The following is a 144,179-nucleotide window of genomic DNA, read 5'->3' as shown; positions in this document are numbered from 1 at the left end:
TTGAGCTTTTCCTGGGGGCCAAATAAAACTTTCAGATATCTTTGTCTACGTGTTAAAACAGAGCTTCGCTCTCCTCTCCCCGTTGGCAGCACCCACAATACTCTCCCCCTTGCTCCCATGCCACACAGCAGCCCCCAATGCTCTCCCCTACATTGCGTACCCAACCTTCATGGCCAGGGTTGCTCGGTGTTACTACACCCACTGCTGCACACACAGCACTGTGTAGTATTTGCCCCTACGCATTGTATTTCTCCATGTGGACACTACTTTTGTTCTTCATTTTCGCAACCCCTGCACCATGAACTGCAGCACCCAGGTAGCAGCATCTCATGGTACTTTCCTTAATCCCACCTGTCCAATTCTTCACCCTATGGAGAAAACCCATCCTAGCTGCCTTGTGACAAGCCCCCACCTGCTGCCCTGGTCTTTGCCTTGTGTGGCACAGCCACCTAGTACAGGGCAGCCCTCATCACCAAGCCATTGCCACCACCATAGAGGAGGAGGAGAGCAATCAGAGGTTAGTAAGGGAAGTCTGGAGATGCAAGGATTCATTTTATCCAAAATAAAGCTAAAAACACTGCATGGACTGTAATTTTGTTTCCATTTTTTAATCACTGCCATATCCAAATTCCGGCACAGGTAGTCTAACGCTTAAAGAAAAGGTATCATTATCAGTATGTGTTGGGGAAAAAAGTAAAACTAACAACAACAACAACAAAATCAGTATTTTGTACAAGTTCTTCAATTTAATATGTTGGAAAGAAGTACACTAATAGAATATGATGAAATACTAGCAAATGGTCCACTGTCTTTGAAATAAAACTCATTTTTAAGCCCCAGTAGCCTTCCTCTTAGCTGGTCCCTAGCTTGCTATAGATTCAAAATATTACTGCGTACAATTTTGAAAGAAGTGGGATCTAAACTATCCCAAACGTATTTCCAGTTTTATTGCATAGTAACAACAGAAATCAGGTTTGATTAGCAAGATGCATTTTCAGAATCTGTAAGTTCTCAGTGACTTGCTAAGCTGGTAAACAAATAAATAATGCAGTGTGAATTGAAACACATCTCTACTTCGAGCTATATAAAGTAATTGTTGCAATTTAATTCAGCTCTGATGGGATTAGAGTTCGCAAATGTGTAGTCCAGTACCTTTGTAAAGGTACATTAGCATACATATGAACTACAAAAGCAAATCTCCATTTTATGGTATTTGCTGACTCAGACTAGAATGTCAGCTCCTTTACTTGACTCTGCAGAAGTATAGTGAAGACTTTTTTCTTTCTTTTTTTTTTTTTTTTTTTTTTTTCCTTTTTCTTTTTTCCCCCCCCCTTATTCACTCAGTTTGGTCTTCATGACCTCGAAAAGCAAGAGATCAGGAGCCACTTGCATCATACTTTTTCTGGCAGAAACAGAAAAAGAACCTGAGGAAGGAAAGTGGCAGCTGGGCATCTAGATGAGTTTAAAGTTTCCGGTAGGTGCAGCTGTATCTTTTGGAACTTAAATTCTTCTAAAAGTCTACATCTTTCCCCAAGTGAACGGTGACTCAGATTCCCTGTTTCTCCCTCAGACAAGTACGAAGTGCCACACAGTTACTTCAGGCAGATGGTAAAACTGTTACACATCTGTCAGTACTCAGAGCAAAATGCGAGGGCACATCACCCCTAGGGCTAAGATGTACACAGCAAAAACCAACATAAAGTGGCACCTTGACACTAAAGTTATATTAACAACAACAACCACAATCATCAAACATGGACATTTCAACTGAAAAACAGCAAACTCTTATGAAAACTGGAAAAATGTATCCCCTTGAGTTTTATAATTTTTATAGAAAATTTAACACTTATTTACAGAATTGGAAGATTTTGAAGGAAAAACAAGACCTAAACACCATCTTTGACAATGACCTCTTCTGACAGAAACCAGTTTGGAACCAGAAGTACTACCTTTAGACTTCAATGAATACTGTCAAATTTCTCCTTTCAGCCTTTTTTGCGTGAGCTATACCACAGGCTTTATGGTGTACCCATACAGCTGCCTAATTAGAGTAGCTGAAAGATCAGACCTACACCTTTTTGATTAAGTCTAGGAGGCATTTCATTTGAACCTCAGCTTGCTAATTTTGTTGCGGTGATTTTGTCCCCATATACTGAAGAACAAAAAGAGAATTCACTGCTGTAGGAGGCCCAGAGGGCCGGTGAAATTTCCATCCATTCCCATCAGCTGGACTCAGCCCTGAGCAACCCGATGTCCTTCATTCTGTTCTGCACTGGAGGTTGGTCCAGACAACTGCCAATGTCCCTTTTGGCTGAAGTTACGCTATAACCGTAGGTCCATAGAGTACATCACCCCCACAGCCCCCTGTTGGTCAGTCACCCCGAGGGAATACATTAGCTGCACCCATCGTATATCGCAGCCGTTGAAATTGTGTGACCGCCATCCTCGACATAGCTGCTGGTTTCTAAGGAGCTTCCAGGTGAGAGGGGCAGAGGGAACTTGCCAACCTGTCTGGCAACTGACAGGACAGAAGGGGTGGTGAGGGTTAAGAGAAGAAAACCCATCTGGCTGTTGTTCACGGTGAAGTTATAATATTTGTTTTGAACGTGTTTCAGGAAAATGATTTATTATCAACAGAGGAACAATGGAAGTAAGTTAATTTACATGCTGCTTGCAAATGTTTTGTTAAATGATTGTTCTGTTAAACGTACATTTACAGCGATACCAGAAACCTTTAACATTTTGTTCACAGAAGTGTAGTTAGTAAAGAATTTTCTTTTCTTGAAAAGCTTTACTGGAACTTTTTATTCTGTCAGTTTAATCAGTTCCTCAGAAAAACAAAATAGGGAACAGCTTTATAGCAATCATTACGGACATTGCGGTAGTAGTACAATGTTTTTGTCTAGGTACAACAAATATAATGCTTCCTGTCCTTGCAAGTCTCATATAAAGAAACTGTCCTTTAGCCATCATTTTAATGCCTGCTTGAGGGGGGTGGGGGTGGTCTGAAGAGGAAAAGCTTGTTATCTCCCTGTTGCTGCCTTCCCTGTTCTTAGGATGCACGTTAATTATGCTATCTACAGCTACAGCCTTGGCCTGCCCACGTGCCTGGCGAGGGTGCGCTGCCTGTAAGGGGGCACCCGTGATTGCGGCCTGAGGGACACCGAGTGCCATGAGCTGCTTCGAGATACTTAATGCAAGCACGCTGTTGGCAAAGGTGTCGTGCTCCGTGGTACTCACATAAAGCTGGGAAGAAAGAAAGACGTGTTTGACATTGGTATCGGTACCTGCTTCAGTGCTGTGGCATCTGAGCACAGCATCCACCGTGTAGCCATTTCTTTTTAAACGGAAAAAAGCATGGCTACTGTGGCACTTTAGCTTCTGAAGAAGGGGTGGGAAGGAACCACAGGTTTTAAACCTATATCCAGATTTCTGCAAAGTCAAAAGTTTTACTTGGATTCAAAGTTTGGCTGACATGGGATAGCAAGTAATAGTAGCAAAGAATGGCTTCGGGCTTTTGCGTGGTTCCTTGCTCAAATCTGGATCCCAACTGGTTTAACACTGGCTGTGTCTGAACAGAGTAGCTACTGCCCACCAGCCACTATCACACAAGGTCTTGATCTGCAAATCACCCAGGGCAGGCATCAACCAGAACATGCTGCAGCTCCCTTCCAGCCCATATGCAGGGGGTTTCTCCCCAAAGGGACCAGAGCATGGAAGGGGAAGGGAGACAGTGTGTGTTTGCCGCTTTAGCTATGTTTCAGGGTGCAGCTGGGGTGCACCCCGTGCACACACAGATCTAGAAGCCAGGAGGTGCTGTTGAGTCCCGAAATGTAGGCCCAGCAAGCTCCACATCAGAGGAAAACTAACATCCGGGTTAATTTGTGTCAAGCTCAGGTGGAGATCAAGATTCTTGCTACAGGGGCATGAGGCTCCAATCTAACACAGAAGCTCAGTCAGCTTTTTTTATGAAGGAGGATGATTTATAGCTCCAAGGCAATCCCCTTCTTTCTTAGGCGCTCGAGGAAACTCTCATTAACTCTAGAAGGAAGATAAATACCACCTACAATTCTCACTTTATAGGGAAGAAAGGTGAAACAGAGGTTTAAACCCTCTTCAGAGTTTGCATTTACCTTGGGCTAAAAGATTATGTGGGACTCAGATCTGCGATTATGAAATGTCTGCTTAAAATTCATAGGCACTATGTATTTGTGGCTGTATTTATGTTCAGGACTGAGTTACTAGAAAAAGAAAAGGAAAAAAAAGATTACTTTAAATTTCCTTTTTCAGGATAATAGTTCCAACGGTAGTGGTTAAGACATCACCTTTCTCAGGTAACAATTGAGAGTCATGACATACTCTTGAGAGGTTATGCCTAGCAAGACAACGCAGTCTCTGTGGAACGCAGCAAGCCATAGCTTTTGGTCTGGTGGACAATAGCTTTTATGTAGGAAGTAAAAACAAGTTGTGTTTTATTTTCTGTGTATGCATACTGATGCTGTGGTTAGTCTTTAGTAGGTTAAGCCTTTTCACAGAATCACAGAATCATTTTAAGGAAGAGGCTTTGAATTTTCAAACAACTGTCTAATAACAGACTAGGTAGGAGAACAAAGTCGCTACCCTCATCTAGCTGAAGTTTACTAAGAGAATCCAAGACCCTATTCATCAAGTTACTCACGTACACGCCTAATTAGAGAGAAAGCTTGTCTTGTGGTTAAGGTGCTAAAGCTGGGGCTTATGGTGCTTCAGCTCACTTCCTTTCCCCTGCCACAGACTTCTCTGCAAACGTGAGAAAACTAGAGTGATACGATTTCCACCCCTGACCTCCCTATTCAATAGCTGAAAAAAAGCTAGGCATCTTAGAAAGGGCCAGTCCTTAAAAAGCAGTGTGAGTTTTAAGTAAACGTTAAACAAATAATGATGATTACACAGATATCTCAGGCAGAGTTTTAAGCACACAAGCAGTTTCTTAGCTTTTCCCTCTTCATCAGCTGATGAGCACCCTAAGGCATCTGTAGATTGAAATCCAGGTTTTTGTAACTGAACTTCTTAAGACCAGTGACATCAATAACTGTCATGATCAATACTTTATCACTTGACAACCGTTTCCGAGACTCCCTGATTTGACAGGTCTGTTAAACACTAAAGAATGAAACCTTGATACTATTCACAAAAACTGGTTTAGGATATAAAAACAGCCTGATCTGTGACAGCTTTACTGTTAGTGGATTTTCACAGTGACATAAAATGGCAATACAGAGGTTATGAAACAGGCTCATCGGCTATACTTTACACAGTTAGGAACAGTGATGAAATATTTGTCGTGGGAACATATATGTAGGTGAAGTGTCTAATGAAGTCACAGGTAGCACAGCTCAATGAGGATTTTAGCCTCATGTCACTAACTCTCTGCCTTTACAAACACACACCCCTTACCCTGAGCATGTATAGTACAATCATATATGATTTACTTTACCATTATGTTCTCTTTAACTTCTCTTCTAGACCAGTTCTGCTGTATCATTCAATCATTTTATATTCACATTAGCATCTCAGTTCAGAGCTTTTCAAGTATTTCTTTCCTATCAATTTTTGCCTTACTGATATAAATGTCCCATACCCTGGAGGCAAGGGGGAAGGTCTGGAGAGAGGAAGATTTTCCCTCAGTTGAGGAGGACCGGGTCAGAGACCACTTGGCCAAGCTGGACATTCATAAGTCCATGGGCCCTGACGGGATGCACCCGCGAGTGCTGAGAGCGCTGGCGGATGTTATTGCTAGACCACTCTCCACCGTCTTTGAAAGGTCATGGGGAACAGGAAGGTGCCTGAGGACTGGAGGAAGGCTGACATCACTCCAATCTTCAAAAAAGGCAAGAAGGAGGACCCAGGGAACTACAGACCAGTTAGTCTCACCTCTCTCCCTGGGAAGGTAATGGAGCGACTCATTCTGGATGTCATCTCCAAACACGTTGAGGAACAGGAAGTTATTGGAAGTGGTCAACGTGGATTTACCAAGGGTAAATCATGCTTGACCAATCTGATAGCTTTCTATGATGTTATAACTGGTTGGCTGGATGAGGGGAGAGTCGTGGATGTCATCTACCTTGACTTTAGCAAGGCTTTTGATACTGTCTCCCATGACATCCTCATTAGGAAGCTGAGGAAGCATGGGCTAGATGAGGCAACAGCAAGGTGGATTGAGAGTTGGCTGCGGGACAGAACTCAGAGGGTTGTGATCAGCGGCACAGAATCTAGTTGGAGGCCTGTAACCAGTGGTGTCCCCCAGGGGTCAATACTCAGTCCAATTTTGTTCAATATATTCATTAATGACCTGGATGAGGGGACAGAGTGTATCCTCAGCAAGTTCGCTGGTGATACCAAACTGGGTGGGGTGGCTGACACCCCAGAGGGACATGCTGCCATCCAGTGTGACCTGGACAGGCTGGAGAGCTGGGCAGAGAAGAACCTAATGAGGTTCAACAAAAGCAAGTGCAAGGTTCTGCACCTGAGGAGGAAGAATGCTAGGCACCAGTATAGGTTAGGGGCAGACCTCCTGGGAAGTAGCTCGGAGGAGAAGGATCTGGGGGTCGTGGTAGACAGTAAATTATCCATGGCCCAGCAATGTGCCCTTGTTGCCAAAAAAGCCAATGGAATCCTGGGCTGCATAGGGAAGAGTGTGGCCGGTAGGTCGAAGGAGGTCATTCTCCCCCTCTACTCTGCACTGGTGAGGCCGCAACTGGAATACTGTGTCCGGTTTTGGGCTCCCCAGTTCAAGAGGGACAGGGAACTGCTGGAGCGAGTCCAGCGAAGGGCAACTAAGATGATTAAGGGCTTGGAGCATCTCCCTTATGAGGAAAGGCTGAGAGAGCTGGGACTCTTTAGCCTGGAGAAGAGAAGGCTGAGGGGAGACCTTATTATGGCGTACAAGTATCTAAAGGGTGGGTTGAAGGAGGATGAAGCCAGGCTCTTTTCAATGGTTCCAAGTGACAGGACGAGGGGCAACGGGCACAAGTTAGAACACAGGAAGTTCCATTCAAATACACGGAAAAAATTCTTTACGGTGAGGGTGACAGAGCACTGGGACAGGCTGCCCAGGGAGGTTGTGGAGTCCCCTTCTCTGGAGATTTTCAAGACCCGCCTGGATGCAGTCCTGAGTAATGTGCTCTGGGCAATCCTGCTTTAGCAGGGGAGTTGGACTAGATGATCTCTAGAGGTCCCTTCCAACTCTGAAACTCTGTGATTCCGTGAAATGTCAACAGACATTTATAATAAAGAACAGAAGACTGAAGTGACTGAAGTCACTCAGACTGTCTATGTCTTTGTTTTCCATTGAAAATAATTTGCATGAGACTGGTAATGAATCAGTGGTGAAAGACTCTTGAGCTCTGAGTATGCATACAATGATGACCAGCTGGGAAGGTCCCTGTCTGCCCGGGAAAGCCAGTGGGAGTCTAAGCAGCATGCACTTAGTGTTGCTTTAGCATTATCCTGCTTAGCAGTACTTGAAGTTAGTTAATGCGTACTACATTGACTTAACCTCTGTCAAAATGCCAACAGCCTACACTTGTTACAGTCTGATTACTTGTGTAACTCAGTCTTCAGCCACTGAAGCTTCATTCCCTACTATTAGTTTCCAGGAGCCAGTCACACCTACAAAGTGACATAGCCAATACGGAAAAAATACAATTTTAAATGCATTTAGCCTGATTTAAGGAGGCAGCAGTACAACCACAACCATCGTTAATAAAGACTCTGCGATGGTTTTTGTGTTTTTGCAGTGCATTTTAAAATAAGCAAAATATCTGTGCCAGAAACATGCTGGGGCCTCAATTTTTAGTGCACAGCTGTGTGGCCGCAGTGCGACCACCTTCTCCAGTAAAAAAGGAACTGAAGCAGAGCTTCTTTCAGTAAAAATAGCAGCACCAGAAGCTAAAGTTCACTTTGCACTGAGGTTCTGCTTCATGCTCTGTTTAGTTGGGAGAGTAATACATTCTCACACCTACCATCTATGTATGAAGTTACTTCATAATAGTGAACACTACTCACAGTGGGTCTCTGCCAGTAGATGGTTTATTGCACTTATTCCATGTTAGGTAACTTAAGAGCGTTTGTCACCAAAACAACTGCTAAGTTTGTGTATTAAGTTATAACTGCCCTCATGTTTCATATCCAGATACTTTTGTATAGTTTTTGAACACACTGTTGATCCCGTCACATTAGCTTGCTTTCTTTAAAAGCATGTCATGCAGCAATGTTAAAGTTACAAACTTCTACCAGTACTGTAACTGCCAAAATCCAATCTACCGTACTTCGAAGACTAACAAACAGGACAAACATTAAGATGCAAAGTTGGACGGTTGATGAGATCCTTACACAAGACAGCTGAAAAATAACTAGTATACATTGTTGCATCAGATAAAGAAACTTTCTGATTTGGGAGTAGGAACTGTAAAGATGGTCACATTTAGGAATTGAACAACTTAGTTAATGCATACAGGAAACTGCCTATTTGACATAAAAATAAACAAACAAAACCCAATAAATTCTACTGCTCCCCTAAGTACAGGCAGGTCTAGACTTCTGCATTACAGTTCTTCCAGGTGGCAGTTATTATGCTTGCGTTCATGTGCATATCATTTTTGTTTGATCTGGTAGGAAACACTTAAATAAGTCAAAATTTGAAAAACAAAAACATGGTCCCTAAAGAGAAAACAGCCTTCCACTTTTGCTTGCTTACACATTTCTCTTACTTGCCATCCAGCTTTTGAGCACTCCGTTTATGCCTGTACAGTTCACATTCAGGTTATGCACAGCAGTGTCTAACACTTAAAAAAACCAACACTTTCTCCTGTTCATAACAACGTGATTGCACCTTTAGGAGCAAAACAGAAAGGAAATCAGACGAAGAGGTAGAACACATTCTTTTCGATGGGAGGGGTAAACCCAAGGCTCCTTTTCTCTGAGAAAAAAAACTGCTTTCTTTTCTATTTTCTGTCCCAGGAGATGAACAAAACAAGCAGCCAGCCTTCCATTGCGTATTCAAAGGCACCATCAGCTAACCTTTCCGTCTGATTCTGAGGTCAGGGTGGACGTTTGCATGTATACATCCCTGCTCTGCATACTCACGCTATTCTCAGGCATGGTAAGAGCTCAGAGAAAATTGCACAGTCCTGTTAGTAGAAATAAAGCAAAGGGCTGCAGTGATTGACTCCCTCCTTCCCCTTCAAAGTGCTTTGCAAACACATAAAAAAGAAAAGTTTGGTTTCTTTTTGAAAGAAAAAAGGAAATGAAGGTCAAAAGGAGCATAAAATCAGCCCTGCATGGAAAGGGCATTCATTAGCTTGCTCAAAAAGAACAAAAAATAAAAAGCAGCAACTACTTACTAGATACAAGAGAAACAGCACCAGCCTGTAGCTTCCAAAAGGGCCTTATCCAGGCTTATCGAGAATGTAAAATGTCTCCTGAAAAAAAAAAGAAAAAAAAAAAAAGGCATGCTGGGGAAGGCTCCTATTTCAAAGAGGCAAGAGCAAAAAAGTTGCAGCAAAGCAACCAAGACTCAGCTGTGGATAATTTTGGCAAGATGGAAGAGTTTGTCCTTCACCAGATGGCTACATATAAAGTAACATGGGTGTGACCCTAGCACGGAGGGGAGGGGAAAAAAAATAAGAAGTTTTTCTTGTAAGTTCTTGGCCTGAAATAAAATGTAGGCCTCTCTGACAATTGTTTTTTTTCCTTCTAGGTGGTAGTTGATGGTTTGCGGTTAATTTCCACATGATGGGGAAGCAGATTAGAGAAAATGATCCTTTCTCAGTTACTTTTGAGAATTTTGTTATTGTTATTTGAGATTTTCAAAAATAAATGTGGAGCCTGTGTTATGCTAATTCACATTGTAAAAAACCTGATTTTCAATAGGTTTGCATCTGTGTCCAGGTAACGCTCTCATTTCTCCTCCACTTCACTCACAAATTTTACACTCCTCTAATTCAGTGAGGTGGAGGCAATTATGTGCTTGCAACTGTGTTACGGGCTCTGGGACATGGGGTAGCAATGAAGAATCCCAGTCAGAGAGTTACCATCCTTGAAAAACCATTCCTAGCCTGTCGTAGCCTGTCCTATCCATTTTTCTCAACACAAAGGCTGGAGTCTAGCGTATCAAATGGGGAAGGAAGGAAAAAGCTTATTAGTGTTCTGACTCTGTATTTTCCCAAAAGAAATTCTGGCTATCAGGTACTCAGCTGATTCTTATAATGGAATTTGCTTGCCCTTGGAAGTTGTCCATTGATGAAAATTAAATAAATATGACATATGTGGACAAAACTGTTCTCCCCTGGCATAATAGAAATCTTAAAATATCTGAGATAGAAAGGCAGATTTGTCACGGTCTCAGAACAGTGTCAAACACAAAAGCCTTACTTCTGGTCCCGTAAGGGGTTGCCCATTTTATTGATTGTATACCTTGTATCATGTGGCAGTCATGTAATGAGAACTTACTTTGGAATATAGTTGGAAAATGAAGCAGCGTAGTTATGACAGCCTTGATTTCTATACCTAAGTAATGAGGCAAATCATGAAAATAAGGTTGGTTGATTTACTTAATACAGAAATCCCTGCCAATTTCCAATGTACTATCCAAGTATAAGCATATTAATTTAAACCTTAAAAAAACCCAAACAGCTGATTTATTCTTTCTTTCATGCATATGTTTTTGAGTATTTGAATATGTCTACATCAAAAGAAACTAGATTTTTAGAGAGCCAGTTAGCTTGCGTTGCCAAGTTAACGAGTTCTGGTAAGGTCAGTCTGTCACAATAAATCTAATTATTACACTGTTATTTTCTTTATGTATGCAGTTTTCACCATATGCTTTCAGATGGAAAGGGTAGTGGAATAATGCTGTTCTCTTGTGTTTGTGGCGACAGGCGTTCTTACTTGCTCAAAGTGGGGGGAGCATTGTGAGGGAAGCAGGGGACAGATGGATGCTTTTCAGTTGGTGCTTGTATGACCTATTTAATCTGCACAATTAGAAAATAAGTTAGTTGTCTGTGACGCTGATGCTGACTTCATTTCTAGGTCTTTTTGAGCTCATTTAAAGTATGGTAATGAGAAAAACATTTTACCTTTGGGCAGCAATCTGATTTGTCAGGAAATTCCTCTTGCTATGATGGGTGGATGAGGAAAATTTGGAATAATATGATCCAGATGTTAAAGTTCCCATTTAGCAGCGATGCAGATGTATTATTTTATGGAATTGTCCAGATGGTGACCTTCCAGTATTAATAATAAATCGATACCGGGGTTTTCATCTGTGTGACTCGATTCCTATCTTTGTCCTCTTTTACATGACAAAATACTCATGCATTTCATGTAGAGGCTAATAGTATTAAAATTAACAACCTGGAAGACATAAAAATCAATAAGGAAATCTGAAACAATTACTGCAAACAATATATACCAATTGACCTGATAACACCATCACCCAAGAGAAGGTTGTGATACCTTTTTTTTTCATTTTGCGGCTAACGCGATAACAAAGAGCTCTTACAGATTTGTATTAGAACGTAGGTACTTTACTGAAGACGTGTGCCCATTCAGTTTTGCCTTTGCCACTCAAATTCAGACTGCACTTTCAGTCGACTGAAAAAAAAAGCAACCCGCAGTATGTAAGCGTATTGGGCAGGGATCACAGTGGACAGTAGCAACGCAGGCAGGTGACAGGGAACCTCCTTTGGTGGCCTCTGATGAAGACCAGGAGACCTCAGCCTGTGCATCCAGGGATGTGTAGGAACCACTGACTTGCGGCATACCAGAAGGGCTGCGTGGCACGGAAGAAGCTCTGTCACTTCTACGGTCACAAGCAGCAGATTGTGGTCCCGTAAAGCCAGGACTGCGGGGTGGAGGAATGCGTAACGGTGATGTGATCTAATGATGCTGTGTGGTTATCTTTCTGTTAATTTATTTTAACTTACGTTGTGAAATACCAGTTTGCTCAATGGTTGCATGCTTTCTGGGGTTTGGGGGGATTTTTTTTTTTTACCTAGTCCTGCTTCAAGTGAAATCTGTCAAAACTATGTAAGGTTTCATAAGGAGTAACGCACATTCCTTCAGAATTCTACTTTTTGAGTTACAGAAAGAGATTCATCTTCTGTAGAAATAGCTTTTTACTCTAGATGGATTGTGCTTTTTGTTTGCTTTTAAAAATTCCCTCGCCTCAAATTTGAAAACTGTCTCCCCTCAGATTTATTTATTTTTTCAGTAACATTTCTGTAAAGGTGCAGGAGATAACTCTACAAACTCATATTAAAGTCAGTCTTGCTTTATCTTTGCTATCATCAGGCTTCCATGATCCCAAATCCATGGCTTATTAATGTGATCATGGAGAGAACCGGTATTAGAGGGCTTTTGACTGTTCAGTGGGTTTCAAACATTTGCTTATTGGAAAAGAAGTAGAATATTTCATCACTGCAGGCAATTTGAATAAATATACATCATTAAATTTGATATCATTCAATTTACAAAAAAGGTTTAAAAGTTTAAGCCACAGCATTTTATTGTGCCGTAGAAAGAGTTCTTAAGAAAAACCTTTAGTAGTGTGCTCATGTGACTGAGCAGCACCTCAAATCAATGCAGCCGAATGTGCCTTTGAAAGTTCATAAGAGCGGCTGTAAGGCTTAAAGGCCAAACTGCCTCCATCGATTTCAGAAAACTTGCTCCCGAAGCTTTAGCCCTGCGCTCACCATATATAATATGAGCTAGAAAATAAACTTCAGTGTCTTTCCCAGTAGGATTAATTCTGTCAATAGACTGTTTCTGTTTTTGAGAATAGGATGTGGGCGTCTGATGAGTTGTCCCTCAGTGTTATAACCATTTACCACACTGGGTTTACGAATTATTTACAGGGTGCAAGGCAGACTAACGCTGTTATTCTAGGGCCAAAGGGCCTCCTCTGTGTCAGATGCTGTACAAGTCACATTTTTTTGTATGAGTTTTAAAGTTTGGCAATCTGTTAATCAAACCTAACTGTGTGAAATGAAACCATAGGATGTCATTACTTTGAAACAACTGTCTCAATTTTGCAAACAGTTTGTCACGCTACTGGAGATGTGTGTTGTTCCTCTTTGTCTCACCATCAGACTTTACTGGTGGAGATCACTGTCCATGTAAGGAATTCTCTTAGTTATTTTGAGTTACACCGCTTTCAGAGCAACCCGCAAGCTTCTCTCGGGAAGAACACCACAGTATGTCCTTTTTTGTTGGTTTTGCCTTGGCTATGGGATTGTTTTGGTATTGTTTCTTAAAGGAAACCTGTAGAAGTAGAAGAGCAAATAAGAATTCCCCTGGAACAAATCTTCACAGATTACATAAAGGGTCCAAGCAGTTGAATTTGAAGGAATCTTCCAACTGCAGTATAAATAAGTTCCTCTAAACCAGTGTTTATCAAACACGACATGCAAATGAAAAAGTATTAAAAAAGAGTTAAAATTAAATTCATTCCATCAGTTCCATCTTGGTTTTTCATTCTTCAGACTCTTACCACCAGCAGTCATCCCAGCTGTTACTGAGCCTGAAGAGCTCAATTTAGTATATATAACAAATAGTCTGAATTTATCTCTCAGAGACTCCTCCGTCTCCCTAAAGAGAGGTCTGTAGTCTTCCTTCTCCAGTCTTCTGATACCCTGGACTTGCAAAGACAATTACTGTAATGGTTCAGAGATTGCTTCTGCTAACTTAAGTATTTTAGACAATTTTAATTGGTGGTATACTAACTTGACTATATCTAACTTACCTCAGTTGTTTTTACCTGTTCTTGTCCTTTTCTGGCCTATGTCTCCCTCCTTCACAATTCCCAACTGTTAGTTTAATTATGTTAGCAATCTGTTCACAATTACCATTTCTTGTAAAGACTGAAGCAAAACAAAAAGGGTTTGGGTTTTTTTTCCCCTGTATTTTTTCCTGTATTATATGTTTTTATTCACCTCTAAGTAAGGGAGAAATACGGAAGTGTAAAACTTCTATTGAATTTATATGAATACTTCGGTAGAAGGTCCGTATGTGGCATTTTGTGCCACTCTGCAAAATATACAAGATCTTGAGCAGTCTTTTTTTTCTCTTATCCATAGGCTGGTCTACAAATGGTTCCTCCTGATCTATAAACTGAGTTGTGCAATTGGAATTGTGGGTGATGTGGCCATAACATTCACCATGTTTGGATTTAATTTATTCTTTAGGTAGGTATCTTCAGGTAAAATGGGGATTGGCAACTGATTTCCTATTTGATAGATTTTACTTTGCAGTGAAATTGCTCCAGGTTGGTCTCTTCACTACCCACATCAACATATGAAACCCATTTTACGTTGTGTAGCTGTAGGCTCTCTTACTTCTTGATTTTTATTATTGCATAGTTGGCCTTAAGTTTGATGTTTAGTCATATTACAACTTGTGTTTGTGGTGAGAAGACAGGAGGGGAAAACCCTTAAACTTCATACAGCCACTGTGTTCACTCGTTTAATCCCCTAATTTAACTGCTGAGTTAATCCTCAGTCTTTCATCACCTGAAGGAGATGAGACATAAAATGTCTTGACGTGAAGTATAAAAATAAATAAGCACATTCGTATCAAACCCACAGTATAATTCTAATAGTTATGATTTCCCACTCTACAAGTCTGTAACGTTGCTAGAGGGTTCTCCTCTTTATTTGGACTATCGCCAATGACAATACTGTATGTCCAGATGATTCTTGACCTAACCTCTTAATCCAGCTAGAATTTTTGCCTGGGTAGGATTTGAATTTTCTTTACGTTTGTCCAGGATTGCTGTCTGACTAGCAGCCCACCCAGAGCTACTGTGCTGGACTCTGTTTGAGGCGCCATCTGATCAGAAATTCCAGGGGTTCCTCAAGAGCATGTAGATCGACTACATAATGCATCTGCTGTAATTCCAACACTTCTTGGAGGTATTTGAGATACTGCATATATGTAAATCAGCTGTTCCTTTAAGTGTCAGATTTATTGCCCGTACGTTGTATGGCTGATTAACCCAAAAGTACATAGCTCTGGTGGCAAATTCTTGGCAGAAACTTGACACTTTTGTGTTACCAATACTATTAAGCTTTATTCTGTTCAGGTATTTTGTTTAACCAGATAAATTCCCCCGCCGGTGTATTTTAAAGATATAACTACAAAATTTGTTAGCTCTGCTTTAAAGGTTGTTACTTTGTGCCCTGTTGCAGCAGAAATGATGAGTTCTTTTTAATGTCGAGAAACTCCAGTTTTACGAGCCTTTGGTAGCCAGGTTTCAGTCTCCCAAGACCTGTAGCACATACAATCTCAGAGAGATGACAAGAGATGTTAACATTTTTGCAGGCTCTATTGGGTTGGGTTTTTTTGGGGTAGTGGGTTAAACACCGCTTGCTGCAATTTAGCAAAGATTTTATTATGAGGAATTTGTACTCAGGAACACAGTGGCCTTTTTCAGCTACATAAACTTGACATTTCTTTGACTGACATCTTACACCTTACTGATATTTGGTTGATCTTGTTGCTTCTGCGAAACCATTAAATATACGTAATAGTTCTGCAGAATAAGACCCTAAGCAAAGTCCCTTTCCATAAGAAAATATGTCAGCTTGACCTTCCAATAACAGAGCTGAGTAGCTGTGGCTCCAAAAGCAGTTCATAGCCTACTTTCAACATTGCTTGCCATCAAGCATATTGATACTTCAAGTATGAGGTTTTCTGCTGCTACAAAAGAAAATGAAACTAAACTTGCAGTTTGAAGGAAGCAGGAGCTAACTGGAGTAAAAATCTTCTTGATGTTTTATTCTGGCGTTTTGGTCAAGAACAGACTCTCCCGAGCACTCTTTTGTGGTTTTATGACAGAATCAAGCCTGATGACTCCACGGATTTTGGTGTGATGCTGCTTTTTTACAGACCGTACTATGGAGTGACGGGAAGAGAATCTGCAGATATTTGTTCTGACCACATAGCTTCCACCGTTGGTGTAAGCGCTGGGGATCATCACCCCGAATACCACTTGCAAGGACTGGGAGTGAGGTCTTGAATCTCTTGTGCCCCTGGGTTCATGAGAATAAGGTCTACTGGATACTCTTGCAGTAAACTAAAGAGACTACAACATTGTCCTCATTGCCATAGGAAGACAAGCTTCTTACTTCCCCAAAGTCCATGAAAGGCTCTTTCTGCCCTTTCCTTTTTATAGCTCTTATCTTTCCAAATAAGGTGATTACCTCAGCACAATTCTATTCTGTCCGTTACTTAAAATCAAGCAGACAGTTGTCTAGGTTCTTGCGTCAGCAATAAGATTTTAATTGTTTTGTGGTAACTCTGTGCATCCTGGCACTAGTACACTAAGACAGCTGTGACCATTTTCATGCTGTCCTTATCTTTGATGGCACTTAAAATGTGTTTATTCATCCTTGACTCTAAGCAAATATTTTGTTGTTTTGTTTCTTCCTGCAAGCTCAGTCTTGATAGTTTTACAACATCGGTGGCATACCAACAAGAAATTTTTCCAATGACATCTGCGCAGTCTGTGGGCAGAAATTTTTTGTGGATATAAATGAAGAAGGGATCATTGAAAATACCTACCAGCTGTCCTGTAATCATGTCTATCTTTTCCATGTAATTATGGAACTGTTGTTTTCTCCTCTTTTATGCTGCATTAAAAAATAATAACACCAGCAATAAATACCAAGCAAAAAAGGAACCAAAACCACATTCAGAAACAACATAGCACAAAAGCAAAAATAGGAGCATGAAATATATTTCAGTTCTCTGACACAAATTGAGGCCACGCGGCTTTTTGACAGACAAACTGATGCAAGATTGGCCGTAACCCTACAGTTTCAGGCCTAAACCCACCTTCCAGGTGTTTTTGTGCCCAGCCTGTGAGGGTGTGCCCGGCCGTATATTAGACCAGGCACGCTGACCCATTGGTCAGGTCTGCTAGTTCAGGCTCCTGTGTTCTGCAGAGGATTTCCTCCAGCTGTGCCTGGGGCTGTGTTTTCTGGGTAGTTTTAAGGCAGATGTGGAACGCTTATCAAAACATGGCGTATACATACCCTACCACCTGGCAGAAGACCCACTGTCGCCCACTCGGGGTACCAAACAACTCCACATTTTGCATTCCAGAAACCAAAAAGAAAGGTATCACATACGTGCTGGAACATTGTTACTAATCACACTCTTCTGCAGTTCATCAAAGTCTCCGGGCTTCTTGTGAGCTGGAAGATATGATTACCAATCTGGATGTTCAGGACATTGGATTCAACTTTAAAATAATTCTAAATATTCTAAATATTTTAAGTAATTTGAAACTGCTTGTTTATAAAATAAGGCAATGTCATAATCAGTCATTAAAATTATCTGTTGATGGTTTCACTAGATTCACAGATGTATGCACTGGGCTTTATTTATATTTGAAAGATTGCTTAACAATACACCTGATACCAGGTATCATGAATCCGGCATCCATGGTTGGTGCATCGCTGGAAGAACCAGACTTGCCCATACTGTGCTGAAACGGTTGATTTGAAGAGTAACCCATATAACCTCTCCTTAACAAGTGTGCTTTTGATTTGGATTTTCTAAACCGTAGCTTGATTACTTACTAATACTTTGTTTTGATCTGCAGTGGAGTGATAAGATGGCCACATTAAATAAATGGAAAACCAATTATTATTAAGGAACAATTATATTTAGGGAAGATGATAGCTCTGTTTGGCTTTATCTTATCTAAGACCCCAAGCAAGCTAGAAAATAAAAGTTCATATATATTTTCCTCCTTGATTTTAAGATATCCAGAAATCATTTTTATAACAAGAGGAACATTTTAAAGAATGTAAATCACAGTTTTAGAAATACCATGCAGTGGATTTTGATCTTAACGAAATAACAAAATTCATATAATGCACTTCCAGAACAAGTGCTGGTTTTTAAACCTTCTCTTAGTAGTTAATAAAAAACATTCTTCCTTTAGCAAATAAAATAATAGTTGAAGAATCTGCTGCTGCATCTCTAGAAACCTGCTTGAGTGGAAGCAAAGTTTGACATACTTTTTTTAAGCCTATTTTAATTGTATGTAAGGAAGATATTTAAATTTAAACTTACCCCTACAAAAAAGGAAGTAAATTAGAAGAGTTGAAAAGAAGGCATTTCAAAATTTTAAGCCAAGACTTTTTCTTTGATTCTGGCTAAGGAAAACACCAAGATTTACCTATTGTTGCATTTTCTCTCCAGTTTCCTTAATAACAGATTAGGTGGGAATGCACATGTATTGTACGGACAACTTTTAGACTGGATCTGCTGTCTGATGGTTTAGCAACTGGCTGCTATAAGCATTGTCCAAGGCATTAATTACTCGCTGGATCTAGAACAGGACTCGGATTATTAGTGAGAAAGAAAAGTGTTGGATACTTACCTGTCTACAATAATGTGCATGTTCTGTACTTAATTTTAAAAGACAAGAGAAAATAGCAGTTGGTTGACTTCTGGTGTGCTATATACCCTTTTGCAGGATAGTGCTTCTTTTTGCATTACAGCAAGACTGTACAGCAGGCTGTTAGAGCATTTTTTTTTTATTTTCTCAAAGTAAGTATTAAAAGAAGTTGCTGCCTTTAATAGGAAGATTGTGCTAGAAAAAAATAGGACTTATTTTCTGATTATTAATATACCTTAAAAAAGAAGGAAAAGCAAGTGCCAATATTCTAAGTTTGTTTCATTATTAAATATATTGGTAGTGGCTTCCAGTTGAAATTCTGACTAAAGTTGTGCAGCGTATAAAGAGATTTTTAAGTCAGATAATGGCTTTGTATACAGCAAATTATCAAAAATGTCACCCAAATAGTTTGTTCATTTTGTTAATGTAAGGCAATACAAGATTACCATTAGCTTTTTTCCCCTCACCTCTTTCAAGAGCTTTTGTATTGTTACTCATATACCTTCCAATGGCCATTTACAAAAAGCTCTAACCACGGCAATGTTGATGGTGTGATGGTAGTCAGATAGGACTATATGTGGAGGTCCTATATTAAGCCCTCTTTGACTTACTGTCAGCATGCTCAAGAGGCCCAACCTCCAATAACCACCTTCTCAAACACAGGAAGATGAATTTATGATCCCTAGCCACCAATTCCTTATGTTGCTATTGCTTTAAAAAAAAAACCAAACGCAACAAAAAAAAGATCAAAATGGATGCATAAGTCTTGCTGCTTAGCAGCCAAATGTCTGACATCTGTACTACCCTGGCCACACTGGGAGGAACTGAAACGCAGCGTGTTTTTGCAAGAACAGGCAGGTCTGCTTAGGAGTCAGAGAAGCTGATTACCTTAAAAGGTAATAAGCGTAGGTGAAGTAGCTTTTGAATGCAGATGAAATATGGTCAGTATTTTAAGAATCTTTACATTGTTATTAGAAATCAGAGGTACAGATTAGCTTAATTTACACTTTAATATATATAGGAGAATAAAGCAGAGATTGCATGAAGCCATCTACAGATGAAGGTAAGTTTTAGATGCTAAAAATAGGAAAAGATGCAATTAAAAAAACCTTAAGTAAAGGAAAGAAAAAGCAAATCTTAAGTACATAGAAAGAAGGTGTCTTTGCTTAGGTGAAGTAGCAAATGTAATGATTCTTATAATGCATTATGCCTGTATTCATATATGCAAAAATGCATGTAAATAAATCTTTCCTTTCTGTTAAGCTGTCAGAATTGCCTAATTGTGGGTGTAACGGAAGAATGTTTGTCCTCAGCCTTCATAATGGCTAGCAAAGGACAGGGGGACTTCTGCTCCCACTGACACGTTGGCTCTGTGGAGAAGAACCTCCTAAAAGCAGTGAAATGACAGGTAACTAGCTGTGAGATGCGACTTCCAATGTACAAACTCAATTACAAATATTGAGGTGTCTGAACAAAGATTTTGTACGCAGTAGATACCCAAGACCAAAACACAATAAAACCACTAACTTGGAAGTGATCTCATCACAGATACAGCAAAATGCTGTAGGCATTTCCATGCGAAGGCTTTTAGGGTCTGCTTCTGTACATGCCTGGAAATGTCTTACGCTGTGCCTAGGTCCTGAACTGATCCAGTAATTAGTTGTCCCTCTGGCCTACCAGATTCAAGCTGCTCAGGTTCATCTGAAATTTCTTGTGGCTGCAAAGCAGGTATCACCCGAGATACCCCTTTCTTTTTAAATCATCTCTAAAAGAAGATCCTGGTGCCAGTGTCCCCCATTTATTCCACTTTTTCAGAAGTTAGAGGCCTTGTTCCAGCAATCTTCTTGAGAAAACATGGCTCCAGCTGACAGCAAACACAATGGCTGAGGTGGAATGCTCTCCACCCCCTCTGGTTTTGTGGATCGTGTTTACAGAGAGAGCAAAAAGGTAGGAAACACCCCTTTCGTGTCTGTGCTAAGGCTGCTGATCAGAGAGAAAAGTACAGTGTTGGATTCAAAGACTATATATATATATTAGGGTTTCCCACATTCTAGCTGAGAATAGCTTAAACTCAATTTAAGCAAGTCAGAACAGTGTTTGGACCCTACTCCGAAGCATCTATTCCCATATATGGCACAATTAAACTAGACAGAAATCATCCATAGCTGTCTTTCACCAAGAGAGTCGTCTGCCGTAGAACATACGTGCTACAACATCCAGCACTGCAATGTGAAAGTGCATTTTTACATTAAGCCTTGCCGCCACGATCCTCAGGAGACCTAGACACTTAACTAACAGTGGTTATGAAGTACTGCTGAGAATCAGTCCTTAGATCGACTAACTAGGAGAGCTAGGTCAAAAACCCTTGCTGCATAAACTGAGTTTTATTGCATTTGATTAGAAATGGTTTATACAAAGAATGCAGCAAAACCCTTGGCTGGGCAGGCTCTCTCCTAAAGCTTTTGCAAAGATAAAGATATATAAACTACATAGTTGTATATCTAAACAACTTTTCATCATTAACTATTTAAATGAAACAGCTTTTGCTAACACTGCTGATTAATGTATGTAGATGTTGTGGTTTAACAACACAAGTGATAGAGGAGCCCATGAGAAGAGGTGCCATGCTGGACCTTATGGTCACAGACAAGGAGGGATGGTGGAGTTCAAGATCCTTAGGGTGGCAAGGAGAGTGCACAGTAAGTTCACTACCCTGGAATTCAGGAGAGCAGACTTTGGCCCTCAGGGATCTGCTTGGTAGACTACCATGGGATAAAGTCCTGGAGAGAGAGGGACCCAAGAAAGTTGGTTAATATTCAAGGATCACCTCCTCCAGTCTCAGGAGTGATGCATCCCAGCAAATGTCAGGAGGCCTGCATGGATGAACAAGGAGCTCCTGAACAAACTCAGACTCAAAAAGGAAGCCTACAAGAGGGTGGAAGCAAGGACTGATAGCCTGGGAGGAATACTGAAAAATTGTCCAAGCAGCCAGGGATCACATTAGGAAAACTAAAGCCCTGGTAGAATTAAATCTGACATCAATGGCAACAAGAAAAGCTTCTATAGATATGTCAGTGATAAAAGGAAGACTAGGGAAAATGTGGGCCCTCTCTGGAAGGAAACAAGAGACCTACTTACCTGGGATATGGAGAAGGCTGAGGTACTCAATGACCTTTTTGCTTCAGTCTTCACTGGCAAGGGCTCTAGCCACACTGCCGAAGTCACAGAAGGCAAAGGCAGGTACTGGGAGAATGGGGAACCACCTACTGTGGGAGAAGACCAGGTTTGAGACCATCTAAGGGACCTGAAGATGTACAAGTCCATGGGACCTGATGAGATTCATCAGCGGGTCCTGAGGAAACTGGCAGATGAAGTTGCTAAGCCACCATCTATCATATTTGAGAAGGCATGGCTGTCCAGTGAAACTCCAGCTGACTGGAAAAGGAGAAACATAACTCCCATTATTAAAAAGAGAAAAAAGGAAAACCCAGGGAATTACAGGCCAGTCAGTCTCACCTCTGTGCCTGGCAAGGTCATGGAGCAGATCCTCCTGGAAACTATGCTAAGGCACATGGAAAATAAAGATGTGATTGGTGACATCCAACATGGCTTCACTAAAGGCAAATCATGTCTGACAAATTTGGTGGCCTTCTGTGGTGGTGTTACAGTGTTGGTGGACAAGGGAAGAGCAACTGACATCATCTACTTGGACTTGTGCAAAGCATTTGACACTGCCCTGCATGACATCCTTGTCTCTGAATAGGGGAGACATGGATTTGACAGATGGACACTCAGTGGATAAGGAATTGGCTGGATGGCCACACTCAAAGAGTTGTGGTCAACGGCTGCCCAGGTTGCCCAGAGAAGTTGTGGATGCCCCATCCCTGGAAATGTTTAAGGCACGGCTGGTTTGGGCTTTGAGCAACCTGGTTTAGTGAAGGTGTCCCTGCCCATGGCAGGGGGGTTTGGAACTAGATGATCTACAGGGTCCCTTCCAGGTGCTCGCTCACTCCCCCTGCAGTGGGACAAGGGAAATAATTGGAAGGGTAAAAATAAGACAACTTGTGGGCTGAGATAAAGACAGTTCAAAAGATAAAGCAAAAGCTGCACACAAGCAAAGCAAAAATGAGGAATTCATTCACTACTTCCTGTCAGCAGGTGGATGTTTAGCCATTTCCATGAAAGCAGGGCTCTGTCATGCATAACAGTTACTTAGGAAGACAAACACTGTAACTCCAGACATCCTCCCTTCCTCTTTCTTTCCCACAATTTTTATTGCTGAGCATGATATTATATGGTATCGGACATCCCTTTGGTCAGCTGGAATCAGCTGTCCCAGCTGTGTTCCATCCCAAATTAACATGCACCACGGTATCTCTCAGGACAGCAAGAGAAACAGAAAAGGCCTGTTTCAGCAATAACTGAAACATCTCTGCGTTATCAACACTGTTTTGGTCGCAAATCCAAACCACAGTACCATAGGAACAACTATTAAGAAAATTAACACTATTCCAGCCCAAACTGGTACAACAATTCACGACCACAGCTACCAAAAAAACCAAAAAATCTCACAGGAAGTAATTGAATTTATAGTGATAAATAGCTCTTTGTTCTTGAGATACAGACAGGTGATGGGACAAACATGCAATGGAAACAAATCCAGAGTACATTTGCTACATATTCAGTCTTTAATGTCGCTGTCTAGGATTTTAGAGCTATTTTCAAATTAAACCAAAACCTCTCTTGCAGTTCTTCTTCAAGAGGCCACTCCAGGTAGGTCTTTGTGTTCATGATCTTCCGCAACTTGCAGAACCTCTTGGGAATCGCTTTGCTCTGGATGGGCTCCAGGAGGACGAGAATCGCTGCATCGTTGTTCTCGTCAAAGAGGCGGAAGTGAGAGAAGTCCAGCTCGTATTTGCACCACTCGCTCTGCACAAAGTGCTCGGACAGCACAAAGAGCGTTTTGTGGCTCTTCTCTATGGAGTCAATGATATTGTCCACGATCCACTTCCCCGGCACAAAGTCCCGCTTGTGCAGGCAGAGTCGAAAGGGGGGGCAGGCCTGCTCCAGCTCCCGCACCATGATGTTTTCCACCCAGTCAGAGTCATTCTCGCTGTAGGACACAAAAGCATCGTAGCAGATGTCCTTTGCGGGGGCGCGCTTGGGCTTCCGCTTGGCTTGGAGCCATGCCCAGGTCATTCGCAGGTACCAGACCGCGTGGTACTTGTAGCCAACGGCCACGAGGACAAGGATGACCAGGAACACCAGGACACAGATCAATGACACCACAAGGGACCTGTGGCACTCCATCAGGGAGAGGTGCACGGCTCCAACCTGCGCCCCTCTCACTGCCAGGGGAGAGTCACAGATGTACTTGTCTGGCCACCCCACCAGCACCTGGACCAACCCGGCCTGGTGCTGGATGAAGGACAGGAATTCACAGGAGCAGATGAAGTTGTTGTCGCTGGCATCCAGCAGCGCCATTTTCTTGAAGGCCTCAAACTCTTCCCTGGAGAAGCTGTTGAGCTTGTTTCTTCTGATTGACATGGCCACTAAGTTAGGAATGGGTGCAGCACCGGGCAAGGTCTTCAGCTGGTTTTTTGCGAGGTACAGCTCTTTGAGAAATGGGAGCTGCAGTTCAAACTCCTTCAGGTTATTAGCACTAACGTCCAAAACTTCCAGCGTCGGGGGAATGCAAGTTGTTAGTTTAGGGATTTGAGTGCTGGAGAGGTTTAAGTATTTCAGGTGTTTTGGCCATTCACACACATCTGGAATCTCACCAAAATTGTTTTGGCTAATGTCTAACATAATTAATTTTCTTAGATGAGACAAACTTTTACCTGTCATTTCCAAGTCGCTCAGTGAATTCTGACTTAAATTTAGAGTTTGTAGTGAGGGCCAAGCACGCTGGCAGGCCGAATGCTGCAAACTCTGGTCCCCAAGCAAATTTGCACTGAGGTCAAGGTACTCTAATGACAGGAGACGCCTCGAAAGACTGCAGGGTACCAAAAAGACCTTGGTGTTTTTAACTGTGACTTTGGTAAGAAGAGATAGTAGTCCTTCCACAGCCTGAAGATCTGTAAACAAATAAAATTCTTCTATAGATAGTTTCTCTATTGTCAGAACTCTAAGAGTCTGTGATTGGTTTGCTTGAATTTGTATTTTCCATTGTCCGGTTCCCAAGAGTCTACAGTCTATCAACTCCACCTCCACTAGCTTTGGCATGTCTTCTAAAACACTGACAATCTCAGGCACAGTAGCATCTGTTAATAAGGCCTGTTTGAAAGAAATTTTCTTTGCAAAAGAAGAAGCCATGACTCTCAATAGTTGCATTTCAGCAGGTATACTGAATGGTATTTTTCTCACTTCCAACCAAGTGACAGAGTGTAGAAGGTCCCTGACAATTGCTGAGAATACATTAATACTTCTTATGTCTATGATCGTGTGATTTATCTTCTTAATCGACTTCAGACTTCCCGGCTCATACTGACTGAGATTGCCACCGTCAATCCACAACTTGTCGAGAAGCTCAATGCCATCAAAGTTCCCTTGCCTTATCGTGGAGAACCACTGGTTGCCCAGGTGGAGGGAGCTCAGGTTCCTCAAGCTAGAAAAGGGGGAGCTTTCCCCCAGGTCTCGGTAGGAGTTCCCTTGAAGGTGGAGGTGCTGGAGTGAAAAAAGGTGCCCAAACCACGCAGGGGACAAGTGAGCCAAGGTGTTATTTGATAAGTCCAAGAGCTCCAGCTTCCCAAGGGAACGAAACGAGTCCTCGTCTATTGAGCTGATGATGTTGGACTGCAGCAGCAGGACTCTCAGGTTCACAGTCTGCTGTAGATCCTGAGATCGGATGTGCTTTATCCTGTTGTGGGCCAGGTTTAGTGTTGTGATTTTGTCCGTGAGCCCTGGAGGAATGAAGTCCAAGCCCATGGAAGAGCAGTTGCAAAGCTGAGTGGCATCGCATGAAGGACAAGCCTGCTTCAGCACTTGCTCTTCGGAGAGGTTTGCAGCTAAGACCATGTAGATGGCCCACACTTGCCAGGTGTGTGTAGTCATTATTTTGCCTAAAATACAAAACACAGTCAGAGCAAATATAAGATGAATAGCTAGCTTTGAAGAAGCTACATTTTGGATATAGCTAAAACAACCTTTACTGTTCTGTCCTGTTGAAGGCACTCCAAATATATTTGCTTTTAATGCTGTTCAGAGATGAAACAATTAGTCAAAACAAGGTGCATTGTACATAAATATTCCAGAATCATTTGCTAAATGCTGCGTACACTGAATTTACTCTTCTTTTCATCATGGTTTCTATTTGGAGGTCAGTAACGTGTGGTGTTCCTCAGGGGTCAGTACTGAGTCCAGTCCTGTTCAATATATTCATCAATGACCTGGATGACGGGATAGAGTGTAACATCAGTTGCTGATGACACAAAACTGCGAGGGGAAGGCTGTGCCACCATGCAGCATGACCTGGACAGGCTGGAGAGTTGGGTGAAGAGGAACCCAATGAAATTCAACAAAGGCAAGTGTAGGGTACTGCATCTGTGGAGGAATAACTGCTTGCATCAATGCAGGTTAGGGTCTGACCTCTTGGAGGTCAGCTTTGTAGAAATAGACCTGGGAGTCCTGGTGGACAACAGGATGACCATGAGCCAGCAATGTGCCCTGGTGGCCAAGAAAGCAAATGGCATCCTGGGGTGCATCAAGAAGAGTGTGGCCAGCAGGCCAAGGGAGGTCATCCTCCCCTCTACTCTGCCCTGGTGAGGCCGCATCTGGAGTACTGTGTCCAGTTCTGGGCTCCCCAGCTCAAGAAGGACAGGGAACTGCTGGAGAGGGTGCAGCAAAGGGCTACTAAGATGCTTAGGGGATTAGAACATCTCTCTTATGAGGAAAGGCTGAGGGACTTGGGTCTTTTTAGTCTATTATTATTATTAGGGATATTATTAGTACTTATAAATACTTAAAGAGCGAGTGCCAGGTGGATGGGAACAGTCTTTTTTCAGTGGTGCCCAGTGATAGAACAAGAGGTAACAGGCACAAACTTGAACATAGGAAGTTCCATCTTAACATGAGGAGGAACAACTTTACTTTGAGGGTGGCAGAGCACTGGCACAGGCTGCCCAGAGAGGTTGTGGAGTCTCCTTCTCTGGAGATACTCAAAACCCACCTGGACGCCATCCTGTGCAACCTGCTGTAGGTGACCCTGTTCTGGTGGGGGGTGTGGACTAGATGATCTCCAAAGGTCCCTTCCAACCCTGACCATTCTGTGATTCTGTGATTCTATTTTTGGAATGAGAACTCTTAAATTAATTAACAGTTGCACAAATCTTTTGCAGATTCAGCTAAATATCAGCATAATCACAACATTATAACTAATCTGATCCTTTGCCTGTTTAGAAAATAGTTCCCATACATCCCCCTTAGCCTCTCCTTAGGTCTTTTTCTTCTGCCTGTGTGACTATTATTTTGTATATTCATATTTTACTATAAGGAGTCTCCTGTATGTGTTTCAAATCCTGGTTACATCAAGAAGAGTCAGTGTCTTGTGGGAGATAGTGATGTTCACATTTAATACTCATTGAAGCATATGTCTAATCTCAGTTCTGACAATAGGGAGAAGAGGGTTGCATATGTTTCAGTCTCTTTCCTCATTTTACCTGCCTTTGGCTATTCTGATTGTTAATGTTCTAGTAGCAGGGAAATAAATGTTTGCCTGGATGTCTGTGCAGGTCATCATTACCATCTTGCGATCAGTCTGATACTTGCTAATGAAACTTTATCTGGGAAAACTGACCATCGTAACCTACTCACTCTTACCTCTTCCTTTTTACTGCCATATTCTTCTCTGCCAGTGGCTTTTTCTGCTTTGGGTCTCTGCGGCAGAGAGGAGGTCAGGCCCAGCCACGAGGAAGAGCTTTTTGAGCCTCCTGCAGATCAGCTGGCTGGACTAGATCAGCTTTTTCCAGCCCTGCAGCCTGTTCCTCATCTTCTGGTCTGAAATGATTTGAGAGAAGCCACACAGCTGTGGACCCTGTGTCACTTCTCTTTCCTCTCACAGTCGTGCCTTTCATAGTACTGATTTGATGTGGCTTTTCATGTTACAGAGCTTGCTGCAATACCCAGCCTATCTTTCCTCCCAACATGGTGACTTTCATTCTTCTGTTCCTCTGAGGAGCTGGAGAAACAATTCTTGAAGCCTGAGAGGGCTGTTTTCCCTTCAAAACCCTTAATACATATTGAATTATAGCCCTTTTTTGTTTATGCTTCCTTCACAAGACCAAAGAGTACTTTTAAAGTATAACTTTTGCCAGAGCATCACAACCCCCCCACCTCAGTAGGTATCTTACAGATGGTGAAAAGAGTGAACCAACTCCAAAGAGGTCAATAAACAGGTTCCCAAAGATAATCGTGTGCTCTGTATCAGGTTAATCAGGTTAGATTTGTTCACTGAGGAGTATTTTCTCTTTCACTCATCCTACTGAGACTCTGTGCAGAAGATCTACTGTACTTTGAATTCATACTCTAATTTGTTTTACAATAGCTGATTCACACAGACAAGTTCTACCCTTCTAGTTGCATTATTTTTAGCCAGAGTTGCTTAATGTTATTCAAAAGCGGCAGAATTACCTGCCATTTTTTGATATGGGGAGAGAAGGAAAAGTTGTGGATAATTTTTTCAATCATCCCATCTCTTCCCACCTGAAGGACTATAAACATTTTGACCTCTTGTGTTATTCCACTCTCGTGAGATCCCATCTGGAGTACTGCATCCAGATCTGGGTCCCCCAACACAAGAAGGACATGGACCTGTTGGAGCGAGTCCAGAGGAAGGCCATGAAGATAATCAGAGGGCTGGAACACCTCTCCTATGAAGACAGGCTGAGAGAGTTGGGGTTGTCCAGCCTGGAGAAGAGAAGGCTCTGGAGAGACCTTACAGCAACCTTCCAGTACTTAAAGGGGGCCTACAGGAAAGATGGGGATGGACTCTTTGTCAGGGAGTGTAGTGATAGGACGAGGGGTAATGGCTTCAAACTGGAAGAGGGTAGATTTAGAATAGATATTAGGAAAACATTTTTCACTCTGAGGGTGGTGAGGCACTGGAACAGGTTGCCCAGGGAAGTTGTGGAGGCCCCATTCCTGGAGGTGTTCAAAGCCGAGCTGGATGGGGCTTTGAGCAACCTGGTCTAGTGGGAGGTGTCCCTGTCCATGGCAGGGGGTTTGGAACTAGATGATCTTTAAGGTCCCTTCCAACTCCAACCATTCTCCCCTGTCTTTACATGCCCACAGGTGAGCCGGTCACCCACCATGTCCTCCAACGTCAATGGAGCAAAATAACAACTTTTAGGGGCAATTCACATCACGTCTCTTAGACATTCACATTAAGATGGCATGACTTGAAGAGAAATGACCCCATCAACTTAAAATGGAGCACCATAGTTCAGATATCTAGAGGTTTATGCATGTGAATCCCACCCAAAGAATTGAGATCTCTAGTCACACTCACCTGCTGTCCAGCTGAGGCTCTTTTAAGGCTCTTTTTTGGTCTTGAAAGTCTGGCTGGATAACACAGTGCTGTAAGCCGTAAGAGCAAAGCTAGGAGTAAGATGAGTTTCACAAGCAACAAATTTATGTGGGATTTTAAAAGCTGCCATCAAAATGCTTACTGTTAGAAAAAGAAACAACCAGGCAACTTGGCAGATCAAAATTTGTCTATAGGTAGGTTATTTACAGATGGAAAATTGGCAACTTAGAAAGGAACTGGGCAGGTACTGATATTTATGCTGGAAATATCAGCTGAGCCTAATGGCGCCCCACCTTACCAGCCTGAAACCAATCAGGGACTGCAGGAGTGAACCCCACTTGGTGGTACAGGACGCTTTTCTTTATTGTAACTTCCCTGAGCATCTTTTCCAGGTTTTTGTTGCTCATCTGTAATGTGAGCAGACGCTCAGGGAAATCCCATTCCCATCCTCATTCATTTTCAACCATTCTCTTCCCCTTCCTACTCCTGTCTAATAATTCAGCTGAAGACCTTGACTTACAGTGTCGTTTCAGGCCTCTCTGCACCCACTCAGAAATATAGCCCCACTCCACGATATCATTGCCCTACCAAGGAATCACTTTTCCCTGTTGTGCTGGGAAGAAAAAAAGCCACACAGAAACTGAAACACAGCTAATAATACGGAAACTTGCACAGATGCCCTTATACCATAAGGCGCTATGACAAACTGGACTTTCAAAGTGTTTCTGGGATACGGACGAAGGGTCCAAGCCACCAGACATGCTCATATCTGCCCTGGTCCAGACCAGTAGAAGTATTTGAGGAAATACACACGTATTCTCCAACAAAACCGTGAGTGCCAAAAGAATGCAGTTCTATAAATACTAACAAATGCCAAAGGCTAACATAACTGCTAAAATAAAGTATGCCAATAGCGTGCAAATTGGTTCTAGCTCGGGGAATGCTATCAAACTAAATGAGGGCTGGTAAGTTTGAGCAGCGCGACAGTCTGCAGCAGGAGGGCCACTGGTTGGTGAAGGGATAGATCCACAAGCAGACTTGGCAAAGCTGCTACTTTCCATTTGGTTGTGTGTGGGTTACATACCTCCTGGCTACCACCCACCAGCTTTGCCTTAATAGTATGTGTGGCGTATACACACACAAATACACACACAGATGTAGGCATGCTCTTTCCGACACAGAAGATGTGCAACAAGGTAGAGTTAGGCGAGGAGACAGCTAATCCCACTACCCCGAGACCATTGCTGAATGAGCTCTTTTCTGGTTGAATTCCTAAAACAAACGCAGCCCACCTTCACACCCAGCCTTTCCTGGGCAGCCGGTATCGACACACAGGTGGGACAACATACAAACAGGACAAAGCACGAGCAAGGCACCCTCCAACGAGGAAACTGAGCAGAAATCGCAGAGTCTGGACCAATCCGTCCCTTTTTCCTTTGCTGCTTTCCTCTCTCCCCTTTCCTGAAGGACTTTGCTCCCATCAGCGTGTCCCGGCTCTCACAGGGAGCCTTCCTTTTGCTGCCTGCCTGCCGTCCAGCCCTGCCAGCTGCCTGCGATTGCACCTGCCTGCTCCACTTCTGCAGGCAGCCAGAAATCCCTCCCTGCCCTGCACTCCTGCAGGGGATGGCCCCTGCCCAGCAGCCCCGAGCACCCTGAATCCCCCACGCAGAGGAGGAGGACTCGGTGGCAGAGATGAGACAGCCTCTTCCCAGTGCTCCCTCCTTGCTTCTTGCTCTGGCGCCGCAGCTCCGCTCTCTTTCCCTGCATCTCCAGCCGCCTGCAAACTCACCGCCGTGCAGGAAAGATTCCCGAGGCCTCCAGCTCCGGTGCCTGTATGCCGGTTAACCTACATCGTGTTTCATCTCTCTCTTGCCGATCGCTCTTTACCCAGCTTCCTCTCACGGTGCTGTTTCCTTCCCACTTCACCTCCCCACCTTGGCTACGTAAGCAGGGGAATTCCCACCTAGGGGATCTGATTGGCACAAGAGCAATACCACTGTCAGTCCTTTTAAATGTGCCAACCCACAGAAGTCTGGGTCGATGGTCAGAGCGTACTGTGTAGGCTTCTCCTACCTCTCTCTGACCTTCTCTTTGAAATGACCAGCAAGGCAGATTTTCCTCCTTACCTCTAGGCACGCAGTCTCCTAATCTGCCTTATCAGTGCTCAGTGTTTGCTGTCGGATGATTCACTCATCACTTCCCTGGAGTTCAGGCATGATTAGCCCATGAGTTCTACTTCTCCAGGAGAGTGAACAGAAAAATCCTTTTGTTGTAGACTTCGGACTAACCCTAGAGATACCATTATGACAGGAAAGTAGAACTGAAAGCCATGTTTGCAGGCTACACCCATGGGTACTATCATCTCATGTGTGTATATATGCATACCCATACACAAAGGAGTGTGAATACATACATATGCATAAGCACGTACAGATATACATAGTTATAACTATGTACATATAGACTAACAGACGTGTGTATAAGCAAATTTCCCCATTTTTCAAACACTCAGTCCATATGCCAATGCTTTGCTATTTCATCATGAAACAACTGCACATATAAAATCTAACCAAGATTCATTTAGACTCTCCTGCACTTAAACTGCATCAACACAAGCAAAGGGCAGCACGGAAGCACCGACTTAGAGAAACCCACACCTCACTGTATCCCCTCAGAGACAATTTCAGGTTTCCACAAGAATACCCAAAGCATGAGAAACCCACAGCAACCGTGACTCCAGGCAGTTAGGGTGGGACGAACTGTCTTAATATGAACATCTGTATCTGCTTGCTTGTCTAGATTGCCTTTATAACTGGTGAAGTGCAATACAGTAGTTCTAGGAAGTACCTCATACTGAGGTAGAAAGATGAATTACCTCTTATCTGTGTGATTTGCTACACTGGTTATAACAGAGCTATATATATAAAACATAAAAGTAGAGCTGTAAGGGAGGCATGGCTCAAGGATTACTTAAATGTGTTGTGCAAAGTAGAAGAGCAGAAACAAGAAGTGAGCCAGTCTACAACACCATCTAGCCCGCTCATTAGAAATGCATCCTCGCACCCCACAAATAGAAGGCTGCACCTGTGCGTAGGTAGAAGGGAATGCGGTTTTGACAGCAGAGGGAAAACCGACCATTCACAGGGAGAAAGAAGCCTAAGGAAAAAAAATGACAGTGATTTAATGCCTCTGGATTTCAGCACAGTCATTGTACAAGGTGCTGGGATGCTTCCTCTACTGGCATTGAGTAAGGTCCAACCTGTGCATGGGGGTATGGACTCCGGTGTAACTAGCCAGAATAACAGACTTGTGAATGCAGGTATGTATTCAATACAGTCTGGGTTTTGTGTTGCTCAGTGATGGTAGGGTTTCGGAGGGCTTATTTTAATATAAGTCCTCATTTTTTTTACAGAATTTAATTTTAATTACCCTGCTATGCATGATGGCACTGAAAATAAACTAAAGGAGAACAACAGCCATAGGGGAGTACTGAACCACTTGGCTTTATTTTCATTTCTAAATTACAATGGCATTGTTTGGAACTAGACAGGGATGTGGTAAGAGGAGGAAAAAGTACAGAAATAACCTACATTCAGCTAAATGTATGTAGAAAAGTGTATGAATTCCAACATGTCTTCCAAATATCAAAGTTACTGGGAGGGATTTTGAAAGATGAGCGCATCAAGTCACTGGAAAGCCGAAAGTGGGTCTTTCTCATCTAGTAAGATGGTAATAAGTTCTATACATAGCAAAGCAGGTTCTCCTGAGGCAGAAAAATAAGACAGAAAAATTTCTTAGCAGGAAGAAACACTGATATATGTCCAAAGTGGAAATATACTGAAACAGGGGCTGACAACTTCTCTTATGACTTCAAAGCTCCTTTCAGGTTTTCCCAAAACCTCTTCTGCTGCTCTTCACCAGGAGGCCACTCCAGGTAGGTCTTTGTGTTCATGATCTTCCGCAACTTGCAGAACCTCTTGGGAATCGCTTTGCTCTGGATGGGCTCCAGGAGGACGAGAATCGCTGCATCGTTGTTCTCATCAAAGAGGCGGAAGTGGGAGAAGTCCAGCTCGTATTTGCACCACTCGCTCTGCACAAAGTGCTCGGACAGCACAAAGAGCGTTTTGTGGCTCTTCTCTATGGAGTCAATGATATTGTCCACGATCCACTTCCCCGGCACAAAGTCCCGCTTGTGCAGGCAGAGTCGAAAGGGGGGGCAGGCCTGCTCCAGCTCCCGCACCATGATGTTTTCCACCCAGTCAGAGTCATTCTCGCTGTAGGACACAAAAGCATCGTAGCAGATGTCCTTTGCGGGGGCGCGCTTGGGCTTCCGCTTGGCTTGGAGCCATGCCCAGGTCATTCGCAGGTACCAGACCGCGTGGTACTTGTAGCCAACGGCCACGAGGACAAGGATGACCAGGAACACCAGGACGCAGATCAATGACACCACAAGGGACCTGTGGCACTCCATCAGGGAGAGGTGCACGGCTCCAACCTGCGCCCCTCTCACTGCCAGGGGAGAGTCACAGATGTACTTGTCTGGCCACCCCACCAGCACCTGGACCAACCCGGCCTGGTGCTGGATGAAGGACAGGAATTCACAGGAGCAGATGAAGTTGTTGTCGCTGGCATCCAGCAGCGCCATTTTCTTGAAGGCCTCAAACTCTTCCCTGGAGAAGCTGTTGAGCTTGTTTCTTCTGATTGACATGGCCACTAAGTTAGGAATGGGTGCAGCACCGGGCAAGGTCTTCAGCTGGTTTTTTGCAAGGTACAGCTCTTTGAGAAATGGGAGCTGCAGTTCAAACTCCTTCAGGTTATTAGCACTAACGTCCAAAACTTCCAGCGTCGGGGGAATGCAAGTTGTTAGTTTAGGGATTTGAGTGCTGGAGAGGTTTAAGTATTTCAGGTGTTTTGGCCATTCACACACATCTGGAATCTCACCAAAATTGTTTTGGCTAATGTCTAAAATAATTAATTTTCGTAGATGAGACAAACTTTTACCTGTCATTTCCAAGTCACTCAGTGAATTCTGACTTAAATTTAGAGTTTGTAGTGAGGGCCAAGCACGCTGGCAGGCCGAATGCTGCAAACTCTGGTCCCCAAGCAAATTTGCACTGAGGTCAAGGTACTCTAATGACAGGAGACGTCTCGAAAGACTGCAGGGTACCAAAAAGACCTTGGTGTTTTTAACTGTGACTTTGGTAAGAAGAGATAGTAGTCCTTCCACAGCCTGAAGATCTGTAAACAAATAAAATTCTTCTATAGATAGTTTCTCTATTGTCAGAACTCTAAGAGTCTGTGATTGGTTTGCTTGAATTTGTATTTTCCATTGTCCGGTTCCCAAGAGTCTACAGTCTATCAACTCCACCTCCACTAGCTTTGGCATGTCTTCTAAAACACTGACAATCTCAGGCACAGTAGCATCTGTTAATAAGGCCTGTTTGAAAGAAATTTTCTTTGCAAAAGAAGAAGCCATGACTCTCAATAGTTGCATTTCAGCAGGTATACTGAATGGTATTTTTCTCACTTCCAACCAAGTGACAGAGTGTAGAAGGTCCCTGACAATTGCTGAGAATACATTAATACTTCTTATGTCTATGATCGTGTGATTTATCTTCTTAATCGACTTCAGACTTCCCGGCTCATACTGACTGAGATTGCCACCGTCAATCCACAACTTGTCGAGAAGCTCAATGCCATCAAAGTTCCCTTGCCTTATCGTGGAGAACCACTGGTTGCCCAGGTGGAGGGAGCTCAGGTTCCTCAAGCTAGAAAAGGGGGAGCTTTCCCCCAGGTCTCGGTAGGAGTTCCCTTGAAGGTGGAGGTGCTGGAGTGAAAAAAGGTGCCCAAACCACGCAGGGGACAAGTGAGCCAAGGTGTTATTTGATAAGTCCAAGAGCTCCAGCTTCCCAAGGGAACGAAACGAGTCCTCGTCTATTGAGCTGATGATGTTGGACTGCAGCAGCAGGACTCTCAGGTTCACAGTCTGCTGTAGATCCTGAGATCGGATGTGCTTTATCCTGTTGTGGGCCAGGTTTAGTGTTGTGATTTTGTCCGTGAGCCCTGGAGGAATGAAGTCCAAGCCCATTGAAGAGCAGTTGCAAAGCTGAGTGGCATCGCATGAAGGACAAGCCTGCTTCAGCACTTGCTCTTCGGAGAGGTTTGCAGCTAAGACCATGTAGATGGCCCACACTTGCCAGGTGTGTGTAGTTCTTGGTTTATGTTTTGTTTGGTTGAACATTTTCCTGTAGGAAACAGAAAGGATAGAAAGTAGTGTCTATTTTCAGTTTTGAACAGCAACTGAAAACAATTGAAAACCTATGCACTTTTATTAGGAGATTCAGATTCAAATTTTTTCTTCTAAGAGTTTTCCTGTGACGTCAGTCTTCTGCTCTTACTTCAGCTACTCAGTCCTGCAAACATGGTGCGCTACTCATCTCTGAAGTACAGCCATATCATGTCTCAACAGTCATAAAAGACCATTTTTAAGGTCCTGCCTTTTCCTACGTACATTGGCTCTTGCCTCTTACATCTCTCACTTTATGCCTCCTCATAGCAACAAAGCTATGGCTGGATGTTTCAACCCTACACAGGGGAAGACGGTTAGATCAAGCGCAGCCTCAGTTAAGTTTGCAGCTCACACTGAGTTGGGCAGGAGTGTTGCTCTGCTTGAAGGTAAGAACACTCTACAGCGGGATCTGGACAGACTGGATCGATAGGCCAAGGCCAACTGTATAACGTTCAACAAGACCAAGTGCCAGGTCCTGCCCTTGAGTCACAACAACCCCATGCAGCGCTACAGCTTTGGGGAAGAGTGGCTGGAAAGCTGCCTGAGGGAAAAGGACCTGAGGGTGTTGGTTGACAGCTGGCTGAATAAGAGCCAGCAGTGTGCCCAGGTGGCCAAGAAGGCCAATAGCATCCTGGCTTGTATCAGAAACAGTGTGGCCAGCAGCACTACGGAAGTGGTCCTTCCCCTGTACTCGGCACTGGTGAGGTTGCACCTCAAATACTGTGTTCAGTTTTGGGCCCCTCACTACAGGAGGGACATTGAGGTGCTGGAGTGTTTCCAAAGAAGACAACAAAGCTGGTGAAGGGTCTGGAGCACAAGTCTGATGAGGGGTGGCTGAAGAAACTGGGGTTGTTTAGTTTGGAGAAAAGGAGGCTGAGGGGAGACCTTATAGCTCTCTACAACTACCTGAAAGGAGGTTGTAGCAAGGTGGGTGTCAGCCTCTTTTCCCAATAACAAGTGATAGGATGAGAGTAAACAGCCTCAAGTTGCACCAGGGGAGGTTTAGATTGGATATTAGGAAAAATTTCTTCACTGAAAGGGTTGTCAAGCACTGGAACAGGCTGCCCAGGGAAGCAGTTGAGTTACCATCCCTGAGGGTATTTAAAAGACAGGTAGACGTGGCACTTAGGGATAAGGTTTAGTGGTAGACTTGGCAGTGCTAGGTTAATGGTTGGACTTGATGATCTTAAAGGTCTTTTCCAACCTAAATGATTCTATGGTTCTAAATGCTCACAGCCTTCGTAGCGTTAGCGGGTCCATCTCGTATGGCTACCCATGAGGCAGAAGCTCAAACAGAGCGTGCCCGCCCCCTCGGCCCTTTGAGTGGGCTGTGGCTTCTGACACCCCAAAATTTCCCTGAAGAGATTTTGGCGTCCCCTGCTTGAAGTCTCACCAGCCTCAGGGCTTCTAAAAAGCAGACCTGCACAGGCTCCCGGCACACCCTTTTTTACACTGTGTAAGCAATTTACATTCTTTACTGGAAAGGCAGAACAAGCTGATATGCAACCAAACAAGTCTATCGCCCTTTTCTGTAAATCAACACTGGTAATAGATGGGAATTGGATGTTACCGTCACCCTATAAACAGTGGATGTAATTAGAACAATACTGATTTTAATTTACAGAAGGGCTGTGTTTCCTGCCACGGGTGCCAAAGAACATTTCACCGTTGGCTACACCAGAAAATAAGTCACTCATTAAAGCTCACAAGCTGCTGCAAACAGCTCCAGTACCGCAGACAAACAGTACCCCTAAATCCTGAATAAGCAGAAAGTAAATACTTACCTCGTGTACTGCATGCTGCCTTTCAGTCTCCCCGTCTGCTGACCGTGTACTCTGGGATCCAAATGGTCACCTCATACCTGCGAGTACAACAAAAAGCCGGGAACCCTCTGGCAGGCCTGATGCGACGACAGTCCCGGAGTGAGAAAATATTTCAGCCAGCAGTCCTCAAACAAAGATTTACGCTGACAGTTTCCCAACGTCCTCTAACTGCTCAGCCAGTGAAGCATACCGGTTTGCACAGCTTTCCTTTAGTAAGAACTAAGGATACCACGGCTTCTGAAGGGTTCGGCATTGTCCGACACGCACGGCACTGCCCTTCAAACTCACATTTCAACCGTTTCTATTGCTGCCGCTGAGAGGGGACACAAATACGAGCGTAGATAGTGTTTGGACTCTCTTCCTCGTGAGCTGAAATTCAGTGGCAAATCTCTCTCCTTTTGTCGGTCATCGCCCATGGCTGGAAAGGCTGATGCAACGATTTTACACAAGTCATTCTTTCACAACCACTTCCTCTAGCATTAAGTGCAGAAATAGTTCCTAGGCAGAACTGCATTGACCTCCTTGTATCTCTACTTTCGATACTTACTATTATTTGGTACATGTTGGGGTAGGTGTCAACTGTACTGAGCAGCACAACATCTCAGCACAGCCAAGTTATTTTGTTGTGTAGCTTCTGTAAAATGTTATTATCACTATATAGATTGATATATATATTATATTGATATACTTGTTGGAGTCAAATTGTTTAGTCAAAGAGGGTACTAGAGAAACACTCAGTATCTTTTTGTTTCCCAGGACACCACAGTCATATGTTATCAACAAATAGAAAATGCATAAGAATGGGAATGATATTCTGTCTGAGAAAGAAGACACAGTTTGAAAGAAAGTATCCCTCTGTAAATATCCAAGGCAATTTTGAGAGGGGAGGTTTGGTGATATTTATTTTAGCCTGACTGAATGGAAACATACAGCTGGTCAAATGGCCGAGCACGCTGCACGCAGGAAGGGGTAGGGAGTCTTCCTACCAGCTCTGAAAGGGAAACCCATTGAATTCGAACACCAAACCTTCCTACTGCCATTTCCATTTTTTTTTTGTTTCCCCGTGCACAGAAATTGTCGCGGTCTGCTGCCTGCTTGTACCGGGGGGGTACCTGCCTGGGAGCAGACAGACCGACCCATTCCTGCCACCTGCCTGGCCATGTGTCAGAGGGCCCATGGTGGCATCTGTGTGCTCAAGGGTGGCAAAGCCCGGGCAGAAACCTGAGGGCATCTCATAACAACCCTCAGTCCCGCTACGTTAAAGTTAGCGTTGCACATTAGGTTAAGAACTTGACACTTCCCAAAAAAGGGAATTGAAAGACTGAGATACCCTTGTATTTTTTGTCTGTTACAGAAGACAGATGACAAGCATAATGACCTTTTTAAAGCAGTTTTACTGGGGGGTGGTGTGGGGAATAGAGACAGAGCGGGCTGTGGGACACAGCAGAGAAGGAAAATGGCGTTTTAGTGAAGGGATGTCACCAACTTCCCAAAAGCTGCCTGTTCCTTCTGGCACCTCTCAGCTGAAACAGTTCTAATTCTTAAAAAGAGAAGACTTTCAGTTTTCAAAATGTTTTAAAATGTTATTCTAAGTTTGTCATGACTCATTCCTATATGTTTTTATCATCAAAATTGTAACTCCTTGGTAAAGTTAAATTTAGTTAAACGTGTGAAGAGCTTTGAAGACGATGACCACATACGAGGCCACATACTTCGCAGGCACACTTTTTTGTGTGTTACAGCTTCACCACCACACAATTATGGAGGCTTGAGGTAAGCACTAGCAATTTTTTCAGAAGGACTGACTTTCTCCTAACGTCCAGGCTCAGCCCACTGTCATCACACTTCTAAACTGGGCCAGGTTTCTGGTTTCTCTCAGAAAAAGACCAGAGCATCCCTGCCTACCTTCTAATGCTGCAGTTCACAAACCGAGCAGCTCATTTAGCAAGCTGCTTAAAAAGCCAAGAAATTGGGGTGGGCCTTCTACTTGTTTCCATCAGTAGGGAAAACAAGTCTACAGGCAGCACAACATTTTTCTCTCTCTTTCCAGGTCAATTTGTCAGGATTTATCATGTTATACAGAGTCAGAAAGGTCCAAGGATGCTCAAGGTGGCCAGAAATGCCTTGCACAAGCTGCCCCCCACACAGAGGGGAGGTACCAGCCAGCTGCCTCCCAGAGCATCAGCTTACAAAATAAGCAGCAGCCTGGACTCAGAACAACTTCTTTTGAAATCTTTTTGAAAGAGTCTAAAGTAGGAGAAAACTGCTGTCTTTTAAGGTGAGAATACAGTTCATCTGTCTGTTCTCTAGAGTAACTGCATGTTTAGCGTTGAACAGAGTTGCACCTTGTGGGTGCTTTCCCTCCTCCTCCAAGTTTAAGCTATGATTATCCTTCCTCTAAAAAAGGCACATACCTCCACCTGTGCCAGAACATTACTTTTTTTTCCCAGCAGAAGGGCACAGATCTGCAACAAGATAGCGCTTTTTTAACTGCAGGTGTTCCCAGCAGAGGCATCACACAAGCCTTTGCCAGCCGATAGATAGGGCTGAGACAGAGCTGCGGTCATCATTTTTGAAGTCTCTTTCTTTAAATCATAGAATCATAAAATAGTTATAGTTGGAAGGGATCTTAAAGATCATCTAGTTCCAAACCCCCTGCCATGGGCAGGGACACCTCCCACTAGACCAGGTTGCTCAAAGCCTTGTCCAACTTGGCCTTCAGCACTTCCAGGGATGGGACACCCACAACTTCCCTGGGCAACCTGTTCCAGTGCCTCACCACCCTCAGAGTGAAAAATGTTTTCCTAGTATCTATTCTAAATCTACCCTCTTCCAGTTTGAAGCCATTACCCCTCGTCCTATCACTACACTCCCTGATAAAGAGTCCATCCCCAGCTCTCCTGTAGGCCCCCTTTAAGTACTGGAAGGCTGCTATAAGGTCTCCCCAGAGCCTTCTCTTCTCCAGGCTGGACAACCCCAACTCTCAGCCTGTCCTCATAGGAGAGGTGCTCCAGCCCCCTGATCATCTTTGTAGCCCTCCTCTGGACCCAAGTTCCTGTTTATCTGACAGCAGCACAAGAAGCACACGTTTCGCTCAGCTGGATCTCCCCTGACCCCCAGCTACAGTCGGCTCAGCATCCCTGCCTCCCGCTGCTCAGTGCTGCATCCCTGCATTGCTTCTGCTGGCGGAAGGGCCAGGCTCCTGCCACAACCCTCCTCCGCTTGTAAACCGCTGCTGCTATACAGGGCAGCGACCAGCAATGGGGACATTGTATTAGACAGGTGTTGACCAAAATAGTTGTTGAGATAGAGATCTATTTATGTGGGACAGGACCCCACTGTTTTTTTGTTATCAAAACCCATGAATCAAGCAGCAACACTAGTCCTCAGCTTGCCATCAGAGTTAGAAGGGTTATTTCACTGTTATAACCCCACTGCCCCCTTTTTCTGTGTCTGTGTTGTGTTACTGAGGGGAACGCGGCTTTAGGATCAGACTGCAGTTGCCAGAGCCCTGAAGCCCCCTCCCCTCTGCCAGCCAGAGGTGCCAACTTCTCCATCTCCTGCCGCGTCTGGGCGTGTTGCACCCTTTAAAGCACTTCCCCTTCCCAGTCCCACACGAGAGGATCCTGCAGCCCTCCCCTCCCTTCCTCTCTTTCCTCCTGCATGTCAGCATCCACACCCAGAGCTGCTTTTCGCGTTTCCGCTGAGGATGAGTGAGCAGCGCAGAAGGGGCCCAACCCAGGCAGCACCCTGCCCCAGACCTCTTCCTCGAAGAAAAGCCAGAAGCAGAAGAAGAGGGAGGAAGGTCGTGAATCTGGTGGCCAGCCTGCGGTATGAGCAGAAACGCTTCCCAAATATTTGCAAGCAGCGCAAAACTGCTTCCCGATACTTACCCCTGGTAAGCAGGATCTGTCAGCGCGTCAGCTCGGCCGCAGCGGTGCCAGCCGGGCTGAGCCCCGGGCGCTCTCCTCCTAACCCCCCTGGAAACGGCTGGCGAGGCAAAGCGGTCAAATCTGTGCTCGCAGTCTTTGGAGCAGGAGGTATAATACCCGTATAATTGAAAGCAGAACAGCCTGGCATCCTTTCAGGGTCCTGGAAGCAGAGCCTTGGCATGCACTGCCGGTGCCTATGCTTTAATCTGACTTGCAGGGCTTCGGGTATTCATCTTCAAACTACAACAAAAAGGAACGTTATAATGAAAAATAAACAGTTTTAACTTTGTCATGTTCCGGACCAGGCCTAGCCTGCCAGCAGCTCAATCCCCTGTTTAGGTCTTCAGACTGAAAGTTTAAATGCAGAGGAGCAGATTCCCCTTATTTTTCTTCGGGGCTATCCTCGCCCTGCCGTTGTGGCAGAGCGTGATAATGCTGTGTAAATGGTTACTCATTCAAAAGACAGCCTTCAGGACTGCTCCTGCCAAGGAAGCAGGGCTGTGGGCATTTTTTTATCATATCCTTTCTGAAAGCATTCCATCAGAATAACATGACGCTGATTCGCTGCCTTAACAGAGGAGCAGCTAGCAGGGAAGTTCGCATGCTACGACACCAAAGCTTATTCTAAGAATATGGAAAGTTTTGCTTTTCTAGAGCAGTTGTGTCATAATCACTCAACAGGAAAAAAGCCCTAATTTCTCCCAAAATAGTCCTGATGACTTTTTGACTCTCAAGGAAATTGCATCAACAGAAAGCAGCCTGTATGCAAGGCGAAGCTGGACAACACAGTTCCATTCTTACTTTGCACTTTTTTAGGTGGGGTAAAAACAATTTGTTTCTGACAGTAACATTAGGATTTTCCATTAATACGCAGTAATAAAACAGTAAATACTGTAGCAAGTTTGGGCACCCTTTTCCAAAGACCACTATGACAAACACACAAACCCCCGTTATCAGCATCACAAAAATTCGTTACTCCAAAATGAGAACTCGGAGACAACTCATGCAGCACAGGTCCCCCCCAACCATCGCTGCCTGCTCCCCAGACCTGCGTGGGGCTGGGAACCAGTCCAGCACGCTGGTGGGTAGCTCAGCCGCACACAAACGCTGGACACGTGGTAGGATCAAAGGCGTACGAGCGTGCCTACCACGGGACTGCCTGGCACGCTGCAGGGAGGAAGGCAAAACATAAACTGATACCGACAACTAATGAAATTCCCTCGGCGCACATCGGGGAGAGGTCTGTCGGGAAATACATCTGGTTGAGCATAACCTCCTCCTAGCACCACCACCTGCGGAAGGGGTGCAGCTCCCAGAGAAGACGCAGGGATGGGAACCACAAGTGCCCAAGGCCCATAAAGAGGCTGTTCAGAGGAGCCTTGACCTCAGTTACAGGCTAGCTTGACTGTGTCAGCCATTATCTTTCCCATTTTCATAACCCTGCATCTCCACAGGCACTCCACAGGGTGCGTAATCAGGCTATAGGACTCAGGAACTTGAAGCACAAACATCACGGTACTAGGACCTCGGAGCTCAGCCCAAATGTACTTCTCATCACCTGGGCAAACGGGCTCCCAGATTGCTGCTGCTCCACCCCCTAAAACAGACATAATCTGGAAATCATGTTTTCTTTTAATATATTTTCTGCAATTTTCATACTGCTAATTGGTTTGACATTATCAACGTACAAAGCTACTTCAGTTTTTTAGGCATCTGCAGGAAATACCTCTGTGTAGCTTTCCAAAGTACGGCTCAGTATTTTGAAGGTCTTTTTTTATGTTGCTCTACGTATATCACACTCTTGCTGTGTTGATCAGCTTGCGTTGCTGTATCCCAAACTATATGACACAAGTCCTCTGTTATGGGCTGCCCAGAGAGGTATTTGGAGACATAAAACGTATTTCCAGTTTTTAAAAAAAAACGAGGTGCCAAGCCTATTTCAAAACAAGGATTTTGCAGGTTTCCAGACAGAGCTGCAACCACCCTCAGCTCTGGCCTCCCAGGAGGCACCAAACCTCCCCGTGCTGAGACAGTGCCATCCCCACAGCACGCCCCTGGCCATCGGGGCTGCTGGAGGTACCCGAGGGTTGGGGCCCTCATATATCCTACAAGGGACAAGCTGCATTTGGGGGGGGTCAGGGAGAGAGAGAGAGGAATGAGATCTCTTACAGTCACTGTTGGATGGCTTCTGCTTCATTTCAGCTCTCCAGGAGAGAAAATACCCTGTCACTGCCCACCGGGTGCAAGCCGTCACCAGCAGGCTGTTGTGAGGAAGTTAGAGTTTAACATCCCAGCAGTGGAATTTCCCCGTAAGGAGGAAAAACAGTTTCGCTCAGCTCTGAGGAAAAGTTCCTTGAAAAGAAGCTGCGCAAAGGGACACGCGCGTCAGTGTGCTTCAGTTCGGGAAAGATCCAACAAACCTTGTCTTTCCTCATTGAGAGGAGTGTGTGGACGCATCTCATGCCTACATCTATCTAGTGCTAATACACTGAAAAAGTGCTTTCTTTTTTTTTTTTTTCCTCTTTTTTTTTTTTTTCTTTTTTTAACAGAAGGGAAACATTCCTGGGAATGGGACCAAGTCCTTGCAGAACCAGCTAGAGTTTGTTTCCTGTACGGAGATGGAAAACACTGTGCTGGGATGCAGAGATACATATTTAACTGCTTGTTATACAAAAAAAATTAATATTTGTGTTTAACAGTTGGGCAAGAATCGGAGCAGGAAATGAATCAGATCATTCTCATATGCCATAACAATATCAAGATTTTTGTACTCGTTCCAAAAAAAGACAATGCCAAGATCTATTTTGCACAGGTAGTCCAGGTTTTGCATTCACTCCCTCTGTACCTGATGCCATGAAATATTTCCGACATGACAGTGCATTTCAGAAAGAGAAAACCAGTCCATTCCAAATCTTCATTTTCAGTTATTCAAGACCTAGAGAAGCTCTTTATTCAGTGCAGGTACTTTTCTTGATTTATCTCCTATCAAACTTCTGTATCTTAAAAAAAATAGGAAAAACCTAACGAGCTATTTCCAAGCTTTTCTGCACTGGAAAAATGACATGCTTTGTGAGTTTCTTGAAGGGATTATTTCTATTGTGTTCTTTTGCATGTGTATAATTTTTTAAACCAACTTTTTAGAAGCTTGAATACAGCAGAGTTGTAAACACCCATGAAAAAATCATTTTTACTAAAAATGAAAATCCTGATCATAAAATGTTGTCAATAAGTATTTGAAAAGCGTGTGTTGAATCTGACAGAGCCACCAAAACATCTTCAAATAATTAGATATTTCCAATATCTGACCATTCTCTGACTTTCCAGACTTGGACACGATTGAAAACAGACATCCCAAGCTGATTTTTGAGTACACACTCAGCTATTTTAATCATTCCTCCTAAATTATCCTCAGATTGCATTTCTTGCTCTTCTGCAAGTTTTCTTGAGTGTAGCAGTACCAGCTTAGTAATGATAGATTCAGAACGGACCACGTAACTCTTGCGCCTGTGCTGCAATATGACTTTTTGTGTTTATCAATCACAGTATCTACAGAGAGAAACAGCCCATACTAGGGCATCAATCCCCTAAACCAAGGTGCTTTCTACTACTGTGAAATACCCACATTTACAAAGTTTGAGTTAAATTTGACTCATGGTATGCATGGTACGTAGAGCACAGTTGTGCCTTGACAATGCAGATATGTCCAGGAAAGTCTGGAGAAGGCTGCAGCAAGTCCTGACACAACTGACCACGCTCTCCCAGAGGGATGTGTTTAGTCAAGAGCTGTGATGGGAAACAGTTTTCTTTTCTTTCTTCAGGTTTTGTTTCAACCCAGCAGTTTCTGCCAGGTCACGGTGCCCGTTTGAAGAAATGAAGCACAGGCTGGGCAGCAGTGGCATAGACTTGAGAAGGAATAGTCCTTTCTCAGCAATGTCCCACTACTCCAATAGTGATGGTCCAGAAACATTGCCGACCTTTTAAGCAGGACTTAGGAACTCCAGCAGAGATCAAAACCCTGGTGCAATAGGTGATTGCAAGCACAGAGTAACAGAAAACAAACAAACAAAAAAACCAACAAACCCACTCTTCACCTGAAAGCAAGTAGGGAACTTATACAAGTGCAACAGGGGGTTGTAGTAATGCTAAAAAACCTTTTAGATCTCTCATAAGTGTCGTATGCACGGTAACTCATGCTTTCAAATAATTTGCTCTGTAATTTGCAGCTTTTGGACAGAACAGATATCAAAGGAAGAGGAACGAAAGGAAATATCACAGGCAAAAAAGAGCTGAAAACAGCCAACTTTCATCTCAACAGCTGGAACAACAGAACGAGTACAAGTTGGTTCAGAGGTAACCATAGAGTAATAAAATTTGTCCACCTTACATCTGCTCTACTGTGGGAAGGAGCATCAAATTGGGTGCACTCTCTTAGTTTGTATCATTTCAGGTGATCTTCCTCCAACACTGAACTTATCATGAGGTTTGCACCTGCAAGCACAAGAAGATCTTTGTTTCTTTGGGTCTTAGCATCCAACATTTAACAACTCTTACCCGAGAGACTGGCCACCTGGTTTGTTTTCAGCTTATAACTTACACGAGTGTTGCTATAAAGATTCTTTTCTATTTATAGAAATTATGTTACATTTGCACTTCTTTCATGAGATATTTTTATGACGTCATTTCAGATTAATTTCCTGTATGTTCCATGATTAATAGGTTCAACACATTTCCTTAAAATCAGTCCTTTGGAGTACTTTATTTCTCTGGGGTTTGTTCCTTGTACTCTTCCCGGCTCACATCTGGGAACAAAAGGCCAAGCAAAGCATACTGAGATGCACGACCCTCTGTTGAGAGGAATCCCTCTTGGTCATCTCTCCAGTCTCCATGTTTCTGTCTGATATTTGCAACTCCAGTTGAATAGTATTCTTGCAAGAGTCACTAACTCAGCACTAATGCACTGAGTAATGGGAGAAGGGATGGATAAGGTGAAGGCTGGCTAGACTCTTCTCCCCTACTATTGAGAGGTCTAAATTTTTCTGTAAAATAATTATTCCTCACACTTGTCATGATGAAACACAGCCTATGAATGTGTTTGAGTCGTTCCCTGTTTCTGCAGGTGCAGAAATCCTGTCTCCAGGCCGGGTGGCCCCTTCTCTTTCATGGGGAACTCTACTGACAAGCTGGTTTGCTGGACCAAAAAAACCCACCTGTGAGCTCATAACTTCTCACTGAGTAACAGGACAACATTGATACCACTGACTCATTCTGGGTAAGTCAGGTCTGCAACTGGATTAAGGGAGAAGGGCGTGTTTCCATCCGTTTTGGCTCCATACTGCTCCTCCTGCCAAAACACCCTCCTGGCCGTGAAGGAACCAGTTTGCACTCCACTCTGCATTTCACTCCCGCTAGGAAGTTCCCAAAAGAAAACCCCCCCGTCCCCCAGGAATGCCACCGATCATAAAATAATCCCTCCCCATTTGCTTTCCCTAACTCTGCTGGCACAGCAACAACTACACACGCTGCCAAAGTTAACAAGCAGGCACGTTAATCCCTCTTGCTAGAGAGTCTTTCCAGACCTGCCTAAGCTTTCTGCCGGTGGCTGCGTACGAGGGCAGGTTTGTCTCAGGGCGATTCCTTACAAGTCTATCTGCAGGAGAACGGCAAGCGAGCACCTAATCTGAAATGACTAAAGCACTTGAGGGCAAGGGACCAGCTCTGCCGTGCAGCCGGCTTTTTCATGCACAATTTTTCACTTGGGTGGTTTACTTTGGCTGGTCATCTTTGGTAAACATGGCACAACACTGAAACCAGGAAGTACCCGAAAATAAATAAAGAAATGGCAATCGCTAATAGATCTTCCTTTGTCTTGCCAAGGATCAGCCTTACTCGGGCCAGATCCTGCCATCTCAAGGGGAGCAAAACCTCCACAGAGACCTGTCGCGGGGGTGAAGGACGCCCCCGGGACAGGAGGCAGCCAGGATGGGGGACTGGGAGGGCACTGCTGGCCTTGCACCACCACCACCACCACCACCACCACCACCATCACCACCACGCCTGGCTGCGCAAGCCTTTGGACATCACAAGCTGATCAAGGGCCTCAGCCCAGCCGCCCTCGAGGCACGGGGAGGTGAGACGCTCGCCACCATGCCTGGGAGGCTCCTCTGCCCTGGTTTGTCCCGAAAGTTTCGGGTTTCCCACTCCAGATTTCAGACAGGGGTTTTCCTGCCCCTCTGACCTTTGCTTTTCCCCTATTACTTTTGGCATGAAAGAGAACAACTTTGTAGCTAAAGCTGTGCCTTTAACGGTGTGTTTACTCTCTAATTAGCTGGAGCCCTACTGCATTTTAAAGAGGAAATCACATAGTGAAGGCGCTGAGGTGCTGTGGGGACAACTGTCTGGAGAGCGGCCTGCATCCACCCCTCCATGCTCCGTTCCCCCTGCTCCAGGGCAGGAAGCCAGAAGAGGGGACAGACAGGAGACAACGAGATCCCCCAGCTCCCCGTCCCCGAAAGGTGGGGAAGCAGCTGAGAGCTGAATCACTACCAGCGCCTACATTTAATTGGGCCTGAACACTTGGAGGGTGGCAGGGCAAGATGCTCCTTCATGCAGAGGTGTTGGCTTTGCCTGGCTCTGGAAAGCCATAATCTTCTGTCCAAGAGGCTGTGGCAGGAGGAAACCACCGAGACAAGCTGTCACAATTGCGGGACATGTACAGAAACTCAGGGCAGATACCCCATGACTGCTCCAGTCCCATGGCAGAGGAGATTTTTTTGGAACCTGTGGGCTCCCTCAACGTCTGTAGATGCTCCTAAAACTGAGACACAGAAGAAAAGGAGGTGCTACTTTCTTCTCTTCTGGATGTGTTCTCTGAAGGAGGCCAGGTGATTAAGAACTGGATTAAGCCTTGCAGAAAAGGTGGGTAGAGCAGATATGAGCGAGAGCTTAACCATGGGACACCGGCAGGGACGGTTGGCGCCAGCTGCACCGAGACATCCTCAGCACCCTCTGAAACAGCAGCAGAACCAGAGGTCCAACAGGACCTCCAGATATGAGGTGCCAGCTGAGTACAGGACACCTGAGAACTAAATGCTAAATACTTAAATGTCTAAAGGGGCAGCAGGATCCCAAATTTTGCCCAAGTCTGTCTCCCAGTTTTCACTGAGGTAAGACTGTGGAGTCTAACTCTTAAAGCACATTACAAATGTCACTAAACGTGACTCACTGATGATCTACCTACCAAAAGAAAGCTGAGCTTCCTTCCTCATTCCTTTATTGTAGGGGGCACATTAAGGTCTAATGGATAAGATGGATTTTGAGGAAAAAATCCCTGCCGCAGACTTTTTGCACAATTTTTGGAGGTGACATTGACCTCCAGCTTCTTGCATAGGCCTTCCGGAGCTTGACTCCAGGCCTTTTTGATAGGGAACGCAGAGGAAGGGTACCGTTATCACAGCCAGGGGTTTCTTAACTGTGCTCTATATTTCCATTGCCACTGCCAAAAATAAGCTTTTCAATCAAGCTAAGAAAAAGGTTAGAATCCTTAAAAACAAACATGCACGTAACAGACAAGCCAGGCAAGCAAAACAGAAGCACGTGCCCGGGGAAGCCAAGTTGCAGTAAGATAAAAGGAGGTGAGAGTTATGGCGCAGGCAGCGGCATTTTCCTCTGATAGCACGGGTTCGGCTTGCAGAGCAGAGCAGCCAGGCACCGCAGAGAGACAGACTTTAAACCTGTGTTCAGTGTTTATGGAAAGCAGAAGCAGCTGTTTTGCAGACAAACTAATAAAAGCCGGCATCTCGCATAAGAGCAAGCTCTAGCTCAAATGTAACTCTAAAAAAGTCTGGACCCCAAAAGGTTTATTCTAGCTTGGGAGAAACGGGCAGAATTCTTCTGCCCTCAGAATAAATTGTAGAACTGCGAATCACTTTTCGGAATAAATTGTGCAACTGGAAGACAGCTTTCTGAGTTTGCAGCAGCTGGCACACAACATTTCCACTTGCTGTTAGACAGCACTGCGGTTCCCCTGCGTTCGACCATGTTAGACATCATACAAACAACCTGTCCAAGAGACCAGGTTGCAGCACAGAGCCAGCTTGTACCAATCTAAGTCAGGTATGTTATGGTCTTATTTCTCCCCACCTCTTTCTGGAAGTTAAAACAGATACATGGCTCATCTAACCAGGGAGGGATGCTGACATACACAGCACCTCAAGGAGACCTGGGAGCTCCAGAGGCTTCCTATGTCTTCCTCTCATGAAACACTTCCTTACTGGGCTCTCTTCCAGACCCCAGGCTTGTGGACCTCTCTTCTTTTAATATCTGCAGTACGTTTGAAGCAACACTGGGTCCACAGTAGTAGCCATTAAAAAAAAAAACAAAAAACAACCAAAAACAAACCCAAACACAACAACAGAAACAAAACCAAAACGACAACAAAAAACCCCACCAAAAAAACCCCAAACCCAGAGCACTCATTAGGGTTTGTTCACTGCAGGAGTACATGGGGGAATTTGAAATTGGCATGTCGGTCCCATTACTATAAGGATATATTTGGTCTGTCATCTATTAAAATGCATGGCTGCGTGTGCCTGGCAAGTGCTTCAAAGTTGTTCTTTTGATCTTTGCAAAGATAAAACTGTAATATTTTTGTAGGTATATGAGAACACTAGTTACTAGACTAGTTAAAAACCACTTAACTTTTGATACTGGTGCCATCTGTTTCCTATTTTTATTTATAGAACTCAATACTCAGTCTCTTGAGGACTTCTCTAAAAAACTCTCTCTATACAAAACTTCAACGACGCTTTGGCCAAGACAGCTGAACTCAGGCTTGACAGGTCTGCGGATGGGGCTGGTCATACAGACAAAGGACTACCCAGACAAGAGAAAGCAAGGAGGTGGTCAGACAGAAAGCCATCTAGGAGCCTTGTGCTCATCCCTCAAGTCATCTCGTCAGAAAGACAAACACTGCTCTGGTTAAGCTTCAGGTCTCTTATTGCAGCAAACAGCATATGAAGGTGTTGCAACCAAAACCAAACCTGCAGCTTACTGAGCTTCAGTCATGTAAGTTGTTCTGGAGGATGCTCACAGGCTTACATTTCACTAAGGAAACTAATAAATAAGAGTTAACAGATACTTTACCTCTCACTCCAGGATTTTTGAAGCATTTCTAGAAGCCATTATTTGGTCCCCAACAAATTGTGTGACGAATTTTAGTCCTTAAACTGATAAATTATTACAAGCCTTTCAAATGAACAGAGAGGTTCCTTTCTTAGAAAAAAAAAAAACAAACCCACCCTTCACCAACCAGTGAATGAGCAGGGCATCTATAAAAGGCACAGGTATTTCTCCTTAACGGCATTGTGAGTGGAGGGCTTCCAAAAGTTGCACATTGCTGCAGGGTATTGACCTGGGTCATGAAGTTCAGCTATTGCAAGGGAAACTCATAACCTTGCCCGTGAACCTCGCTCAGAATGCAGAAATATTTACAGACAGGAAAAGCCTGCGTGACCGTGAGCTCAGCCCCCGCAGGCTCTTCACTCCAGGCATCTCCATCAGGTCTTTGTGTCCCAGATTTCTGCTTCCATCAGGAGCATCCCACCACCATAAGCCACAGAGGGCTCAGGCCAGGCCACACAGGGCTGCGATGTTGAAGGCTGCAATTGAAAGCGTAAGCAAAGCCTGCAAGCCAGGAGAGAGGGAGACCAGCTGTGCTTGCTGTGATGTAGCAGTGGTGAAAATGATAGCACAGTGCTAGGAGAAAATTGCTCAGCGGCATCTATGTGTCGCCACAGTAGTGGTGTGGGAAAATTGTAAAACTGAGCCTTCATTAAGCAGAAAATACCTATGGTCTGATTTCTCACAGCTCTGGCAAGAGCACTACATGCCAGGGACATACAGGCAGGAAAAACCCAAACTCAGCACTCAAAGTCATTTGGCGAGTGCACGATTTGAACGCAGTGCTAACGGTGGGAGCCCAAAGGCACGCACAGTGTGTGCCTGATGACCTTAGCCAACAGGAAGGGGTGGTAGGTGCCTAATTAAAAGCTAATAACTGGAGGAGGAACACAAGCGGTGATTTATGAGAGGGTGTCATCAACAGAAGCAGGGCTGGCATCTCCTCTGGCTAACAACTGCTTGCTGTCTGCAGCAGTTGTTCCCAAAAGGGGCCTACAGGAGAGCTGGGGAAGGACTTTTTACTCGGGCATGTAGAGATAGGACGAGGGGGAATGACTTTAAACTGGAAGAGGGCAGGTTTAGATTAATCATTAGGAAGATTAAACATTAGATCAAACATTTTTCACTGTGAGGGTGGTAAGGCACTGGAACAGGTTGCCCAGAGAGGTTGTTGAGGTCCCATCTCTGGAGGTGTTCAAGGCCAGGCTGGACATGGCCTTGGGCAACCTGGTCTAGTGGGAGGTGTCCCTGCCCATGGCAGGGGGGTTGGAACTCGATGATCTTCAAGGTCCTTTCCAACCTAAACCATTCTATGATTCTATGAGAGACTGACCAACCTGCAGTCAGCTATGGAGAGAGCAGATTGATATGAAACCACTGCTGAGCTCCCGAAACCATTTACACCACAAACCATGGGTCAGGCAGCTGAAAAGCAGCACAGGGGGGAGCCAAGGGGGAGCGAGGACTTCCCACACTGCTCTGGAAACAGGGCGGCAATGAGGTCATTTTCCATTCCCTCACAAGCGCCACGCGCCCTGTCCCGGAGGTAGGCGTGCTGTCACGAACTGGGCTGGAGGAAGGGGGAACCAGCCTGCGTACAAGCGGCTGGAGGAACACTGCCAAGATGCCGCGTTTCTCGTGCGAGCGCTGCCGAGAAGAAAGCAATAAGCTCCCACGGCCACGCCGCCAACTCACAGGTCTGAGGAGAGCGGTGGGAAGGTTTCTGCTGTTTCTGCAAGGTTCCCTTATCACCCTCAGCATCTGGTTTGCACTCTCCAGCATTTCCTACGCTGCACTGCGAAACACCTTTCATCTAACAAGGCCGTGTCAAGCGAATGAAGTGAAACATTTCTCTCCCTAAATCAGAACCAGCAATCGTAGCAGGTTCCCGTAGGGCATGGATGGCCAAGCGCGTTGCTGCAACACCTCAACGTTGCGTGAGAAGGAGGTTATTCCCAGTTTGGAGACAGCTCCACACCACAGCACCCACCACTGACCCTCAGCACGGCAAAGGCGACCCGCCTTCCATGTCGCTGTCTCTGCGCACCGGAGCGCGTCCAGCGCGCAGGCTTCCCACACATCTGTGCTAACGAAGACGTGCAAAAGCATCAGCTTCCCTTCGCAAACTGTACATTCAGTCAAAATTAAAACCAAACAAACGGCTCCCAGCAAACCGAGCTTTTCGCCAGCACAGTTGGAGAAACGGGATCTGGCAGAGACTGTCACCCCATGGGTACGGCAGCTGTACCCCAGAACGTGGTGGGGATGGTCAGGGATATGGTGTGTCACCTTTCGGGAATCACTGCACGGGAGTTGGGTTTACTGAAGAACACGGGGGCTTTTCGGTCACTCATGGAGGCGACGTGCTCCTTCCAAGAGATGTATACATACGCACTCGGTTGCAAGCCAAGCCTGGCTGCTGGTAGTTTAGCTGACAATGATTAAATAACCGGTTTATGCTAGATGAGAAGCTTGTCCACACCAGCTAGAGCAGCCCATCTGGCACCAGTGCGCACACTGGGTAGGCCCCTCATTCCAGGCCAGCGTGGTCCCCGCTCACACAGGTTGCCGGCAGCGTCCAAGCAACAAAAACTCCAGAGAAATGCGTGGGGCTGCATGGAAACACCATCCCCGCCTCCGAACAAGGCTGCTAAAATCCCCAACAGCCCAGGGAGCAGCTCCACACACACAACCAGGGGAGCAACCAGGAACGGCTGCCCTTCAGAGCAACCCCAGAGTTAGAAAAGGTCCGAGGGGCTGTGCTGCTGCTGCTGCTGCTGCTGTTGAAGAAAGCAGCCAGAAATGAAATACAGCAGAGGTCACAGAAAAAGCGAGCCGCACGGTGTGCAACCCACAGCGACAAAGGAGGCATTTTTGTCAGGCAGGCAGGACCAGACGGCTTAGCAGGGACACCCACTCCAGAGATGGAGGGAGGAGCAGTAACATTCAGCTTTCGGCAGCGGGGGACTGCCTGTGTCTGTGCATTAGTGATGAGCTGCAGAGGCGGGTGTGAGCTCCCGGGACCTCAGCTGCCACACCACCTTGTGGGACTGGGACGATAAATCCTCCCCCTGCTCTGCTCTTGTCACTCGCCCGCCATGGGGCAGAGCACCGCTTGCCCACCGCCTCCTGCTCCTCCGGGTCCCCCAGCTCACAGAGATGGGGAACGGCGCTGGGTCTCACCCAGCAGACCCTCCTCCAGTGCAGGACTGGGCAACTGCCCCAACCAAAGCCAGGGGCCTCCTTCTCCAGGTGGAGCACCTTACCCCTGCCAGCCCCCCGCCTGTCAGAAAGGCAGGCTGAGCTTTGCAAAGCCACCGGGACAGAGGACGGCCACAGCAGTCCCGGGGAGACAGTGAGCCCTCAGCCCACTCAAGGGTGCGCAGAAGAAGACGTGATAAGCCCTGCCCCCAGCCATTTCCTCCACAGAAGTGGACAGGCAGACTGAACCACGGGATGGGGCAACCAAAGGTACAAGTAAAACACACCCACGGCAATGGGGAGGTGCCACGGTGCACCTTTTCCACAAATAGCTTAAAGCAAAACAAGTACATGGAGAGGGCAATAGAAGATGGAGGTGACTCGCTGACTAAGAAAAATAAATGGGTGTTCCCTGAGGCTGGAAGGGAAGAAAGCAAATGCCGGAAAGCAACACCCAATGTACTACTGTAAAGACCAGCCAAGAGCTCACCTGGCATGACAGCAGTGCCGACTCCGTGGGAACTTGTGGTGCTGTCAAGGCCATGACTTCCCAGGCACGGGGGCTTCTCCTGATGCAGACAGGAGTTGGGTGCTGGACCTGAAGGCACGGCCAGCCCCAGTGCAGGTGGTGAGCACCTCCCCTGCTTCCTCCCCTCCCGCCCTCTTGAGCGGATTAAGATAGTTAACAGCTCTCTTTAATGAGTTTGTTTGCCCCCCGGCAATCAGATCTCTCAGCTGTCCTCATAACTTTCAGGCTCATTTCAGCAAGTGCAACAGCAAGCTGCTTGCTGGTCATTGCTCCTTTGAGCAGCTGGAATGGTCCTGCACGTCCAGCTGTAGGACAGACCTACCAATTGCCACCATGCTTACGACAAAGTCACAAGAGCAAGCAAGCAACAACCATGCTCCCCAGGTGAGCCTGCCTTCGGGGACTCGTACCATCCCCCACATGCTTTGAACCCCCACAGGTGACATTTGCAGCTCGGTCTGGCCAGTCTGGTGCTCCCAAGCAGTTCAGACCTGTCTCCCAGGGTAGACCGATGGCAGCCAGGCTGCTGGGCAGTCCAAATCCCTCCCTGCAGAAGCAAAGCTCAAATCTGTACCAGCCCCACTTACCACCAAGAAACAGGGTCCCAGTGGAGCACTGCCCTCTCCCACCGAGAAGCTGTGTTGGATGCTCCTCTTCTGTTTGCTCTCCAGTTTAACGCTGTGAGGGGTTTGCTGATGCCTGGCGAGGCGGTGGCAGCTGAACATGCCTGAAATCGATGCCAGTTTTGTCCAAATGCCGTCTCTCATAGTACCTATAAACCTTCATGAAATGTGGCAGGAACGTTCCCTGGATCCAGGGTGGAAATTCTGGACAAACCAGGCAGGCTCGGCCCAGACGCCCTGTGTGTTGTGTCCGAGGACAGCGATAATTTGGTACCCCCAGTTCCCAACGTGCAGCTAAGAAGCCACAAACCCACTGGGAGCCGGGGGCAGGGATGGCTGTCACTTCTCCTGTGTCTCTTCTTAGCAGAACACTGAATGTCCTGAGTTTATGTAGTGTTCACACCAGGACAGAAATCAACAGTGAACACTTGGAACTGCTCATGATTTCCCCCTCCCCTCCATCACCAGCCCTATTAGTGAACTGTGCAAGCTATTCAGCTTTTATACTGTTTTGTTTTTTTTTTTTTTTTCCCTTTGCAATCTTAAGCATTTCTTGGGTTAACGGAGAACTTATTTTGCTTAAGTTTCTCAAAAAACAATACCAGTTTCAGAGAGATCAGCGAAGCTTCTGATCCTGCTATAAGGAACTCCTGGCACAAGGCAAGAAATTAGGAATTATTTTGCTCACGACAAGGAGATGACTGTAGCGCAACCTCTCCAGTTTCACTCTAGTAGAATTACAATCATTTTGGTACAAAGAAATTTGTAGTGGAATTATTTATTTCATCCTTCCCTTTACTGTAAGAGGAATGATTTTTAACTGAGCCCAAATTCATTTGCATCGAGTGGATTGGTAATTAGGCTACAGATGTCTCCTGATGGCAGCAATTATTCCTGGTAACCTTAATGAGCTTGTTACATTCCTTAGTTATTGTTATGAAAAGTTATATGAAATACTTTGCCTAATACTACACAGCTCCTGGGGGAATTAGTTCTTGATCTGTTCTGGTTTGATTAAAGAGAACGATTGTTTTCTTTCTTAGCAGTATTTCTCAAGTTGTTTGCGGCTCATTTCCCTTGTCTTTTGCTGGCCCTTTAACAACTCTGACCAACTTTTTCATAGAGTCTAGTCTTCTTTTCAAAACATTTCTAACTTTTTTTGCTCTCCCTGAACTCTCCAGTGTCTTTGCTTTGTTTATTATGTTTTTTTTTTTCCCCCTCTCTTTTTCAGTTATTTATTCTGTCTAGAACATAGACATTACTTACAACAGGGACTCGGTGCTGATCCAAACTCTGTGGGGTTTCGTTGTTACGGTTTGTTGTAGATGCAAGAAAAGCATCTCCTTACACTGGTACTTGAGGAAAAGCTTCACTTTAGTGCATGGAAAATACAGATCTCCTTAAAACAAATTAACAGAATTAACACAGTGAGCTGGGTAAGCTGTATGAGCACAGCTTTGCACGTCCTCTCTTCTCTGCTGGGCCTTTGCATGTCCAAAATTCAATGAACATGGTACACCACAAGCAACATTATCCAGGGAACAAAGAACTTCATTGCACTTCAAACTAAATGATCACTTTTTTTTCCTCCATATACATTGTTTTCACTCCAACTCTGTTCCTCTTGAAGTCTCCTGCCATAGGCAAGAAGTGCACAGAAAGCATGTCAGTGGTTACGGCTACTTCTCATGACTTAGTACTCATTTCAGGAGCAAAGTTCATACGAATTTGTGAACTTTCCTTCAGAATCGCAAGCCATTACAATTAAACTAGAAGCAGATTCCCACCCAGCATGACGCATCGTGGAAAGCAGCCGAAGGCTCCAGGTATTGGTTCCTGATCAAGCCATTAAAACACCATCATTCTGAAAAGCATTCAGCGGCAATCCTGTTTTTCTGACACAGAAACCAAAGGAAGGCTTAGCAGCACCTTCCGCACGAGCAGTTAAAGCAGGTAAAGTAAACGCAGCAGCTTTTGACTATCCCACCCAGTCACTGTCTCATTCTGAGCTAACTCAAACGCCTGGGAAAGCGTAGCTGGCAGGGCGTCTTTCAACAAAGCTTTCTTTGCAGGAACTGTCGATCTCCTGAAACAAACTGTTTGCAGAAACATGCTGTTTCTGGTGAAAGATTTCAAGACCTGGGATGGTGTTTCTGGCTGAAACCAGCCAGTCAGAGGAGCTGGTCCGATAGCTCAGCAACGTGGTGAGACTGGCAGGGCCAGAACGTAGGTTTGGGAGCTCAGACCGCCGAGTAGCTTTGCACACAGGCTGTCAGCTATTTTGCAGTGCCTTCGAATAAAAACAAACATGAAAGCCCAACGTTTCACTGTCAAACAGAGTTATTGTCTTCCAGTCAGCCTGAGTTCAAAGGGCAAGAGGAAAACAATTAGAAGTAGCAAAAAGTAAGGAACTTGCTCAGGTTCACAGAATCCTCAAAATGGTGACCGGATGCTGGTGGTCTCTATAGTCCGACCTCCCAAGAAGAGCAGGACTGCCACCACTACAGCAGGTCACATGCGGCTTTGTTCAGCTGCGTCATGAACACCTCCAAGCACGGAGATCTGTCCACCCCTCGGGGCAACCCATTCTCCTGCAGCACCACCCTCCAAGGGAAGTCACTCATGTTCAACCTCAACCTCCCACGTGGCAACCTGTGACGGCTGCCACTTGCCGTAACGCCTGCAGCCACCACACAGGCTTTGGTTCGGCTATCTTTGCGGCTGTCCTTCAAGCAGCTGTACAAGGCTGATACTGGACCCCCTTCAATTCCTCTTTCTCCAGGCTTAACAAGTCCCCTTGCGGAGGACATCTCTGAATCTGAGGGGTGCCTCCCCCTTTTTCTGACACCGACGAGTGAAGATTCCCGGACACGCTCTGCCACGCCAGAACAAAGGCTCTGCGGGAAGGGTCGGCAGAGGCAGCTTGCACCAAGGAAGGATTCAGCCCCGACCTGGGTGGCAGCACTTCCCCGCCTGCCTTTCCCACTACAGAGATTCAGCCTCATACCACGAGCTACCACAATGCTGCTCTGTTTTGGAGAGCGGTGTGAACTCCGCTCTCAAAGAAATATTTGTCCCAGTTCAAGCTTTGGCATTTTAAACAAGGGCAATTAAATGCACTGAGAACGCCGTCGCAACATGAAGGCTAAAAATATAAACGCAAAATGTCAGGAGTCACTCGCAAGACAAGCTCCTGAAAGAAATGCTCACTCACCCACACTGCACAAGCGCAACGTCGTCCGAGTGACAGCTCGCGTTCTGAAGCAGATAAACAAGCCACAACTCAGCCTTTTTTTTCTATTGCCAGCAGTTTACACCCACAAATAACTATGTCAGCAGTAGAAGCGGCACCACTTGGAAAATCTCTGATCCGCACCAACAGGTAGGTCCCCAGTGTTGCCGTTTGGTACAGATGCAATTACTTACGCGTATAAGTGTGTACCTACAAAAGCTAAACCACTCCTAGTTTATACCACAGAATGTAAACTTCAGAAGAAATATGTGCAGTACAGGTTCATGGATGATTTTAAGAACCTAATACTGTCCTTATTCTTGAGAAAATTTGAGTTTTAAATTTGTAGCCTTCACCTGCCGATAACAGCGTCCTGAATATGCTTTGCTTTTGAAAATGCACTGAATGCTCAGACTTCAGTAAAAAAAAAAAATTTATTTTCAATATAAAAGTGCCAAAATATCCACCAACATTGTAATCTATTCAACAACCAGCTTACTCTAGTAATCAAAATTGCAAGCATCTTTATTCACATTTTTAAATCAAATTCCTTTCACACATTTCCACAGTAACCCGAGTCCCTCGAAAGTGGGAAATTTGCATTTCGATTGGCTGCTGTAGTCCATATGTCCAAGTTCATGTAGGCACGGAAGGGGTTAAACCTCGGATAGTATTCCTGCTTACACATCACCGCCTGGTTCTCCACGTGGGTCGAGTGTTGGGTCGTGGCACTGACCGGGCAGCAGCTTTCATAAACATCACTCTGAGGTGCCCAGATGGAACCAAAAAGTCCAGACATTGGAGACAAGCTTCGGGTGCTTGAGAGGTAGGGCTGTAGGGCGAGATAAAATTGTCAGGGCAAACTGCAAAATGGACCATTTGCCGAAGAAAACGTGGAAATCTAGTACTAAATGGGAGGAAGCAGCATTTACGCAGAGAACTTAGGAAACGCACAAGTAGAAAATTGCACATGAGTTCACAAAGCAATATAGCTGCTGAAAACAGTACAGCGACATTAGTGTGTGTGTGTGTGCGCAGCGCACGCGTGTGTGCGCGCAAAGGCACTTTGCCAAATGAAGCCACACGAGCTCCTGCCCGCACGGCATTGGTATTACTATAACGGGAATGCCATATTCAGTTCTGGTCAGGCCGTTAAGAAAAATCAGGGGGAAATGGAAGACTCGTGAAGAGCACTGCGCACGTTTTGAGATTTAGAAGAGAAGGACGCCTAAGAAATGACAAGAAAAAGGTCGAAGTATATGTCAGTACTGAACAACTATGCGCGCCGGGAGCAGAGAGGGATATTCAGTATGGAAAAGCGACTCTAATTGGGAGCAAGGGAATTTATTTAGAAAATTTCGAAAGCTTATAAAGAACCTCCTGGAGGGCAAGATGTGTTAGTCTGCGAGGAAGTCTCTCGGAGAAGGTCATGGAAGTCTTGGGACTTTTAAAACTGAATGAAACACTGAAATGTATTGTGGGGAAAAGCTCGCCAGGGAAATGAACTGAATTATCTAATGTATTTTCCAATCTCTCCCTTCTGTGTTTCCTGGCATTCCTGAATAAAATATGAAATAAAGCCACATTTATTTCAGGAAACAGTCTTCGACCAGTTTTGCCACTTTTTAACACAGCAGAATTTTCACTTTTGCAGTCGGAAATATTTCTTGCTTTATTTGGTTAGTTTTACTCAAAATAAGCCTACTGTAAATAAAAAGAATAAAATTCTAAAATAGAAGATTTTGAAATACGAGCAGAAGAGAAGGTGGTTACAATTAAAGACCACCTTGAACTGAAGTCACGACATTGCACGGTGGGATGACATAAACATGGCTCGTCTAGAGCACAACAGGTCAAAGTCAGCATTCAGAAATCTGCACAAATCCAGCTTAAATCACTTGGATTTCCCAGCAAAAAAAACCCTGTCAAAGTCACTGAGAGCAGCTGTCCGTTCAGCTCTACAATTTCCAAATCTCTTTGGGTTTTGCTGTCAGCACTTTTTGTGTTTTACCCTCATCTGGAAAGGTTGATTTTGATAGGAAAGAGTCTCAGTAGACTACGCAAGTCCAAAATGTTTTTCCATATGTAAGAGATGGTTTTAGTCAATTTTCAGGCAAAAGGACCTGTATCAAAAGTTTCACAGACAAGGTGCAGTAACAACCTTGACAAACAACCGGGGAAAAAGCCACGCTACCGACGCCAGCACCAAACACATACGAAAGGCTACTTAAAGGATTCTCGAAGAACACGTGAGCAACAGGTAGGGGGAAGGCAGGAATGCACTGGGAAGGCTTTGAAGAGGCATGCCAAGGCAGCGCCTTGCAGTGACAATACTCACTGTGGAGTTGACGTAACTGGCGGGCTCCCAGGTAGGCGGCATGTTGGGAGGTGCGTTCCAGGTGGAGGGACAGTTCTGGTCAATGAAGGCTGTATTCTGCACGGCTGCAGTAGTACCCGGGAAGCCACTGGGGTAGTTCATGTTTTCTGCAGTTTATAAAAGCAGGCAGACAAAATAAGGCTTTTGCAATATAAACACTACCAACATTTCTGTGGAGGAACACTGAATCTTCTCGGAGTGAGCCAGGCTGGAACCGACCTAAGCCTTCAGTGACTTCAGGCACCTTCAGGGCAGCACAGCAGTGAAGCGCAACAATTTCTGTTAACAAGACTACCGCTCTGTATTAGGGACTCACTAACAAATTGCTATCAGGAGGACGGCGTAAAGAGTTGGCAATCTCTCCGCTGGAGAACAGGGTCTTTATTAGCCACAGAACGTGCATGGCAGAGCCTACCCAGGCTTCGCTGCCAACATGCCTCAGCTCTAAGCACCCGAGGGATCACCGTGCTGCCTGTGATACTGTAGCCTGACCTTTAATTATTGCTTAGGTAATGCTAAAGAAATCTAGGTTGCTGCCAGTGTGCTTCCCAAGCCAAGAAACTCTAGCCTGGAAAGGTAATTGGTCACAAGAGGCCTTCTGTTTCACACACTGGAAGGCAGAAGCCTGCCAGAAGGGAAACAAAGAAAATTGTGCAAAAAGATTTGTGTAATATTGTGGTCACGAGCATTTCTCTCTATTCCCTCTCAGAGTCCTGTAGACTGGCTTTTCAGGCTTAATAACTCCATACGAAGACCAGTCTTCTCATCTGCCACATGCAGACGTTGTTTATTACTACAGAGCACCCAGTCAGCTGGAAACGGTAAAGTCCGCTTAAGCAATGAATGCCCAGATGTTTATAGACAAGCTCAGCCTTTTGTTCTACAAAAGGTGAGAGGAAAAAAACCACACTCAGTGATAATTCATAACCTTTATTTCATCTTACCTTCTGGGAAAGCACCATATTCATTCATCTCTAGTGGACAATACATGTTGGAAAACTGGCTCTCACAAGCTGCATTCCAGTCAATGAAGCTGTCCCAAGAAAAAAAATATATCTGCTGTCAGAAACAAGTCACAGAACTTCTGAAAATTATTTAGAAATACTTCTTTAATGTAAATCTGTTGGCTGAAAAATGCCTGTAACTGATGATGAGGCTTTTCACATTCCGCCTGCCAATTCTGCCAGTATCTACTCTGTGCCACTACGCCATCACAGTGATTCTCTCGCTGAGCTCTTTTTCCTCTGGGAGGATGATCAACTTGTAATGACAGCTGCCAGAGTCCCGCTACACCTAACCGACTTCAGTTTCTTCCTCTGTAAAAATAAAGTAATTGTACTTCTTTCCCACAACCACGGAAACGGTAGATGTAAAGTGAAATAATGTGATTTGGAACAGAAGAAAATGTAATGCATTCTCAAGCATTTGAATGCTTGACAGTCGCAATTAAAATAGAGATTTCTACTTTCCCTGCCACACACATAAAGTCCTGTTAAATAATATGTTTTCTAAACTATACATTAACTTGTAAGGATTAGACTTGTTTTAACTAAAATAATTTCAGAATTTCAAGAAGACTTTCCAAAAGTAATTCTTCAGGATATGTCAGAAGTGAAACAAGCCCTGCTACGCACAGAACTTGAAGAAGTCCAAGTGTGGACCCAGCCTGGACAAGGCAGGCAGGTAAAAGAATTTCAAGTCAAGTTGCGCTAATTCAGTTTTACTATTCAGAAGTTATCATAAGTTACCACTACTACATATGAATAAATAATTACATGATTTTTGGCACATAAAGTCCAATGGGCATACGAAACCAAAGTGGCATATCACGGAATCTGCCACAAATCACCATTCATTTCATCTGACTTAAGAGTTGGACAGACTGCTTAGCAATTGCTTCCAATCGTTAGGGCTGCAGTTTGTTGACACAACAGTTAGAACCGAGGTCAGCGGGCTGGTTGGGATCACAAGACCATCACTTGGGCACTTCTGCGTTATCACTCTGTCGTTTAGGATGACAGGATATGACCTGAAGAACTGGCCTTATTTCACTGCAATGTGGTGGCAGAGTATTTCTTCTCACTAGCTTGTGGTGCATCTTTCATTAGTAAAATTTGCAGTGTGGAGGCTGAAGTACCAGAATTATTCAAGTTCATTACTACATGAAGATCAACCCAAATCTACACAGAGCCTCAAATAGACCAACTTTTATCCTTACACCACCTTCAAACTGGACTATTTGCCTTTAACAACGTCTGTTCGTGCCATTTAACATGAGTACACACTGCATAACACACCTCATGATACACAGAAGCTATGTATTTAGCAAGCGGAAAACAAACCTAAGAGCCAGGCCCTCTGCCTGGCCATGCAAAAGAAGTGGCAGAAATTCAAAGCTTTCCAAAAAGTATTTAAATTTTAAAGAAGTTCTGGAATATCTACACATAAGCAGGAACACCAGTGAATTTGTCTTAGCAAAATTAGTCACGATGTACTAATGGAAGAGCATAAACAACTAGAACTAAGATTGAAGTGACAGCAAGAATTTTACTTTAACTATCAGCTGTCTTACAAATATTGTAAAATAAGCTCAAGCGCAGTCCTCTGCATCACGGAAACCTGAACAAAGCGTCATCCATACTGTTTACATAAAACATAACTTGCCTGTTGTGGACAGAGGGGGTTTCTTGGATCATGCATGGTACATTGTTCTCAAGGTTGTAGTTTAAACTGTTTGTCAGGCAGACTGGCTGGGCAGGCCACAAGTCTCCTGTTGGGTAAAGACCTAAAAAGGGAAAAGGGAATGAAATGCAGAACCGCAAGAAGAAAACTCCACAAACTCTGAATGTCACAATGACACTTTATTCTCAGATCCACAATAATGACTGTATGCTAGATAAAGAGTCCAGAGTTACTAACCAATCTATTTTTTTGTGATGAATGTCCATCTTAAAACAAATCTGAAAATTTCTATTTGTTAAAAAAAATTAATCATAATAAAAAAATACATATAAAAAAATACATATACGTAAAGACTTGAACTGAGAAGCTGAAATTCAACAAAACTGGGCAAAAAAATTCCTGCAGAGAGTCCTTAAGTCATCAGCTGCCAGCGCCAAGGCGGCACCCTTCCTCACAGCAGGATGGACGGCAGGGATGCGGTCCCCACCACAGCCTCCTCCTCACCCCCACCCATCGGTCAGTAACCATCTCTGAAGTCCAACCACAAAAGGCAGCGGGAACAGGGTCAGGTTTTTAATAGACTAGAGCCATTCACAACCAAAACAACACATGAACTCATTAGGGCTGTATTTAGCCCCTCGGGCAGATACTCATTGTGCTGCTCTCTACGGACTGAGTGCCCTGACTGCCCGCAGATACTTGTTTCCTATCAAGTCTGTGAGAACAGCCAGCTGGAGAAAGGAAAAAATCCAAATTACCAGTCTCTGTAAGACAATGGTTGCAAAGTTAGTTCTATTTCATTATTTCCCATGATAGATATTATGAATATTGCTACCGCGGAAAAAGTTAAATCAGCATTTGTATCTTACCAGACATAGGTTAAACCTACAGAAGGGACAGTCACAAGCAGACAATTCTGCTGCCCAAAGAACTATGTGTCCTAACCAGCTTTCAAACTCCACCTCACCATGTAGCCTGTTGCTTTTATGAATCCCACTCAACAAGTTAAAATTACTTCCCTTTGAGACACAAACAATGAAAACTCAAGAGTTTTAACAGCCCAACCCAATTTCATTCATTATTGCTTTCAAAGACAGCAAGCCCCAACTGTGGAAATTTAGAGAGAAAAATGGTCATATTGGATTTGATGCTGAGCTTCGTTTTAACACAGCAACCAGTGCTCTCGATCTCTCAACTGCATTATTTTCGGGCATAAACCTGTGCAAAACAAAGAATACCTAAAACGTGAGTTGAAAGCTAAATGCTGTCTTCACACAGAGAAGATGCAGCAAAAAAAATGTCAAGGTTATAAGCTTTCGTTTGCTAACTTTGCTCTTAACTCGTTTAGAAGTCAAGTTCTAATAACAACATGGCTACCAAGTTGGTGTACTACAAGTGTTATTAGCAACATCACTGAAACTGCCCGACAAAGTGTGCAAAACCCAGCTTTGTTGTTAATAAAGTAACTTACTTTTATTTTTGTCAGGATCTGCAGCTATGTCAGTGAAATTGGGACATAAGGTTTCGGGATACTGGGGGATGCTGTTCATGTCTCTGCTGAATTAAAAGAAAATTTCATTTCTTAAGTCTAGGCACTGTTATACGTCATAATCCAAAGAATTTCAAAGGAAATAAACACAGAGATGAAAAAAATATTCTTATCAACATCACGGTTGCTATTGCTTTCCCCCTTTCTTTCCTGATTTTTCTTATTTTTAATTACCCACGTGCAAGTTTTTTAACAGCTTTCTTTCCCAATTAAAAGCCAGCTAATTATTACACATGCAAAATGAATAAAATTAATACATCTTAATAACCTCACTTTTATTATCCAAGTACCAACCTACTACAAATTACTTCAACAGCTCTTCTGTAAAATTGGAAAACAAACAACCCATAGTCCCTGAAGATGAGTAGGATCTCTCATAATGTTTCAGTGCCCCCAACAACTTTCAGGCAACTTTACTTTTACGTGCCTGAAGACACGTAGGCACACATGAACATCAATTTCATATTTGTCAAATCCCATCAAAGAAACTAGTCAATATGAGTGAAAAGGGGACATTTTCAAGCACCACAATCCCAGAGGAAAAGGATTAAATTATTTCTGCTAGTGAAAAGAATCATGAATGAGAAATGAAACAAGGACTCATAGTAGTAAAAATCGTAGATGCTATCCCTACTACAGTGAAGAGGTAGAAAGGAATGTGGGGGAGAGGGAAATCAATTTTCATGCTGTATATCCTGGGAGAACATTACGCCCATTAAAAGAATAACATCAACTTGAAAGTCTCACTCCCACCTTTTTTTAAAAAACCATTATTACTTTAATATAACTAAGTGCTAATGGAAATGTAGTAAGTTGCTGGAAGAAATGAGAGGGGAAAAACAATTTCCTTTCTCCCCCAATTTTATTTTACATTTGGAAGCATTTATTGTATTTCTCCAGCATAATCCATTTTGCATATCTCTTTTCACCTACTGAAGAAGATTCTTCTTCTTCCAACTAGAAAGTACAGTTAGAAGATGACAAAAAATGACAAGACAACAGGCAGGTCTAATTTATCAAAATGAGACAAGATTTCAAGTTGGTGGTGTTTCTTTAATGTCTTACAGGTGTAGATTCAAATTTTTTACCTGGTATTGCAGATGTTATGAGACAGATTTAAAGTGATAGGAGTTTCAGATGGAAAATCATTTTGTGAAATACTCTCTCCTAAAGAAAAGAATGACTGTGAAAATCAAAGATCCTAAAAAAAGAACTATGCACAGAATATATATGCACACAAACAGACTCATCAATAGTGTTAAACAAGTTTTCTCTCAGTCTGGAGACTAACTGCATTTATTCCAAAGCATGCTACCTGCTTCCACACGGTCTTAAATGTGACTTATGACTTATAAGTGATTACCGCACTCTCGATGGAGAGGTTCCTTGTTACTACGAAATTAATTTTGAATTTGAAATTACTTATTTTCCTTTTTTTTAAGGGGCATTACCATTTGAACAAACAAAAGTCGTGCACACAATTCGTTATCTATTAGACCACAGGTTCTGATACATCACATACTGTATCCTTTGATAATGTAAAGTTTTATACATACCAAAACACACATGTAAGTACATGCACATTTTTAAATTATTCTAAACAGCTTTTTTCAGGTACTCAAAGCTGGTTTTACTTGCGTCACTTTAGCACTTTATTTAAAATTTACTTCTAGTGCCACATCAATCTGGATAGTGATGGCGATGACAGGGTTTAGGCTTTCAACTATTTTAATGATATTCAGGCATTCAAAAACCTGCAGTAATGAACCACAGTTCCCATTTCTCATATAGTCAAGTAGCTCAGGTCTCCTGGCTATTTATGCCTCGAATACCGCCATCCAATCTCAGCATCCTCAGATCTGAACTGCTTTCACATGTTCCTCATTTGTGCCTTTTCTTAAATACCGCTAACAAAAAGACTGTATTTTTACAGAAGAATATGATGTAACATAAATTCAAAGGAAGAAATTGCTTTGACTAGTGACTCTCAGTTCTTCCATCTTTCCACGAAAACTAATTGTGCGGCTTCCTCCATCACAAAATCACAGAATGGTCAGGGTTGGAAGGGACCTCTGGAGATCATCTAGTCCAACCCCCCCCGCCAGAGCAGGGTCACCTACAGCAAGTAAACGCAGTTTGACATTTTCTCTGTAGCCTGACATTTTCTCTGTATCTTTGTCTCTGCAAAACTTCTGCTACTTTTTTTTCAAGTACCAAGTTCTTTAAATGTCTGCTTGTGTTTCTGAGAGGTACTCTCATCTATAAAAGGCAAGTCAGATGCCCCATGCCACAGTACCCCTTTGCATTCAAAAGGAAGGCTGAAACTCTGCCCACTATGGTGCAGAGGTGGTATTTGCAGAACTTACGGGATGGAAGAAAATGCCTGGCAGTAATCATGGGCTTTTTATCTCCGTCCGAACTGCTGGTACTGCTCCAGCTACCCCAGCTCCCACGACTGGCACGAACGCTTCCTGATGAACTTCCACAGTCTGAGCTTGAATCAGAACAAAACTTCTCCAAACACTTCTTTTTGGACCGTTGATAAAAGCTTTCTAAAGAAGTTGCAAAAACAAACCGACACAAAACATGTAAAAAGATTCACTGAAAAGTCAGCTGAAATGTGAATTTACATGGTTTCTCTAAATTTCTTGACAACAGGGCAGAAAATAATATTTACTGATAGCCTCAGGATAAATGTGCCAGCCCCTACCACGAGGAGCTAATGACCTACACGACATCCCCAGTGCAATGAATGCAAGTCAGGGTACAGTGCAGTTAGAGGCAACAGTTTGAAACTGGAAGCCTATAACTGTTCTTTCAAATATATAGTTAATATTTTAAACATGAAACATATCCTAGCTGCAGGAACATGCATTCTAAAAGCAATGACAAATGTTGCAAGTAATGAATTCGTAAGTGATAGAAACTCCTTTCTTCTTATCTCATGAGGGAGGTAAAGGACAATCCTATAAACATTGATACCTTCTTCACCCCTCCTCTTCCCGGGAAACAGCCGATTAAAATCCTGACGGACAGGCAGGAAGGAGGTCCCCAAGCTAGTGGTGTTTTTTCAAAATGACCTGCCTGTTTCAAAGGTGGCCTTTGCAATACAGCTGCTTCAGTTAATACCGGCTTCAGTCTGAACCACAAGCAGACTGTCAGTCCTTCACCCGGGACTGATGGATTATGGCTTCAGACTGATTCATCTTCTGGTTTGCACCTCCAACCAACCCCGCAGACAAAGCATGCGGAGCCCTTCAGAACTGAGCAGGTATTATTTCAGGCACTGCATCGTGCCCGTCCTGTAGTCTTCACATCGGGGTTCAAAAGGGAGAGAAGCACAAGTCTCTAGAGGAAGGAATACAGCTCTACTGCCCAAACCCCCACATTGTATTTCTTTCCCCACTGAAGACAATTAAGATTGCATACCTGTTTCTCCCTGTATAGACAAGCTCCCAGCTTTTTGGTCTCCTTTACAGTTTTCCCCGTTACCCTGAGGACACCAGGCTCTTATTCCAATATTCGCTCTCAGATCCGGCCTTTCAAATTCACTGCATATACGCTTCAACTCACTCTGCTCAGGGACCCTAATACAACCACACCCAAAGAAACATTTTACATTTCAGCTGCATTTTTCCTTTCCCGGCATTAAACACTTCAACTCGCACGACTATCGAGGCAGGATAGGGGGCAAGGAATAGGCTTAGGAGTCTTATTCCCCAACTTTACAGAAACCTAAAACACCTTTCCCAAAATGCAGTATCCCACCACACAGACTACTGCTTCTCAGGGGGAGAAGCAAAACAACGTGTGTATGTTAAACTCCATTCTCTAACGCACTTGCAGAAGCCAATCAGATGTTACAGCAACAAGCAGGCTAACGCCGTACAAAGATCTAGATACGCAGAAAAATGTGCCCTATGTCTATTTCACTGGCATAATTATAACCAGAATGAAACCATCATCGGAAGTAATCTGCAATTTTTGCTAGCAAAACTGAAAGATCTGGATCCAATATTGTAATCAGAGAGTATTACGGGAAAAAGAATAAAATCCAGCTGTCATGGTTCTAAAGGAAGCAAACGGTGACATCGTAACTCAGAAAGGTAGCAACTGCTGAATCAGTTCAAGGAAGAGACCCCAAATTGCAGTCTGTCGCTTCCATTTTTTCATCCTTCCTACCTATGAAGGTGTGCACCCTGCAAAGATTTACACATGTGCTTACTTCTCACACAATGAATAGTAATTTGTTTATAATGAGTTATAACAGCCCCTTCAGATTTACAAGCTTCCCGTTAAGTCCACTGACCTCAATAGGACCACTTGCAATAATTATTAAGTCTGTGAGGGCTTTGTACGATCGTGACCTTAATTCAAAGGGATGGGGGAGGGGAAGGAGGAAGATTTTCTCCCCATAAGTGTTTCTATTCTAGCAGCAGTTTATAACCATTATTCTTTAACAACAATCCAAATAATTTGAATTTAACAAATATAAAAAAATACTTAAGAGCAGTTCACAGCTGACTTTAGAAATGCATTTAAACAAACCTCAGGGGGAAAAAAGCCCCTTAACTTCCCAAGGTGTTCTCAATATTCTTTTGAGCCTTGTGCTGCTCTAATCAACAGCAAGCCGCTGTCTCTTTTCTATGTATTTCTCTTCCCCTTTCAAAACTACTAGAAGGCAACATTCCCTCAGTTACTCAATATAGCAACGATTCTCCAGAAGGTGGAATCATTTCAACAATTTTGTTTTCCTTTTTTCACCGAAGAGAATACATGACTGGATTTTATCCACACAATAGACAATGGAAAGGAAGCGAACCATCCAAACTTCAGAGACAGCGAATTCCAGACTATAACGGAGAGAGACCACTGCTATGCAGAATGGGGTGTGTCTATATACATGCAGATTTACAATTGGAAATTTTTTATTTTTTTTTTTTTTTTTGCTGGTGATACTTAGTACTGCACATTCTTAAAAATAAAGGCTTGGGCCAGGATTAAAGTGTGTTTATTTAAACAGATAAAGCAATCCTGCCTAATGTACTATGCAAAACCTGCGGAAGCATTGCAGCAACTCTGGATTTCTTCATGATTTGGTGAGGCAACACATACCTTGTGGATATATTAACATTCTTCTTCTTATTTTTTCTAGATGTTCTATTTCTATTCCAATTCATATTTGGTACGTTTCCTTCCTTCTTCTCCTGAGGTTTCTTCTTCCTATACACATCTTCTTGCTAAAGGTAAAAATATGAGCTGAGACAATACATACATTATAAAACGCAGTTACCTCAATAAATGACTTCCATTGGTTTTTTCTAGCTAAGTTTCTCTGGACAAAATGACCCGACCCAAATGCGTAGTTACTTCATGATTTAGTGCCTTTCCACAGCTCATCCTCTTTCCAGCACCATCAATTTGACCAGCCTTTCCAAGACTCTGTCCTTCAAGACACCAACAGACGATGAGAGAGAAATTTTTGAATTCCCAGTGTTAGCATTTTCCCCCTCCTAGCATCTAGCTCTGACTTCCAGGGAAATAAAAAATTAGGGGGAGAAAAAGGAAAGCAGTCAATAAAATCCCCAATGTGCTAAAAACAAAAAACATCTGCCAGATTTATGATTGGTTTGTGTGCAAGTTCAGCAGCAATAAATCCTCCCTTTCCTCAGCAGCTGGGGGTGTGGGGGAGGCATTCATTTGAATTACAACTGAGGAAATTATGGGGTACGTTAACCAACAAATAATAGTAATTTTTAAAAATGCAACAAACTGAGCACCATCAGCCACACATGGAAAGAAGTTTGTAACAACAGTTCCCAAAACAAGACTAGACCTTTTCTTTTCTGAGACATATTCCTCAAGCACGGTAAGCAATTCCACCTTACATCTTTTTGCCCCGGGATGCCTATCCAGTAGACAGGACACAAACACAATCCAAATTCTTGGGTTTACTAATTACCTGATGAAGTTCTTTAGGTGTTTTACACTGCCTGCAACAAAGGTACAGTCTGCTGTCCTTACTGTGCTCAGAAACCTGGGGTGAAAAACGATCCTTCTCATCAGCTTTGCAATCTGTTAAGGGGCTTCTACCCACTGTATTCTCCGATGCAAATTTCTGATGCAAAGCCCTATATTTGGAGATCAGGTCTGCAAACGAAGGCCGATATGCCCATGTAGGACACCTCTCCTCTGGAGTATGTTCCCACAGCATCACTGTGGCTGATAGCTGGCATTCGATGCCAGTAGGTTTGTGCCTGCTCTCACAATGACGAAGAATACCTCTGGTTGAGATACAGCCAATATCATAATACAAGGCTTGTTTTAATTTTTACTAAAAGCTGCTCATCATTCTATAAAGCAATGGATGTGGGACAGCACGTCTGCATACTTCCTCAGTCATCTGATTTACAGCGTTTCAGATCTGTGACTGTACCTAGTAGTGCCTACAGACACATACATACCTAATGTGTAATCATATATAAATAAACAACAAAAAGATCATTTAAAATCACAATACAAACCTCAGAAGAAGTAATCTCCTCTTTTGCACAGCATGGAGTCTCTTCCTTAGGTCCTTTATTAATCTTTTTCTCTGTGGAAGGCTTTAGGTTGATTTGCCTTTTTAAAGTCTCACAGTTTTCTGTTTCATTCCTGAGAGGCACTTGCTGGCTATTCCCTACAATTAAACAGTATCATCAGTTTGCTTGGGAAGAGAATGGGCTCCCAATCATAACCCCAATATAATCCACTTTTCTTTAAAAACAGACTTGTGCTGCTTTCCAAAACACTAGGAGACTAACCTCTGGGCTGATGATGCTAAAAATTTCAAAATCAAAAGCTAATGCTGTACAAAAATTCTTACAGCAGTTGCAAAATGTAGCTCTGAATTGATTCGTGCTCATACGCACACCACCCCTAGCACATGCAAAAATTACCCAAGTCCTGCTCATCTCATCTGAATTTGAGCTATTCGAGTCCCAACCGTGGGTCTGTAAGGTAGAACCCGAAGCCAGAGAATACTGGGCTAAAAAACAAACAGAAAAAAAACCCCTGCAAGCTGGGTGGGGAGGCTTTTCAAAAATGGGTAGATCAAAACAAGGACAGCCTTTATTTGGTGCTCTACATCTCTGAAGTGCCCTCTGCATTCACTACGAACACAAAGGGATGTCATCCTTTCTTTAGGATGGGTTCTGCATTAAAAGTTTCTTTTCTTGAGAGGCTTGTGAGGAAGGAGAATTATGATTGTGTAACAAAAGCCTAGAGATGAAGAAAACAAGAAAACAACTAGCTGAGTTGCCCGGTTGAGTCACAGTCCTCTACCTGCGCCCCACTGACGCTGGACAGGACAGAATTAACTTCAGCTCTGATCAGTTCCAGCAATACATCCACGGTGATCTGCTACCGAAACCCCCAGCTGCTCTGCAGGAGAAATGCCATTGCTTATCCCATTGAACTGGTCTTCTCAAACGGGAAAGGCACACCCAAATGTTTTTATGGTTTCCTATCTACCAACCAACTACCACGTCCTAGCTCCAGGTCAGCCACCCTTTCCCATCTGGAGCAGGCAGTCACGATGACTGCAAAAGGAGCCCATGGGAATGAAACACCAGGGGACACACCAGGGAAGGGAGGCTGACAGAGCTCTAAAAAAAACGCTCTGTTGCTCTCCAGCCCACAAACATGCAAGCACCCACGATCTTGAAGAATCCCTGTTTGCACAAAACCGGGTCTGTAACTATAATCAAGATAGGGTACTTTTTAGACTTCATTTATCCTACCAAACTTCTTGAGACACAGAAATACTCAAATCCCTGACAGTGCAGAAAACCACAAGTGCTAACGGACAACGCGGCAGATTACCCGTACCGCTTTACCACTGAATACAAGTAACTGTCAGCACTCCTGAAACACTCTCTCAAGGTGGCAGTTTTGTCAATGAAAGTAAGCCTAGTGCCTCCCAATGGGTTTATGTGTAACCACGATTTCCACAGCCTGTACTCAAAGTTACTTCCCTGTGCACGTAAATACAGTTAAGACATAATCACTGATAATTTTTTTTTTCCTCCCTCCTAATTCAAAGCAAAGAATGATCAACACTCTGCAGTTTAGGAGCGCATGAAGAATGTCGAAGTACTTTGTAAATGTAAGTGAAATTATCCTGTCTCCACCTGAGACAGCACACGTGTACCCGCTCTATCTCACAGATAACACCACAATGGGAAGCAACCGGCCCCGGGTAACAACTACACACTACAGCAGAGCCTGAAATCCCTCTCCGATGGCTAAATAAACTCTGCCACGGCTACAGCAAATGCCAGGCTGCAGCATTCAGCTACTTTGCCAAGTGTCTAGCTAAAGCCAAGCTTCCAGAGGACACATTCTCCTACCCTGCTCTCCATTTCCCCCAGGTGCTCTTGGGCTGCTCTTAAAACGTTGAGTTGCGAAGCTAAGAGGTAGGACTTCCCAAGCAGTTTAGTTCCACAATTAAAAAAAAAAAATACAAATATATAGCTATGCAGTTACTAAGAGATCTGCAGATTCCTACAAAATACAATTTCACAATACTCTGATGTCAGCTTTTGTTATTTTAAGGGGGTTTTATCAAAGGAGTTCTGAATATCCAGTACTGAACATGCTTGCTTGGTGACTAAAAATCGGGCATCAGATTTTCAGTGGACCTGAATATCAGAAACTGGCATGTTTCTGAATATTTGACAAGGGCAATTTGTGTTTTCTAAGCAGATCTATGACATCAATCATTATAACCATTAAAATGCTACAGCACAAGCTTGAAATCTGTAAACCAAGGCAAATTTATGATTTATGAATCAACTTTCAATGCAAGCGACTGCCTTAGGAATGTAAACAGATAAATCATAGTGAACACATAAGAAATACCACATCTCCTTGTCCCACGCAAAAGACAAAAGCCTGATCACAGTGAACTCAACAGAAGACTTTGACTGACAGAATTGAAAAAAAAAAAAAAATTACCACTATTTTTCCTAGGAATTTCTTGCAGTTCTGGCTGTTGCTGAGGTGAATTTCTCGACAAGTGACTTTCAGGTAGCTTCTTGGACATCTTCACAGGACAAAACTCCTGTTCTTTGAGCTCAACTAGATTTTCTGAAGTTTTAAGGTTAGTTTCCTTAGGAAACATACATGTTTGAAGATCTTCCTTCAGATCACACTCTGAAGAAGTATTTTTAATGAGAACTGTATTCTTCAGTGCACTTTCTTCTTTACCCAGAAAGCTTTCTGGAAGAGTTAAATTCTTATTGACATTTATGCCATTTGCATACTTTAGAGTTACCCAGTTCTCACTGACAACATCAGTGCAAATGTCCTCTTTTGGCGCTGACATTTGGTTCTCCGCAATCTGATTTTGTTTCTCATCAGTAGTTGCAACGGCACTGCCAGCTGCTGTGTTTGGTTTCTGCTTACTGTAGTAAACTGAACATTTGTGTTTCTTCTGAGAGTGGCTGTAGGTCGCAGGACTTCTCTTTGCCGCATTCTGACTTCGGCTGGAAGAAGCGCCTACTGACAGGAAGCCCTTCCCTTTACCTTTATCTGAGGAACTATAGGAATCCATAAATGTCTTGCAGCTTCCCCTGGAGAAAAAATAAATTATTTGAGATTGTTTTATGGGATATTTTTGTAAGAAAAGAAAGGGGGGGCACATTCACAAGCTGTGAAACTGCATTAGGTCTTCAATTTTTCATACCAGCTAAGCACATTCTGATTTCAGTGGGAGTTGAGCAAGACTCTTCAGTATGTGCTCGGGCTTCAAACATACTTATGCTTCAGTAAGTGCCTAACTGACCACCCAAGAGGCTCAGATTTGAGGACCGTTAATGTATTTTCCATTCTTTCCATGGCTGCTGCACATGGTGTATCTTTTACTTCCACCACACAATTTTTACCCTACGTACAACTGACAATGTACAAGACTAAAACTCTTGAGTTCTTCCATTTCTCTTTTGTGGAGATGAATATACACCACAACACTGAAAGCTCTCTGAAAGAGGTTCCCTGGAACACTCTCCTCTAAGCCAGCCCACGCAATATCAAAATACAAACATACAGAAAGCATCACTCCAGAACAAACAGGGTACAAAAAAGGCAATTCAAAAGAACAAAAAAGTATTTTTACTTGTAGGAATCGGAGCTGATTACGTCAACGGAGTTGCTGTTCTGCTGCGGTGAAGAACTAGGATTTGGTCTCTGTCTTGATTTCATGAACTCTGCTAGAATATACTGGGCTTGCTGGAAGGCTATCAGAATCACTCCAAGCAGGGACAAACTGCCAAAGAGAACAAGAGATACTGGTGTCTACAATTTTCAGGACTATTCAGTGAAAGAGTTAAAAAGCTTCTAACAATATGCTCTTTTAAAATACTTTGTTAGCGAGTTCTAAGTAAGACAGACAAGAAAACTCAAAATACAGTTTAAAATAACAACTGTAACGGTCTTTTCCTTTTTTTCCTTATAGTTCTTGTTAGTTACTCTCTCGATAAAGTAACTCAGCCATAAGCTTTACAAAGAAAAAAAATCTAACAAAGAAAAAATCCATTCTAAGAAGCTAATGCTTGATTTGAAGACCGGTTAGAAGTCAGTCTCACTACAACACAATGGCAATATATCATAGTATGATACCTATGAGCCTTCTGAGTAGCTTCTATTCATTCATGATAGTTATGTCATTATTTTGATACTTATTTATTACTGTCTCTTTCTTTCCCTAGAGAAAATGCTGGCATAAAATGCGCTACAAATGCCACTGTGTTTCTGAACTAGAACTGAAGTTGCAAAATATCCTCTCTTTCTTTCTGGTGTATTAATTGCACCAACTATAAATCGATCAGAACAAGAATCTTTGTAATTCATCAAACTGCCTTCTCAATCATGCAGCGTAAACTTGGTCAGCAGGAAAACAGAATGAGAAATTCTTGCTTTTTCAGATCCCTGTGGTCTCCTTCTGTTGCATCTAGAACCATGTAATGTGGTCACTCTTGTTGCTTCATTTGTGCTCGGACTCTTTTCAGAGTCAAAACAACAATGCAAGCAGAACCACAGTGTGCATCAGGATCTCAGTGAGGTGTGCGCCTACACACATATAGATATAGATATAGATATAGATATAGATATCACCATGACATTCACATTCACTGCTTGTTAGTACTGATTGTAGGAATTCAGGGTTGGTGTGATGAAAGCACTGAACATTATCTGTGACAAATACAACATTCAGCTCACACTACACAGCGTGAAAGGGTAGTCAAGGAAGACAAAAAAAGAATATGCGTAGGAGCAGAACCCTTAATTGTTGTACAAAGGTACTGTCCTCTTAAAAGCACTTTACCACGTGCAAACAATGCATCAGCTAACAAGCTAAATCATCTTTCTGGGGTAGCCTGCTTCGCAGAGCGCCTAGCAAAAGCTAACAATAAACATGAATGTTTTTTAACAAGTGAAAGAAGGAAAGAAGCAGAAGGAAAAGCAGGTCCTCACTTGGTTTTCTGAAACTTTATAAATAAAATTCATATTAATTTTCCAGAAAAACTTAAAGACAATCTACCAGTCTGCTCAGTTCTATTTATGACGTTCAGATACTAAGATGTTACGTATGCGCCTACTGCAGGGGGAGAAAGTCTTCTAGCAAGGGCAGTATCCACTGAGTATTCCTGTGGGGGTACCCTAGCCATTTTTCTTTGCATCCTGAACATGGCAGTTTATCAGGAGGAGCAGCAAGAAATGCTTGACGGCTCCATCACACCTAAGCTGTCCCAGCCAGCCACAGGGCTTCAGGAGACAGATGCAGTAGAGATTTAGGCCCTATCAGCACTAAAAAGCTAACGCAAGCCAAAAGTGCTTGCTGATCTCTGGTGGGTCTCTTTCAAACTGGTGCAGGGGCCCCGAAAGCATTACCTTACGAAGAGGACAGTGAGCCTCCAGAAAGACTCTTCCCAGCTGGGTCCTGGCACCACATCTGCACACAGCGGTAACAGATGGTGAGGAAGAGTCACGTTGAGCGTGAAGTGGAACTCCAAATCAGCAGCAGTCACCAGCGTAAGCTCCCGGATTACCCATGAAGATGTAAAGTCAGGAGTGAATCTGTCAGGAAAAGCAGACAGCTGGTGTTATTTTTCCATTGTTGGGCTGAATTTCATTTTCTGAAGTCACACCGATTCCAAAAAATACAAAATAACTTCTGATTTAATAATACGAAAAAAGACAATGAAATAAGTGACCACTGTCTGTTTAGATGACGCAGATAGCATTAGCACCTAGTAGAGGAAAGACTTTGAGGTCATCTTCAAGCAGTAAAATACGCGTTTTCATTGTGACTCTCCACAATACTCTCATTACTGTGACTCGTTTCCCCTTTCGCAAGGAGGCACACTTAATCAACTCATGTTAACCAAAACACTCTTTAGCAAAGGCTGAGCTGTCAAGGGTACAGGCAGCATTACTTAGAAAAGGGCCAGGTACTAGGGGAAGTCTAGAACAGGCTGGAAAGATAGGGAAAGCAGAAGAAAACAACAGATTTATCTCTTCTTTCACTTATTTCCCCGACCCATACCATTATTCTATTTGACTGCCATGGGTACTGCTAGAAGGCATGACTTGCCTTTCCAATCAGTACAGGTGATACTTGTTGTATATGAAACCACAGTTACCATATACAGTAATATTAACTCACATTTAAGTCATGATTTTTACTCTACGGGATTTTAAAAAGAATCAGTCTTAGACTATGTGCAATGTTAGGAAAACATGACTAGATTGTGGTCAGGCTACTTGGAACAAGCTAGAGAATAACAATCAAATTTTTTGAAAAAAAGCTGGTGGCAAAGCATTTCTTATTCTTTTATTGTGACAACTCTTGCTTTAATTTATTACTTCATAATGCCTTGATAAACGCATGTATGCTACTTTTTAAAAATAATGAAGTCTTGTAAAGAAACATTATTATAATATCGACTTGTTAGTATTACCCGTACTGAAAAGGGGAAATGCTTATGAAATTTATATTCAAAGCTCACCAATTTTGTGTGCGGGTGTGCTATTGGAGTGTCTGTTACGGAAATTAATTACTTCAAATTTCCACTTAAGTTAATTTGTCAGCAAATTTGTCAATGCTTACACGATGCTGATCTCTCGTGATGAGTTCTGAGCCAGGAAAAATTCCTGACAGTCTAACACTTCAAATCCATATCCTTGGCAACTGTAACCATTGATTTTCATTGATGAAATTGTTATAGGAAGAGGCCCAATATTCTCTACTTTGAAGTTCTTCGTAATGGATAGAAGTTGCTTGCTGTCTTTCAGTTCTTAAAGGAAAAAAAAAAGAATAATTATTTTACAAGGCTTAAAAATTATTTTCTTTTGTTTATAAAGAAATTTGTATTTTCACTTTCAATCTACTAAAAAAATTCAGAAGTGACCAACATTTTAATACAGACTGTTTTGCAGTAGTGTATTTCTAGAATTTGTAACTATCCTCAGTCTGTTTCGAGAAAACAGAATCTACACCTCTCATGACCAAGCTCTTCAGCTTCTTCTGTTTCAACATTCTGTTTACTTAAAATGACCGTACCGTGTCAGTACACCACTATGGGGTAACGCAGCCAGCTACAAAATCAGAGACCTGTTTCTTCTTACTCACGTCGTCTGCAGTCCATTAGTGTAGCTTCTGGAACCTTGAATCGAAGAGATCCTCCTGCACCAGGCAGTCTTCCCCCTACTTTAAGCAATTCTTTGGCTCCAAAGCCTTCTACATTGACCACGTCCAGAACAGTCAAGTTGTTTCTGCCATAATATAAAAATCAAGCCATCAGCCACCAAAACACAAATGAAGTCTGCAAAATCACGGCTTTGCTATCTAGGTGCCAATCCAAGAGAACAACGTTCCAGTAAGAGAATCACTGGCCACACCTGTATAGGTTTCCCCTAAACACAGACAGGATCACTCTAGAACCATTTGTCTTTGCTCCAAGATATGGCAAATTTATTTTCACATTGAGTTGTTTGATTCTTACTTACAACTGAAACTTAGCTTACCTGATTAAAATAAGGGAGGCTACTCTTTTGTAGTCAACCGGTGTAAAAATTACACCAACTTTTCTGGTTTCCAGTGGCTGTAAACTTAACCAAAGCAGCTCAGAACTGCATTTCTTGTTGATGAGATCCTCTTGATGTGCATTCTGTTAAACAAAAGTGCGATTCTTATTCACAAAAAACATGTGTGTTTAAAGAGCTCAATAAAGAAAGCACTACATCTTTACTTAGCACCACATCAGATATTTTTGGCAAGGTGCAAGAACTGCTAACTAACTCGTTATACAAAAGTCTTTCAATTTGACAACATAAAACATCAGATAAGGTTGTTTATTTGAGCAAAAGTTCATATTACTGCACTTATTATTATGAGGAATGTATTACTTCATTTTTTAAAACAGCTTGTATTTGCTCAGATGGAAAAGAAATTATACAGCGTCTTTCATATTCAAGGAATCCTGAAACACTTCACAACACAACGAGAACTGACAGTATACTGATTGCACAGGGAAATGTGGCAACCATTATACCCTCAGCTTAAGACTTGCAACTTGATTTAAGTGAGAAAGGGACTGTTGGCAAATATGCTGATCATTCGAGTCACTGGAAACAAGCCAAAGCGAACTCCCTACCATATTAATTGAAGACCAGAAATACCAGAAGTTCACTGAGTCTGGAAATAATGTAAATTTTGGGGGTTGTTTTTTTTTTTTTTTTTTTTCCAAAAATGCTGTTTATTCTTTTTCCCATTAAAAAACTGAAAATAGCCCTAAAATTTTCTGTTCCGGAACTGGGGGTGTCCTCTTAGAAAGAGGTGATCAGACACCTACAGCAGTCAAAATGACCATAAACATTACAAAAAGGGCTCTTGCTTGGTTGTATTTCAATTCATGGCTGTTGTACTAACGGCTTTTCTGATCTTTTCCAGTCCAAAACGTTTTTATTCTTAGCCTATTTTATGATAAAAGAACATAGAAAAAAATTCAGAACTTGCATTTAACAGTCAATATTTATTAAAAGCAAACTACGTATGGCATTTGCAAACTTCACCCTGTCACTGCCTACAAACAAAGATACACATCCACTCGAATGTGAGCCTAACAATTCCATTACACATGTATATAAAGTGACTAGGGAAATGATAACAAATTCAAAAATGTATATATTAACAACTAGTGATTCGGTTAACAAGCCAAGATCCGTCTCATACGTGCTGAATACCTATCTAACTATACACATTCTCCCTAGCTCTTCAAGTTTCTAATAAAAAACAGATACTACACACACTGATGTAAAGATCTACCACTATTTTTCCATTTGGTCACGAGTATGGTGTACAGGACTGCAGAAATTCAGTCCTACCCATGTTCTAGTGGAATTACCTTCTCTTTTTCAGCGTGTGCCTACAGGCTAGGATTAATGAACTGCTGCCTCCTCTCTTTTACAACAGCTCTTACAACTGTTGCCAGAAAGGAAAGGTCAGCCTTGATTAGCGTAGCGAAGTCTTTTCTTTTTATATGGTACTAATCTTCCATTAAGGTCTTAAAGCGTACGTGCAGAAACGTGTATCTACACAGGACATTAAAGATGTGGCTGCAGCATGCCCAAACAGCAAGGAAAATTTGTCAATTCCAGGCTTTTGCCCAACCTAGAAGTCTAAGATGAAATTCTCCAGGTACCCTGGACAGTTCTCTGCTCATCAGAATACACCAACATCCCTGAGATGGCATCTGCTCTACTTCTGTCATCCATGAAACAACACCTCAGGGTATAACCGCAGCTCAGCACTGGTGTGACGCAGTCAAGTGTTACCACACTCCTGTTAAAAATGAAGCAATGGGAACCAGAGAGAGCCATGACATTCCAACTTGAAGCCGGGAGTTGCGATGAGACTGAGGTGAAGTGTAGAAATCCAGCCTTCTCCTCCCTCCCTTGAACTATCAGACAGTATTTCCCTCTACTGAAAAGGTTATCAGCTAGCTTCTGACATCACTGACTTAAAAGCCTAACATGTCATGGTCAACCTGGGGCTAAACTTAAGTCCCAAAACAGAATGCAACCAGTGGTCTCTTCAACACTGTGCTGGTTTTGGCTGGGGTAGAGTTATTTTCTTCACAGGAGCTAGTATGGGGCTACGTTTTGGATTTGTGCCGGAAATAGTGTTGATAATACAGGGATGTTTTAACTACTGCTGAGCAGTGCTTACACAGAGTCAAGGCCTTGCCTGCTCCTCACACCACCCCACCAGCAAGTAGGCTGGGGGTGCACAAGATGTTAGTAGGGGACACAGCCGGGACAGCTGACCCCAGCTGACCAAAAGAATATTCAATCCCATATGATGTCATGCTCAGCACATAAAGCTGGGGGAAGAAGAAGGAAGGGGGGGACGTTTGGAGTTACGCATTTTGTCTTGCCAAGTAATGATTAGGCGTGATGGATCCCTGCTCTCCTGGAGATGGCTGAACACTTGCCTGCTAATGGGAAATAGTGAATGAATTCCTTGTTTGGCTTCGCCTACGTGCATGGCTTTTGCTTTACCTATTAAACTGCCTTTATCTCAACCCATGAGGTTTTTTTTCTTTTTCACCCTCTTCTCCCAATCCTACTTGCGGGGAAGAGGGGTTGTGGGGGGTGTAAGTGAACGGCTGCATGGTCCTAGTTGCTGGCTGCAGTTAAACCATGACAAACACGTACACACAGGCACGCAGGTATGCACACACTCCCTCCCTACGGCGGTTTTCAAAACAGACTCAAACTCTGCAAAAAAGCTAACTGCAAAGATATAAGCCTTATAGAGAATCAAGAAAACGCTATTAAATTGCTTTAAATAGCACTTGGGAACAACTCAGACGTGGTGTAGCTAGAAAAAGCTTTTTCCAGTGTGTCAGACCACTTCTTCTATCAAAATTAGCCATCTTACCCTGTGAGAACATTCATCCACGAGTCTGAATTCAGTGGTCGTGAAATTAATTGCTTGCACATTTATGCCAAACCTAAATAAACCAAAACAAAAAATTAAGCTCTTCAAACTTAGTCTGTCAAAACTACATTGACTTATTTTTACATGCTGGCATTTATTCTTAAATAAAGAATACTTTTAAAATTGCATTTTGGCAGATGTGAAATATAGTGGAAATACGGTTCTGCATTTTAACAGAATGCACTACAAATCAGTTTTATGTGGATTCCACACATTTGGAAAACAGACAAATGGCTGGGCATTTTAGATCTCTCAGCATACAGTATTGCAAAAGATCACAATCAAGAAACCCAATTTCTAAGCCACACAAACACAAATGCCCCAAAGCTTTTTCTGCCCCTATAACTGTTAAGAAATAATCATTATCAAATCTCATTAATTTACTCAATTATCCCTCTTTCTGCTCATGATTTGTTGGGGACAAATTCCTATTTTCTTTCACATACTTTGCAAATCAAATTCACTTATAGCAGTTGATTATTTGCCTGAGAGCAAATTATAATCATTTGACATTAAGGTATTAAAAACAGACATAAGAAAACCAATAGGTAAAATTTAGATTATAGAAGACTAATGGACCTCCAGCCACTGAATTGGAAATTCACTTGTCACGACTTTCTATGACATTAGCTTAAAAAGAACCAGTTAGTGGACGTGATTTCTGGTAAACCTAGAAGATCTGCAGAAACAAAAGTGTGCAAATGAGAGAAAATGTAATTTCAAGCCACTAGAAAGAGTCTGTGTGGAACTTATCTTTAGTACACAAACAGATGTAGTTATTAATGTGCATATATATGCACATATACATACGTATGCAAAGAAATGAGGTTAAGTAAGCAATTACATAGAGATTTGGACCCCAAACAAGCAAGTTACACTTAAGCATGTGAATAGTCCCACCGGCTCCAACCATGCAAATTGTCCCACCAACTTCACAGTTTTTCAAAGCTAAGCATGACAGCCAGAGCTTATTTCGGTGAACTTCAGCCCACCTCACCACACCCCTTTATACTGTTCATCTAACTCTTATCTAGATTTCTCATTAGATTGTCTTAGTTCTAAAACAGAAAGTTCAAAAGAATGTAGAAATGTTTGTTTAGTTGGCCCTAAGCATTTACAGTGGGCTTCCTAACTCTGGAACTGAATTTTTCTTCCCGGCTCCTGTTTTCTCTTCTTCAACCAGGGTTTTTACCTAAGAAAATGCTAAGAAGAAAACTTTCACTGGTGGGAAGGTTCAGTTGCCTTCCTCCTCACTGATTAGTCTACAGACTCTGCACATGTCCCAACCAGCCTTGCAGAGAGATGCACATCTCCAATTCTGCAAGTTGCTCCCCTCACTTGGGCAGCTTGCACAAACTCACGCTAAGCCTCAACTCCTAAAAGATGACCGATTATAGTTCACGGCTGGCAGACATAAACTTGCTGAAAACATGCTCAATTTGGTTTTCTCAGTGATCAGGTACATCACAAAGACAGGCATCATACAGGCAGCTACTCTGAACACATATCTTCCAAAATGGGTGAGAACATTGTTCCCACCTAAGTTAAACTTTGAAAAATTAAAACAAACAATAAGCAACAATCATAAGGCATGGCAAATAGTATTTTAAAAGGGAAAACAGTATCCTGAGATAGTTAATACTCATTACCATTTGTTGAGCAGACTCAGTGAAGCTTGGGGATCAGGGTAGTAAGAAAGAGGCAGAAGCTGTAACGAAACTGGGAAGGACGATGGGTTTCTTAGTACAAAGTATTTTACCTAAACAGTTTGGAGGGGAAAAGAAAAAGTTAAAAACTACATACTTGACAACTGGAAGGTAAAATAATTCAGCACTGGTAATATGATCTGCATTTTCAAGGGACTTCAACCTGGCTTCTGTCTTAATGCAATATAATCATATGTGCATAAAACTGCGTGGAACAGCAGGGCACATCACCACAACGTCAACATTTGCAAAAACAGCTAAGAGTGCATGAAGAACTGCATGTGCAAAAATACAAGCCTCCCCCCACCCCTCAAGCAACTCTTTCATTTGGATTTTGATTTACGCAGGCAGACACGAACAAAGCTCTTCCACAGAAGAAGCTGAAGTTAGTGAGATGCCACCCTTTCTGACAGAAGTCTGAGTGCAAGCAGGTTACACACATTATTATGACTGACAATTAAAAAGGCACAAATGGAATATTAAGGTAATTCAGAATACGTGCATATGAAATATCTGGCATATCTGCATATGACTGATTGTGCCCCAGGCTAGGTTAGTAGTGACCTAAATCTGACACACAAGAAAAACAACTGTGACTGTGGTTGGAAGACACATTGCTCTGCTGACCTCTCAAGTGTTAGATCTCTTGCAAATGCTTTACTCACTTCGTTACGTCAGGCAATGGCACGAGGAAGGCCATCCCGTAACCACATGCATCATTAATAATAGTACATCCTACCCCTAGTCCCTTGTTCAATTATTTTACCACAAGCACGTAACTTACACAATGATGCCAGGAAAGCTTTAACGACCACGAACAACTGTCAGTTAAGACCTATGCTGCTTTACTCCTCTCCTTGTATTAAAATATTACAACTAGGTAGCTAGAGAACTTATCAAAAAGCCAAAGGGATCCAAATCTGGTCTCTTAGACCTCAAAACAATGATCTACAAGCAGTACAGAAATACTAAGCACCACCAAATATTAACCACAGACTTTGTTATTTAAACAAGTTAAACATGCATCAACTCAGAAATAGCATAACAACCACCATCCTCACCATACTGCTTTTAACTGCTGTGGCACTGAAGTTGAGCGTAAGGCCAGGCTGCGTAGTCAACCGCGGCAAGAAAAAGGCAAAGGACTCCTCTTCAGGCTTCTTCTGGTGAGCAAAGCGAGTCGATCCTAAAATACCTCTCCTGCTTCATTGGCAAAACCAGAAAGCTTTGTTAGTTTTATTTTGTTTTTCATTTCAAAAGCAGAAAAAAAAAAAGATTGTTTGCCAGGACCTGTAATTACATCAACTAATCTTTCCTTGAAAACGTTCTTCACAAAATAAAGCTGTAACCTAGTAGTAGAGAGTCAGTCTAAGTTATGCGCATCCCTGCAGCCTCCACTTTTTCACCTGCAACGTGACTGTGTTTTTCACAGCTCTACCTCCTTGTTCTGGAAAGGGGCTGATGTCACTGACGCACCATCTCTACAAGAACTGCTCAAGCACAGTGACTGCTTCCTTTCGCAACATCCCGAATATGCAGTACCCATTAGGCCGGGGACTAAAAACCTTAAAAGCTATTCAAAGACCCCGATCCTGAAAAGACTGCTATGCGACTTATTGATGCAGGACTCGCACAACTCCATAACTAATCTGGTAAAACATGCTTTGACTGCTTTCACACTGGGTAGCTGTGGTGGGGCTGTTACAGTTAGAATATTATTTACATTCTAAAGTTCAGGCATCTGAAGTGTTTACTTATGGCTGGCAGTGACTTGAAGGTGAAAGCTGGAGGTGCCTGGGGTGCTCTGAAACTCCAGGTGCTTCAAGATAACTAACATAAGTGCAGGAAGGTCAAAACTGTTCTAATTAAGAATACTTCAGAAAAGAAATATTCTTTCTTACAACACTGTACTAGCTCGAATTAAGAACGTCAACAGACTGTATACAGACCTGCAGGCTTCCCCACGTCTTATTTTTTGCCATCTTTCATAAAGTTCACTTGCGAGCTCGGAATCCACATTCCAGACAGAATGGTCCAGAGAAAGACTCTTCTGCCAAAGCAGATTTGCTAAAACGATAACAGGTTTTTCATATTTTACAGAGATAACATTTGCTCCTTCCATCAGTCTACTTCTGAACACAAGTAATCAGTATCTGCAAAGGGTCCTGACACAAAAATAAAAAAGGCAACTCACTATTTCCCTTCAAAGCAAGCATACGTGAGGGTATATATATTATTGTCCATAGCTGATTTGCTTAAAGAAATACATCTGCAAAATCACAGTAATTCTACATGCAAAGAGGAGTAAGGGTATTGCACAGCCTTTGTATGCTCTAGTAAGCCCTTTTTACTGTTGCTATTTCTAATGGATGCCATGATGCCATTGAAAAGTCATTATGTTATCAGTAGTCTTTACATACAACTCTCCACTGATGGCAAAAATACATCAAGATGATATACTATTCTCTACATAGCAGTACAAAATTATAATATCACAGCATAGCGGGGAGCAAAACAAATCCCACAGTTTGGCAGAAATGGTGTTTTCGTTTTAGCTTCTCTTTTCAAGGTGCTGGTAATTTTCTCAAATTCTTCTTGCGATAAAATTGCAAAGCTTTACATCAGTCTAAAGATTAACGCCTTTTAGAAAGTTAGACTCATACTGGTTCAAGCATTTTCACATAGTAGAAAGGAGTTCCAAAAGCAAATTTCTTTTGAAAGAAAACAAAAATGTCTTGTTTTGAAACTACATGTACTTTAATTTACAATCCGTAGTGTTTAAAGTAACCAATTGAGATTGATGATGACTGGAATTATCCAGCTACAAGTTCTTTAGGTCATCATGACCATTCGGTCTGTGCATTAGACTTTTCTATTTAACAAATACTAGTATCCTAAATTAGAAGGCAGAATACCTGTATGTAAAGGGCTGATTATGTGTATTATTACAATAGAAAGAAAGTAAGCAACAAGGACTCACTTGTATTAGCAATATTCGTTTATATAGATTAAAAAAAAAAAAAACAAACCCCAAAGAACAAACACTTGCTTCTAAGATATGCACCTAAGTGTGCATATGTATCAGTGTTTCTTCTAGCCATGTTTTTCCATGTTACCTCAATTCTCCTTTTTACATTTGACTACTATTGCCTTCTTCATATCCTGATATGAAAATAAATTTTAGGAAAGCATCATCTCGTAAACACATTCAGGAGAGCACTCACTTGAACATTTCAAGTCTATGGTACCCAGCTGCCTACTGAAATTCCTTACCGAGCAGAGATTTTAAAAAAAACACTATTCTGAATCAGCTTTCATCAGATTCAACATTCTTCAGACAGTATCGTGTTCGTGTAACACCTAAAACCATATATTTGTAAATGCCAGCTAGATACTTAAAATAGCTCCCAGCATTACAGTATCTGGAGATAGATTCCTCAGTTCGAGAAAGAATGAGACCCCTTCTTTCTGTTTCACGTCACACAGTGTTGAGGATGCTGTTTTATGCAGAAATCTATCATTGCTGTGAGAAACAGATAAAGAGAAGGCCTTCAAATTTAACTCTGGCTAAAGGCAGGATATTTGGGTTTTGTTTTTCATCAAAGACTTCACAAGATCTGGACCCAGAGTATGCACGTTTTCCAATCACTTTGAGCTAGTTGACAGCTTTATCATTCTACCTCAACATCCCTGGAGAACGTGCATATGAAGAAAGCAATGAGCCATACACCACCAATGAGAACTTATAGGAGACTCTTAAATATTAAGTCCAGAGAAATGTTTCAAGACAGAACAATAACTTCGCACGTGCTATGGAATCAGAGGTCTAAAATACTGCACGGTGTACTCAGTAGACATTACTCAAAGCCATTTATATACTCCCAGAAAAGTGGATGTTTTTAAAAAACATAAAACTAAGTACTCATATGAACAATCTCAATATTCTCATTACAAGTCCTGCCACATAAAATGAATTTTCTACAACAAAACTACCCTAAAAAAACAAACAAACAAACAAACAAGACAAGCCTACCTGAATCAGACCTTCCCAAGTAACACTGAATATCACAGTGGGCAATCGCTTCAAAATGAAGATCTCCCTGCTGGAAAAACAATACAAAAACTACAACTGACCATATGACAAAACAACAGGACAAATTCCAGTTTCTTGGTGCATCATTTGGACAAGTCAAAGAGTCAAAGAAGAGAATTACGGCTGCCTATAGAACTGCAATTCCATCGCTGTTCAAACTCTGGGGGCTTAACTTCTCAAGCTACAGAACGGTTTCACAGAGTGGTCTGGTACTGAGTTTTTCGTTCAGGACTAAGGGACAGATTTTTGGCCTAAGAAAGAGGCTGCTGCAGTTTGGTTTGCAGTGCGTAATAATCATTCAATACAACTGAATACGATACCTTGGACACGGTCGAATATATCTGCAGAGGTATTTCAAACATTACTCCCACATTTGTAGCCAAACAAATACTAGAAAGCACATTTGTTACAGTGTCTTTCACTCTGAGCTTCAAAGAAAATACATTCCAGCAGCCTGGAGGTAGAGTCAAAGGTTCAGCAAAGTTCAGAATCTAGAAAGAATCAAACGACAACTGAATTAAATAAAACCGGTACAGTATTTTTGGTGCAAGCAGTACCTTGAAGAATGTAAACTTTCTCTTCCTTCGTGTTTCTGCTGTTATTACACGCACATATGTGCTCATAACTGATCCATACAGTGCACATATGTAAATCTCCTATCTAAATATATGAAGAGCCAATTAGATGCCTACATCATGTGCTTATTCATAAACCAGATTTGTCTGGTTTGAATCAAGCAATTGTGCGAGTAAATTATTGGCTTCGCCTTCTAAACTTCAAAGCTCATCTATGTACTAAAGACTTCCATTACAGCCTATGAAGAAATGCTGAATCCTATAGAGCACAAACACACATGCAACGATTCTGAGAACAGAGCAATGATCTATAATTTGATGCATCTGTAGCTGCAACCCAAATGAAAGAACAGTTGCTAATAAAACAATACAAGAACAAGCTGGACAGTGAATAATGCCTATTGAGAGAGTAAGCTCTTCAGCACCTAACAGTTACAGGCATACATATACCTTCATTTTTATCTGATTTCAACCAGCTCTGAGAACCTCGAGTTCTTCAAAGAATCTATTTCGTATATCGAAGGACCATCTCCTTAAATCGAAGACAAAACACTGTATGAAGCAAAACTAAAGCTTACCTTTAAAATGTTCTTTGTTTCTCTGGCTATGAAGACTTCATTCAGTTCAATGCTGAAGTCAAAATTATTTGTAAACCACATGGACCAAAATCCTGAAGTATTATGATGTGGTTCTATATGAAACAATGCTGCAGAAGGATCTATGTCAAAATACCTATAAGTAAATACAGAAGAAAAATAAATACACCTGCAGCTGTCCTTGAGCACACATAAGCAGTCCACACAAGAGAAGATAACTGTAGTGTTCTCGCATAATGAGGCTCCTTTAAGGTTTTAAGGAGAAAGAACAAAATTTTCTTTGGAATACTTACATATAGTAGCAGAGCAAAAATTGACAAGAACAATGTAAAAAAGGTAGGCAGGTAATCACTCTACCCTCTTGCTATGCTATAGTACAACACTGCCTACTACTTTGTGATTGGTAGTTTGGATGAAATTGGCAAAAGGAGACCGAAGAAAGGACTTCACATTTTTCCTATAACTCTCCTGCTTCTGCATTGGATTAACAAGGATAGTGGAAATTTTATCAAGCAAAACTTATATGCTATAAGCTGCTAAGGCATATCTTTTTACTGGCTCCTGAAATTCTTCCTGGATAAAATACAGAACTATTGCTTTAAATGTCACAGGTCTGTTTTGGCAAATGACACAGCAACAATAGGAAGAAGCCTCTTCACTGTCCTCGGAATTGTTCAGTGACAAAGCAAGCTAACCTCATCTCTTAAAGTAGGGTACAATATTCTTATAGTATCAGTGAATGTTACCAAACAAACAAAAATCCATTGTCAACCTACCCTTCCATCACAGGACAGGAAAGACAGGCTTTTAGCGTTGTAGTGCCTTCCAATAGAGTCTTCTTCTTGTCAGCGTAAGGGCTTCTACTGTCACAGGATGCAGCTGGGCAAAGAACAGACATACAGGAGAATACAACATCACCCAGAACGAAAGCACACGTGCAATGATTTTCATGTGAGGATTTGGAAACACACTACAAAAGGGAACATCTGCTGGTCCAATTCTCACATGGGTGAGCAAAGCATCTAACGCTCATGTCCTAATTTTCAGAGGTTCTAAACCTTGCTTTAAAAAGAATTTATGAATGCTACACACTTTCAAAAAACAGATGTACAACAAGGCTGCAAAGAGCAACCCCACCAATTTTAACCACGTGTCACTGGCACAGCATTCTTACTTATCAGTGCACACTGCCTCCTTTTAATAAACGAAAAACTGTTCTGAAAAAAAGAATCACTTAAAACACAGTCCCTTCTTTCTTCTTATTTGCCTTTTTTGCTAGGGAAAACAAGTCCCAGTGTCATTATGAAAGCAGCTTGTTTCATAAATGTTTAAAGTCTATGCACTGCAGTCTAGTGGTCGGAATAGGAAAGAGGCTGGAGTCAGGAATGCTTCAATGTTAATCTTTGCTCTTCCACAAACACGCTTGGTCTCAGGCAAGTCTCTTCAATGATCCTGCCAAGAAATGTCATAGAAAATGACCACCCAAGCACAATAGCCCTTTAGAAAATATATTGGAAACAGAAAAATAACCACAAATTATAAAAGGATGTTGAAAAAGCATATTCAATAATTATGCTTATTGTAAAATCAGCTAACATTTTAGCAAATGTTTTCTTCCCCTTTTTGAAATATGTATAGCTTAGAGCCTTCGATCAGCATTAAGAGGAAGCATATATACACAAAACCAATGGAAACAATTAGCAGAAAGAATTCATCCTCCTCCTCAAAAAAGTTCAGAGAAGTTGATTTTGAGATCTTTCAAGGTCCCTATCTGCTGAAAAAAGCTACCCTTTTATAATCAAACCCTGTTTAATCATATCATCTGTAAGTATACATATCCTGTACCTTTACAAGAAATAGAAGCAACTTTTGTAAAGTCAGTAGATGATGAAGATAGCAGTACTGGCTCAAACTCCACAGGTGATGTGTCTTTTTGTGACAACTGCCGTATTTCCTGCATGAAGACAAGACACAATGATCCTTGTAGCAGTACTACCGTTATTACTGTAGCTCCCGTATTAGTGTATCTTCTTGTCAAATGTGCAAGTCAATATCTGCCATTTTCTTACATCTTCTACATCAACCCATGGATTTCTATTCAAGTTAACAGCTCTGATGTCTTAAAAAAAAAAAATCCATCACTGAACTACAACTTGTTTAAAAGACAATCTATTAGAATTTTGGGCACATTTTAAAAATATAGACACATGACATTTGCCACCAGCAAAATCAAGCTGCTATTAGAGACAGCCAGGGGGTTAATTAATTCCCCAATCAATTTCAGCACCCTAAAATATGACTTCCTGAAGCCCACGATTACCTGTATATGCACAAGACTGTTCCCAGAATGCATGACGTACACATCTACTGAGGAATCACCTGTCCAAAAGAATGAACACTGAGGTAAGTTCACCAAGGATGGAAGCACTCTTGCTTTGTCAGATACTCATGAGAAGCAATCCCGATTTAAATTTAAAAGTCTCTATGTGACAGCTACCCTCGTAAAAAGGAGGATCTATTCACATCTTGAGCTGGCAATCATTTCATAAAGGACTAAAAATCCACTCAACAAGAGTTTTGGCCACAAACATGAAGGCATGTATCAACAGGGAATCTTCCTTCATCATCTCCTAAATCCAAGGTGGAGCAAAACTCGCCCCTTTCCAACGGGCAGGGAGACAGGAGGCACAGCTGAAGGAAAGAAGGACATCTGACACTGCTGTAACTTTCTCAGTCTGAGGGCCAACCTATCAATAGCACGAGAGTGTCCAGTAAAAACTGTTCTGTATAGACACATAGCTATGCAAGATCCTGGCTCACAAGCAAGCATTCTCAGGAGACAATGCGAAGCTGGATTCGGTGTTTACCACCTTTTGGGCCTAAAAGAGGAATGGTCCTATCACCTGATATGGTAGTAACTTATTGACCAGAGCAACAGGAGATGGGTATAACTCAGCCTTCACTTGTCGATAAGGTGGTACAGCTATATTGGGTAACCACCCTTCATCACTTGCAAAGCTACGCCCCTGTCCACAGGACACTACCAAGACGTAGAGGACCAAAAGAAGAGCGGCATGACAGAACAAGGGATGACTATTATACCAGGGTGGCTATCACACTTCCATGAAGGAAGATGACCTGAGTTCTTGCCCTTGCTTATATTTGAATTACATCAGTAGGTGCAGGTTGATATAAAAGGTCAGTCTCCCAATTCACCAGGCACAACTTCTGAGAACAAGTGTGCTTTGCTCAGCTGCTTGAAAGCAAGACTATGAGTGCCAGCTTCTAAAACAGTGTTCAGAATGTTGATTCTGAGCGAGCAGATGCTTCACATACCCACAGCTGTTTAAAGCACATACTCCTCCTCAACCTTTCCAGCTGGCTAGTTCCCCTGCGCAGATCTTGCCTACCTCCTGGTCCCACTCCAGGTGCTAACACATGCTGTACGCTGAAACTAACCCAGCACCATATTCCCTTTTGTTAGATCTTTCCCTCCAGACCACGTCTCTCATTTAATTATGCAAATGGAAGGCAAGCAAGCCTTGTTGTTTGATATGGTAAAGCCACCACTGCTACTGATGGAGCAAGACGTAGAACTTCCCACTGACAGCAAGTCCAAAGGGCTTATACAACGAACCTCTAACCCAGTGAGGACTTATAATTGCATTATATTTAATAGAAAACAGCCTTAAAAGCAGACTTCTAGCACTTTAACCATCAAGAAGTGTTAACAGCAAGCACCCTTGCCACAACAGATGTGAACAATTCTCTACCAGCATCAGAATAAACGTACGTCCACAACTCAACATAACAAAGCACTGGCATCTCACTGGCAGGGAAACTAGGTTTACAGTGGGCATTTCAGTTTCAGCTCTGTGTAAATATCACATCACAGAACAGGCTCGGGGAAACAGCATATATTCTTTTGTGACTAGATTTTGAACGGGACTTCTTGAAAGATCATGTTCTTGTTTTACTTGAGTGTTAAAAAACATTCTTTTAATCTCGATTCTTAAGCAGTTCCTTCTTCTTCAATCAGAAAGTAAAACTGGCAGAAATGTCTAAAAAAAGCTATTCAAACAGACTGCAAAGCTCTATAAATAATTTAAAATCCCCTGGATTTAGAGGATTTGTTCACCCAATAAATGTAGCATAAAGAAACTGCAAGGAGTTGATTGTTTTGCCTGTAGAATTCTAGCTGACAAGAACAAACGATGCGTGCATCTGTATTACCTCATTACCCTACTTTCCACAACAGCCACTATCCCCAGTACTGTACAAACCATTCTGCCTTCATCGTCCTATTATGGTTAATTTAATTAATGGGAAAGCAGAAACGCAGTTGTAGAAATGGAAGGACCATGATACCGTTCCACACTATTTAAGTAGATGCGTAAGCCTGGGGGACTAAAGAATGAAACAGATGCAGTTTACAACTTTACAATCGTTACCTTTATAAAGAGGAGTGCGCTTACAGTAACTCTGCCCTAAACAAAGTGGCTGACAAGCTGTGTCTAATTAAACTGATTTGTTTTCCCTTACTTGCAAAATTTAGCTGTCACTGAATTTGATTCAATTTAGCACATCAAATTACAACTTATGTATAAACCCAAATTCTATTACAATTAACAGTCATATTTTGGACTTACCCGAGTTCTTCATTTTTTCCATTGCTACATAAGCTACAAAAAGATTCTCCAGTAAGTATTGTCTGTGCTCCACAAAATCTTGTTGGGCATTTTCCATTCTTACCGTTAAGCTCATTTCTAGCAGCATTGGGTCATCAGACATAAAACAGCAACTCTGGAGCGAGACAAGGGGATACAGTGTGTGTGTGTGATGGGGGAGGGAACAGAAAAAAATTCATTACAGTAAAGCATCCTGAGAAGTTAATCAAAGGTATTATCTAAAAGACAAGGCTTCCAGCACCAAAGTGCTGGCAAAACAGGAGTAATTAGGACCTCTGCTAAAATCTCAGTAGAAACCAAAGACACTGCAGGTACAGACAGCACAGCAAAAACAAAGACGAAAAACAACTAAAAAGGACACTGAACCTTGAAAGAATGCAAATTTATAAACTGTCTTAGTCAGTCTCACCTCAGGGACTGCAAAACAGTTTCCTTTGTTAAATCCTCTGCCTTCAATAAAATGTGCCATAAACAGACTGATGCATGTGTCTTAATGGTAGGAAGACAGTTCATGTTCACTGGTCTGTTTATAGTTAATTTTTCCAAATCCTGTGTTTTTTGTCTCCATTTCTCACTGAAGTAATTTTAAAAAAACAAACATACATGTACAATTCTTAATAGAAAACACTGTCGCCTGGCTAGAATACTTCAGATAAATACAAATAGGATCTTATATCCTTCTCTAAGTAGTGGCTGCTGTTAAAGACAGCTGAGTCTTAGCAACTACGAAGACACAGACACCATTTCGCAAAAAAAATTAAAACCGACAAAGCAAAACAAAACTAGACAATCAACAGGGAGTAACATAAATTTCTCCTGCATCACACCATGAAGGTCGCTAAACTCAGGGTCTGATGCCCTACCAAGAGGACTAATTTGCTCAGGAGGAGGAGGAGGAGGAGAAAGACTCCACCCCTGGCACATGAAGTGCTCTCATGAAGTGGCAGTGAAACACCTTCAGCTCCTCTGAAGTGCCGCAAGGAGGCACAACAGGAGCTGGGAAGCGTCTCTGGGAATGGGATATGCCAGTTCACCGCTCACACAGCATCAAAGAAACCCTCAGCGCTTGAAATGGCTGCCAGGAGCAGGGGAGGACGATGCTGTGGAGATGAGAGCACAGGGATGGTGTGCCCTTGGGAAGCTCCCGTCAAAGCGGGCAGCTGCACGACGTGCCATCTCAAATGTTCAGGTGCATCTCAAGCCTAGCCTGGTTCACCAAGGCATGAATCAAACATGGCGGTAAACCAGCACAGGACCACTGTGATGTGTAACGTACAGAAGAACAGCTGTGGAGTCTGGGCCTCGTCACACTTGATGAAAGTAAGGTGCTGCAGACCACAGCGCAGGCCTATGCATCCGATCCAACAAAAATACCCCATGGAGTACCATTGGCACTGTGAACCAACACCCATTTACTGCGTGAGGACATTTGAGGACAGAGGGGAAGAGGAGATGGGGATGGCACTGCCCAGGAGGAGGAGGTGACTTAATGTCCTCAGCTTTTGGATGGGGCTGGTCTGCTAACGAGCTCGCCCCTCCTCAGCTCTGCCCAACACCACAGCCACCTTCAGAGGTTCCTGAGCGCACAGCCCAGACAGCCCCGACTGCAGCCTCCCCGCTCCTTCGGCAGTGTGAGCCAGAAACCTGGGAAACGTTTCTGGAGAAAGCAAATTGCAGGAATATAATCACTTTTGTACTCCATCTAAATAACACAACACCTACACATTAAAACGCTTAGCCTGTTGAGTTGGTTTGGGGGTTTTTTGGGGGATTGTTGGGTGTCTTTTTCCATCTCGCCCCTCTCCTAAAAGTTATAGTGTGATGCGTATGACAACTTATATCACAGGGTACGCTTTTATAAAAGCATAGCTAAAAGCACAATTCCCCTTTAAACTGAGACACTAGAAACTGCATTGTTGCTAAAACTTCTAGAGCTCTGGGAAGTGCCCCTCTAAACTTGGATTAAAATAAGACGACTTAAATAGATATAAAATTATAATAAAACATACCTTAACTTGCTGATATGCGTCGTTAGGTAAACTGCATTCAAGACGAACACGTAAGAGGCTGGCATTCATAGTTTCTGCCTGCAAGAAAGAAAAGTGCAGAAAACTTCAAGCACATTGTTTGAAAAGATGTTATCATATAAATCTGATTCACACACCACAATTTATAAAGGTAATAGGACTGTTTCTGCATACACATGACACAGCAATGTAAGGAAATTTTTAAAAATACAATTACTCCGTATAGTAGGCCAGCAATCTATCTCCACTTCTCAGGAACTCCATCAACATCTACTTACTTATCAAACTATTATTATATACGTTTATTAAATATTTATCAACACGAGCAACCCTTATAAACTTTCATGTGTCAATAAAGTGTATTCAACAGAGCATTTTTTGTATAATGTAAAAGCTTCTTTCCTTGTTTTCTGTATATTTACTTTGCTGATTGGATACTGAGAAACAGTTGCTAGGCCAAGAATATAATGCTTCTTGGACATGGTCTGCTATGTAGGCTTCATCCCCAAATGGACAGACAGAAAATACTTCTTTCGCCTTTTTATTGATTGGAAAGGGAAAAGAAAAGATGACATTGATCGTGCCAGCTTGTAAAGCAGTCATAAATCTGAAGGCGTAACAGTGCCGACAAAGCCAAACATAGTTCACGAAAGCTATCTGGAAATTCTGACTGCCAAATTACTTGCAAAAACTGCCCAGCCAATATATCTTGATACTAAATTTAAAAAAAAAAATAAAAATTCAGAATGACAGACCTGTCACTCTATCAGTGCCTTAATTACAGCAAAATTACCTGGTGATTTTGAGACTGATGTGGAAACAACCCCCCAGTTTCTCTTGCAATACCGAACTAAATATCTGAGTGGGGTATTTGCAGGTTCAAGTTTCTGAAGGTGGCGACGCAACTGACTTTAAAGAAATTCAAAACTTTGATGCTGAAAAGCGAAACTGTGAAGAACAGTTTTTAAAGTATCCAACACTCTATTCCGCATCTCCCTGGGAGAGGCAGGAGAGGCAGAAGGGGCAGGGTGCATCTGAGCAGAGCATGGACTTACCACACGCATGGCACTTTACGGGGTCCAGTTTTATAAAAGCAAATTAAAAATGAAAGCCAACACACATTCTGCATTCCCGATTCAACCGGATTTCATACCGAAATGACTGGGGCTTCACACAAGAGGGCGATGTAACCTCTGCAAAGGTGGTTAGCAGCGACCCAAACCCTGTCCCCAGCACAGCTCTCCAGGGAGGAGAACCCCTGCCACGCCACATCCTTTCTTTTTTACAAATTATTTTGTCCTCATCAAATTTTGAGAGCAGAAAAGAAAAATTTGATTCCAAAAAATGCACCACTTACTAACCTCTCACAGCCATGACTGCTAGTGGAGCTTTAATGAGGCAGTAAGATTATATAAAGAACACCTTTGGGGGTCGCTTTTCTGGTCAGATGAACCTCCATGCGTAGACTTCCCTTCTCAGTGGTTCTTGAGAACACTACCGCTTTCATGGTCCTAAATAAGGAGCTGTTTGGCCCTATTCAATGCCATTGTAGTTGCCATTGTAGTTTAAAGTAGTTTAAGACCCCACACCCCTATTAAAAAAAAAATAAAAATCAGCTAAATCATATTTTTCCAACGTTTTAACTTCCTGACCTGGCATAGCTCTACATGGGAAACTGCTGTCACCTTAAAATTGAAGCTGCTAATGTAACACAAACAGAGGGCAAAAGCGTTACTGGGTTGTGTTTGATGTTGATCTGTTTTCTATGGGGATTCTTTATTTCTCTTTGTGAAGCTATCTTCAGAAAAGGGAAAGGGTTTTCATTTATCTAAGGCAGACAATAGATGCATAGCTGTCATGCCTACTATCTTACAACACTGGCGGGACGGCTGCGTTAACCATAAAGAGAAGATAAAGCATCTGAGAAGAAAACACTGTCAGAAGCAGAGTTTCCAAAAAGACAAACCCAGGACCACGTCCACATCTCCCAGCAGTGCAAAGCACTCGGTTTACACTGTAAATATCACTGCCTATGAATCAGAGCAGAGAGCTGAGTTATGCAGCGTATACTTGCACCAGAGGAGAACTGAAAAGGAGAAGCACGGCACAGGAGAAGCACGGCACACAGGGAAAAGTTATCAAGAGTGCTGCAGAGCAGTTGCAACCACTGCCACTTCGTTACCTGCTGCCTCGATTTTGTATTAGGCATGCATGCAGACATACCTGCACGTACACACACACTCAGCACCCACAAATCCTATATGAACTGAATAGAGAAGTGTGCTAGAAGCCACACAGATGAAATTCTTACCAGTTTTGATAAGTTCTTACATTTAAATTTTAAAGAAACGAGGCCTCTCTCAAAACAACCCTAGAAACCTGAATCATCTGACCTGCAAGGAGTCCCGCTCTCCTGAAGAAGGTCCAGGATTCTCGCTGGGGGGGACAGTACAGTTAGGTGATTATTTAGGAAACAATTCACCAAAAGAGAGACAGAGCATCAACAAGACGGCTGGCACAGGCCAGCTCAACAGCCACCAAGCAACCACAGACGCGAGGTCACATTTAGGGGGAGAATCCCTCATTCTGCCTTAAGTGCCCTGTCGATCAGACATGGCTCTATACAAGATTTTCACAGAGATATTCTGGCATCATTATCAGGACTGTAGGGTTCCAACCACTTCCTGGAGTTTGGCTGCAGTATAATTAAAAAAAAACACCTAAACACTGAACCAGCCTCCCCTTCTTCATGCAGGTTGATACTTCAAAGTTTCTGTCCTGGACAGTCCCTGGCCCTAAAAAGCTATTTCCACTCTGAATGCTGTTAATAAGGTGTCCCTGTAATAATGATTCAGCAGAGTTGTTTCATCAGTTTTTTGCAGGCAGTTATCAGGATGACACACCAAGAAAACTCTACCATCTTACTACCTTCCTTTTCCACACCCAAGCACCACACTGGCACACATTTGCTTCTCCGATCCTCTGTCCACCGGCACAAAACATAGCTTAAGGAGTCTTGGGTTCCTGCCAGTATTGCAGTATTTCCCATGTCATTGGTTCATAAACTTCAAACACCTCTGGGAAGTCAGCAAAGCAATGCCCGTGTCTCCTACAGTAAGACATTCCACCCTGCAGGTCACTCCTCCATTGACATTTCCAGTGTGTTTGTGCAGCATTTTGCACACAACGCGGCAGTGACGTAGCTGTCCTGTTAGTGCCATCCAAATATTAAACAATGCCAAAAAGAAAAGGCAACTGGAGCAAAGACTACATCCAGAAGCTGGATAAACAAAGATGACCTATATGGGCTTCACCATCTGTTACGGCTTAGTTGTAAGTAGCCACTGCTGAATGGCCACGTGGACATTACTATGAATTCACAGTGTTGGACACAGTCTCTTCTCTCCTCCCGACAAGTGAGCCAGGAGCCCAGAAATCCTGGGATCCGGGATCACAGCCAGAGCACGCCAATCTCGAGCCCTTCAAAAGCTGAAACTTTGAAAGGAGTAACAGAAAGAGGGTGAAATTCAACAGTAGAAAAGGCAACTTTGTCTTTCTTTTTCTTTTCTTATTAATCACAAGATTTTCTGCTAAAAAATCCTGGCGGAATGATGGAGAAAAAAGAAAGGCCTGCTTACCTTTGCCTATTAAAGAATAAAACCAACCCACAAAATCAATGGAAGTTCATTTTCCACAAAAAATGCAAACACAAACCTGTCGCATATTGTATTTCCAATGGAAATACTACTGTAGAGGTAAACTTTCATCTATAATCCCCAGGGATAAATCATATTTCCAACACAAATACCCCGTAGAGGCAAAATGTCATCTGTATCCCTCTGTACAATTCTGGCCATTCACCTTCAAAGAAAATTTTCACCAATTGTAGAAGCTGCAGAAAGAGGTTGTCAGTTTGGTTAAGAAATGGACAGCCCTTCACTGAAGAAGGTACTACAGAGCACGGACTGTTCAGCCTGGCAAAGCAAAAGCTGAAAGATGCGATGCCTCCTACAAACGCTTCTGGGTCTAAGCATGAGGAATGGCAGGAGTTATTTAAACTAAATGCACTATGTTAAGAAACAAATACAAACTGGCCACAAAGCAATTCAGATTGGAAGTAGTCAGGTGTAGGTTTCCAACCATCAAAGGAGTAAGAACAAGTATTCGGGGCTACGGCAACGACGCCTCCAGCAGTTCTGAGAAGCCATTTTACCAAGCACATGATGGGACTAAATCACGTTACCTTTCTAACCTTGATGATGAAGGATGTCACTACTACTGAACAGCTTAAACACAACCAACTCTGAAACAGGAGACAACAGAGGCAAAAGAGAGACACGCAGCATGCAGCACTCGGTGAGCTTCCTCACAGGTTTCCAGTCAGTAGACTTCAGAGGCAGAGATACCTTCAGCATACTGAACTAGGCTTTGTTGCCCAAGGTTATAACTCATTCATCCCAAGATGACATGGGATGTGTAAATGAGGCTTCCGTTACCCTGAACTTACACTGGTGTTTTACTTCAGTTAAAAATAAGCAGGGGAAAACAAGTATGCACCGTTAAGGGAGTATGAACTGGTTGGTTTAAATGCTTTTTCATTACAAATCTCCATTGCATGTTTAATAGTTACGTGTCCTTAAGTTTGCACATGTGTAGTCACTCACTCAAACCTCATAAACCTCACTCCCTTCCACAGCTTCTGAGCCTAAAATATAAACTGGACAAAATAGAATCACACCAATTTTTATGGGATCTAGATCGGAATATTAGTAGGGTAAATTGAAAGAGACACTTCTGGAGAGGACAGCTATCTGTAGAACAATATTTTTCTAAAAGGAACCCAAACTCGAGCCATAAAAGCCTCTTCAGTATTTAGATCTCGTCTACCACCTTCAACAGCTGAGGAGCCTGTCCCGCTGCCGCAGCATTTCTGTCCAAAACAGTGACATTCAGTGAACTGAAGAGTAATTCCTCAATTATAGCCAGGCACAGGAAAATTACATCCAAAGCTAGGAGAACTGAGTCAACACTCTCTCACAACTCCTGTCCTGCAACAAGACTGGTGCCAGGCGGTACCATGCTGCACTGCCAAATACACCCACAAGCTTGTACTCTAGAGAAATAAAGCATAGGCAAATATTCCTCACTATGCAGTAAGGAAAATGCCAAATGGTCCCCAAAACTTTTCTACTCAGGAATGGGACAGAACTGCGAAGCAGCAGTCTGCATCCAAACTTCAGATTGTACCTGACAACAACCCATTGAGCTAGATGTGAAGATGCAGAACATGTCATCAACAGCATCCAAAAAACCCGTCTCAGTTCTACCCCTAGCAGCCCAAATTACAAAACCTGAAGATTTTCAGTTCCTTCGTAAGAGTCTGTGCACGCCCAGAAGCAAGCACACCTGTGTGATTACAGGAAAGAGACTGGTATAGAGGAAAAGAAAGGAAGAGAAGGAAATCGTGCATTATCCTTGGGGAGAGGTATGCAGCAGCAGACTGAAAAATACAATCTGAGCTGAGAATTTTTCTCAGACAGATCAGAAGACGACATCATGAAGGCAATCAATGCAGCTTACATTTTGATAAAAGATTAATTCCTGTTATGTGCTAAGATACTCTAAATATGATTTTGAAAAAAACTAAATCTGTGTACGGTACAAAAGGAAATTTGAAAGATCAATAGTTATTCACTTGAAAGGTTCTGTATGGCCTGGAAGACTATGAGAATACCTGCAACTGCAACCAAATGAGAGAAATCATTAAAGCTGCTTTCAGTTGAAATAGTTATGCCTTGTAAATCCACCTTGCTGTACCCTCCACAGCTCCCTGCTTTAGTCAAACCGAGGTAAGCAAAGGTGGTGTCTTCAGCAGTGATACGGGCAGGAGGGGATACGCCAGCCAGACTCCCAGCTCTTGTTCTCATCCATACAGCACGCCATGCTTTTTAACTGTGCCAAACTGTTGGTGCAGCCCTGCTGTGAACCAGCACGTGGAACGGGTCTGAAGTATAAAAACAGAACAAACCAAAAACAGCCCCCCCGAGCTTTACAGTACAAAGTTTATTTTTTTTTAGGACAGGTCAATTCTCCAGTTTAGTTCGGAGCAGGGCCTCACACACAGTTTTGTCAGCACAACTGAGAGGACAACACACCACAGGAGCATGAAGGAGAACAAGTGAGAATAGCTTAAAGGCCAAAGACTGTCTCATAAAACCAGAACATCAGCTGATCACAGTAGCCTTGTATCTGGCGACCTCTCTCCTGCAGTCACTAACACTTGGACTTTTTTTAACGTTCCTGACATCCCAGCAATCTGAGGACAAAACCATTTTATGCCTAAGAATATTTATGTTTCATCTCCATTTGAAATGTATACTGTACCAGTGTGTGTGACGCCTGGATGTTCTGAATGTGTGGAAGCAGTAAGTAGGCGTTTGCTAGCTGCACTCCAGGTTCTTCTGGAGAAGACATCAGAGTTCCCATTCCAAAAACCTGGCATTAAAAAAATAGTCACTACATCAACATCTAGTATTTCAGTTATCGCAATAACGTGCAAAACTATTTTGCTAATCATAACAAACTCCCCAAGAAACAGATTGGTTTTTCACGTTAAATTCTTTTAAAAGACAATTTATAGATATAAAGTTCCAGTCTGGAAAGTAACTACACATATAAATGGCACTTTAGCATCTTCACTCATTCAGGTATTGTTACAAAGACAAAACAAAGCACTCACTAGCACAGCATCAGGTTATCTCAAAAAGAAAGTATCTAAACTCTTTTACTATTCTTCAGACAATTACAATACACGTATCACCAATTGGCAGTGCAGTAATTTCTGTAAAAAACTTTGTCACTAGTCCAATTGCATATTCAATTCGATGGCTTTGCCTTAAAAATTGAGTAAAATAATTTTTGAAAATTTTGGGTTTTTAACGTCTGCAGTTTTCAGAGCACTATAAGAATTGCAAGTTCAATGTTTTCATTGCATTCATATTCAGCTCCACCAAGATTAGTTTATGACAATGAGATGCAAGATAATGAGGGGAAAAAATCATTAGAGCTTAAGAAAAATACCTCTAAGTTTTTCACTTGTATGTAAAGATTATTTTTTTTAAATAGAAAGAAACACGTGTTTTTAATTAAGAGGACCATACAATGCATTCTATGTTCACTGAAGATCTCTGACTACAGATAGAAAATATCAGAACAAAGGGAATACGCTATTATTTTTTTTTATGGAGGCATTTACAAGTCTATTTGACTATAATGGTACCTCTTCTCCATTTGGGTGAATCTTCTGCACATACTCTTGCATAAATGCATTAGAAATATCAAACACATTTCAAGGCTTTTGGGCTCTCGAGAGCACTGGAACTGTGCATCAACCACTCAAGTTATGCCCAATTTTGAAACTCTTAAACCTAATGCAAGCTGAAATCATGGGCAGCTACTTCCTCTGGTTCAGGTGGCTGGTGAAATGAAAACCAGTCTGTTACTGATTTTAGCAGTAGTCCCAACAGGAGGTAAACTGATTTTCTGGTGGCACTGACAACTGCTTCCCCACAACTTATTGATAAAAGCCCCTGGTTGATCTTACCGGGCAATAAATCAAGGGGTCAGGAGTGAGTGCAATGAGAGGAGACATGTCAAAAAGAAAAGGTCAATCACTCTATAATGCACTCTTCCCTCATCCTTGACAAAGAGTTCCTGCCAAATGCGGCATTACCTCTAATAAATACTAGATAAATGCAACATTTGTATTAAAAAGCATGTATTTCAATGGAACTTACCTATGCTTCAATTCAAGGGGCTTTGTTTTACAGCACAGTACAAAGTATGGGAATGGAATAGCTGGACGGTTGATTAAAGCTGGCATTGTTTTTAAATCACTGAATTCAGTTAGATTTTTCTTTAACAAATTAATAAAAGTAAAGAATCTGGAGTATATAATGTCCCTTATAAAAATAAAAAAAGCTTAAGACTTACTTGACTCCAGCAGTTAATCAGACAATAGACGGCTTTAACACACAACCATTACTTCGACGTTCATGTTTTAAGGGCCTAAACCTCTCACCCTGTGCTATACCCCCAATGTGTTTACATAAAATCCTGCAGAGTAGCTGAAAATCACCTAAAATATTTCCTAAACAGGTTTTTCATGACAAATGCATTCCAGCACAGTGCAGTCTAGACAGCAGCATTATACGAAACCACCTAGTGGTGACAGGACCGTGATCTTACACTTAGTTTTCCTTCCGCAAGTAGCCCCACTAACAGTAGTCATTTTAACCGTATACATGTAAGAGGGATCATGAGACTAGCGAGATCTGGTAAAAGGAATGAATTGTAAACATTACTCCCAATGAACTCTGAAAGTCTCTAAGCTCAAGTTGTATGAAAACTAATTTTAAAGCACAAGTAAATCCAAAACTCAAGCTAAAGGTAAGAGTAGTTACCTGATATGAAAATACGCCATGAGATGAGGTATTTATAAATAATGAGCTTTCAATACTGCCTTCTTCTGTTGGCAGGAAGAGTACTCTGAAAGAAATCTTTCCCATCGCTGGAATTACCTGCAGAGACCACAAAGAAGCTCGGTCACTTGGTTGATCACGACACCCACCGTTTGGTCACACGGCCCAACAGACATTCCCACGTGCACAACCCTGTCTGTAGATCCCACTTAGCAGAACCTCAGCCCTGAGAAGTTTCACCTCTCCACAGCTCTCCACTCTTGATGGACCTGAGACCACGCAGCAACTGACCGTATCATTACGGCTGGAGTTTCTCAGCTAGCTCGGCCCTCGTCAGTCAAGACTCCTTTTTGCCCGAGAAGTCAGTCATGCAGCATGAACAGCCTCCGCATGCACAAAAACGCCTCCCCACATACAGACACCTATTACAAAGTGAATCAATCCCTGCTGTGATATATAGTCAAATGAGCCAAAGCTGAACTTGGACAACACAATTAGTAACCAAATAGGTCTAACTGAAAGCACCCTGACGTTTATGTCTGCACAGTAATACCCATTCAGCCATAGTTAAAACACAAATCAGATGAAGGCATAATAAAAACCCTTTGCACATGAGCAAAGGATAAAATCTGGGCTTCATCAAACAGAGATCACAGTGATTCATTTTTAACACGCTTTATATTGCTATACATTGTTAAAAAAATTCAGAGTTAAAATAATGGTCTTAGATCATAAGGCAATTATGCTTGTAATTGCAATACAAAATGCAGAAAACATTTCACTGCAGGTTTTTTTGAGGAATATACAAGACCATTCACAAGACTGAAAACTCAAGGCTGTAGAACACCCACATGCCTGTGGATTACTGCATAATGCTGCATAGAGCAGAATGAGATTTAAACAGCCTCTTCAACACTGAAAAAGTCTTCTTTCTCTGTTACTGTAAAACACATTTCCTACTGTAGGTTTTGGATGCCTTCTCCCTTACCGGTCTAAGGAGAAACGAGCAAAAAAAAACGCTAGCAAAACAGAAAAGAATTTGGAGGTCCTACAAAAAAGCACGAAGAGAAAACGCAGAATGAAAAGCTTAGGCCAAAGGAAGCACTAAGGCTTGGCATTTGGCCATTACATAGTTTCCAAAAGTACATCAACACTCACCCGGCTCTGAGCAGGAGACACATGAAACTGTCTAGTAGCTGTAAACACTGAATTCACTACAACTTCTCTATCTCTACTAGGGTTGTAGGCATGCAGCATTTTAGCTCTGGGTAACCCCAGTAATCTAAAAGAGGGGAGGAAAAAAAAAAGAGAAAAAAATTATTCACTTTACAAGCACAGGCAATGCACAAAAAAGCAACAAACACAAAACAGTCTAAAACATGTTGATATGCAACAATTTCCTAGTTTTAACTATTCTTTGGAAACATGCCAAACAAATTTTGCCTTTTAGTATACAAAGACAAATAAATAACACTGGGATGTGAGAGGTGTACTTAGCCAAAACTCATCTGAGTCACTTGGAGTTTAAGAAAGAAAACAACCCTTACCAGGCACGAAGTTTTGAATAGAAAAGATTAAATAACGGAAGTCTTGTTTTGTCAGCTAAAGCAACGATTCTTATAAGGCTTTTGCTTTAGCTAAAACATCCTAAAACTCAGCATCTTATACATTCATTCTGTGCATCCTCTGAAACATTCCTTCAACTCACAAGGGGACTGTGTTTCTTTTCAGTCACTGACAGACCAAAGGTCGATTATCCTTTAAGAATAATTTTTAAGGTCTTAGAGGAGAAGTAAAAAAAAAATAAAATCTCAAGTATTCCACCAGTATGTTTTGCCTGCGACTTTCAGGAGTTTGTTTTCAGAAGTTAAAGGAAGCAACCAGCTCCCCCTCTACTAGGAAGGCAATTTTTCTAAAAATTAACAACCAGCTGATTTGACATTCATCTGAAATGTACCAAAAATGTGTTATGGTTCTTTATTCCCTTTTCTTCCTTCCTGGAACTATATTGATTTTCATTTATAAAGTATTGCAAGGCAAGAAACACAGTTCTAACTCTGTGGCAGTTAGTTACTATTTCTCTCAGAGGATGGCATGATCTCAGCTAATGCTCTTTACCCAAATGTAACCCAGTAGAGTTTTTCCTCCCACTTCATTATTAATCAAAATAACAATAATTTAAGATACTCACTGCATTCCAAAATGCAGAACTGACGGGTGAAAATGTAAGGCCTTCCCGTTTGGAGGCATCTTTGCTGAGAAGCTGAAAAAGCAGGGAAAAGAAGCCACAATTAATATGTAGTGACCATGATGCTACACATCACAGGGAAGGAAGATACGTTACAGGCTCTGACTCTTTATATTCTAAATACACTCTATTTCCAAATCTTTTCAGACATTCTTCTCGCTGCCACAAGACTGACCTTTTAAGAAGGTTTCCGTACAACAGCACATGCTGGAAAGCTCATGCCAATAAAAGTGCAGTTTGAGAAGGATCCCATTTTAGAGGCAATGCTGGCTGGGACAACCTCCCTTCCTTGCACATACCCTCTCAGACATACCGGTACCCCTGTTTACGGGGCTGCGCAGTGAACTACAGAGGGAAAACAGGTTTAAAGCATCCGGGGAAACCAAGATCACATCAGCATGGAGCAGATCCCCAGTCTCAGCAACCGAACGTTCACACGTGCACTGGTATAAGCACACCTGAGAGAGGCAGAGGTAGAGGAGTAAATAGCAGCCTGGGCAAAAGCCGACATCAAAAGAAGTGCTTGCCTAGCTGTGGCTTCAGTGCAAAAGCCAACTCGTTTCTTACACGCAAAAGAGAGTAAGAATGTGAAACGCACGCATCATCATCTTTCCTTTGCCCTAGGAAAATTCACAATAAAGTTCCCATCAGTTATAGCACATTTTTAGCTTATTTCAACAGGAGTCGGTGCCCCGTAACATAGACGGAAATCCCAGGATATCTTCACCACCTTCTCAATTAAAACTTGTCCTCCACAAGTCCCAACAACCACAGTGGTAAAAAACAAGCCCAGCAATTGTTCATTACATCTACATACCCAGTGCTATGTTGCTTAAAACTTCCCCAGAAGCAGTCTGCATGACACAAAGCCAGAGCCAGTTTAATTTTTACTGGATGATACTAATAAGCGCTCCAGCAAGGATGAGTCTGAGAAGGCAGGGATGGACTGTAGTCTCATTAGTCATCCAGCTGCTTTGCATAATCTGTGGTAGTACAGTTAATTGGTCCCTAATTTAAAAATGTAGTTCTGTAACATTACACCTTTAATATATTAAAGTACCCACATAACTCTGTTGTTGTATTCCAAACCAATAGAAACAACATAATTTACTACCAGTCAGGAAAAATCAGGTTTATTATTACGAAAACATTTCTGCTACAAGGGAGCAAACTCCCTTGTGCTGTAGCAGAAGGAATGCAATATACCCAGGTAGCATTTCCGCAAAAGAACGGATGATGCAGAACTACAAAGTCTGGGTGAATGACAGTCTCCTTCCAACCGCTTTGTTCTCTGCCCCAGCCAACTCTTGCGCTGTTCCTAGAAACACCGCAGCAACCAGCACCTTCTTCCCCTTCCAAGAGTCGGCCTCAGAGACGTACCCAAAAGGAAAGTTTGAGCACTACTGTTGTAAACACACACAAATTCAAATTACTACTAGAGTAAAAAGCCTTTGGGGTAAGGCACGTTTCTTAAGGATACTCAGATCTGGGTTTTAGTACGCACACGCATATATAGCAAAATTAAAGTTAAGCCAGTGGCTTATGCACTACAGCATCACCTTGAACACCACCACCGCTTAAGTTTCTAACATCTTACGGGTACTGATGAAACACATTTTCCCACCAGAGGAACCTCTGCAGAGGGCAAGAAGCCGAGTGCCCCCCTGCGCCAATTTGCATTAATTGGCAGCGGCTTTCCAAGACTCACTCATCTTCCTTCTGGGGAGCTCCAGCAGCATCAGCTCTTTTCCCTCTCAGCCCCCGCTCTCTGCAGCAGGCACCCAGCACCCTGGCTGCAAACGCCGCTGTGGGCGCAGGAGACAGCATTTCATTCGGTTTGGGCAAACCAGGCTATGCTGTACCACTGGTTCTTAAAAACGCACCGTATTACTACTCTTCAGACAACAATCACAGTCAACCCTCTACTAGTCCGAAAATGGGAAAAGCCCTGTAAAAGCAGGGATCCAAGGGCTGCTGTCCCATTCCTTCTGGAGAAGGCAGCCTGGACCCAGGATGGATAAAGCTGAACCTCAGCTAACGAACTCGGCAGGTTCTGAGCCGACCCCTGAGCATGGAGGTAACGTCAGAGCATCCCTGCACACCGCTCCCCGGCAGACCCAGGAATGGGGCCGTGCTTACAAGACATCCAGCTTCTGCTCTGCACCCCACAAAAGCTGACGAATTCCTCTAAGCCCCAGCCTGGCCCCGAAAGCAGAAGAGCCACGTTCCGACGGCGCTGTGCTCACAGCCCTGCCTGGTGGCCAGCTCCAGGGCGCCCGTACCACTCATCAGCGGCCCCAAAGCACTGCCAGAAAATAACTCAAGAGCCGAGTTTATTTAGCAGCAGGACTAGTGGAAAGAGAAATCCACCACTGTTTTGAGGTTTGGTATTTTTCCCCCAAGGGAGAAGACGACAGGTTGGAATAGCGGGAACGGGCAGGGGATCATTCTGCCCACGGCACCTGGACAACCACCAGGCTGCATTTTAAAGCCCACCACTACAGAGAGAAAGGGACTGGCCCATCTACATCAGAAATGTAATTCTCCAATGTGTTACCACAAGTCCCTTTTCTCCAATGTGTTACCGCAAGTCTCTTAAAGCCAGCTGGAAGCTGGCAGAACACCCTTCTGCATCCCCACGCTCCAAAAACAACCCAACAGATTCAGATCTCTGCAGGGGGAACTGACATGGAAATAAATGTCTAGGGCATTTTTTTTAAGATATTTAAAAGCTGAGGTCACTTTTTAAAACAAAACATTTACTTTTTGGATTTTTTTTTTTTTAATAATCTCATCTGACTAATAGATTCACCTCAAATTGTACCAAAAAAAATCCTCTTTTGGCTGCAGGCGATGTCCAAAAAAGTACACGAGTCGTTGCATGAGAATGTTACAGGCCTGGGAAGGACACACAAATATCAGCCTAAGAATGGAAGTCTTGAAACAACAAATGTGCAGAAGCGATCCTCTTCCTAACAGAAAAAGCCTGGTTTCTAACTACTCTTTAATTGCTTTTAAAATCAGCTTACATCACATTAAGCATGCCGTCTAGGAAAGCTGGATTCTACACTCAACAGCATCGCTGTTTTTTCACACAGACCACTTGAACGCCGACTTCAAAATGACAAACTGACCTGCCGTATCAACAGCAAGTCAACTCCAGCATTTCAGGGGACATTTCTAAGCACAAGTGAACAGAACTGGAGGGAAATGGGAGAAAGAACTAGAAGAGGGCAAGGGAAGTCCTGGCAACTGCTTTGAACATTTAGTAGCAATTGCCTTTGTATCAAAAAAACCTAATTTAACTAGTTATCTAACTACTATCACACAAGGGTGTTCAATGCCCTTCCTCCTCTCCATCCTCACAGTGTATTTAAAACATTGACACCCTGAACCATCCATCTCCATAGAGAAAGAGTAAGAACCGCTTAAACACTGGGAAGGTGAGGGAGGGTCACCCAGGGCAGGGGACAGATGGGGGGCAGGACCAGGTGAGCCCCAGAGACCCGCAGCTCCAGATCATCCCCCTGGATTCACACAGAACATCCAGTGGAGAGGGGCAAAACCCGGCACCAGAGACGCTTGCCGAGAAGAAAGGTGGATGGGGAGCACATGAATAAGAGGGTCTGGAGGAGAAGGTGGGGTGAGGTGAGGGGTGACACCAGGAGAGCAGACCAGGATGGAGGAATGCAAGATCCCCTGACCGCCTGTGCGAGCGGAGAAATGTGTCACCAGGCTGTCAGCAGGCTGGGTTTGGGCTTGTTGCTTCTGTTTTTTAAAAGGAGCATGAGCTGTAAAAACTTGAACCACCATATGCCCTCCACTGAGAAGCCCCAGAGGTGCTTCTCTGTAGGGAAAAGGGCACCAGAGAAACACAGAGAAGTTCCCACCTTTTACAACGTTTCCTGCCCCAGGAAAGAACATTTTGGAGTCCTGTTGATGCGGGACTAACAAAAGGGGATACTAATACAGGGATGCTCCTGAGTGTGCTGCTAAATACATAGCCGAAATTGTTTTGCCCTTGCTTCTTTCAGTTCTGTTGTTCTTTGATACAATTAGTAAAAAAAGGTAAACAACCAGGTCAGTAGGATTTTTATACATTTATTTACAGCCCCCAAACCTATTACTTATATGCAATGTATATGATACTGAAACATTCATTCCAAATAAGCAAAGACCCTTTTATTTCCCCCAAAGTACAACAGAAAAAGATCCTTCTTCATAACAGTATCCAAATAAACGGCCAAATCTACTCTCAATAAATTGCTGGGGTTTGTGTTGGTGTTTTCTGGTTTTGTTGCCCTCTTTTGATTTATTATTTTTTTTTTAATAAAATTTCAAATTCATCTGATTATATATATAAAACACTCAGGAATCTGCAGAATAAGCGAAGGGAAGTTTCCCAGAAGGAAGTTTACCCCACTATCCCTTTTTCTTCTGTTAGTTCCTTCAAGTCTTCCTTGTATCTTCATTTCTTTACTTTAATTCATTACTTTAGATTATCTTAGGATGCATGTTATCTGATGATTCAGATAGCAACGTGTGTAGTTGCGAATAAGCGTAATTGCTACTTGCAGCCCTTTTTTCATCCTTCCTTTTTGTGCTCTTTGTTGACAGCAGATGAAGAATAAGCAAGTAGGGGGGAAGGCATTTTATTGTCAGGTCTCTTTCTTTACGGTTGCAGGGTTTTCTTGGTAGCAGCAGGCAAAAAGGACTGGATCCTTTCACATACAAGAGGTCCTTTTTGAGCGAATCTGATTAGGCAGTACTGTTATTTTTCAGTATACTGATAAAAGTAAAATTTGACTTATGTTTGGCATTTTGGCACTTTGTACGTTCAGTGCAAGAATATTAATGAACCCACAGGATGAGGTTTTGAGATACAAAAGCATCTGTGTATTGTATAGGAAAGCACAATTTGTGTATGTAAACTAAATCAGAGAAATGAAATGAAAACACCCTCATTTACTGACTAATTGAGATTCATTCCTCTAGACTACACCTGATAAACAAAAAGCAGACTAAGAGAATGAGATTTACATGTATGGAAACAACCAAACCCAAACACTTTTAATAGTTCTGATTACAGCTGATGCAAAGAAATTAGTTTGACAAACGAAAACTATTAATGAAGAGAAAATTCACATAGAAATAGAAACAGAAGCCAGCAGCAGCTGAACCAAAGTCTTCTGCAGAGCTGACACAAAGCCTTGGTTTGTCACATCACCTATAGTCTCTCCCTTCTCTCAACCTCCCATTTACTAAAGGCAGTAAAAGAACCAAGCTGTAGTTATGAAGGTTAAACTGCAGCTCCTGGAAGACACATAGTAGAGGTGATAAAATTTTTTGGAAATACAAAATTAAATCTTTTGTTTACCATCAAGGCAACTCTGCCAAAAACACAAACAGGAACATCATTAAATTATGATTTTTTTTTTTTGTAATCAAAATTAATTCTTTTCCTAGAAGCAGAAAGAGCCATCAGAAAATAAGTTTACCTTGCAACAATACAGCTCATGGGCAAGCTGTATGTGCAGCCAGCTATATCTCTCAGCCCTGCCATGCTCGCCGCCTCGGCTCTGGAGACTTACAGGACTTCTGAAGCCCCAGACACGTCTACGTAAGACTCAGGTGACAATATATGAACCAGCTCGTGGATTTATTTATTTATTTAAAAAAAAAACAAAAACAAAAAAAAAAAAAACAAAAAACACACAAAAAAAAAACAAAAAAAAAACCAAAAAAAAAAAAAACCACAAAACCATCCAGCACGTAGAAGAACAAAAATATGAATTTTAAATTCTGGAAAACCAGAAGTGAAAAAAACTCCAGTATTTTTAGCACCGCATTGTTTAGGGAAGAGGGGGAGGACTGACTCACTGCTTCTGAATGCTTGGGGATTGGCAACCCATCGCTAGGAATTCACTTACATGCTTTACCAGAGAACTGTGCTGCTTCTGGAAGAAGGGTGGCCGTCTTTATTTCCTTTGAACTACCCTACGTACATCAGGGACTGAACCCTAGTCTGTGGAAAGCAGGAAAGGCCAAAATGGTGTGCACGCCTGCTATTTTGGCTACAGGAAAATAGGAGAGAGCAGCTAAACCAAAATAAATCAGTGAAATGGATGAGACAATCTCTCTCTCAAAACAAATCCCATGATTTATGGCCAGGGCCATGATTTAAGGGAGGCAGGCAGGTCTAGCACTTTTAAAAAAAAAAAAAAAAACAAAAACAAAAAAAAAACCTTCTGAAGTTGGTAAAACAGCATACAGCCAAGAGCTGGTCACAAAACTTTCAATGGGCTGATACTCAGTTTATTTTAAAAGTTACTGAGCTAAAGAGGTAGGTAAGCCTAGCCCAACCTGTAAAGCACAAAATCGTTCTCCGCTACTTTAATTGGGCCCCTCGTGCATTGCTCTCCTCCAGCAAGCTGAGCAGTCTCCTCTCCTCCTCTCCCCCAGCCCCCGTCTCCCCACTGCCATTAGCTGCATTTCTAGGTTAGCTTCTCTCCTCTCGCTGCCTGTGCTCTCTCTTACTATACAATTCCGCGATAATGTTAAAACAAACCCTTCGCAGAATAGTCACCTAAGCCAGAAGTGCTTCGGTTTTATTTATTACAAAACTACAATAAAATTGCAATGATCAAACTCAGACTATAGCGCTTATAAAGTCACGTTTCTCAACGGGATGTAAATCGAAGGACGCAGATAAAAAAAATTGGCTTTTCTCCCTACCCTCACACCCAAACAGGCTCCTTGAAAAATATCCAAAGAAGTTAAACCTGGACCACGATAAAAATCAGAATAAGACTCGCAAAGAAATCTCGCGGAGAAGACGAGCAGCGAGGCACGAAGCGCTGTAGCGAGCACCCTGCTGAAAAGGCTTTCTTCTCCAGATGTGCTTGTGGTTTGTATTTTAGTGGCAGCAGCAGCACAATAAACCATGTTTAACAGTAGAATGGAATTATTCCTTCCCATAAATCAGTCCTCAACTTCTGAAATAACTGAAATCTGTACTAAATTAAGAAATTAATTCACAATTACTTGAGTTCATTTGGAATTGTTTTCTGAAAGCTCTTCTTTCGAAATCCTTTAGCCACACAGATTTCAAGCAACAACCAACGCTCTCTAGAGATGGTCCAGGGGGACCCTGTATTTTTTAGGCATCTTGGACAGACAGTCCGCTTGAGAAGGGGAAAAAAAATAAAAAGCAGAAATTAAAAAAAATCAGAAGGTATAAAAACCTCTAGAAACCCCCAAACACAGACCTGGGAGAACAATATATGGGTTATCAGTGAATTTGGCATGCAAATCAGGCACTCACATGGCCTAAGCTGAACCTGCAACTACCTGTGGACACAAAAAAAGGAGTCTTGTTTCAGCTAGGCCAAGAAATATGCAAATTACTTGTTTTGGATGGGTGTATGCGCTCCACTAGTTCAAAAAGCACACCAAACATTTTCCTCTGAAGCATCTCTACCACTGCCAGCAAATCCCAAATATCCTGGCAAGCAGAACATCCACCTTCATTTTCCTTTTTGCTTCGTATAATTTAACAATTGCCTGTTCATTTTGCAATGTTTCATAAGGCGATCTCTAAGTATCTAAGAGGATGATAACTGCTCTGAAACAAAACTTTCAGTTTGCCTTTCTTTTTTTAAGCTTCTTTACAATTTGAGTCTTTAAAGAAGTCAGCAATCTTCTGTTAAACTGCAAAAATTACAGAAACAATCAAGTTTACTTTTTTGGTGTTTTTTAGTTCTCCCCCCTCAAACGAAAGCAGTCACTTGCCTAATACAACAAGCACTTCTGGCTCCTCCAGGAGCCTTGGCATTCTTGACGTTTTATCTTGAATTACCAGGTCGTGGACTTCTGGGGTTATGAGAAAAGACTGCATTCGCGTCTTTTTAAAGGATGCTTCTAGCCCATGAGTATGTGAAATAAAACCACAAATCCCAAAAGCACACAAAGCTGCTCATGCTGGTTTTTTTTCCTTTTTAAACCTCAAAGCTTTTTAGCCAAATTCACTTTTTTTGAGTCATTTGCTTACCCTGTAGTTGCCAAACCCTCAAAAAAAAAAAAAAACAAAAAACAACAAACCCCAAAACAAAAACAAAAGACCAAAACCAACCCACAAGCCTTTAAAGTGCCTGCATAACCCAGGTACGTTCTTCAAAAACTGATGCTAAGATCACAAATCGTTTCTGAAATGTTAACTTTTGCCTATCTTACTTGATTGACAAGCATTAAGAAAGGCAGTCAAACTTGAAGGCACCCTGGCCTCCTTTATACATGTAAATAAACGGCTGCTTTTTGAAGAAGGCTGCTCAACTCTCACAACTCAAAATCACTTCAGAAGAGCTATGAAACTCCACACCCCTGAAAAAACCACGCTGTTTATCTAAACTCCTGCCCAGAGTCTCTAAACTGAAAATGAAACATTTTCAAGCAGAGCTGTGCTCCTCACAGCCTTTTTCAGACACTTTGAAAACGTGAACCCTAGAGAAAGAGCGCAAAGAGAAGTACCTAGAGAAAAGGCTTCCACGGTGTCAGCACGCCGCCTTCTCTGGCTAAAAGCAAAGCACTCACTGCAAGCCTTCTGCTGAAATACCATGAAATTTAAATGACTGTTCCCTACCCACAGTTTTCAAAGCATTTTACTGAAAGCAGTCAAATTTCACAGCCAGGCCCTGTGAAAGAGGGAGGATAAAAGAGCCTTTAGAGAGACAGAAGATAGACCCCATACCCACCGGCCTTGTACCTAAGGAGAGCATGCTTATTTTTACTTACTAGGTAGTGAAGTATTTGATTCTGTCCTTGCAACAGCAAACCCACAGCAGATTTTAGTGGCAAAAGCTGTTTTTGAGCAGTGTTGTACTGTACTAACATAATTAGGAATCTAACAAAGGAAGAGACAGAGATGCAAGAAGAAACAAATACCGATTCTATCACACCTGCCCCAACTACGTTAATTCCCCTGAAAACAATAATGAACCCGTTTTCTGTTCCTGCAGAGTGTCTTTGGGTCAACAGGCAGTATAGAAGGAAGAGATCCAAGTGAAAACAGACCTCACCCTTTTAATGCCTCAACTACAATTCTGTATTTACTGGTTAAAATTAAAAAATCATTTCCTCAAGCACACAATTTTATTTAAAAAAAAAAAAACACAACAAAAAACCTAATCTCTCTAGGCTGAAGAGCAAAGGGCCAATTTCTGCCAATTCAGCTGCAACCCTCCTTTAAGCGTTTCCCTTTCCCACGCTGGGGCAATGCAGCATTTCTGGGGCTCGGGGGACCCGGCTCCCGCCTGGAGAGCTGGGGAGCCGGGGACGGGAAGCACAGCGGGGCCGCCAAGCCAAGCCAAGCTAAGCTCACGGCAATAGGAAGTTACATTCTTGTCAAATATCATTGCACCCAACCATTTCCTTTTTCTATTTACAGCTGCAGGCAGAAATTTCCATCTTGACAGAAACCATTTTAAGTCAGAACATTTCAGCAAAAGGCCTGAAAGAACTTTGTGGTGCCTAATAAGCTTGACCTGCTTAATAATTAAGAGTGATAATCTTCCTACAGCAATTAAGAGTGATAATCTTCCTAGAGGAGCTGCCTTTTGCTGTTTCTGCACTAATCCAAGCCTTTTAGTTTCTTTTTATAATGAAAGAGTACAGGTCTGTAGGACAGCTAAGGCACAGATTTGCATGGTAGATCTTGGGCCCATAGGAAACCTTTACACAGAACCTATTAGTACTAAAAATTCCCTCCCCTTTTTCCCCCCGAAACAGAAAAAAAGAACGTTAACTAAAAAGGAAACTAAGCAAATACAAGAAAACTCAGACTTAGGACTTACAAAATAATAATTTCTGCTTTTAATTTATTGCCTTTGGTCTGGACAATGCACCTGATACCAGCTGCCCTGGAAAGAAGCCACAGAAAAGGCAGGAACTTCACATCTCCCAAAGCTGCAAAAACCAAGTTTGACACAATAGTGGAAAACATCAGCCTGGACTTTGCATGTCTTCCCTTTTGTGAATTTCAGCCCAAATCTTTAAAAACAAAGCATGATCTATGAGCACCAACCTTTAAGCACAGCAATTTACCTACAAACACCCAATACCACTCCATGTTTAAGTCAACATATGAAGACGGACAACCAAAATGGGTCGAATATGGAAAATCATACAAGATAGCTTCAAATGCTACTACTGTGGAAAAGCAAACACTGCAATACACAGTTTAGATGCGTTAGGCAGTAAATTAGTTTACAAACTGGTAAGACACTGGGGAAGCCCCTCTCAAAAACTTAAATACATGCACCTCTTTCAAAATCATTTTACTAAACATATGCTTGAGTAACACACCAAGGCCAGCTTTCTCGGTGCTATGTTTCGGTTTTATAAGGAGAAAAACTATCACTGCTACTGATTGCCAGGCTTATCAGAACCGTAATTCTCTTCTCTAACAGATAAAACTTCATACAAGACTTTCTGAAGCACGTGCAAACTGCCCAGAATTTAAACTACGTACACCAGCTTTCTAAGAATACCTAATTTTTCGTGTCATTGAATAGCATTTTCACAAGCTGTATTATACGACTGCGAAAACAGAATGCAAAGAAGAAACAGAGAGAGAAGGAGCAAGGCTACTCTTTTCTCAAAGGTATTTTAAGCACAGTGCTGCAGGGTGAAGCTGTGGTTGCACAGTCGTCCTGTGCAGAGCAGGGGAACACAGCTGCTCTCCCACACCCCATGGGCCACCACCAAATCTTAAGGAGGGAAAGTTAAAAGATAAGTCACTAACCAAATAGCAACACCGAAAAAGTAGCCTCGGCCCAAAATCACCACCTCCATCTCACAGGACCATCACTCTCTTATTCTTGTTTTCCACCCCTCCCAGTTGGGGTGTATTATATCATCCTTAGCACCCCTTCAAATGTTTCGGTGTCACTTGACAAAGCTTTTTGTTCTGGCGCAGTAACCTACTGGATCGATGCCATTTTACACACGTGATGCGTAGTATTATTTATTAGACGGGGCATGTATTTTCTCCAGAAAAATATGGTATCTTCTTCTTATGAAGAACCTTTTACAATAGCGTTAAAAAAAGTTGAAGACTTCTTACTGTTCATCCATATTTTATTAACTGATCGCACTGTGCATTTTCACCTTCATCTATACGCTTCAATAGTCCAGTCACATATACCTACTCTTAAAGTAAAAGCTTTTCTTTTCCAACTCCCCATACAAAACTCCAGTTATATCTCCAAGCACATCCCTTCCTGCGGGCAGAAAAAGACCTGGGGAATCCTCCACAGCATCAGGTTGTTTCCACTTTCTCACGTAAAGGCAGCAAACCCTTTCGGTGGCAGGACAGCACACAGACAGCCTGCCGAATTCCCCCGCCTGCCCCTGTTGAAAAGAGCGGCTTGCTGCGCTCGCCTGTCTTGTGTCACTCAGCACTCGGGGTCGTGGTATGCAAAATGAAAAGACAGCTCCATGATTTAGTGCTATTAATAAAAGGAAGCACTCTCACAGTGCATTTGTGACCTACTCCTAAGTACTACCGTGTATTTATACTTCATTAGATTACGTTGTTAAAGAAAACATAGGTATGAAAAAATTTATACCAGAAAATCCAAACTGGCAAAAATTCAGAAATTTTGGCATTACCAGGATTAGTAGTTACAATGTTTATTGCAGAAATTACCAGGTCCTTACAAAACATCTGGGATCTGTTGAAGCCAATGCACAGCATGCGCTCTGAGCCAATTCTTCTGACGTACAAAATGCTGCAACCTTCTGCTATTAAACAAAGCAGAACCATATGAAATACACCCCGTTTCACAGGTTTATTAACAAAATGTGTACCACCAAAAAACCCTCAGGTATGTTATGGCTGGCACGTTAACCTCGAGCTCTGATTTCCAGCAATAGGCACCTTGAGCCAACAAGTTAACGTTTGCTTCCTTCAGCAGGACAGCTGGTGGGGAAAGGAAGAGGAGAAAAATGAGCTGAAAAAAATAGCAGGAAGTCAGCTTTTGATTTTTGTATCAGTTAAAAAAAAAGTACTTGCAATCAAGTACTATAGTAAGACTCCACCCCCCCTATATTCTTGCATTTCCTCCTGTATTTCGAAGCTAAGAAGCTCATCAGAAATTTTCACGCGTGAAGCTAAGGGCAAAGAATCAATAACGCTATTTTTAGTTTCTTAACAAGCCTCAAACCAGAGGTGTGCTTCCACTGCAAGAAAGGATGCACTTTGCTTCTGCACGCTCCACACGTCAACCTGTTTGACAGGGGAGGTTCTCAAGCTGCCCATGAAAGTGAGAGGAAAAGCTTCTTCGACAGGCCAAAGACCTCTCTGCCGCCCAAATGTGTATTTAACCAAGCATGGCCAAGGCCATACTGCCTCTTGACGCTCCTTCCTCTGCAAGATAACAAGCAAATAAATGTCTCAGTCTTGCGTGGACCTGCACAAGCTTCCGCTGAAGCCAGCGGGGCTTCTTGTGGGCAGAGATGCAGCTGGGGTGGGCACAGGAGCAGGACCAGTATGGAGCACCTCGTCCCTTCTTACATTCCGAAGTACGGATACGTGTGACCGAAGTGCATGAAAGCAAGCTCGGCAAGCGCATTCAACCTCTGAACGGGCTTCATGGTGTCACTCCACAGCAGCATTTTAAACTAAGAAAGGAGCAACGAGGCTTTGTAAGGCAGATCTCTGTTTCAGAGTGGTGGCTTTTGAAGCAGGAGTATGGCCAAAAAGACAAGAGGGATTAAGGAGGCATGAGGTGCTGCCCCAAACCATGGCGGGCAGTAGGTAACACATGAACTTGCAGCTACCACAAGATCGCATTTTCAACACCTTATCTTACGTTTCCACAGCCTGCAAAATTTCAGCAGATAGAGGGAAAAAAAAGAAAGGTGCAAGTGTTCAAACCAAGTGCCATTGTCCCCCCTCCAGTGCTCACACCCAGCAGGACCTAACCTCTAAGCCAGACCGCGCGACAAAGCCACGACAGACATGGGGCAGCCAGCACTGCTCCAAGTCCCAAAGGAGCTTCCTCAGTTTGGGAACAAAAGTGAAGGTCTTCATCTTAAAATCTGGAAGCGTATGCTCTGTGCACTGCCCTTCCCATCCTGCACAGCAAACATTTCAGTAACTATTCCAAGAACAAACCATCCACCAAAACACAGCCCACCCCTTCCATGACCAGAAAGCATTAACATCCATATTTATCAACAAGGAGGAGAAAAAAAAAAATAAATAAATTCCAAGCAAGACTGAAAGCATGGGGACCGGGGCAGGGTGTGTGTGTTTGTTTTAAAGCAACTACCCGCATCTGCGGGAACAGCCACATTATCCCAGCCACACTGGGAACGCTCACAAAGGCCAGAAATGCCCCCTTTTCAAAAGGGCAGTTTAAATGCTGCAGAAACTGGGTCAGCAACAGGCCACAGAAATACCTAAGCAGGCAGCAGGCACCTCCTGGGTTGCAGGCAGCAGGCTTGCGGCAAAGGACTGGAATAAAAGACAGAACACACCAAGACAGAAATCAGACAATAGCTATTGAAGAAAGGCAGTTAATAGCAACAAAGCACGTAAAGCACGGGTCAAGGAGTCGGTCAAGTACAGGCCCTTCAACTCCCTACCCTCCTCCAGTTGCCAGGAATCGAGATTTAGACACAAACCAGCGACGCACATGGCGCGCAGCACTAGCAGGCAGGCACGAAGACTAAGCAGGCACGTTAAGTCCACAAAACGATAAGGAACTGCAAAACTTATTCTACAATACTACACGGCTGCTCACTTCCCAAGGGCAGCGCAGTGCTCCTTGCTGTTCCTGTCTCATTTAAAAAAAAATAAAATAAAAATCAGGAGTTACACAATTTATGCTTATATACGGTTAGCATATTCATCATCTCTGTGTCCAAGTCTTTACTGTTTGTACGCTTATTGATGTGTTTATTGCAGAGACCCTAATTTTAAAATGCCAACCCACAACTTCAGTCAACAGGACAACATAATACAGTGCCAAAATGTAGGCAAAAATGTAAGAGATGACCCACAACGTCACCAAGTGAGGTCTGACTTGCTGACTGCTCTGCACCCTGTGTAATAGTCATGAATGTAATGTATGTGTGTAATGTAATGTATGTGAATGTAATGACGAGAAATGAGTGCGCAGCAGCACTGCTGCACACTTCTGCCAGCCGGAGAGGGTAGACTGGATTCTGTTTTGTACAGACCCTTAAAAATCATTTTACAAGAACGGAGGTGGCGGTTACACAAGGTGCAAGCAGTTATGAATCAGTCACTCCCTCCTTTCTCTCATTTCACTTCCCTTTTGCTATTGTGTATCCTTCCTTTCATGGTTAGATTGCAATCTGGTGTTGTCCCTTATCAGTTTTGCCTATCGCTTGAAATAAGCAAGCTTTCATTTTTCCCTTCCTACCACTATTTTTGTTCACTCTGCATTTTTTTTCAGGGGCACCCCCCCCACCTTTCTTTTTTTTTTTTTTTTTTTCCTCTCCACAATCTTTAGTCATTTTTTCTCTTGTTACCATACTGCCTCTCTGGCAATTACACCCCATCCTTCCCCCCTCCTCCCACCACCACCCCCCAGGCTGCCAAATTCTAGTGCAGACAGGTTCAGCGTTGCATCTGAGTGGCTTCCAGCACCGTCTTAGGCAAGATGTCTCACCAGCGACTTGCCGGCTGCCCGGCCAGGCGACCACGCATGGATGGCAGCATCCTGTTTCGGGAGGGTTTTGCCTCAACCAACATGCTGCTCTGAGCTTCTGTAAGCGGCAGCAGGCTGAAGACAAGTGCCCTGTGCACCGAAGCAGCCACGAGGCATATGAAGCAGCTCTCCCAGGCTTGCACCACTCACCAAGGAAGGTCTGGTGGTTGCACAGGTGGCCTTTGCTTCCTCAGCGGAAAGTCCTACGGTAGACCTGAGGTGCAGGCAGGCAGCCACAGCCTCTGCCCCAGAACAACACAGGCTGGGCGCCTCAAGCCCCCAAGCTCGTATGACAACCTGAGGAGAGAGGGCAGGCCGGGCTCGTCGTGCAAGTCAGAAGTGCTGGAGGTTTGCAAGACATTACTGCAGCTTCACCTGCCACCTTGTCCTCTGCAGTGAGCGGAAGCTGCGCAGCAACAGGGGAGCCCAGGGGGACGCGAGCACTCCCTCACCTTGGGCTCCAAAATTCAGAACCCTGTCATTCTTCCCTCTGAAGGACTGGGAAAAATGGGCTGCTCCCAAGGGTGGTTCAAAGCAGCTGAATTCAACTCCTTGACCATCCTCTGGTGAAACGTCTTTCTCTCGCTGCAGAAGGGGCTGGAGTTGACAAACCTTCCAACATCTAGAGCTCTGTCTTGAAATCACTCCTCCACCGCCACCCAGGTACCCAGGGAGGGAGCTTCCCTGCAGACAAGACCACATACTGGTGGTGGGGACGGATCCTGCCTGTAACCAAGGGCCAGCTCCATGTCACAGGGTAGGTGAACCTTGCCTGGCTGCTGTCCTTACAGGTCTTCTGTTGCTTTGGAGTCCTCAGCACAAGAAGGACGTGGACCTGTTAGATCAAGTCCAGAGGAGGGCCACAAAGATGATCAGAGGGCTGGAGCACCTCTCCTAGGAAGACAGGCTGAGAGAGTTGGGGTTGCTCAGCCTGGAGAGGAGGCTCCAGGGAGACCTCATTGTGGCCTTCCAGTAGCTAAAGGGGGCCTACAGGAAAGATGGAGAGGGACTTTTTACAAGGGCATTGCAGTGATGGGATGAGGGGTAATGGCTTCAAACTGGAAGAAGGCAGATTTAGACTAGGGATCAGCAAGAAATTTTTCACTATGAGGGTGGTGAGACACTGGAACAGGTTGCCCAGAGAAGTTGTGGAGGCCCCATCTCTGGAAGTGTTCAAGGCCAGGCTAGATGGGGCTTTGAGCAACCTGGTCTAGCGGGAGGTGTCCCTGCCCACAGCAGGGGGGTTGGAACTAGATGTTCTTCAAGGTCCCTTCCAACTCTAACCATTCTATGATTAGAAACACATTTTTTTTATCATGATTGGTGCAATCTGACTACTGCCATACCCTCTAAGTTGACCTGCTTTCAAGTAACAGATGGGCAACACACGTATGCTGTGATGGCACTGTAAGCAGACGGGGTATCGCACAATGCTGTAATTACAGGGCAACAATACTGCAAAATAGTCTCACGGCCTCAGTAACACTACTGGTTATCCCACTCAGCCGCTACCTTGCTGCCATCTTCTCCTCAAATGCACGGCCCCTCAGGCTCTGGCTCCCCACCAGGGAGTGGGACCAGGCTGCCGCATCCACAGGGTTTGCAGCAGCCTCTTTGGAGAGAGTTGTGCTGAGACAAGGGTCCGATGAGCCCAGAGGGGACAAAAAGGGGAAAAAGCATTCAGGGTAACCCTGCTGCATAGTTTGCTGGGAGACGAACACCACCGGGTACCCAGCCAGACAGCGGGCACTTAATGAGGGGAAAGAAAACCACCCCTCCTCCTCCCACGTCCCACAACAAATCCCACTGCCTCTCTACCCAGAGGTTTAATATCAAGACACTGGTGTAACCATGAGTGACGCTGGGCAGTACTCGTTAATACCGACAGCATCACTACTGCAAAATGGTAAAAACGCAAACCTTTTATACCTCAGACCCTTCTAATAAGGATTATTAGACTGTTCAACAAACAACCCCACACAGTAATTTCTGCATGAACTCCTGCGAAGGCAACCAGACCTTTCAGGATGATATCTAGTACCTACAAGTCTGAAATTTCATGCAATGTACATCTTCGTACTCTAAGCAGTGCCTCAGTAGCAGCAGTCACAAAAGTGTAATAACTTCAAATTTTAAAATTAGAGCTTTTATTTTCTACCAAACGTAAACAACTTTTTTTAAACGAATCTGCAATTTATCCTCAAAGAAAATAAAACTACCGCATTGTCAGATAATTCCGTAAAATTCAACCAGTTTTTCTTTTTATGCTACAGCTCTCAGGATCCAGCTCTGTTATGCAATGACAACTCCTAACACCACAATGTACATGAAGATGTTGTTGAGAGATATTAGTTGATTAGCTTAAATAAGTAAGCTTTAATTAGAATAAATTCCTTAGGGTTATGATATGGTGTGATTTATGCTGTTTGTCTAGCTTTACTTAGCATGAGTGGCTAGATTTGCTGAAGCCCGCAGGCCGCAAGAGTTAATTTTCTTCATAATTTTCCTAGCAGCTGGTACAGTGCCGTGTTTAGTCTTCTAGTATGAAGTAAATGTGGGTAATCCACTGATGTTTTGGTAGTGTTTTTCCCTAAGTCTGGGACTTTTCAGTTCCCCACTTTTGGCCAGCAAGCACAGGTGCACCAGAAGTGTAAACCAGAGGATAAGGAGGTGACAACCCTCAGCAGAGACGGCAAATCAGCAAATCCAGTGCCTAATTGCCACAGAGAAAGAATCCAAGAAGGTATTAGAGGACCCCAGACCAAACTGGACTAAAAGAGACATGAGGGGCAGCTGTATAGATAGCAAAGGTATAATTGCCCAGGGATTTCTTTGTCCAATGTCCCTCTCTGGAAGCACCCAGCTAGCTGACCTTGCTGCTGTACCCTTCATTTAAATTATGTACTTTTATAAAATCTGACGCTCAAGACTCCGCTGCAGGAAACCTAGGGTCGAGCCTGATGGAAGAGGAAGCGTGCCTGAGAGCAGGGGCATTGTGTGTATGGAGTTGGAATGGGCCCCCGCCGGCTCCCTGGGGTCCCCTGCTGCAAAGGGATGCTGGTCCAAGCGGTGAAGGACTCAGATGGTGATGTGTGTGCGACTCCCTGAATGCTTGGGCAGTGGCTTCTCCTGTAACGTATGGGTTTCAAACGGAGTGAAATGTACCCATAGACCCCACCTGCTTATAAAACACCCAGCCTGTAACAGGTGAGTAATTAACAGCTTTTACATATTCCCACCAAGAAAAGCCTCGAGAAAGAACATGGTGCACTTCGCTCTGGTGCTCTGACACAGAGCAGCAAGGAGGTCCCAGAGCCTTAAAAAACGGCACACGTGCATTTTCAATTGCTTGGGGGAACTGCACCTCTCATCCGCATGCTCTACAGCGATGGAGTTAAAAGGCAGCACAACATACAGAAACCTCAAGACCTTGGAAACCATACAAAGGATCCTCCTCGCAAATAATACAAAAACAAGCATGCATCTGTTTTTTCTCTCTCCAGTGCTAAACACATCACACTGAGACTGCTGGCTCAGAGTCAAAGAAGTCTCCAAAGTCCCTCTTTGTTCCAAATGTATTCCCAATGGCAGTGCAACACACTGCTCTGACAAACATGGACTAGTGTCCTAAATTCTGGGAGACGACATTCAAGCACATATGCATGTATTCATATGGCCCGATTTCAGTTTGATACATGACTGCTGAACCCATTTCTGTTCTCACTGATAAGAAACAAATACCTACAGCTGAAGGACTGCAAAGAGTTGCCTGATCCCACCAAACCTACGTGCTGCCCACAGAGGAACTCTTCGGAAGAGCTCACAGGGGAAAGAGCACCGACAGGAAGCAGGATACCAGGTGGCCTTTTTTGGGGCTTAATTATGTTAACCAGAAGTTGCAGAAATAATCAAAGTAGCCCATCATCTGAAAGAACAGTTTGTAGGCTTAAAAAAAATAAATAGTTGTTTTCTGCATTTCTCATGTTTTCTTAAGGAGCATGCTGTTGCAAACAAACATTTTAACAAAACCTTTTCTTGTTCAGAAAGCTCAACTTCTAACTGAAACACAGCAAAACCACGAAACACAGACAACACAGCTCATGCTTTCAAGAGCACTGAACATGATACACCATCTTAACTTTCTCCTTTTTACTTCCAAGTCCTTACAGCTTCTTCACGTGCCTTCATGAAGTTTTGAAGTAGAAGCTGCCTTTTGTTACTGCCTGATAAAAGCCATTATTTTGCACTTCAAATTTCTTGATTTTGACATCTGCGGAGCCCTGGTATCCAGGCGGGTGAGATGGTAAACCACTGACTATATCTCAGTATCTACAACAGTATCTTGAAGCAGACAAGAGGCTGTCTTCTGGTAAGAACTTCACCAAAAACAAGAACAGAGGGCTACTTCCCATTGGAAAACATTTTCCCTGCTCTCAATTTTTCCTCATGATTCCAAGCAAAAAAAAAAAAATTCTTCACAGCAATTGTTTTTGATTGAGGAATTCCTGTGTTTAAAATTTATATAAAGTCCATTTGTTCTACAGAAAGCAACGTCTGTTTTGCACACACACAAAAAATATCCTGAGTTGCCCTTGCCTAATCATATTTCCATTGCACTTTCTAAAAGTTACCAAGACACACACACAAAAAAGCATCTTTATTTGTACACCACTTTGGTGGCAGGAGGTGGAGAGGAAGATAATGGGACTACTAACACAGCCAGCTTTGCTCTCTATCTTCCTTATCTCAGGTGGCAGCCTGGATGTAACATAGAATGGTGGACCCCTGAGAAGACAAGCGGACACCTAAATTATTCATATCGACCACATGCTTCTCCTAGGCGATTAGCTTATTTGATTAATGCAAACTCTTCTACAAATACAAAGCAAATATTTCCAGAGAGTACTCCAAAGTCTGCAAAAGAGTTAATACACACTGTCATCACCTGCAAGTACAATATTTGATAGTCCTGCCTGAAGTGGGCAGGACTATTTTGTCCCGATGGAGAGAGGAACATTTCCTAGTCAAACACAAACCTATCTTACAATGCCTCGCATATTTTTGTTACCTTTGAGCATTTAGAAAGATGGCAGACAGGTAACAGCATTGCCTACAACACTTATTACACCGCATCAGATAGATTTCAGGTAACTTTATACTCAGCTCATAAAAATCAAGCCAGCGTGCTGGGGTTGATGGTTCAGAGGTGGGCTGTCTGCAAATTCCTGAAAGTGAGCGAGCCGTTGTTTTGTTTTGGTTTTTTTTCCTATTTTGTCACAATTTGCCAATCTGCAACAGCAGAAAAACTATTCCTCTAAATGCTTATAGGGTGTCAATTCCCAGATTGCTGACATTAGTCTGTTATTCCAGATGTCTATCATTTAACTGCAAAATGGTAAAATTAAAATTACTGCACATTAAGCCCTCTTAAGGGCAACTAAGCAGCAGCTATTAGGGAAGTAAAAATAATTTATTAATAATAAATGTACAGATATAAAGCTAAATCTTTAGTGGCCCACTGCCTGCAAATCAGAAGGATTAGCCCGAGATTAACACACATTTGGAATTCATTATTAGTGTATTAAAATGTAGAAGTAAAAGCACAAGAAGAGAGTTCCTATTCCAAACTACTTACATTATAGAAGCAGCACGTACAGGCTAAGAGGGCACTAAGTTTACAATGATTAGGACAAGAACAAACATGCCACAGCAGCTGTTTGCTTTTGCTTTTCTCCCCCACCCCCACCCCCTCCCCCCATCTTCTCTAAACATACAAAATGTGTCCTAACATCCCTTTTTTCAAAACAAGGCAGGTTAAGTTTAACAAGAAAAAGGCCATGTTCCAGAGCAGACTTGCGGACTGCTCGCAGCACGCGGCCACTTGCCACGAAGAGCTGACCCTCCCCATGGGTGGTTTGCTCAACAACTGACTACACCAACAGCCGGTGCCACCATGAGATCTGTCCTTGCTCCCGCATCGCGTTCCAGCCAACACTGAAACAACCACAGAGTGGGAAGTTAAGACACCGTATGCCCTTGTCCCGCCTGCTCAGATGAGGATTGTCCTAACTCTGAAGACTGTGCGTGCTGGGTGGACTCCGTCTCACAGGGTTTTACCAAGAGCCTGAAAAAAAATTGAAAACTCTGCACAACAAATGATGTACATGTGTTTGCACTTGCCTTCAACTTTCCATAGAGAGGCAGGCTGTGTGATTTGCCATGCCACTCACCCAAAAACCCATCAGCTGCCTCCAAGGCTATCCAGCACACCGATGCAAATGCTTCACCCTCCTCCTACCCAACAGCCACCGATTCGATAAGGTATTCCTCCCCACACACGACAAGATGCTCTCTCTTTCTCAGCTCCTCTTCTCAGCTGCACGCTTTTGGGGACTAACCTGCTCATCCGGCCAACAGTGAGCAGAGCAGCAGATCTGGCTGGGTTCTTCCCCAGCTCCTCCTGCATTGCAACAGATAGGAGAGCAAGGAGCCAGCCTTGGCACGAGTACCACCACACAACCTCCCACCCCAACAGCAGGCCGAAACGCAGGTGGAAGAAAGGGGACACAAGAAGAGAGGGGACAGCAGAAAAGAGCTGGAAGATGCCACGAGGTCCGGACCAGGACGGCCCCAAGAGACAGACAGGCCTCCCTGGGAGGAACGCAACAGAGATGCTGTCCTGCAGATGAGATTTGCCAGACCCAGCTCCCAGGTCAGGTCCTGCACCCATCAAGCCCAGCGGGAGGAAGAGACCAGGAGTGCTTCTGTGCTGGCACCACCACAGAAAGCAACAGGGAAACCGACCAGAGAATGATCGCAGGTAAAAACTACCCCGGCAAAAACAAAACAAAGAAGTGCTTTTAATCCTGAGGACTTTTCTGATAGGACTTGTAGGGCTGCACAAGGCAGGGGACAGCACCGGGGCAATGGAGAGGGCAAGACAGCCTCCTCCTAGTCCTCCTGCAGTACAGAAACTACAACTGCTTCAGGCATGGCCTGGACAGAAACTAAAAACAAAGAGATGCCGTAAGGAGAAAGTGGGAAAAGAAAGTGAGAAGAAATTAACAGAAGAAAGATACAGGACACCGAAAAGTAAAGCCCTGTTTATTTGTCCATTTAAAACAGGTCACTACGTGTGAGAAAGTTTACTCCAGTAGCACATATCCACAAATACACCTTCTTCGCGTACACTAATCCCTCCACAAACAATAACCTCACAGTCCCAACTGGGAGGAGACCATCACTGCCTGCTATTTTTACCAGTATCGAAACCGGGGTAAAGCCAGCCTGTGTGGCTTTTGAAAGCAGCGTGAGCCATATGAGAGCACAAGTGTTAGTTCTCAATCACCACACCGAGACTGTCTTCATTTCTCAAAGTTAAACTGTCACCCATAGATGAGAAAGCCCATTTTACATCAGCGTACAAGCCAAAGTACAGACCCAACAGTCACCAATCTGACCATGGGCATCTTCCAGCCCAATAGGGCTCACAACAGCACGGGACGTACATACATACATACCTACCAGCAGGGTTCCTTCAACGCAAAGAGACAAGATTTGGATGATGAGTGGGATTGCAACAGCAAATCAAAGAGTACTTAAACCCAGCGATGGACCCCCTTTAAAATATGTAAGTTAAGGTCAATTAGGACCTAAGCTGAGGACAGAAGTTTGCCAGTTCTTTGTAAACCGCAGCAGGACTGTCTCCTCTGCCATTTACCCCAGGTCCCGGAGAGCCACAGCATTAGCTCCTCAGTCCGGTGTCAAACACAGCGCAGCTGGCTCTCATTTCAGGAATGGCTGGAAGCAACTTAGAAACAAATAAATAAATAGATAGTTGAGTCATTTGCTAGCACACGGCACTGGCATGCAATGTCCCAGGAAAAGAAACAAAACAGGGTGGTTTTTTTCACTCCCTGTATCAGCAGGCAAGCCAACACAATTTTGCACAAGGACCAGTATTTTGGAAGCAGCAACACACACGAGGGCACAGCTGTCACTAACAGCCTGTAATACAAAGTTCAGCAAGGCAAAGTTCATCAGTGAATGAAATACAACACATAAAACAGAGGTAAAAAGACTAAAGCGGCAAGAGTTCAGCCTGCCAGCCTAGCTGTGCCTGGCAGAAGGGCAAGGAAAGAGAGGAGTAACACTAACTCTTCCTTCCAAAACAACTTGCTTCATCCACAAGAGATCCTCCAACTTTGTTGGCCTTCTAGCAATCTTCTTCAGTAAGCTTTTTTTATTCTAGCTTCACATTATCCTCTGTGTTCCCTAGAGGTGCTGCCTCAGGGATTTTGACCCAAGCGGAACAGGTAGGTGCGTGCATCTCATTCCCACCCCTTCACTTCTAAGGATTATATAAGGTAAATCTCATTTCTTTAGGCATCCACTAAAACTTAAAACGAGCAGTCCCTTGGTGATTTGGTGAAATTGTAAGTAGGATACAACAGCAGTGACTTATCAATTAGAAACAAAAGTTAAGCAATATCAAAGCAGTTTTTGGTCTAACTCAGTGAAACCCATTCTGTGCATACTGTAGAAATGCATTACTTTATGTAAGTGCATTAGTGGTGACTAAAAAGCTTTTGCTCCAAGAAAAAGAAATGCATCTTTTTTCTAATACACACATGGATTTCTACTTCTCTTTTTTTTTTTTTAAATAATTAAAAACTATTAAAAACTTAATAAAAGCAACTTTTGCTATTACAAGTTGGGACCGAGCATATATCCTAGGAAAAGTCTTCATGTAATTTTTCACATTCTTTCAGGGGGGTAAATTTAATGACAATCTAAAATGATTAGTGATACTCGATACAAGCTTAGGTTAAAAACAGTGTTTTAGGATGGTTCCTTTCAAACACTTTAAGTGCTCACTGACAATCTCAAAACTACTTTTCAGCTTGAAACACTTTCTCAATGGATACTCCGTTTGAATTTAATAAACATGTTTAAAAAGTAAACACAACATAAACCAATGTGAGTTGTTTTTATATTGGGACATTCTTCTGGTACTAAATCAATTTTTATTCTTTTCAGTAAGAAAAAAGCAGAAGAAAAAAAAAAAAAAAAAAAACAGGCTGATCCTAACTTATCTTTCAATCTTTTTAGACTCAGCCACCACCCAAGCCAGTTATCCAGTACATGGGATTACCACCAGTCCCATGCCGTTACTTTCCAAGAGCTGGACTGTCAGAAATTCTGGCACTACGACCACAGGTTTTTTTTGAAGGATGAGTCACTTGCAAGCTTTTGGACCTCTGAAGTGTCTCAACAGCCCATTCATCGCACCTGACTCATCTGTGCCTCTTGACGGGAGAGGAGATGAAGTTGCAGCCAGTGAAAAATTGCCATGTACGACCTCTGAACATGAAGCAGGCTCATTCTCCCCAGCTACTCCGGATTCTTCCCGAAGCAAATGTTATAACTACATAAGAATCCACCAAGCCCCCAAGTAATTTTGCAGTTCGTTCACCTTAACCGCTTTGTTGACTCCCAGGCAACTAGTAAAGCTACTCCCTTGCTACCCTTACCTTCCAATTTCTCTTCCACATCTGGAGCACTATTTCATGAGCGCAACAAACCTCAGGGGATTAGGAGTAACCCCACTAGGCAATCAGGAGAGGCCAACGCACCAGGCACCCACTGTCACTCCCGGGGCTCCACTGTCACCCCAGCAGGAGCCCACCAGGAGCTAACACCATCTTCTGCCCCAAGCAGCTCCAGCCCACGGGGTCCAACCCTCTCCCACTGATCAAAGGCAAAGGTTCCACAGAAATGCTTGACTGAGCTAAGAGAACCACACTTAAAATTTTCCTAGCAGTTGATACCTATCTACTCAAAGCAAAATACGCCCCAACCGTCACAGGTAAAGGCTGGAAAATGTCCTCTTACTCACTGATTACATTCCACACTCTTAGTATTGTATGGCTTTCCTTTCTCATGGACTATCTCTCGTGGCACGTCACATAGTAAGAGTATTTGCTCCACATCTTTTATTGAGTACAGCAGTCTATGCTGGTGCAAATGTTCTTTAACGTGTCAGCTGGGAAAGTGGATTTTTCAGCGGCCTTTCTCCAGAAGTCCTCAAACCCAAGGATTAAGAATGTGATACACGTGAAAATTTATTTTTTCTTTTGGTAGTTCAACGCCTACTTCCTTGAAGTGGAAAGCTAAAAATTTCAGTAGCATTATTTGTGCACATCACCTAACAGTATCGTCCCTTTATCTGTGCCAGACTTCTGCATTTGACTCATTCTGCTGCTTTAGGAAAAGTGCAATAAAAAAGCAAGCACCTCAATCTTCAAAAATTTGCTGCTGCCAGCTGGGGCAAGTGAACAGGCACCAGCATGAAGAAAAAAACAAACATACAAAACCCCCTGTCATTGACTTTCTTCTAACAAAACTTGTTCTGGAAGGCATCTTTTTACTGCTGACTTTCAAACATAAGAGTTTTTAAGGAAACTTGAAGCTCTTTTAATAGGCTAGCCCAAATACATGTGGCTTTAATTCTGTCAAAGGCTGTGGCCTGAAGCACTACATCCAGCAGCTCAAGTATCTACTGCCCAGCATTCCTTATTTCAGAGTCTGACCCAGAGAGACGCAAAACAGCGGAAAGCAACCTGGGGGTAGCATCCAAGCAATCAGAGAGGCAGGAATCATAAGCTGGAAATTAAGGAGTTGCTAATTACCTTCTTCTCACTCAAGGCAGCTGCAAAATCACAGACCTCTAAATCAACCATTTCTCATTCACCTCTGAATTACTTTACAAAATTTGAGCATTACAAAAATTGCTCTTTTGACAATGTCTTTTTACCTCCATGCAAACTTCTGTACTTGTTAAAGCTAAACCTAAGGCAGAAATAATGAGCCTACATCCATCCCCCCCATGCACTTGCCACAAAAACAGCAGCAAAGCAAGAAGCCCACCCCATATGGAAGATCCCGTGATGCACATGCACAGAAAGTCAGCTAACAGACTGTTAATACTTCACTTTTTTTTTTTTTTTAAAGTAGGTTAGCAAGCTCCCAAGAGAGCCCATTAACCTAGAATTAAAAACTGAATAAAACAATGTTTTGGGAAGAGACTTTCTCCTTTACGCCCCAAGATGCTGAACTCCGTCTTTCTTCAGCTCTGGGAAAAATTTCAAATTCTCTATCTCCATTAACTTCTGTTCATACTGCTACTTTAAGGTGCTTTGCTTCTCGTGCTCTAGGGGCTTCACATCAAATTTCAGTAGCTTTAGCTGATTTCCCTAGGGCATGCTGGCAGACAATGAGATGGAGATGCTGCAAGCTCTCAGGTTTTGCTGCTGCAGGAAAAGGAAATCCCCATGATTTCACCATATAGTAATATAAGCCAAGGGAATGGAAGTTTATCTGGAAAGAAACTAATACATTCTAGTCTTTCTAATGTACCTCTGATAGGTCTTCTTCACAAAGCGTACAGTATAACATTCCTTCAGTATACAGAGCACACACGTTCACATACAGCAGCAAACGAAAACAGTTTAAAAGATGCACACAAATCAGCATCTGTTTAGGCAAGTTTCCTGCAGCATTTCAGTATGACAATAGAAGGATGTTTCCATTCATGCAAGCGAACCTTATAAACTTTACTTTCGGAAAACAAGCTCATTTTTAGAAATGAGTAACTACTAGAAAAATCTTTAAGCACCTGAATGACAAAAAAAAAGTCAAACCACTTTTTCCTATTTCCTATCTGAGTCTCAAGAACATTTATCTTTCAATATTTTTATTTTTGTCATAGTAGCCAGCTACTCCATCCACCTCTGGAGAAAACCAGGCAGATGGAGATTAGTTTTTCCCCCTAGACTACATCTCTTTGCCCACCAATGAAAATCTGAGAAGCCACCTTAAGCACAGCATTTTAGACCACTGTCTTCTGACTATCTCTCAATAAAGCAAGCACGCTTAGGCAACGCAGTGAAAATTGTGCCCAAAACACAGCAGTCCCAGTTGAAAATCAGAAAGTTCTGTATTTGTGCTTGTGCAGGGGAAGTGCCAGCTTTCAATAGCTTACGCCTCTTTCACAAGGGAAGGAGGAAAAACAAAACAATAACCCCCCTATGCAGGTAGGAATTGGGGGGACGTAGCTAAGCACAAACCATCAGCACCAGCTGTCAGAGGCAGCAGTAATTCTCCCATCCTGTTTCTACACCATCTTTGTCACTCTCGTGGAGATGAGGCAGAGGAGCCCTAATGCGGCGCTGGGTTCAGACGAGAATGCTCCCGACAGGGCAGAAAGAGGGGGAAAAGCTGCGCAAAGCGCTGCGGCGCACGACAGACCCATCACAACCACTCCCTTTCCACCCCTACGTTTACCCCTTCTGCCAGCTCCAGACAGGCTCGCGTTTTATCGCATCTATTCGCTCTCAAACCCAAGCTAAGGGCAAAGACGGGAGATAAATGAGAAAAGCATTGCTGGCTAGCTGCGGTCGTCAGAGCACGGTGGTGTTACACGTGTTTATTTTAAGTCTTGTGATCTTTGTGGCTGGCATGGCACTGAAAGCTGTACCCACATTAACACATACCAAAGGAAGGAAGTGTTTCACTGGTAGACATCCAAGCATTTTAATCTGGACGCTCAGAGGAAACAAAATGTGTATTTAAAAAATAATCTGTGATGCTATTTACCCAACCCTTCAAAAAGAGAGGAGGCCCGATATTAACAGAAACAGCAAGGTTGAGGCTACAGTTCTTAAAGGCTTTATTATTTATCTGATTTCAAGAAACAAGGCAGGATATCTACTGGTCCACAGCAATACATTACGAAGACTTTGGCTTTAAATCTTCTTTACTTCCCTCCCCACCCCAGTGCCAGTTAACACTCCAAGACTATTTACGCTTGCAAATTTTGGAACTGAAAATTGTCCTCTTGTTTAAAGAAATTAATTACAAAATATACAATAAAGCAGAATTAATAAACACAGGGGTTTTTGTGTGTGTAAAAGCAATGAAAAGTAAAAGATTAGAGATAAAATAAGGAAAAAGAGATGCAAGAGAACATTTCAGTCTTGTATACGCTGTACACTATTTTCTAATTTTCCTAGCAAATTAATATTAAACTGTAGTTGAGAAAATCATAAGCCACAAGTAATGAAAAACTATTTAATATGCAGCAGAAAAAAAAACACAAACATTTTTAGTAGTCTGCCCAATTACAGTTCACTATTTCCTAAAGCAAAAAACAAAATTAGCTTCAATACTCTTTGTTTTCATTTGAGTTTTACTTACCTTTGCTCTTGTGGGTGCTCTTCTACATCCTCCTTCGAATCAGCCTGACAAAGAGAAAATACTATGTAAGGATCTCAGAATGGCAACAGGTCACACTGGACACATGTACAGTTTTTAACTGCTGTGAAGATGGACTCTCGTGCGACTTGCAAAATGAATTCAGAAATCTAACTCCTTCAATGACTCCTTTACAATTCAAGTAAGGTGGACGCTGGCCATCCTGTTTGAGGTTTCAGCTCATTTTGCCAAAATAAATGGTGACTTAATACAGCTATTCCTTTTTTTTTTTCCAAACATTGACTGAGCAGACTAATTTTCCATTTATACAAATGCATCTATACAAAATTCTGCTCACACGTAGAACTTCGATCTAAAACCATCAACTGTCCTCAAACTACAGGAAGACTATTTCCTCCGCCTTCAAATTATCTGCTCCGTGTCAGTAAGTTTAATTAGCCAGTACCTGAGAAAATACGATGCAGAATACCTTGGAATTCCCATCACGTGGTAACCTCAAAAGCAAAGGCAAGGTACCATGTTCCAGTGGAGACAGCGAGATCCCAAACCCAAATCTTACCAGTGATCGGCAACACGTACAGAAATGGTGAAGAGTAGAGGCTTAAAACACAACAGCTTAGCTTGATTGCTGGACTACAGTAATTTTCAAGACATGCAGTTAACAAACTCTGCCAGCTTGCAGTTTGCAACTAACCACTTTGAGCTGTCTACAGAAATGAACTCGGGCGCCGGTTCAATGAGCTCCCTGCAGGAAATCCATTTAAAACAAGCAGGTAGCTGCTCTGAACCGGCCGAGATCTCCAGGAGAGCTTTAGGTACAGCTCAAAACGGAGCACATTACATCCACCCAACCCGTGCTGATGAAATCGGGGACAACTTTAGGGAGATTAACATTCTTCAGAAAGAGGTCACGGCTATCCTGCCAAGCACAGCCTGTAAGTTTTCCCAGCTACTGCAGAAACAGGTGACAACAGCTCCACAAGACACGAACTACAGACCTTAGCAATGAAAAGGTAGAAAAAAAAACAAAACAAAACAAAAAAAAAAACCCAAAACATTTTAAATTGAAAGGGTGCACCTTCTACCACCCCTCCTACACGTTCCCCACGTAAGTGCATCACAGAACAGGCCTCAAGGTACCAGCTTTGACTCTAGCTCCTATTTTCACTACGTACTGGTGATAAAGATGACCTGCACAAACACTGAACATCGTTCTACACGCTTCAGATGCTTAAGCAGACCGGGCAGCCCTACTCATCCACTGAGCAGGGCAGAGAGCATGATTTCCAAAGACCTGAGCCTTGTGAAGGGAAAAAAAATGACAACCACACTAAGGCAGCAAATATGGTCAATATTAATATTTATAACTAACGTTATTACGGCTCAAAGAATGACGTTATGGCTGACATTACTACAGATCTTGCCAAAAGCTACCAGATGCATTTAAACGTCAATCTTTTACCACGAGTAGCTCATCCAACAGAAGCAGCACAGCCTTCACCATAGCATAACCAAATCTGTAACAAGACTGACAGGGAAGTACAAGTTAATTTGAGGACTTGATGATCTTTCTGTACGCCTGCCCTTAAAGGGAGGTTGGAGACACCATGATAATCATCCAGGATCTGCAGCGCATTACGTGGTTCTTCAGCACAGACCTAACCAGAGGTCCCAACAGCTGACCCTCATGAAGACCTGGCCATCTCCTGACAACTGAGCTGAGCACAATACAAACCCATCATCTGTTTTCCAGCTTCTACAAGCTCATTTTGCACTTCCAGGATCCCAGTACGACACCAAGCAGAATTAGACTCCTCATCCACCTCCTCCAGAAACAGCTTCTCTACCACAACAGGCTGGCAAGCTATCCTCATTTTAAATGGCTTAACCCCTCCTTTAAATGGCTTAACCAGGCATCAGAAACCCAGGACTGTGTCATTAAGCCGCGCTCACCCTTAACACTAGTCATCTTAGCACTGACAACTTCTCCTCTTCACTTTTTATTAAGCAACGATGAAGAAAACCTTCCCGGTCTATGGTGCTGCCACAACATAAAATCTGAATTGTGCAAGGAAAAAAAAAAATTAAAAAAATCACCCTCAATTCTGAGCATGTACACAGAGCCCCACATCCAGCTTTCTCCTACCTTCTCTCCTCCATATGCCACAGGCCACATGTATACTTACACAGAGGATAAAAAAAAACCAAAACACCAAAACCAAGCAAGCCTTCTCAAACTTCCATATTGGAAGACAAGTACTGCAGGAGGATAGGAGGAAGGGAACGACTCCTGAAGCCAAAATGCAGGCCCCAGCAGCTTATCCATGCCAGCAAAGAAAAATCCCCTTCCTCCAAACCTCATCCTGAATTATGGGCAGGTGCTTATCTTGTGCTAGAAAGCGCCCCTTCTCATGTCACACAAGTCACGAGAGCCTGGGCTGACAGCTTCTGCATAATCTGCCCGGCCAACCAGCCCCAAGCCCTATCAGCACCATCCAGAAGCTCAGCTGGGAGGCTGGAGGAACCTTTTAACAGCCCAAAGAGGAAGACAATTCCCACCCCAAGTCTGTCTCGGGCTTTCACACAAATTGTGCGCCTTCAGACAAACCCTGTTTGAAGTAGGTGACTCTGTACATTCAATTTGTGCATAGCTGATGGGATGCGCCTCTGTTAATGACACACTGCAGTGCCGCATATCTCGGATACGTATGCAAGATCAAGGTCTTCATCAGCTTTCGAAACCAGCAGAACAATTAACCTTATTAGCCTCTGAGCTGCACTGAAGAACAGGAACTGAAGACGAGTCACTACTACATAGGAAAAGAAAAAAATAATAAAATAATCTTTCAGAACCAAGCAGAACCTTTAAAGTGAAAACCTAGGCAGCAGCCCTGTATTTGCCCAGTGTCTGTAACTGACTATGACACAGCAAATATCGTGGCATTTTCCTCTTTCTCCAAATTCAAGCACCTCAAACATTATCAAGGTAATCGGAAAAAAGCAGTCGCTGTAATCTCCTAAGTATCTGCAAGCAAACTGAAACGTACTCAAGGCGCTCCTCTGATGAAACATCTCGCTCATCTACACACTGCATGCAGGAACCGTAGAAAACCCATCACATCAGACAGAGACGGCACTGACACCAAAGGAGAGTTTGGTACGCGTTGCCTTTGATGCCTTACTGTCATTTTCAGTCCTGATAACAAGACCTGGAGGTCTTGTTAACTTCATTTCAAAGTAGTTCCTCCCTCGAAACTGAAGGGGCTGAAGGGAAAGCGCCGGATGTCCTGCCCTGCAGGTCCCCAACCCGCCTGCCCCTGCCTTCAGGTGCGTGTTTCTGTCGGTCAGAAACCACTTTGGTGGTTACTGTGAGCAACCATGACTCTCCCATACCTCTTTCAAGCGGTGTCCACCATGAACAACAAATAGCATTTGTGCTTCTCCTTTCATATGCTTGCAGCCCTAGAGACAGCAAGCCCGATACCCTTACTGTGCTCTTCCCGGGGCTCTTTCCTCTCCTCTTCAACAACAAAAAAAACCCCAACATAACTAACCTCTTTTCAGCTTTGCACTGAAGTGCCCCAACGTGGCTGGTTTGTATTTGGAGCTTTTTCAGCCTTTAATGGTGAAAGGCTTGGGTGTCAAGTCCTACACAAAGGAGCTTTTCTCACAAGCATTTTAGTTAAGTAAGTATTAACAAGTTACAAACAAACAAGCAAAACCACAAAATTGTAAGGAGTCTGAATAAAACCCACAACTGCTGTAATCAAGCCTCTCACACTTGAGATTCTCCATGTTGAAATCCCACTGGTTTTCCACGCATCTCCCAACTGTTGGGGCAGGTGAGACTTTACATTTTTCCACACTGAGGACAAACGATGGGAAGAAAAACGAAAACAAAAATCCAGCCACCCACCCCAGGGACATTTGCTATAAAAAGGAGGGAGAGGAGGAGGAGAGCAAGGCAGGAACCCTGCAGCTACCCCACACTTCACACCACCATCGCCAAGAAAGAGGAACTGGGCACAAGGGAATAAGTATTCCACATCCGACTGGGAAACCCAGCTCATCTCACAGCAGGAAAAAAAAAAAAAAGGGGGGGGGGGGAACACAGGAGGAAACATCAGAACACTGGAGGAATCTGCAGATGAGTGGAAGACCCATCAGCACGTGAGACAGCCAGCTCCTCCTCAGCTCTGGCACACCAGCCCACGCACACCCTCACCCACTGCAGTGCTCTGGGCACCCCTCAGGCTGGGCTGCGGAGGTGAGCCACCCCTGAATGCCTCTGCAAGCTTCCGAGGAAGCCAAAAATCAAAAGATCACAAGCATGAGGGGGGAGGGAAAGAAAAAAAAAAAAAAAAAAAAAAAAGAGAAAAAAAAGAAGAAAAAGCACCAATAGACGTAAGAGGGAAGCTGGGAGAGAGCAAGCAAGAAGCACAAACAATGAAAGGGAAGCAGGAGGAAACAGAAGGTAGAAGGACCGACCGGGGTGGAGGCGCGGGGGCCCTGGGCGGCCGCGCTCCAGCATGCAAATTCATGCTGTTCACGTAGACAAAGCGATGCTGTGAGAGGCCTAGAAAGCAACTGCAAATATTAAAATGCTTCGTTTCCCCTCCCTTGCCTCTTAACACCATGCCTTTATTCGGCGTGTGCTCTTGGAACAAAAGCGTGCGCTGGGCAACCTGACGGCTGAATGGGCTACCGACCTGTCCAACTTCCATCCTCAATTTCTGCAGGCAGCCGGGAATACTCAAAACTGCTCTGTCACAGGCAGCTGATGATGCATGGAAAATAAGATAATAGTGCAAAGCCACAACAGAAAGGGAAAAACATCCATCAGGCAGCGTTGGTAACCTGCCAGAAACAGGCAAAAGTGCCGGGCAGACAGGGCAGCCTAATCCATACCCCTGCTCAGAGCCCGCGACAGGCAGGCAGGAGGGAGATGCTCTGGGAGAGGAGCACACACTCTTCCTTCCCTGGATTTTTCAATTCCGCATGCGAAGTCCTCGCTCTCGTGCGCTGCACTCCCATCCATCCACCCACCCTTCTCCAAAAGGGAACGGGAAGAACCAGATCGAGGAACAAGGACACTTCCTGTTCCCAAAGTCTTCCTCAAGACCTATCTTTAAAGGCACGAATGAAGCAACACTTGGATATTCCCTATCAAACAGTGTTTATTATCCACTCAAAAGCAAGGAAGTTCCTCCTCTTCCTAGACCCTCACCATTGCACCACCGCTGCTGTGGTACACGGACACTGGGAAACAACCCCCTGTGAGGGTTTAAGTAAGAAAGTGCATTCTTGCAAGGAAGAGAACATGGATGACCTCCCTGTAGCAGTAAGTCACACCATTTTTTTACTGGAGCGTGGAGACCGACAAGCAATAAACCTCTTGCTAGTTTTAGCATCCTTCTAACAAAGTGAGAGCAAATAGATGAAGCCATTTTCCAGATGTCTGAAGCTGATGCCGGCATCTCCACCAATGCCCCTCACCAACCTAGAACGGTCACCCAGCAGGGCAATGATGCCGAATTGCCTTCGGGACTTCACAGATGCCACAGGGGATCGTGGCAGGGTAGGTAACCCTTGACTCCTTGGGCGCTCAGAGAAGAGCCACCACCAGCCATCGCAGAGCAGTGGCACTGCTCCATGGAAGTGGCATTGGACGGGTCCCTCACCACATCCACAGGGACAGAAGAGGGTCGCCTTTCCTCCTTCCCCCAACAACTGGGAAGGACAGCTCCAAATTCAGCCCCAAGCCCAAGAAGCGATGGGTAAAACCCAAGCCCGCAAGGGAAGACATTTGGGTGTCAGGGTTGGGCCTGGAACCAAGCTTCGATCTTAAAACCTGTTTGAGGAACCCTGGCCCTTCTGCTTCAGCTTGAGCAGTCACCGAGGCGTCAGATGCTGCGGCGGTCCCCAAGCTCGAAGGGGAAAGCCATGCAAAACAGCCGCTGCACCACCAGTACTCAGAGACTGGTTCATCTGGCTTTTAATGTCCGCCTTTTATTTCAGCAAGCCTATCACGATTTTCACTTCTCACTCTGTCACAACTGAAACCAGAAGACCTGTTTTCCTTCCTGCATACCTAACGCAGCATCTACAGAAACGACAGAGAAGCAGCAGCTTCAGCTTCACCTTTCACTGCTGCAAGGGCTTGGCAGGACCACACGCTCGACCACGCCACGTTGACTGGCCACTTGTGCCTGGTTTTCCTTCAGCCACGCTACAGCTTGTTTTTATGAGGATGCTCAAGAACAAAGTGTTTTCCAAGAGGACCTAATCTCCTCAGGAAGTAAACATGATGTCATCATCACTCAATTGCAGCTTCACTATGAGAAGCAACTATAAATGACTGCATTACACGGTTCTACATCTAATGCATCTTCGTGTCTTCAAGGTACAGAATGCACAAGGCCAAGTTCCTTAAGCGTTCCTGAGCATAGAGGCTCTGCACCTTCCCTTACCTGCTACTACATCTGCACTGGCTAAATTCGGAACAGCATAAATATAAATAATTTTAAAAAATATATATAATAGGTAATAGCTTCACAACACCATGATACAAAATGCTGGGCCCTGGTAAGGAGCATCAATTGTCAGCTAGCTGAGGAAACAAATAACACTTCTGCTATTTGTCCCTACATTAATGGGTATCAACGCCTGAGCGCTAAAACACAATGATATAATGGCCTAAGAGAAATAAATTACCCTCTTTCCCCTCTCACATAAGACAGCGTCCCCAAGGACTGCCTCTTCCCATTTATGAGCCTGGTGCCGCGGAGTCTAGGAAGGCCCAGCTCAACATATGGCAGAGTCCGTCAGTGCGAGTTAAACGACCGCCTCGGATGCCATAAACTCCAAACCCCGCTTCCAGCGCCCCCTCTTCCCCCAGCACCCCCCTCCCTCACACGTATTATACCCTACTGCCTCCTCTTCCCAGACAGAATTTAACCCATCTTATTACCCCTCGGAAAAGCGGCCAAACGCAACATAAAAAACGCGCTACGACGAGAGGAACGGCATCATAAACGATGTGTCATTTGAGGGGGAAAGAAAAAAAAAAAAATAATAAATGGCTTCACCTGAGCGGCTCTGAGACACAACTACATATGCATATTCACCACACACACATCCAGTGCTTACCGTGCGCAAATACATTCATTAAAAAAAATAAAATACGATGCAAGGAAGCGAAAAGGGGGAGGGGGGGAGAGAAACAGGAGAAGAAAAATGAAGGCGACCCCCCCGCTGCAGGCTGCAGCCCCGGCGGGGGACGCCGCGGACGGGGCTGCGGTGTGACAGCGGGCGAGGCCGCCCCCGCCGCGGCCCCCCGCCGCCCCCCGCGCCCAAAGCCACCCACTCACCCACCCACCCACCCCACCCGCCCACCCCCGGCGCCCCCTCACCTGGGCGGGCAGCAGGAGCTCCCCCTCCTCGGCCTGCCACAGCTCCACCACGCCGGGGATGGGCTCGATGGCTGCGGGGGCAGAGAGACAGAGAGAGAAACGGCGGATGGGCCGCGCTCGCCCGGGACGGGAGCCCGGGAGCCCGCGGGGGGCGGCGGCGGCCCGGGGCAGGCCCGGCTGACACCGGGAGGCGGCGGGCGGGCACGGCGGGGCGCAGGGCCCGGAGGAAGGAGGCGGGGGGGGAGGGGGGAGAGGATGGCAGAGCCACGTCCCGGCTGCCTTTGTGTCCCCGGGCTGCCACCGCGGCAGCCGCCCGAGGGAGGGCGGCGGGGACGGCGGCCCCGTTCGCACGGCCGGAGCGGGCAGCAGCGGCGGCACCCCCGTTCCCTCCCTCCCTCCCTCCCTCCCTCCCTCCCTCCGTCCCTCCCGACCCGACCTGCCCGTCGGTGCCCTCACCTTGCCCCTGCGCCTCCCCGGGGCGAAAGCAAGGCAGGAGGACGTGGAAGACGCCCAGCAGGAGGTTCATGGCCGCGGCCGCCCGGCAGTAGCCGCTCTGCTGCGGGTAGCGCAGCCCCGCCATGCCGTGCCGCGCCGCGCCGTGCTGCGGCTGGGCGGGGGCGGGGGCGGTGGCGGCGGGAGGGGGGGGTGGGAGGAGAGGGAGGGGCGGCGCCACGCCCACCGCCACGCCGCGCGGCTGCGCGGCCTCAGGTCACGCCCACCGCCACGCCCCCAGGCACGCCCACTCCGCCCGCCAGCGCCGAGCACATGGCGCCCCGCCGGGAGGGAGCCCGTTCTGCCCCCCCGGCCCCCTGCCTCTGGGGGATGCCCGACCCCCAAAGGAAGAGGGAAACGCGGGAGGCGTTGGGGCAAAATGATGGGATATCGGGTGTATTACCGGGTTTTGCGCAGTTGACCCGGGTGGGGTGTCGGCGGGCCGGGGCTGGGTGCTTTCCTCTTGTATTTTTAGGAGAAAAAAAAGCATTAAAAGGGCGAAAAACCGGAGGCGGCAGGAAGGGGGAGGAGAGGGCGCGGAGGGGGGAGTGAGGGGAAGGGGGAGAAGAAGAAAAAATCCCCAAACAACTAAAATAGCCCCGATCTGGTGAGTTTGGTGTGGGTATCCTGAGGGAAAAGGCTGCCAAAGCCAACGGCGGGTGTTCGGCTCCGAAAACAAGCGTTTATCTGCCGTGGGGCTGCTGGGCTGTTGTATGGCAGAGGATTTGGGCTGCTGGTCTCGTCCCCGGTGGGTTTAAGGGACTGTGCCGGTGCCTGGTGGGTCTCCCCAGTAATTAATGGCGTTTGTGAAACAGAAGCGTAGCACAGAGCCCAGCCACAGCGCCTGCTGGCCATGCGGGTTTAGGGTGCGTCTCGCACGCCCTTCTGATGGTGTTTTAAAGCACTTGTCCCTTTTGCTCAAAAAGAATAAACCCTCAAATGCTTAAATTACAGGGGGAAAATAAAACAGTTGTTAAACTAGTTCTGCAAACCTCGAGGAAAAAAGAAAGCAAATACTGCACTAACGAGGTTTGCACAACCCCAAAGTTGCATCTGGTTCTCCCCTTACTGATGGCACGTAGTAACTCACATAAACAAGGGAAACATGGTGCTTATTCACCAAAGGCTCATAAATAAAGCCCAACAAATGACAAAACCCATTTTCAGCCCTGGACTGAGGCAACGCACGAGGCTGTTTGAGACCTCGGTCCCCGTCGGCAGCGGGGCAGCTGCCCGGTGCCCCCTCCACTTAGGGCTTGGAAAAGCTTTTTCCCACCCAGCGGCCGCCCGGGTTTGAGGGCGCAGCCGGGGTGCACGCAGGTCTGTGTAGGGGGAGTGCGTCGCCGCTGGCGCCAAAAGCCCCCCTGACCCTCTCCCTAAAGGAGAAGACTTCGGCGTTGGCCCCTCTTGCACAACACCCCACGGCGCAGGGCGATGCAAACTCATCGCCTGCCCACATCCTTCTCTCACCACCTTCTCTTCCCCCGCTTCTTCCCGCTCTCTGCCTGTTGGATGGGACTTTTGTTTTCCACGCTGTCCCCCTGCGCCATCCATCGCATTGCCCGTGCTCCCCCCCACCCCAGCGGAGGCATTACTGTCCCGCTGGTATGGACGGACCCCCGTGGCACCACCACCCCCACCTGTGCCCCTGGCTTGCAGGGAAACAGCACATTTTAAATTGGGAATGGTGGAATGTTTCCCTGCCGGCAAACACGCAGCCACGCTCGGACGGGTGCTTGAATAGGTGCCCTAGGGAGAAAGAGGGAAACTCTTTTGCCAAAATAATGGTGGAAACTATATAACGACCCCACCCAGGGGCTGCACAGCACCATGGACATACTGTGCATTCAGCAGGGAGCTGTCCCCAGCCCTTGTGCCACTGGTCCCAGTTGCGGTACCAGTTAGAGCCGTAGACTGACGTTATTTTAAATTGTTAGCTTTTCCTTGCCGAGTTTTTAAACACCGATGTCAGCAGATGCCTTTGCCTGTCTGAGTCTGAAAGTCAACTGCATTTTTAATGTCTGCAGAATGGGGTCTGGCTGGTGGTAGGTCAGTGTTCAGAGGAAAACTCTCCCAGGCAGCCTTGACACTGCTTTCGCTAAACAGGTTTTAAAATATTAGGTGAGGGAGGTGGCCAAAGCCACTGTCTGGGCTAGGACCGGGCTCCCCGGGGAGACGCTTCCTCCACAAAAAGCAAGGGGCACGTTTGCAGCCTTGGGAAGTAGGGGGTGGCCATGAGGCTTTCTGCAGGCGTGGTACGGCCACCCCAATTCGACAGCAGGGCCCAACACCTTGCTTCCTGGAGGCTCTTTCAGATGCGACGGGCAGGACTGGGAGGAAATCAGTGCCACGCTGCAGATGCCATTGGATGGGGAGACGCGTGTTGCGTAAGAGACATCAGATGGGAACAGGCAACCT

The 144,179-nt window shown here is 43.6% G+C and overlaps 3 protein-coding genes across 3 annotated transcripts; all 3 read right to left on the bottom strand.

The window, feature by feature from the left end:
• Positions 1-23,152: 23,152 nt before the first annotated feature.
• On the bottom strand, positions 23,153-25,504 carry LOC309671379 (toll-like receptor 2 type-2; the record flags this gene model as incomplete). The annotated part of the gene is made up of 1 exon (XM_082482602.1): positions 23,153-25,504. The coding sequence occupies one exon, from the start codon at positions 25,502-25,504 to the stop codon at positions 23,153-23,155; it is 2,352 nt and encodes a 783-aa protein (XP_082338728.1).
• Positions 25,505-32,485: 6,981 nt separating this feature from the next.
• Positions 32,486-37,150, bottom strand: LOC309671834 (toll-like receptor 2 type-2). The gene is made up of 2 exons (XM_082483133.1): positions 37,047-37,150; positions 32,486-35,218 (listed from the first exon to the last, which is right to left on the bottom strand). Exons 1-2 carry the CDS (start codon positions 37,058-37,060, stop codon positions 32,836-32,838), a joined length of 2,397 nt encoding a protein of 798 aa, XP_082339259.1. The 5' UTR covers positions 37,061-37,150; the 3' UTR covers positions 32,486-32,835.
• A 21,056-nt stretch (positions 37,151-58,206) lies between these two features.
• On the bottom strand, positions 58,207-141,849 carry TMEM131L (transmembrane 131 like; the record flags this gene model as incomplete). Its single annotated transcript, XM_082483065.1, has 37 exons — positions 58,207-58,611; positions 60,118-60,263; positions 61,101-61,189; positions 62,821-62,941; positions 64,310-64,395; positions 65,476-65,554; positions 66,754-66,939; positions 67,817-67,974; positions 69,503-69,627; positions 70,912-71,066; positions 73,385-74,001; positions 74,544-74,693; positions 76,319-76,504; positions 77,538-77,724; positions 78,060-78,202; positions 78,455-78,597; positions 81,372-81,444; positions 83,081-83,190; positions 84,199-84,337; positions 85,087-85,204; positions 87,171-87,240; positions 87,551-87,721; positions 88,384-88,537; positions 89,178-89,280; positions 90,247-90,355; positions 90,722-90,780; positions 93,051-93,204; positions 95,099-95,176; positions 101,501-101,611; positions 103,579-103,695; positions 104,755-104,878; positions 105,788-105,859; positions 133,840-133,883; positions 134,303-134,411; positions 136,905-136,945; positions 141,270-141,340; positions 141,726-141,849. 37 exons carry the CDS (start codon positions 141,847-141,849, stop codon positions 58,333-58,335), a joined length of 5,001 nt encoding a protein of 1,666 aa, XP_082339191.1. The 3' UTR covers positions 58,207-58,332.
• Between the last annotated feature and the right edge of the window lie 2,330 nt (positions 141,850-144,179).

The sequence above is a fragment of the Vanellus vanellus genome, assembly GCF_965231255.1.
Source record: "Vanellus vanellus genome assembly, chromosome: 4".
Taxonomy (NCBI): domain Eukaryota; kingdom Metazoa; phylum Chordata; class Aves; order Charadriiformes; family Charadriidae; genus Vanellus; species Vanellus vanellus.
This window is presented reverse-complemented; position numbering and strand designations above follow the sequence as displayed.